The sequence below is a fragment of the Lepidochelys kempii genome, chromosome 5 (assembly GCF_965140265.1).
Source record: "Lepidochelys kempii isolate rLepKem1 chromosome 5, rLepKem1.hap2, whole genome shotgun sequence".
NCBI classification, from domain to species: Eukaryota; Metazoa; Chordata; order Testudines; family Cheloniidae; genus Lepidochelys; species Lepidochelys kempii.
This window is the reverse complement of record NC_133260.1, coordinates 44038523-44182701: the sequence shown is the minus strand read 5'-3', so window position 1 is coordinate 44182701 and position 144179 is coordinate 44038523. Positions and strand designations below refer to the sequence as shown.

Genomic DNA, 144179 nt, shown 5'->3' with positions numbered 1-144179 from the left:
AGCCCTGCAAGTCCAAATTAATTGACTTGAGCTCTGAGACTTATCGCCAAGGGTTTTGCTTAGCAGTACAGACATACTCCAGTCTCTTTGTGTCCCATTTCCCCATCTGTAAAATATTAAACAAGATTGTTGTGAGGATAAATTAATTCATATTTAAGTTGGTCAGATACATATGACTCCCATCACCATTGTATCTGGAGTTGGATGGGAGCCTGTGGAAAACTCTGACCAGGTCCGCACAACTATAGACAAATTCATAGAATCATAGAATATCAGGGTTGGAAGGGACTCAGGAGGTCATCTAGTCCAACCTCCTGCTCAAAGCAGGACCAATCCCCAATTAAATCATCCCAGCCAGGGCTTTGTCAAGCCTGACCTTAAAAAATTCTAAGGAAGGAGATTCTACCACCTCCCTAGGTAACGCATTCCAGTGTTTCACCACCCTCCTAGTGAAAAAGTTTTTCCTAATATCCAACCTAAACCTCCCCCACTGCAACTTGAGACCATTACTCCTTGTCCTGTCCTCTTCCACCACTGAGAATAGTCTAGAACCATCCTCTCTGGAACCACCTCTTAGGTAGTTGAAAGCAGCTATCAAATCCCCCCCTCATTCTTCTCTTCCACAGACTAAACAATCCCAGTTCTCTCAGCCTCTCCTCATAAGTCATGTGTTCCAGACCCCTAATCATTTTTGTTGCCCTTCGCTGGACTCTCTCCAAATTATCCACATCCTTCTTGTAGTGTGGGGCCCAAAACTGGACACAGTATACAGATGAGGCCTCACCAATGCCGAATAGAGGGGGACGATCACGTCCCTCGATCTGCTCGCTATGCCCCTACTTATACATCCCAAAATGCCATTGGCCTTCTTGGCAACAAGGGCACACTGCTGACTCATATCCAGCTTCTCGTCCACTGTCACCCGTAGGTCCTTTTCCGCAGAACTGCTGCCTAGCCATTCGGTCCCTAGGCTGTAGCGGTGCATTGGGTTCTTCTGTCCTAAGTGCAGGATCCTGCACTTATCCTTATTGAACCTCATCAGATTTCTTTTGGCCCAATCCTCCAATTTGTCTAGGTCCCGCTGTACCCTATCCCTGCCCTCCAGTGTATCTACCACTCCTCCTAGTTTAGTATCATCCGCAAATTTGCTGAGAGTGCAATCCACACCATCCTCCAGATCATTTATGAAGATATTGAACAAAACCGGCCCCAGGACCGACCCCTGGAGCACTCCACTTGACACCGGCTGCCAACTAGACATGGAGCCATTGATCACTACCCGTTGAGCCCGACAATCTAGCCAACTTTCTACCCACCTTATAGTGCATTCATCCAGCCCATACTTCTTTAACTTGCTGACAAGAATACTGTGGGAGACCGTGTCAAAAGATTTGCTAAAGTCAAGAAACAATACATCCACTGCTTTCCCTTCATCCACAAAACGAGTAATCTCATCATAGAAGGCGATTAGATTAGTCAGGCATGACCTTCCCTTGGTGAATCCATGCTGACTGTTCCTGATCACTTTCCTCTCATGTAAGTGCTTCAGGATTGATTCTTTGAGGACCTGCTCTATGATTTTTCTGGGGACTGAGGTGAGGCTGGCTGGCCTGTAGTTCCCAGGATCCTCCTCCTTCCCTTTTTTAAAGATTGGCACTACATTAGCCTTTTTCCAGTCATCCGGGACTTCCCCCGTTTGCCACGAGTTTTCAAAGATAATGGCCAATGGCTCTGCAATCACAACCGCCAATTCCTTTAGCACTCTCGGATGCAACTCATCCGGCCCCATGGACTTGTGCACGTCCAGCTTTTCTAAATAGTCCCTAACCACCTCTTTCTCCACAGAGGGCTGGCCATCTACTCCCCATGCTGTGATGCCCAGCACAGCAGTCTGGGAGCTGACCTTGTTAGTGAAGACAGAGGCAAAAAAAGCATTGAGTACATTAGCTTTTTCCACATCCTCTGTCACTAGGTTGTCTCCCTCATTCAGTAAGGGGCCCACACTTTCCTTGGCTTTCTTCTTGTTGCCAATATTCCTGAAGAAACCCTTCTTGTTACTCTTGACATCTCTTGCTAGCTGCAGCTCCAGGTGCGATTTGACCCTCCTGATTTCATTCCTACATGCCTGAGCAATATTTTTATACTCTTCCCTGGTCATATGTCCAACATTCCACTTCTTGTAAGCTTCTTTTTTATGTTCCACTAGGATTTCACCGTTAAGCCAAGCTGGTCGTCTGCCATATTTACTATTCTTTCGACACATCAGGATGGTTTGTCCCTGTAACCTCAACAGGGATTCCTTGAAATACAGCCAGCTCTCCTGGACTCCTTTCCCCTTCATGTTAGTCCCCCAGGGGATCCTACCCATCCGTTCCCTGAGGGAGTCGAACATATGACCAGGGAAGAGTATAAAAATATTGCTCAGGCAAATTAGTAGGGTTGTCAATTAATCGCAGTTAACACACACGATTAACTCAAAAAATTAATCTCAATTTAAAAAAGTAATCTCGATTACTCGCACTGTTAAACAGTAGAATACCAATTGAAATTTGTTAAATATTTTTGATGTTTTTCTATATTTTCAAATATATTGATTTCAATTACAATGGAATACAAAGTGTACTGTGCTCACTTTATATTATTTATTACAAATATTGCACTGTCAAAATGATAAACAAAAGAAATAGTATTTTTCAGTTCACTTCATATAAGTATTGTAGTGCAATCTCTTTATCATGAAAGTGCAACTTACAAATGTAGATTTTTTTGTTACATAACTGCACTCAAAAACAAAACACTGTAAAACTGTAGAGCCTACATGTCCATTCAGTCCTACTTCTTGTTCAGCCAAGCACTCAGACAAACAAGTTTGTTTACATTTATGGGAGGTAATGCTTCATACTTATTATTTACAGTGTTACCTGAAAGTGAGAACAGTCGTTCGCATGGCACTTTTGTAATTGACATTGCAAGGTATTTACATGCAAAGTATGCTAAACATTTGTATGCCCCTACAGCCACAATTCCAGAGGCTATGTTTCCGTGCTGATGATGCTTGTTTAAAAAAAACCAAACAAACCACGTGTTAATTAAATTTGTGACTGAGCTCCTTGGGGGAGAATTGCATGTCTCCTGCTCTGTTTTACCTGCATTCTGCCATATATTTCATGTTACTGCAATCTCGGATGATAATCCAGCACACATTGTTGTTTTAAGAACACTTCCACTGCAGATTTGACAAAACACGAAGGAGGTACCAATGTGAGATTTCTAAAGATAGCTACAGCACTCAACCCAAGGTTTAAGAATCTGAAGTGCCTTCTAAAATCTGAGGGGGACAAGGTGTGGAGAATGCTTTCAGAAGAGTTAAAAGAGCAACACTCCAATGTGGAAACTACAGAACCTGAACCACCAAAAAAGACAGTAAACCTTCTGCTGGTGGCATCTGATTCAGATGATGAAAATGAATTTACTTCAGTCTGCACTGCTTTGGATAGTTACCAAGCAGAACCCATCATCAGCATGGATACATGTCCTCTGGAATGATGGTTGAAGCCTGAAGGAACATAGGAATCTTTAGTGCATCTGGCACGTAAATATCTTGTGACACCAGCTACAGCAGTGCCATGTGAACGCCTGTTCTTACTTTCAGGTGATATTTTAAACAAGAAGTGGGCAGCATTAGCTCCTGCAAATGTAAACAAACTTGTTTGCCTGAGTAATTGGCTGACCAAGAAGTAGGACTGAGTGGCCTTGTAGGCTCTACAGTTTTAGGTTTTGTTTTTGAGTGCAGGTTTTTTTGGTACATAATTCTACATTTGTAAGTTCAACTTTCATGATAAAGAGATTGCACTACAGTACTTGTATTAGGTGAATTGAAAAATACTATTTTTTAATAGTGCAAATATTTGTAATTAAAAATAATAATAAAAAGTGAGCACTAAATGTATTCTGTGTTGTAATTGGAATTAATATATTTGAAAATGTAGGAAATATCCACAAAATATTTAAATTGTATTCTATTATTGTTTAACAGTGCGATTAATTGCAATTAATATTTTTAATCGCTTGACAGCCCTACTAATTAGAAACATGTTGATATTTCCTCAACAAATGGGAGAGGGAGAGGACAGGGTTAGTGTCTCTGGAAACATTTTGACATTTATCAGTCCAGAGCCCTTTTAACACTCATTTTGTTATTAATTTATGCAATATCTATATCTATCTACCTACCTACCACATATATGTAAACTTTTGTCAAGTGGTTAAAAAGCAGCAATAAGAACTAATAAGGGCTCAATATGTCTAAAGTCCTTCCTGAAAACTAACAAAACTGGCTCAAAGCCCACCCAGAATTCTGGGAAGCATAAATCAATCCTCCTCTGTTTGCCCTTAGCAGGCAGGCTGCCCATTGTCACACACCCATCTCATTCTAAGTATGAGTCAGTTACGGGGATTCCAAGTGCAACTGGAATTGTGGGTATGCAACATATGTAAATGAAGCTCACGACAGCTGTTCTTTTACATTTCCACCAACAGCGTGAGCAGAGAGCTCCTCCTACTCTGGACCTTCTGACTATAGGCCTAATTCCAAAATATAACAAGCTCAGTCAATTGTGTTAATGTATCCTTTTAGACAAGCAATGACAAGTGGGAAAATTATAAGAGGCTCCCCCGCCCTCAAGCTCTGCACTCATATAGTTATTTCATTCTCTAGGAATGTTTGTTGGACCCATCACCTTGGTATCTAATGACATTTAAATGAAATGTATAGTCCTAATGCCTGCTGTCCTTCAGGCAACAGCCAATTCCATAATAATACAAAAATAAACATAAAAACGTCCATACTGGGTCAGACAAAAGGTCCATCTCGTCCAGTATCCTGTCTTCTAAGAGTGGCCAGTGCCAGGTGCTTCAGAGGGAATGAACAGAAAAGGTAATCACCATGTGATCCATCCCCTGTTGCCCATTCCCAGCTTCTGGCAAACAGAAGCTAGAGACACTTCAGAGCATGGTTTTGCATCCCTGCCCATCCTGGTTAATAGCCATTGATGGACCTATCCTCCATAAACTTATCTAGTTCTTTTTTGAACCCTGTTATAGTCTTGGCCTTCACTACATCCTCTGGCAAAGAGTTCCACAGGTTGACTGTGCACTGTGTGAGGAAATACTTCCTTTTGTTTGTTTTTAAACCTGCTGCCTATTCATTTCATTTGGTGGCCCCTATTTCTTGTGTTATGAGAAGGAGTAAATAACACCTTCTTATTTACTTTCTCCACACCAGTCATTATTTTATAGACCTCTATCATGTCCCCCCTTAGTTTTCTCTTTTCCAAGCTGAAAAGTCTAGTCTTATTAATTTCTCCTCATATGGAAGTTGTTCCATACCCCTAATCATTTTTAATGCCCTTTTCTGTACCTTTTCGACTTCGAATATCTTTCTTGAGATGGGGAGACCAAATCTGCATGCAGTATTCAAATGTGGGCATACCATGCATTTATATAGAGATAAATATTTTCGGTCTTATTATCTATCCCTTTCTTAATGATTCCCAACAGTCTGTTCACTTTTTTGACTGCTGCTGCTGCACAACCACAATGACTCCAAGCTCTCTTTCTTGAGTGCTGATGGCTAATTTAGACCCCATCATTTTATATGTATAGTTCAGATTGTTTTCCAATGTACATTACTTTGCATTAATCAACATTAAATTTCATCTGCCATTTTGTTGCCCAGTCACTCAGTTTTGTGAGATCCCTTTAACTCTTTGCAGTCTGCCTGGGACTTAACTATCTTGAGTAGTTTTGTATCATCTGCAAATTTTGCCACCTCACTGTTTATCCCTTTTTCCAGATCATTTATGAACATGTTGAACAGTAGTGGTCTCAGTACAGATCCCTGGAGGACCCTCCCATTTACTTCTTTTAATTCTGAAAACTGACCACTTATTCCTACCCTTTGTTTCCGATCTTTTAACCAGTTACTGATCCATGAGAGGATCTTCCCTCTTCTCCCATGAAAGCCTTTGGTGAGGGACTTTGTCAAGGGCTTTCTAAAAAATTCGGTATACTATCTCCACTGGATTATCCTGGTCCATATGTTTGCTGACCTCCTCAAATAATTCTAGTAGATTGGTGAGGCATGATTTCCTTTTACAAAAACCACGTTGACGCTTCCCCAACAAATTGTGTTCGTTGCTGTGTCTGATAATTTTGTTCTTTACTATAGTTTCAACCAATTTGCCTGATACTGATGTTAGGCTTACTGGCCTGTAATTGACAGGATTGCCTCTGGCACATTTTTTAAAAATTGGCAGCACGTTATCCTCACAGCATCTGGTACAGAAGCTGATTTAAATGATAGGTTATATACCACAATTAGTAGTTTTGCAATTTCACATTTGAGTTCCTTCAGAACTCTTGGGTGAATACCATCTGGTTCTGGTGACGTATTTGCTGTTTAATTTATCAATTTGTTCCAAAACCTTTTCTTTTGACACCTCAATCTGGTACAACCCTTCAGATTTGTCACCTAAAAAGAATGGCTCAGCTTTGGGAATCTCCTTCACATCCTCAGATGTGAAGCCCGACGCAAAGTATTCGTTTTGTTTCCCCTCAATGGCCTTATCTTCCCTGAGTGCTCCTTTAGCATCTCCATTGTCTAGTGGCCCTACTGGTTGCTTAGCAGGCTTTCTACTTCTGATGTACTTAATTGTTTTGCTGTTACTTGTTGTCTTTGGTTAGTTGTTCTTCAAATTCTTTTTTGGCCTTCCTAATTATATTTTTACACTTCACTTGCCAGTAGGGTGACCAGACTGTCACAATTTTTAATTCTTTGTCCCGCGTCCCGACCGATGCACGGTCGGGACACCATTTGTCCCAATATTGCGGCTTTGGCCGCTCCGGTGGTTGTTTTTTGTTGTTGTTGGTTTTTTTTTTGCTTCCCCCATGTGTCCCGATATTTTGTCCATTTCATCTGGTCACCCTACTTGCCAGAGTTTGTTCCTTTCTATTCTCCTCACTAGGATTTAACTTCCGCTTTTTAAAGGATGCCTTTTTGCAACTAACTGCTTCTTTTACTTTGTTTATCCAGAGTGACACTTTTTTTGGTCCTCTTACTATGTTTTTTAATTTGGGGTATAAATTTAAATTGAGCCTCTATTACGGTGTCTTTAAAAAGTTTCCATGCAGTGTGCAGGGATTTCACTTTTGGCCCTGTACCTTTTAATTTCTGTTTAACTTCCTCATTTTTGTAAGTTCCCTTTTTTGAAATTAAATGCTACCCTAGTGGCCTGTTTTGATGTTTTTCCCCCCCATAGGGATGTTAAATTTTTTTATGTTATGGTCAGTATAACCAAGCGGTCAGCTATATTCACCTCTTGGACCAGATCCTGTGCTCCGCTTAGGACTAAATCAAGAATTGTCTCTCCTCTTGTGAGTTCCAGGACTAACTGCTCCAAGAAGCAGTCATTTAAGGTGTCAAGAAAACTTTATCTCTGCACCCCGTCCTGAGGTGACATGTACTCAGTCAATATGGGGATAGTTGAAATCCCCCATTATTACTTAGTTTTCTATTTTTATAACCTCCCTAATATCCCTTCACAGTCACTATCACCATCCTGGTCAGGTGGTCAGTAGTATATCCCTACTGCTATATTCTTATTATTCAAGCATGAATATCCATTGAGAGTCTATTGTACAGTTCGGTTCATTTAAGATTTTTACTTCATTTGCCTCTACACTTTCTTTCAGAAATGTTATAAGGACATTCCCAAATACCCACTGGTACATTGCACTATTTATTGCAATGGACTGCAGTGCAATGGATTGTTAAATGAGTCTTTTCTTGCAGGCAACACCATTCAAGGTAATCGTAAAATAAAAGTCAAACCTGGAGTTCTGTAAGAAATTGCCTCTACTCACCTTTTATTTATGCCATTTCAATAAATATTCATTTTTTTTTCAGCCACCCTCACCAGGCCATTACTGATCAGTTTATTTGCTTTCTACCAGCTAATATGTACTAATTTCCCCAGATTATTTACTGAGTTTTTAAGACTCACATCCCATTTGCTGCACCATTTGTTTCAATACCTGTTGGCAGCATTTTGTACAAGAGCTGTGCAGGAGATCACCCAGACACAAAGCCAGGGTACTGATGGCTTTGGTCAATTTTTCCTTACTTTCATCTTGGTGCTCAGTGAATGCTTTAAGTATTGCTGCACTTGCTGCATAGGGCTAAGATCAGGTGACCTGGAATGGGGAGAGCAAACTGATAGTTGAGTAACGAGTGGGGGTCGGGGGAGGGGGAGAGGTTGTTTGTTACTAACTCCAAATAAACATTTTCTCAGCCTGTACGCAGAGACAGCCCTGTACTTGAACTTTTCCTTAACAAACCTTCCCTACCATCCATCTTCCCAGACCCACAGGTGTTGTGGGGAAAGTTTATTATGCTGCAAACTTCAATAAATACTGCCTTAGCTTTCCCCAGATGCTCGCTATTGAACTGAGAGTTCACAGATTGATCAAGGTAACTTAAAGAGGTTAGAAACATTAAGGGTAATGTAGAGAGACTAGAAACACAGAGAGAGAGAGAGAAACCCATCAAGCTGCTTTTACTTCTACTAATGCTGCAGAGGCTTTATCACATTATGTACCTCTCTTCTCAATAAATGCAGTGGCTTTGAATTATCATCTACATGTAAATGGAGGGAGTAGGGGCTAAGGGTGCCCATTCCTGAAAAAGAATTATGGAGCATATTGCTAGGCATCACAGAATATAAAGTGTTAAAATATATTGAAGGTAGAAGTTATTGGCCTACAAGGGATGATTTTAATGTATATTATAGTGTCTTTGAAAATAGGTTTGAATAGGTGCACAAAAAGTACAGCAGTTGCCTTAATTATTTCCCTCTCAGAAGTCCTGCTTCACAATCCCTGGAAAATAAGTGAAAAAAGTTTTCCCAAATGCTTCCAATCACACACCAGAAGAAACTCTTGTCCAGGCATCCTCAGCAGTGGCAATTGAGTTGAAAGGACATCCAAGCAGCACTGTTACTAGCAATAATTCCAGCAGCACTGATTCTCCATCCACAGGTAAAGCAGATCATATGATCAGGGCTTTGAAATGTGGTCAGTAACCCAGTGTCACACTCCTAGAATCCTAAACTATTTCAGGTGTCAAGATAACTCTGAGCACAATCCTTCGATGGACTGTTCACATCCTGTATGTTTCTCGGTGCCCTGGCTTCGAGTGAAATGGCTGAGCCAAAGGCAATTTTCATATAATAGGAAATGGCCTTAAGAAAGCCCTCATTACTAATGATATCTACAACCTATTGGCAAAACAAGTTCATTTGGATTGTATCTGTGAGATTAAAGGCTGTCCTCTAAATGTCATGCTAAAGATAATGCACTAAGTGGAGCAAAAAGTGATAAACCTAGCCAACATAGCTTGTCAAAATGTTGTGAAGTAAAGATATTTCATTGAAAAAATGGCCTACTCTAAAGATGAAAATGGTCATGAAAACATTGTAATTTTCTCAAAATTCACCAGTTTTGGACAACGTTAGTTGTTGATTGGGATTTGGTGATATTCATTGCCATTTTCAATAGATTATCTTAGTCACATGGTGGGAATTCCCTGACCCTGAGGGCTCCCCACAAAAGTACTATGGATGCAAGGATAAGCTACTTCCAGCCTCCCCCACCATACGCAGTGGAATTTGTCCAGGGCACCTGCCCAGCAACATCTGATCTCACCAGCAGGAGCAGCTGGCAGGAGTCTTCACAGCCTTCTGACATCATGATTCACTAAACTCTGCACCTTGGACCCTGGATGTTCTTTTTTCAGTTGCTCTGCAGCCATTAGCTGTTGGTTCTGCCCATCTTTTACTTCAGCTGCCCACCTTAGTATCCCTGCCAAAATGTGCTCCATGCCCTACTTATTTTCTTCCTGACTGCTCTCCTTTCTACCTTCCTCTCCCTTCCGTTATCCCATTTCTATTCCAATGAATGCTCCTTGAAACATTATTAGAATATAAATATGCCCAGTGTATAGATACACAAAGAGCACAACCTATCATAGAGCTAACATGATGTGGCCACTTGAAACCCTAACCGCTTTATATATATATATATGAATGACTGACACACACACCTTTCCTCTGCCCTCCCCCACCCCCCAACTCTTGTCTTTTTAGCCAGAACTGTATGTCCTTTTAGGTTTGCACAGTATCTAATAGACTGTTGGCACGACCATAAGAATAGTAGTAATGAACAGTAATGATGATGACAGTGGTTTTGGATCTAACATGTCACAAGAAAATCAAATCAGGCTGCCATGAACAAAACAAACTGTCATGATTTTGGAACTCTGTTAGTTTTGTATCCAAATCGTTAGTTGATTACAACAACTACAATGACTGAATTATCACAGTCTGTATGCTTTTCAGTGCCTCAGCAGTGGTCCTTTCAAATGGACCAAATTAATTTTTGCCAGAAGTAGTATAATTACATAAATGACCTGGCAGGCTTGGTTGGCACACATGTCCACTGACTGTTTGAGAACATGCATATCACCCACTGCTACTAATACAAGCCCTGACAACACATGTTCATAAGAGAACAAGGATATTTTTGTATCCCCTTTACGAAATACTGTGATGTGCTTTCTTTAAAATCCAATGTCCCCTGTACAGCATTAAGGATGCCAGCTATTCAGTTTGTGCTTATGATCAGTAATAAAAATAAAAATTAGAAAAAAAAGCTCTTGAGATTTGGTTCTGGCCTATCTAACCTCTCTGTTCTTGTAGGAATCATTAGCTTTTACACTGTAACAATGAGGTAGGAAATATGGCCTTCCTGCCAATAAATAGGAAGACTAAGAGGTGAAGGTGCAGGGGACCAACAGGAAAATTATCTTTGAAAGTCAAGTTGCTATCAAGTAGATTTAGGTCCAAAATGTAGGTTTTTATAAAATCAAGAGATTAGATTAGACTGCTAGATATAGTACGAAGAAGGGCTGGTAACCATGTTAACAGAGGGAGGCACCTTGAAAGATTTCAATCACTGGGGGGAATATCATCAGTGTACTCAGTGTGGTTTTGAAGGTTATTTTTTCAGTGCAATCTTAACCTAAATACACTCTCCCTGCTGTTGTAATCTGTATTTGTTGGCCACAGATCCTTCAGTGAAAGAAGATGGAACACTGTTCTCGCCTGCATTTCACATTTATTAAAAGATTTCATCTTCTCCTGTGTAATGTTTGCATCACAACACAAATCATCAGCTTGCTTTGACCCTGACACCATTTTATAGGCTTAATAATAATAAATCTATGTCCTGAAATAGTTTCTGCAGATTACAGCAATCAATCAAAATTCAGGGAGCCTTAAACTATTAATGTCATCGGCAATGATCCAGCACCCTGGGAATCCATCTAAATCAGCCATTATTACTGAAAACGCTGCTTAAGATAAAGATAGTATTTGGGAGCATAAATTGCAGTTCTGTATTTATCAGCCATTAAGGGATGATTTTCACAGTTACTTTTTGTATCTGTTTAGAACAAGATGTTGCTGAAACAATACCTTGTCTTGCTACATGCTGCTATTAATATTGTAATAGAAAAATACTTTGACTATATGTCGATGCTTGGAATACTTGTACTAAAATGAGATTAAGTATTTTGTATCTAGAATAGTCTGTAAATCTGTTGAAGGAAAGGGGTAAGGGCCATGAATCCAAGACCCCAAACTCCAGCTCTGGTATACAAGAACATTTTGAGTTCAAGGCCATGCTCCAAGGAGATGCTGTGCTACTGATGTTTACAGTTTAGAACAGGTTAGGAGTTGTGGATTTGGATAATCATCATACAGGGCCCAGTGCAAATAAAACTTTCACAACTTTTTGCTGAGTGACAAGTTTATAGGGGACCTTATCCAACATTTCTCTAATCCATATAGGTCTCTATCTATTTTAGAGGTTTATACTGCCACCCATCACCAGTGTATCTGAGTGCCCTCCACGTTAAAAAAAAAAAGTCAATAAAAATAGCACAGAACCCCATAGATTTAAAGTCTCTGGTCCTTCTCCCCCAAGCAAAGCTTAACCCTGAAAAGGGAGAATTTGTTGATTTGACCTTTTTAGGTTTTATTAATTTACTTTGGTTTTCGGTTGATTTGTTTCAGGGGTTTCTGGTCAATTGGGTCTTTTTGCACAGAAGAGGTATAAGTGTTATAAGCGTCATTTGTATGGTGGAAAGTCCTTTTTCAAAGAGAGAGGTTTTGGAGTGTTTCCTAAAGATGGTCAGACTGCATTCACCTTATCTCCTTTGGAAGATTGTTGCATGGCTCCTTGACAGAGAATGCTTTGAACCTAGCTCTCACATGCATTGTCTCAGAGGAGCACATCTGTCATGGTGGTTCATAGTTCAAAGTTCTATCTTTAATGTAACAAGGGCTTGATCCAGTAATTGCTTTGAAGATTAGAACCAAAGACTTAAATGGCTTTGGAAGCTGACTGGGAGCTGGTGGAAGTACTTGAGCAAGGGCCTGAGGTACTGGAGACAGCCTAAACCATGGAGAAGATAGGCAGCTGCGTTCTATACTAGCTGGAGTCTCTACGTCACTGTCAGGTACAGTGAATTACAGTAATCCAGCCTGGAGGTGACCAGTGCATGCTAGCAAGCTGGAGGTGACATAAGGCCATTTTAGATACTGATGCCACCATGATCCTGATGTCCAGCAGGAAATGTAAACCATTTAATTGATCTATGCACTTCTAATGCATTCACCATTGCATGGAAGTTAGCAATGAAGTTCAACATGAAAAATTGCATCGCTTATCCACAGATGCAATTACAGTCTGCTATTTCTGGTCATGTGTTTTCATAGACAGAGCAAACATGTACTTACTGTTTGGATAAGGTGTCAGATAAAAGGAATCAAAGAAAAGAATACATGCAAAGCTTGCATGAGAGAGTACCGTGTGTGACACTCCCCACATAGCAGCAGCTGTCTTGAACTAACTCATTGGCAGACAGGCTCTTTTACAAATGAGCGTGGACTACATAGGAAAAGAACCGTATGATTCCATAGTAACATTCTTGTCTTACCTGGTGTTACTATATTTCTGAAGTTACTACCATTCCATGAAGAGTCTGGCTGGTGTTCTGTGAGCATTTTTTCAGTAAGGCTTGTATACAAATTGTCTCTTGCATTGTGCTGTGAAGATGACCAGGTTCAGGGTAGGTCTACACTGCAAAAAGGTGCTTTATTACTTGGGTTAATTAAAATAGCAGTGAAGAGACAGCAACTTAGCCTTTACCAAAGGTATGCTGCTCAAGTTCAAACCCAGGCTCCCATATAGGTTTTAACTAGAGCTGCTAATGTGAAGAATTTCCACAGCTGAGAACCCCCACAGGGTTTAGGGCTTTCTCACTGATTCCAGAAGTTTCTTCCTGGGTTCTGTCCACATTGATCCATATGTTCACCACCTGAAGATCAGTTTATTGAAACTCACTTATCATGTGGCTGACTGTCGAGACCATACAGAAACTGCAGCTGATACAGCATGCAGTAGCTCACCTCTTGGACAAGGAAGACCCAAGACAACTCACCATTCTTTGATTAAAGGAAAAAGCAATACCATTTACAGGCGAGAAATGAGCAGGTGCCCCTTTTCTCATTAGTAATGTGAATTAATACCAGGATAACATATGTAAAATCATAATAAAAAACACGCATCTAAATTATTATGTCTTCTCCTCCCCCTCCTGTCTGGCCATTTTCTAAACTGGCACACCTGACCCTTCTTGCCTTTTATATTTGACAGCTAGACTGATATCTTTCAAAAAGAGACACAGAGTTGTGACCTCGGCAATGTCAAATCCTTTTATATACCATAAGATGCACTGTCCTACTACTGCTCTAGCTGAACAATGTGACTGTTAATGGGGTCTACAGCTGTGATCGGTAGTGCAATAAGCTGTAAATGTACTCTTTTATTTTAGTTTTTACTACGTAAGTAAAACCAGTTACTGTAAAAGCTTAGAGCTGTTTGAGAAAATGGGTGACAAAACCATCTGTGAATGATGTGGGCCTTATTGTGGCTGCAATCTTGCTGTCAAAATGACACTTAAAGAATTGCTCGGTTAACTGGGGGGGCAGGGGAGCAGACCCAGGCCTTAGGAGTTTGGAATGGATAACTAGCTCATGTACCGTATGGAGCAGAATGGCAAGGACTAGCAGCAACATTTCTATTAAGCTGTCTTTGTGGAAAGTCTTCCAGACTTGCTGAAGCTGAATTGAATTGAAGAGAGAGTGCACACACAAGCAAAGGACTCTCTTTCCATCCACATCTGGCCTGGTTTCATTCTCAAATAATAATTATGATAACAGTATTTTCGTTTGGGGAGGTAACATGGTCCAGTGGGTAGGGCCCTGGACCAGGAGACCTGGATTCTGTTCCGGCCTCTGCTGCTGATGTGCTATGTGACCTTGAGCAAGTCACCCAGCCTCTCTGCTTTTTTATCCCCCTCCCATCGGTAGTCTGTCTTGTCTATTTAGACTGTAAGCGCTTCAGGGGAAAGACTATCTCACACAGTGCACTTGTGTGGTGTCTAGTGTAAGGAGACCCTGATCTCAGTTGGGGGCTTTTGGCATTATTGAAATACAAAGAATAATAATATTAAAAGCACTCTAGTGCCTATGAAGGTGCTTGAGATGTTACAGATAGTTAACCTGCAACATAAAACAGAACACCTCCCACTATCATAGGAAAATGGGCCAGGAGGGAAGTTTGATTCTACACAGGCACCAAAAAAATCAACTGAAATAGAAAATACCTTTGAAAAAAATCAGTGTTCAATCCTCTCTTACAAGATGGGCTGAGGTAGAATTCTAGTGGGAGCGAGATCCTTACCTGCAGGTCACCACCGCATAGTTTTGGTGCCCTGCTGATCTATGTGCAATCACGAAACCCCTAAAATATGGGCAGTGTCAGAGATCTGCCAGATAAAAACCTAATCCCCAAATATGGGTAAAACCAACTTCTTTCCAGGTTCCTTTTTACAGAACAAGCAAAGGTCAATGAATCCCTGAGTTCTCCCGACAAGGTTAGGGGAAATTAAATCCCCGAGAGTTTCTGGGAAGAGGAATACCTGTACTTGGAATAGCTGTGTGTGCCCAGAATCCCTGCTCTGACAGTAGGTCCCACAGGAGCATTATCTTATCTGCCTGAAGAGATAAGTGGTCATTTGCTTTGAGTGGTATTGCTATACAGTCTAAACAGGCAGAGTATATTTCAGTGTTGGCACATATTGATGTGTGGCCTGTGTGGTGTGTGGACAATTTGTAGTTCTGTACATTTAAGTCTTTCCCTTGACTTCTGAGTGCCCTGTTGGTACCTTGAGGGTTTTTTCCATTTGATCTGTGAACTCTCATCTTTCACATAAGCTGTAGTCTGATACACAGACATGGACACAGTAGATGAAAGAGGCTCTTCCTGAGTGAAGCCCAAAAGAAGCAGCTGCATACAGGGTGTCTACGTAGGAAGGGCACCACAACTGGATGGTGTGGTGCTGGCACATAACTTCAGACATGATGGAAATGTCTTGTGGTTCCTGTGAGATTGTACCACTTTGAATAGACTGAGGCTGCATTCAACTGAAATGATCAGTAGTGTTTTTGTTATATGAATGACAAATGTATCACAGTACATATGTTAGGCTCCAATCCTGCAAACACTTAAACATGGTCCATAAGGAGTTCCATGGGACTCCTCAGAGGTAGTTAGGCATGTGCACAAATGGCTGCACGATTGGGGACAACTTTATAAAATATGGGTCATCAGTGTCGGGATCAAACCTGGAACCTCTGGAGCTTAATGCATGAGCAAGTGTAGTCATTGCCACTGGGACCTTATGGGATCATGTATCGAAGTGGAGGTGGTCCTTGAAGTTGAGCACAAAAGGAGCTGTTGCCTCCATCGTTGTGTGTGGGAGAGGAGGTATCTTACGAGGCATTAAGATGTTTGAGAACCATTGGATTTGGTGCTGTGAAGATATATAGGTGAATATGGTCCCTGGTCCCAGTAATTTAATATCTAAGAAGGCAAAAAGAGGAATAGGTGAGGTGAAATGGGTACTGCACAGAAGCAAGTTTCATTTTCTTATTTTTTTTTTCAAGTTAAATTTATTGCAGATGTAACAGGGAGCAACCTCAAGTTACTGTACTGAAGTGTCTCAAAATTTTTGAGTCAGATAATTTAGAATGTGAAGTTTTTCCTTCTTCTAGATGAAATGTGAAGTGGAAGTGCCATCTTTTCTGCAGATGATGCATTCTGAGCTTAGTGAAGATGCAGAGTACTGTGAATTGCATACTGAAGGCTTACTGAAAACTACCCGCAGTTGTGAGACACTAACTGTATGGCATGCCTGTGCTTGGACTGACACTTGAGTTAGCTACTAGCAGAGATATAACTGAAGAAATATACCACATTCAGAATTTCCTCTCATAGGGACTGATCCTGCCAGATGCTGAGCACCTCCTGAAAGGTGATGAACGCTCGATTCCCACTGAAGCCAATGGGGTCTGAAAGCTGCTCCGCATTCCTGAGAAGTTGTTTGTCACCTTGTAAGACCAAGTCCTCAAGCTGTTTGGCATAACTTACCAAAGAACTGCACTGGGAACCGTCCATATGACTCCCACTGACTGCAGTGGAAACCTTGAAACTGAAGTCTACAATACCACTTGCAAAATAGAGTGGCTTTTCATTTTTTTTATCTACCTGAATGGTTATAAAGCTATAGTTTTTTAAAAAGTGTTTCACTTTGTTATTTTTGCGAGTATGAGGCAGAGGGTTAGGATAGACACCCCCAGAACTAGAGAGGAGAGTGTAAGTGGGTAGCATTCATAGCTGGCTCCTAATACAGTAAATACAGCCTTTGTATGATTAAATCCAGAGATTTGCCAGTATGGTTTTCTTAAACAACACAAAACAATCCCCTGCTTGCTCCTGGCTGTGTGTAGAGGTTTTGCCTGCAGCACCCTTCTGTCCCTGACCCTCGTTCCCTGTGCCTCAGAGGCCCTCTCTTAACAGATAAAGGGTGTGTGTTTCAGTCATGTTAGCTCAAGTGAATTAGCTTAGAGTGACTGAAAAGCCCCCAATCAAGATGCAGGCAGGCTAACATGTTCAAAGGGGTGTTAGCTGGCTGGCTGTGTTTTCACCTAGTGGGGAGTCTAGGCTTTAACACCACCAGCTAAAACCCCTTGAAATGCGTCTTTTGCTCGCTACACATTAATATATGAAGAAACCACTCAGACATAGTTGGGGTCCAAATAACCATGTTCACAAGTTTCAGAGTAACAGCCATGTTAGTCTGTATTCACAAAAAGAAAAGGAGTACTTGTGGCACCTTAGAGACTAACCAATTTATTTGAGCATAAGCTTTCATGAGCTACAGCTCACTTCATCGGATGCATATTGTGGAAAATACAGAAGATGTTTTTATACACACAGACCATGAAAAAATGGGTGTTTATCACTACAAAAGGTTTTCTTTCCCCCCACCCCCATCACTCTCCTTACAATGTGTATGATAATCAAGGTGGGCCATTTCCAGCACAAATCCAGGTTTTCTCCCCCCCCCCAAATCCATTGATTCATTATAAAAAGTAACCTATTTCCCCTTGTTTATTCCTCCCCCCCCCCACTGTTCCTTAGATGTTCTTGTTAAACCCTGGATTTATGCTGGAAATGGCCCACCTTGATTATCATACACATTGTAAGGAGAGTGATCACTTTAGGTAAGCTATTACCAGCAGGAGAGTGGGGTGCAGGGAGAAAAAACCTTTTGTAGTGATAAACACCCATTTTTTCATGGTCTGTGTGTATAAAAACATCTTCTGTATTTTCCACAGTTATGCATCTGATGAAGTGAGCTATAGCTCACAAAAGCTTATGCTCAAATAAATTGGTTAGTCTCTAAGGTGCCACAAGTCCTCCTTTTCTTCATGTTCACAAGCTATATATAAATATAGAAGGCCTAGCTCCATATAGACATGGCTGCTCTAGCAGAGTTCTGATGCCTTCTGCAGTAGAAGACTAGGAAGCCCACTAGCGGTCTCAGCTCCCAGGTATTCTATCACAAGATGCAAGGTGCTAAGTACTGGTCCAGATCTACTTCAGATTTTCAGAGGACAGATTTCACATATAGCAACTTTCTAATTCAGATCCAGGCTTCCCTGAAGTACAAGTGTACTGTATTTAGATATTGATTGTGATGCCGGTCCATCTCTATTCCCAAGGCCAAAGCAGGATGAGGTTTTTTGCTTCCTCAGTCTCTCAGGTAGGGGAGAGGGTTCCGTGTTCTTTCCCCCCCTCCACTCCCCCATCTTGTGGTTCAGTTTCCATCTGCAGCAAACTGCAGTGCACATCAGTGACAATGGGGCTTTTACATTCATTCAAATAATGTCTTATGGAAACAGGAGAGATCCCAGTTCCACCCAGTGATGTCCCCTTTCCAGCTAGAGATGTTACCATTTGTTGACACTCACTGCTTCCTACTTTTGAGCCTGTCTGTCCCTATCTATTATACCCCTGTACCATGCGTTGCTACCCCTGGCAATGAGGAATCTTATCAAATGCTGTATGAAAATCTAACTACTGAGCATTCTCTACATTCCACATTTTTCCCATAGCACTCATTTTTAAAAAAAGCCAATTTATTTCAAGCCAGTCCATCTCATAATTCCATGTTTCTAATCAAATTATGCTTCTGCTGGCTTTCTTTCAGTAATCCTTACAAAATTGTTTCTTAGCTAAGCTGATTTGTAACAAATTCTCCTCCATGGGATCAGTTCTGGGGCCAGAACTCTTAGTCCCTCCCTTCCAATTCTGAACTTTTGAGGGTCTCAATCGTTCCTCTTAATGGGGCAGGGGATTGCTTTGACTCATATTAGACAGGCATAAGTTGTGCCATATTGCTAAGTGATTCCATATGTGAAACCTGCTTCACATGGTTTTGTTGTCAGCTTTACAACAGTACTTGGTTTTCATTTGATTCCAGAGCCCACCAGTAAGGTAACTACCGAGGGAAAGACAGGCATCCCCTGTCTGGGACTGAATGTGTTGCTGCCACATATTCTCAGTTCACATTAGCCCAGGGAATGAGAGACCGGGACTAGGATTCAAACCCAGGTCTCCACATGGTACTACAGTACACTATCATTAGGCCATGGGGATTGCCTTTACTCTGTCTTTTAATGGTTCCTTCAGCAAGGCAAAGGAAGGGATCATCATCCCTGGTTGCTGTGGGGTTTGGTAGTATCATGGGTTTGCTGAGCTTTGCAGTGAGGGCTGATGCTACGCTGTTCTTCTACAAGTGCTGTAGTGCTTGGCATATCCCTCCTGACACTGGGGACCCCTCTAGCTGTAGCTGATATTTTAGAAGCACCAGAGCGTGTGGGAGCTTCTCCCATTAACTTTCTCATTTGTAACTTCCCATTACATATGGACTGAGCATTTCCCTCCTCAAATCAGCCGGTGGCAGTGAGCTGAGGAGATAAGACTTTGCTGAGACAGCAAAAAAGAAGGCATGTGACTAATTGCAATGACAAGTTTGCATTGGGTAACTTATCAAGTAGTCAGATGAATTCCCTGCCAACAGCACTAGTTAGCTGTTGCAGCAAGACGCCGTACTTGAACCCACAGAAAAATTCCGGGGACAGAAAAACCCTTTAATATCTCCAAGTTCTACACAACAAACAAAAATAGGCCAAACCCACCACTCCTGTAAGCAGAGATAACTGTATTCGTCAACTGAATTGCGTCCAATTATGCCAGTAGTGAATTTGTTCCAAGATTTGTGCCGATGTTAGTTGTAGGTATAAGGTCCCTTTTTACCAATCTGGGAGTGACTATTCTAATGATTATGTTAAGCACCTGAGCATGCCCAGTAAATGGTATTTTCTAGAAATACATGAAGAGGGTTCTGATCTCAGTTCTCACATGGTTAACAAAATGGCTGCACCTTCTGATTAACCATCGCCCTTGAGTCATTACCCACCACTACATCTGCTATTCTCTCTCTCTCTCTCTCTCTCTCTCACACACACACACACACACCCACACTCCCCCCCCCCAAATGGTTGGAGGCTGTCAAATGAAATTCAGAGTGGAACCTGGAGTTCATCAAATGAAATTAAGTTGAAACACTCCCTTTTGTGATAGATCCTCAATTAATAGCCTGAATTAGTTGCCACAGATCTCCCCATTCAGGCCTTGGCCACGCAAACATTTAATTGGCAGCCACCCTACTTTGAAATGGGACTAGATCAAAGCAAACTAATAAACTGTTAATGCATGCCAACAGGATGCACATGGACAGTTGGCTCCATAGCAGGCTAGTGCAGGGTAGCATCACACCTCAGCTTGTAGACAAGCCCTTAGAAACAACCCAGAACAGTTTTGCTTGGGTCCAGATCCGATCTTTCTCTCAAAGGCTGGAGGATATCCAGTTCATGCCCAACTCGAGTCTGAAATAAATGATTAGGCAATGCCTAGGGGCTCCAGCAGAGCTTGGACCCCACTATGCTAGGTGCTATATGCCTAGTAAGACACAGGCCATGCCCCAAAGAGCTTAAAATCTAAACAGACAAGATAGAAGAAGGATGGGAGAAAATAAGCACCTATAGTTTGCAGATGAGGAAATGAGGTACAGGGAGATTAAGTGATTTGTCCCCTAAACTCAGACAGGAAATTTGTGACAGAACTGAGCTCTGTCTGCATCGAGTGTTCTAGCCACTAGATTAAACTTCCTTCATTGCCAGTCATTGTGCAAGAGGAACACCACCTTCTTTTCTGTCCCCTCCAGATAGTAATTTGGGCTCTCTTTCTGAAATGAATGGGAAAATCCTCCTGGAGTTTTAAGGACTGCAGGCTCAGGACCATAATAATTTTAATAGAGAATGTTATTTCCTTTCAGTTTGAGCCTTGCATACATGGGTAGGCAATTATTCATCTATTACAGGCTTCCACAGACTGGATGACAGCTACTGAACTCTTGGCTTCAGATTGTTTAGATAAAGCAATACCTTAATTCTTCTCCCCCATTCTGTTAATGGGAAGAACAGCAGCTGGGAGGAACATTTGCTGTGGGTAGTGTGTAGGCTGCATTAGGGATCAGGCATTTAAGCACACCATTTCAACATTTATGCAGAACCCATTTAGATTTCAGCTGTGAACATGTTTAATCTTGTTTAAAACCGAGCCTCTTAGAATGTAGCGCAAAAGCTGAGAAATACTAGAAATTAAGCTTGCATTTACCTTTGAAGCAAAAGGTCACTGCAACTCAGTAAAAACACAGCCTTATCTGTTTGTGCTGACAAATAGTGCATTCCTAGCACTTGTAGCTATGGTTGAGCTGGTACTTTTATTGTCTGCCTTTGCAGTCAAAAACTTGTATCTTTCTGAAAAAATGATGTATGAGATTGAAATTCCTCATGAGCCAGAGATGGAATTTTGCCAAATAAAAAAATGTGTGTAATTTTATTTATTTACTTATTTGTTTAGCGATGGGTTTGAACCAAAATCCTAAAGAAAACAGAACCCCAAACTTTAGAGGATTCAAAGTCTAAACAAGGACATGGATCTGAATTTTGCAGCTGACCCTAGACACACAATGGACTGAACCAAAATACCCTGGACTCAGGAGGAGTTCAGAATCCAGGTGTGAATTTAGCAGCTTAGACCCCTCTCTAGTTTGCCAGAAGCTGGAAGTAGACAGCAGGGGATGGATCACTTGATGATTGCCTGTTCTGTTCATTCCCTCTGAAGCACCTGGCATTGGCCACTGATGGAAGACAGGATATTGGAGTTGATGGACCAATGGTCCAACCCAGTATGGCCATTCTTATGCTCTTAGTTGTCACTGGTTTTATTTTAAAATTTTTAAATTAGTTCTCAACGAGCACAAGTGCCTTAGCTATATTTGAAGATGTTTGAAACACCTGAAAAATCTTAGGAATTTCTGAACCAATGTGGGTAGTACCTATATGTACACAATCCAGGGCTTCCCACAGGTTTTATGTTTGATAAGACAACACAGTCGTGTGAAGCTCCAGAACCAGTGGGCCTGCTGTTCAGATCCTTGGAGGCTGTGAAGCAGTGAGTGAGCAATTTCTAGATATTTCCATGTACAAAATAGGTGTGCAGCTGCATGAATTTCAATTATGTATTGAATTATAAAATACACGCTATCAACATGTAAGAATCTACAATTTGTTCCTTTTTGCTAGAGGAAATGGAGACCTCCCTCTGCCCCGCCCATCAACAAACCACTTCCTCCACCCACCTAGCCCCGCAAGCAGACTCTTGAAAAAGAGATAACCTTCAGCTGTAAGAAATGTTAGCCAACCTTGACTTGTTTGGGGAAAATGTAATTTGGTCACATGGTATTATAAAAACATACATTACACTAATACAGAATTGTGCGTGTGAGCAAGAAGCACAAGTAACATTTGAATGAGACCAATAACTTAGGTTTCCTTACTTTCATTCATATAAAACTTCAAACATATAATATCAATACATTAACCAGAGCTAGCTGAAATATAGAAACACTTGAAAGCTTGTGTGTCTCACCAACAGAAGTTGGTCCAATAAAAAATATTACCTCACCCACCTTGGATCTATAATACTAATAAATGTCAGTAGAATTAATATTATTGTTACTTGGCAAATACTCTGTTGGCTGAATAGTGTTTGAACAGCTGTTGTTCAAATACACCAAAAAGAGTATTAATTGAATAAAGTATTAATCTAAAAATTCATCCATCAAGCACTTTATCCAACGAATACTCTTCAAAACAATTCTACCGTCGAAGTAGGTTTCTCCATTTAGAGCTCCCATTCAAACAAATGGGAGTCAGATTGAGCCTTTAACATATTGCATATTTCTTTAAGCTTAGAAGGAAAATCGGTGGTTTCTATTACTTACGAATTTAAAATTACAAATGCCAAGCAAAAAACCAGAAACCAACTGTAAATATATTTACCCAGCAAGTAGACAGGTAGATAAATCACTTTAATTTAACAATAATAAAAACCTTTCGAAACCTGGCTGACATCCAGCCCTGACTATAGGGACTGAAAATTTTTATTAGATTGTAGTACAGGGATTTAGGTGGATGCAGTAATCCCAGAGAAATTCCTGTCTCTCTCTCAGCCCCCCACCCCACTTATAATGCATATTAATCCATTTCCAGAGCATGTGTTCATACCAAAGCATATATGATGGGACCACAGGAGTCTGGCATTTGGAGTACTGTTCTCCAGCTAACATCATTAAGGACCTTTGTTTTCAGATCTGGCATCTTTAAATCAGTTTACCACAATCAGGGTTCCACACCACAAAATCCACGATTCCTGGAGCCACTGAGAAAGGCAGAATGGTCCAGAGCCTGGGACTTGTGAAATCTAGTTTCAAATGCCTGCTCTCGTACAAACTTTCCATGTGACCTTGGGCAAGTCACTTAAGCTCTCTGTGCCTCAGTTCCCCATTTGTACAATGAGATAATAGCACTGCCCTATCTCACAGGGTTGTTTGGAGGATAAATCATAGAATCCATAGAATATCAGGGTTGGAAGGGACCTCAGGAGGTCATCTAGTCCAACCCCCTGCTCAAAGCAGGACCAACCCCAACTAAATCATCCATTAAGGGTTGTGAGATGCTCAGGTAGTAGAGAGAAGGGCCATATAAGAGTACCATGCATTCAGTGGCCTGTTTGTTACCACTGAATACACCTGCTTTTTATTTCTGATCCAAGAGCTCTAGATATTCAGCTGCTACTTTTTGGTAAATATAAGCCAAAACCAGACCCTTGAATTTTGGTTGGGTCAAGATTCAAAGCTCCAAGTATGAGTAGTCCCTTCTAGTTTGGGTTCTGAGTTAGATTCCAGTCCGGAAGGGCTTATTTTCCTGTTCTGGGTTGGATGCAGCCATCTTATGTCAAAATCTCATGAGAGAAACTCACAAGTTTATGATACCTTAGACTTCAAACCTGAACTCAAAACTGAGCCCTAATTAAATTAAATTAAATTCGGAGATGCCAGGGCCAGAAGAGACCATTGAAATAATCTAGTCTGATCTCCTGTATAGGACATGCCACAGACGTTCCCCAAAATAATTCCTTTGAACCAGAGCAGATCTTTTAGAAAGACATCCAATTTTGATTTAAACATTTCCAATGACGGAGAATCCCACACAGCCCTTGAGAAATTGTTCCCGTGATTAATTACACTCACTGTTAAAAAAATTACACCTTATTTCCAGTCTGTTTGTCCAGCTTCAACTTCTAGCCATTGGATCATATTATATATCTTTGCCTACTAGACTGAAGCACCCCTTATCAAATATTTGTTCACCATGTAGGTGCTTATAGACTGAACAAGTCACCCCTTAACCTTCTTTGTGTTGAACTAGATAGACTCCAGGAGCTCAATCTATCACTATAAGGCATGTTTTCTAATCCTTTAATCATTCTTGTGGCTCTTCCCTGAGACCTCTCTAATTTAACAAAAACATCCTTGTTGAACTGTGGACATCAGAACTGGACGCAGTATTCCTGCTGCAGTCACACCAGTGCCAAATACATAGCTAAAATAACCTCACTATTCCTACTCAAGATTTCCAAGGATCACATTAGCCCTTTTGGCTACATTGTTGCATTGCAAACTCATATTCAGCTGATTATCCACCATGGCACCCAAATCTTTTTGACAGTCAATGTTTCCAAAGGCCTTGAACCTCAACATTAACCTAAAACGAATCCCGATGCAGATACGACATCTTTAGCCATAACGTTATGTCAAAAGCCAAGGAGTCAAGTTGGTTGGAGAAGAGAATCACAGCACTTTTATTAACAGCGTAAGCATACATCTCAGACTGAGCCTGCTTAGGTTTTGCAATCACTAGGCCCACCCGAGGCACATTCAGTGGGTAACAGAGGTACTAACATTGTCATCCCCAGATTACTAATAGGTAAGGCTAAAATTTTGTCATGGGTATTTTTAGTAAAAGTCACAGACAGGTCATGGGCAATAAACAATAAATCACGGGTGCCTGAACCGCGTGGCCTGAGGCTGACAGCCTGAACTCGGCTGCCTGAGGCTGATGTTGCATAGGTCACTTAAAATCATGGGATCCACGACCTCTGTCAAGGTTCCTTCCCCACTCTGAACTCTAGGGTACAGATGTGGGGACCTGCATGAAAAACCCCCTAAGCTTATTTTTACCAGCTCAGGTTAAAACTTCCCCAAGGTACAAACTATTTTACCTTTTGCCCCTGGACTTTATTGCTGACACCACCAAGCGTCTAACAAATATATAACGGGGAAAGAGCCCGCTTGGAAACATCTTTCCCCCTCAAATCCTCCCAAACCCTACACCCCCTTTCCTGGGGAAGGTTTGATAAAAATCCTCACCAGTTTGTATAGGTGAACACAGACCCAAACCCTTGGATCTTAAGAACAATGAAAAAAGTAATCAGGTTCTTAAAAGAAGAATTTTAATTGAAGAAAAAGTAAAAGAATCACCTCTGTAACATCAGGATGGTAAATATCTTATAGGGTAATCAGATTCAAAACAGAAAATCCCTCTAGGCAAAACCTTAAGTTACAAAAAGACACAAAAACAGGAATATACATTCCATTCAGCACAACTTATTTATCAGCCATTTAAACAAAACAGAATCTAACGCATATCTAACTAGACTGCTGGTTAGCCCTTTACAGGAGTTCTAACCTGCATTCATGCTCTGGTCCTGGCAAAGAAAAACACACAGACTGAGAGAACCCTTTGTTTTTCCCCCCTCCAGCTTTGAAAGTATCTTGTCTCCTCATTGGTCATTTTGGTCAGATGCCAGCGAGGTTATCTTTAGCTTCTTAACCCTTTACAGGTGAAAGGGTTTTTTCCTCTGTCCAGGAGGGATTTAAAGGTGGTTAGCCTTCCCTTTATATTTATGACAACCTCCGTAGGATATGTAACTTTACATCAGTTCTGTTTATCTCGTCTCTATTGTCCGGTGTCCTTGATCAGAGCTGAAGTGTATTACTACAAAAAGGTAGGAAGTCAGCAACCACAAGTCACTGATTATGCCAAATATTATGCCAAATATATGACTACAGAAATGTCTAATGTACAGAGTCACGTATAACTATAAACTGATTAAAGATGGTAGTTTGTAAAAAAATCCTTAACAGAGTGTGTGTAATGACTGAGATAACTAAAAAAAAAATCCACTCAGTCTTTGTGAGGCGATGTGAGCAGAAAAGTAGCAGCCTCTCTTGTGGAGTGTCCATTCTTTGCACCCCATTCAAGCAGCTGTCACAGTACGTTGAGGTGTAGAAATGGGAGACTTGAACAAAAATGGAAAGTGGAATGCATTCCAACAATTCATATCGCCTTCAGTGGAGGAGAACCTTCTCAAGCCTCTAGAACCTAGAAAGATGGGAGCTGGTGGAGAGTTGGTAGGGTTGAAAAATCTGTAAGGTACTTACAATCTTTCCTCTGCTGGAGAGCCCACAAATGGCCAGTTCAATCCCAAAAGTAGATGGCCAAGGGATATGCTGATTCAGCAATTTCTAGTAACCAGAGATTAGGGCTGGAATTTTCAAAGGAGCCTGAGGAAGCTAGGTGCTCAACTCCCAATGAAATGCAATGGGAGTTGGTGCCTAGCCCCCTTAGCATTCTTTGAAAACCCAGCCTGAATCTGCCCATCACTAGTGCATAGGGGAAACAGAAGGCACAGTGTGGCCTGCAGAACGTTACTGATGATGAGGCATGAGTCAAAGAGAATAGTTTGACTTTTAGATCCCAAACTGAATTTGTGTGGCTGGCAATAAACTGAGAAGGATCTGAAGTGGAAGTCGTAGGCATACCATACACATGGAATCCAGACATGCTGTTTCAGACTGGAACTGTACTTTAAAGTCCCTCCAACTAAAATGGCCACGAGTGCATAGATGCACTGTGCTGCTGAACAGGCCTGTGATTGCCTATTTTGCACATGTAGCTTAATCACTCCTTTGTTTAAGTGCCCTGCATTTCTTAGGATTAGAAGGCTCTGGGGTCATCAGTTTTCTTCATTAATGTTCAGCCACTTTAAGAGACAAAGTAATTTAAAAAGAAGTGGTGGAAGAAATTTAAAACTTTTTATGGGGCATATTCATCTGGGGAACTTAACGCCAGGTCTAACTTTGTGTGCCCAGACCCATGCTCCTGACTCAGGCAACACTCCCCCTTACTTCAAATGCAGTGTTTCCAGCTCAGAAAGTGCTGGATTATTCCTAAAGTTGCAATCCTGAAATGAGCTCAGCATGAGCATCAATGCCAATGTGGTTCTTCAGAATTACAGGAGGACATACATTTGTTCTTTACTCTGGGGTATACAGTGTGAATGTGATCATGCTGGAGAAGAGTAAACTCTCAAGGCAACCTGAAAAGGGCAAGGGGCATCTGAAATACACTTGTACTATCTCTTGACTCTATTAGCTTTGACAAGATGTGTCTTCTTTCTTCCTGTATATAACATCTGATATTGATGCCTGGCTTATAAAGGGAAATTGTTTTTGAATTCATGAAGTTGTGGGAGGTCCGAAGGAGTGAAAAATAAATTATAGGAAAATTGGTTATTTGCAAACTTCACCTGGAAAATTGTCCTCTATAGATATAGATTTTAGATCATAAGTATTTTAATATTGTTTGATTTTGTACAATGCTCTTATGGATTTTCCCCACAGGACAAGACAAGAAGTAATGGTCTTAAATTGCAGAGAAGGTTAGTTAAGCACTGAACAAATTATCTAGGGAAGTTGTGGAAGCTCTGTCACTGGAAGTTTTAATAATAGGTTGGACAAAAAACTTGTCAGTGATGGTATGGATAATACTTAGTCCTGCCTCAGTTCAGTAGACTAGACTAGATGACCTACTGTGGTCCCTTCCAGTCCTACATTTCTATGAAAATAGAAAGTACCAGGCAAGCAGTGGAAAGTAAACTAGATTGTTAAAGTATTTTCAGTTTTAATAACTTAAGGTGTTATTAATAACATAGCTCTGGACATTTAAAACACCAACACAATATAGCATTCCACTTATTAAGCCAATCTGGATTCTTTTTCTGTTTACCCTGCCTTCCTCTAACACTTCCCCCTCCATGACCTGCCCCCGCAAAGAGTTTTTTGCGTTTATCCACCTGTTGTTGTCTTATAATATATAAACTTCTAGCACAACAGACTGGTAGCTCTAGGCACTACTGTAATACAAATAATAAAACTTGACTTTTAACATCCATTTAAAAAAAAAAGCCATTCCTCTTAATTTTTTTTAAAAAACATCGTAAATTCTTTTATCAAAATTCAAGTATGAGAAGCCCACTCGCTCTTTTAGGCTTTAGGGATTGTTTTTATTTCAAAATTTACATGTTGCCTAGCACAAAACAATGGCAAACAACACATTCCAAGGATCTGCCACCAATAATTAAAGGAATCCTGGGACTCAAAAGTTATTAGATTTCAAGGAGCTTCAGAAAGTTCAAATTTTTCCTGTGTACACTATCACTTATCAGTATAAGCAACAGCTGCTTGCAAAATAGCTTTGGCCTGTTTGTCTCAAGCCTTGCTAAGGAACTTCATATATTTTTTCAGTTACCACCCCAACCCCGCAATTCACTCTACCTGCACAGCACCCTGTTGAAGTCAATGGGGCTCTACATGGGCACAACAGTTAATTTCAGGACTGGGGACTTAGCTTTCATTTTACTAGTGGTTTCTTGCAAAGTGACACCCTTGCCTAATGCAATTTAAAGAGTTTTCTCTACTACAAAGTAAAGACCTGCAGCAGGACTGGGATCCCGGGGGTACTGCAGGACCCACTGCCAGAATAGCAGGAGCGGGATTAAAAAAAACAGTTCCGCAAAGGGCTCTACAAAGTGCAGTGTAATTGTAGGATGTGGGTAGTGCTCCAGGATCTGCTGTCTTCTTGCATTATCTGGGTAATGGGTGCATGGGACATGTCAGGATGCCTAAGGTAGAGAACAGTCAGGCTGATTGGGGGTTTGACTGCAGAGATTTTCAACATAGTTTTATCTTCATTATCCCCCCAACCCTGTATGCCTGGCAATGGACCCTCTTGACAACAAAGAAAAGCTGGAAAAGCAAGCAGCTTACGTTCCCTTTGGCTAAGGAGGGAAACTTCGATGTGGTGAGTAGCAAACTGACGTCACTAGAGAAATTCGGCAGCCTGTCTTCTCATTCAGTCATCTTTCTTCAGCTAACCGGGATCACATGATTTAGCAAGAGGCTGTATTATTACTTACAGATAGGCTTGGAAGGGTTAGCTTTTTAATCAGTAAATGTTGGTAAAAGTTGATTTCATTGCGCACACATACACAAACAGACAAAAAATATTTCCATTGATGATAATTGAAATTTACAGATACGCAAAGCAAGAAAAATGTTGCTTGAGAACTTAGAGTTTGATTTAAGGCTATTTCCTTTGGCTATTTTGACATGTGATGTTGACAATTTGTGTTTTAGCAGTTATAAAGCTGTGACTTTTTAAATCTCAGGGTCTACTGTTATAAATAATTGTTGAACTCCCCACATTATCTCCTCCCACCATAATATCCCACAACTATGAAAATGTATATAAAAATGCTTAAAAAGAAACAGATGTTATCTGTCAGTTATAAAAATACAATTGAATGCTGCCAAGCCTACTTACAGAGCACCACAGATGTGCATGTACATTACACAACAGACAATGATAGAATCCCTGCCCCTAAAAATGTACAGTTCAAAGCCCTGATCAGACATGCCCACGATAATTCCATGGCTTGTTTTGGAATCAAGAATAGAAACAGAGCAGCAAATTCTCCCCTTACAATATTTATCTCCATTAACTTTAATGGAGTCACAGTGATATAACAATGAGGAAAATATGGTCCTGAAAGTTTCAAACATTACCTCCTTCAGCAGTGAAAAATGAACTACAAGAAACACTGATATGAAACGGGCTGACCTTCATGTCACAAACTAATCATGTCTTACGCTATATTCTTCATTATAACGATATCACACAACATTTGACAGGGTTAAGAGAAGTTAGTTTCCTATCCATCGCCTCATGTCCCTGAAGTTATCCAAATTTACTGTCTTATCGAAACAAGAGAGGGGGAGAAATCTGTAGAAGTCAAATGAACAGGATTGGATTAAATTCAGACCTTATGTAAGCAGGTGTAACTCCATTTGGCATTAAGAAGAAACCATTACTAAACAGTATAATAACTCTCTTTCTTTGCATTTCCAGAATATCTTTCCTCTGAGGATCTATAAGTTCTTTACAACCATTAAGCCTCACACCATGCTAGTGAAATATGTGACTGTTCCTCTATGCATTCTCTAGCTGGGTAATAGGTAGGCCTTATCCATCTCTGATAAGTGATATGTCCAGGATCACACAGCAACTCAGTATTAGTCAGGCACAGACTCTTAGAAGGCCTGATTTCTCATCCCCTACTTTGAATGCTAAACAACACTCCCTTCAGGCATGTCACTGAAACATATGACACTTAGATGATTGAGCTGCACTATTTCCGTGTGCCCACATCTGCAAAAGATATTGGGGGACTTTGTAATGCAAACCTATCTTGATAGATGTGATGAACACAAAGTTTACTGCTGTCAGGATCATGATAAGGGCTGTCAGGACTAAGGATCAGAGCAGGGTCAAACCTGAGGCTAAGAGTAGCAGAGGATTTCATAGTTAAGCTCCAGGCTAGGGTTGATACCAAGGATCCAAGTCTGAGTCAGGCTTCAGGGGTCAGAACAGGAGATGAGGTTCAAATTAAGGCAAGGTCAAAGCCAGGCATTCAAGAGCAGAAATGAATGTGGCAGCTACAGAAGATCCCTACTGCTGACTAGACACTTCCTGGATCACCCCTTGGATTTATAAAGGGCAGGGAGTCAATCAGAAGCCATGAGGCTGCTGCCTGACAAACCTCTTGAGGAGGGACATTCTGTGATTTGTGTTTGCCATGGTCAAGACCATAGACTTGGAACACTGGCTCCCGGGACCACTCTCCTGGTCCACAGCCCTCCTCGCCTACAAGGTACCAGAGGGACCTGCATTTGATTTTTGAGTCCAGCATCTTGTGGTCTTCATAATTGTCATGCCTTTGGACCCACATTGGAGGGGGCAGTGAAGGGTTTCTCAATGTAGGATTTTAGCAATGATATGTGGAACAGTAGGTGGATTTTGAGGGATCTGGGTCATTGAAGTCTCAAGGTCAGTGTGTTGATTATCTGACAGATGGAATACGGCCCGAGGTATCCGTAATCCAGTTTACAACACAGCCAGTCGATGCAGAGGTATTTGACTGAGAGCCCCACTTTGCCCAATGGTGGTGAATCCCAGGCTTTCCCAGTGCCGGCAGTCTGTAATCTTGTAATCTTCCTTGGCCGTGTCCAGGTGTGCCTTGAGTTCTTATTGGATCTCATGGATCTGGTGCACCCGGTCGGTGGCTGCAGGATTGGTGGAGTTCATAGGTACAGCCAGGTGGAGACGGAGGTGGAAGTCACAGTTTGCATAGAACAGACTCTGCCTGGTGGAGACATGATTGGCATTGTAATAAGCAAACTCTGCATGGGGTAGGAGGCTCGACCAGGTGTCCTGATGGAAATTCATGAAGCAATGTGAATATTTTCTATATTTTCTAACACTCAGTTCACTCATTTGGATTGACAGTTTGTGGATAAGTATGGACCCTGAACAATCATTGGGTTTCACACCAAGACTGCAACACAAACTGCAGACCCCAATCAGTTGTACTCGCTTCTGGAGTCCATGGAAACAAATTACATGAGTCACCAGGGGCTGATCCATTTCTTTCGAGGAGGGTAGGTGCACACTGTGGACAAAGTGGACCATTTTTGTCAATTGATTGACCACAGTGAAGACTACAGTGTACCTGTTAGACACAAGGAGCTTGACTATGAAGTGCTGGGTAATGGCTGACCAGGGGTCCAAATGGGCTCTCAGAAGGCGTTAGGGTGCTAAGGGTTTTTTATTCCAGCATCTTGGTGCAGGCGCATGTCCCACAGGAATCAACATACAATTGGATTGTTGTGCTCATTCAGGGCCACCAGCAGGAGCAGATGGTCACACAGAGGGTCTTGAGGTGACCCAGATGTCCTACGAATGGTGAGTCACAACAGCGCCATAGTACCTTTAATTGAAGGAGTCCTGGCAGAACATACAAGCAACCCTTGACATGAAGAAAGCCATCCTGAATCTGGTGTTGCCTCTGGCTTGCTGCCTCAAGTTCCTTGGGAAGCGGTTCCTTCCCTGCAGCTGAGCAGATCAGTGACACGGGGTCTTGGGTAATCGTAGCATCCAGGAAGTTCCAGGGCATAAGAATGCCTGGGGACTCAGCACGTATTGGCTGGTGAGGTATTCCCCTTTTCAGGACAAGGCACTGGTAGTCTTCTTCCGGGCCCCTGCGGGGTATGTGATGGTGAAATTGAAGCCTGTGAAGAACAGGGCCGAGCACAGTTGCCTCTGGCTCAGTGGAGACATTACATTTTTAGGATCTAGGTAAACCCGTATTGGGTATCAAGCACCCTGTAAATAGTGGTACCAGTGGTGCCACTCTTTGAAGGCTACTTTGATAGCTAGAAGGTGAGGAGTTGAAGGGGTGTTATCTTCAGGCCATCGGGTTGCCAATTTTGGTTGGACATATTCCTAGAGGTTTCATCACATGACATAATCTTTAATTAAAAATGAATCTTCAATTCATGGAGACTCCAGGACAATCCTGAAGGGTTGGCAACCCTATCAGGCCAACCCACTCTACCAGGCCTGAGTTTCGTTTTTCCTGAACTGAGTCATGCTGGAGCTCATGATGGGCAGTTGGTGAGAGTGTGGCCAGATCCTCCACAATAGAAACACAGTCTGTGGCAACAACATTGCTCTTTTTCACCAGGCGGCTGGTAGTATTCAGATGCATTGGTTCAAGGTCCAGGTCAGAGATGAGAACCAAAGGGCACCAATTGGGGGTGCCCTGGACCCACTCCTCTCCTCACATCACTCATGGAGCTTATTGTCAATGTATAGGACAAGGTCAACCAAGGCATCTAGGTTGGTTGGAGCCTCCACATGAGTTAGCTCATCCTTAATCTCCTTGTGTAGTACCCACCAGAACTTGTTGAGTAGGGCTGCTCCGTTCCAACCAGTGTCAGAGACTAGTTGCTGAAAGTGGGCAGCTTAGGAGGAGGATGGTTCCTGCCTGGCTAGAGTTTGCTCAGGGATGTCTCTGCTGAATGGGCATGGGGTGGTGGTGGGGAATCATCAAATATGGCTCAAAAATGCCTAGAGGAAGCCATCCCAGTCAGACAGAGCCAGGTGAGGCTAATACAGAGTACTACTTTTGCTTGGTCAGTGGGGTAGGACCAGGGGGTGAAGCAGAAACAGTAGGGGGCATTGGTTAATAACTACCCCTGAATTTTTGGCGGTACCTGTTAAAATCTTCTTGGAGGTGGTCTGGGGGCCTTGATCCAGATAGGCAGCTGCAGTGTGTGCCCATATGTAGCGTTCTCATCCTGCAGCTGGGCTACCTGCTCTCACAGCATCAGGTTATCTGCCACATGCTGTGCCAGTCAGGCCTGCAGTCCCATATTTTCATCACGGATTGCCAGTGAAGAGCCTAGTTCTTTGTTGTGAGTTGCAATAGTTGGGCTCGAAGAGTGGGAAACTCTTCCTGGGAGCAGGCAGTTCATTCACTTATCTCCAGTACCCTCTGGGGCATGCTGGGCAGGGAGTGGCCCACTGCCTGCCTGGTCCCCCAAGGTAGGCCTTCACCGTAGGCTAGGCAAACTGTCAGGATCCTGACAAGGGCTGTCAGAGTCAAAGAGCAGAGTCAAACAGAGGCTGAGAGGAGCAGAGTTCATGGTCGAGTTCCAGGGGGGTCTAAAGATGTTCATTATCGTCACAATACACTGGGATATCTCATGTGAAAAGTTTCTGTGTCCAGCAAAAGATGCTGCAGAGTTCCCACGTCCACAGCTTAAGTGATAAGAGATGAAAATCACTGAAAATACAGCAGCTGTCTGCTCACCAACTCCCAAGTGCACAGTGTTGTGTGTGAAAGACGGTTTGAGTCATGTGAGAGTGAGGAGACCTTTGGTGTTAGCAATCTTATCTGCGTGCGTTCTCTCTCTAGGTATGATAAGTGGCTCTTGAAGTAGGGGAGTGGCAGAGTTGCCTTGTGGTTGGGGGTTGGGGTTTTGACGGGTTTGCCTTGGGGGGAGATGGGGATGCCAGTTTTTTTACATTTCAAAGGATAAAACAATAAGCATTTTGCCAGTTCTAAACATATTACCTGTTTTTTTCCATGATCCTGCAGCTTCAGACTAAAATTAATGACTCGGAAAAGATACATATTCTAATTAAACCTATCATTTTAATTAGCTGAATTTATGTCCAGTGTTATTGTCACTAGCCAGTTACTATGTGTTCAAATGACTAAACGTGGGAGGTTTTAGTGTGCTGCTGTGCGTTAGCCATCAGGTCTTCCTTCTGTAACTATTTGCATGTGCTTAAATTAGTGGCCTAAATTTCATCTAATAATAGGACAAATGTCATCTTGCCAAAATATAAGGAATGAGTGGTAAGAAGTGGAAGGTTCTCATAATATTGTTCTGGCAATAGCCATGGCTGGGCACGTGCATGGTTAATATTCCTAATTTTTCGAGGAAACTTCAGTACCTTTCTGATCAGCGGGTTGATGACATCAGTACCCAGTCGGAGAGTAAAGTGCTAGTCTCCATAAAGATCATCCAAAGTTTGAATAGTGGCTGATCAATCAGTACAGCTGTTTACCTACAGTCAGAAGTGCCCCTGCACAGCTTCTATTTTTGGCACTCCACGTTTCTGAGGGCATAGGTCCTTTGAAAGATCAAGACTCAGGACTGTTCTGTACAAGAATTTTATCCCCATCGGGCCTCAATTAATGAACTTTTTTTGTTGTGTCAATATCATTAATACAGGCCTTGTGTCTCTGGTGTGATTAAAGGCTGATTGGGGCCATGTTTAAGCCCACTCTCCTTGACCATAGGGAATGGACGAACATTTATTGTCCTACTTTTAGCCAGAGAATCTGACAGCACCTTCCTGTATTTACTGATTTCCTTTTCTAGTAGCTTAGATTCTAAATAAGCCTCATATTTGGATGGGCTGGTGGCTACAGCAGAGTACTGAGAGTCAGGCCAGTGGGTTCTAGTCCTGGCTGTGGCACTTACATCCCCTCTGGCCTTCGGCAAGGCGTCCAGCCTCAGAGACTTTAATTCCCTCTGTTCGGTAAAGCACTTGGAGGGCTTTAAATGTACAGTTTTGGAGTAGTACATCATCCTGAGGATGTACTAGCATGCTGTTCTATACTATCATAATGGTTTCTTCTAGCCTGAACATCTATGAATCCTTTAAAGGGAACCCCTGAAATACCAAAAGCATTCCTCATCCTTACAAAGTAGAGGATCCAGGGCAGAAGAGCCAAAGTAAAGCCGTGTCTCCAGCTGAGGCACTTATCAGGCAGCTGCAGTTGTATGGCAGGGCCCATAAGTAGGGGCTGTCATAGAGTTTCCTCAGGGTTGGTCAGTTTAGAATCAGGCAGCTTGGGTTGTGGGCCCCAAAACAGGTTTAATTTACCCACTGTGATTCGAAGAACCAAACAATCAGGGAGCTGGAAGGAAGGGTGCAGACTAGCCACAAAGAGAATGAAGCTGCTGCTCGACTCGGAGGAGAGGACTCTTCTAATTGGCAAGGAGGATGCTGGGGCGGGGGGGCTCATTCCACCAAACTGGGTCTTGACAAGTGTTTAAAACCACTCAAAAAGTAGAGTAATAGCATAAAACACAAGCTGCCACTGCTGCTATCTTTTATTGCTTCCTAGCCATTGATTTCACAGCCCCAATTGGCAGCAGCATGACGATGAGTCATACTTACCTTCAGTCCAGTGGCTGGCTGGCTGACTGCAAGTCACAGGTCAGACTGACTAGTGATTACTGTACTTTAAATGTGTTTCAGGAAAAGGAAGGGTGGTTGAGGTCTAACTTTGCTGTTGTGCACATGCAGTAAACCCTCCCCCCATGCTTTCTCATGTAGTCTCTACCTGTTCTTTGGTCCTTTGGCTCCAGTTGTTTTGTGTGGAGTGTTGCCGTTTATCTGCACCTTGCTCAGTTGGCATAAATTGCACTATGCCTACCAGTGGCATTGCTGCTTAATGCCCAGTTGATTAATGTTGGCACTTGAGTTACTGGGTCTCTGATTTATGGACTTAGAGCAACGTACTGTAGTCCCCTGGTTTTATGAACATCGATCTTATGAAGACTAGTTATATGAGCCATTTTCCTGCCACCAAAGTCATCTTTCTTCCACTGCACGTGACTTCAATCCTTCAACCACTGTTCAGGCAGTTGTACAGGTTTGAAAAGAGAGATGTGATAGCAAAGAAAAGATGCAGTTCTCGCAAAGAAAAATCAGGCAGATTGTAGACCTTTGTTACCATTCATTTTGTACATCTCCACTGAACAATTAATTAATGGATGCACCTATCTACTATAATTCTGAGCTGTTCAATTTTATGAACTTTTTGATTTTATAAAGTCCTCAATTTCCAATTAGTTCCTATATAGGGGTTCTACTGTATAGGAAAGAAAATTCACTTTATTGCATCAGTGTTTGACCCATGGGCATATGCAGGTTAGCTTTAGGGAAGGAAAAATGGACAGGAAGAAGCGTTAAGGAGGAGGGACTAGTCCCACAGTATCATCCTTCAGGATGCTTTATTAAGCACGTGCAACTTCCCGAAATCACACTGTGTGTATCTTTTAATCTGAAGGCGGCAACAAATGAAGGGTTTACCATTTCTCTCTTTTCTGGGTTCATAAACTCAGGCAAAGGGACTAGCATGGAGGACTTGTTCAAGAACCTTATTTTGCACACATTAGACGTATTTTGTGGGGGAGGTACGGTTGGCATTCCATTCAAAATGGAACAGCAACATTTTTGCAAATTTCCATTGTCCGCCAAGGACCGCATCTACATAGTCCAGAAATACGCTTAACCAAAATCATTCCAATAGCGGACAATAAAATATTCCGTGGCTCAACGTAACACCATATAAGTTTACATCTTGAAGTTGGATCTTGTGGAAATTCATTGTTTAGAAGAGACGGTTGTGTTAACGTGTTCTGGTAGAAGAGACAAGTGTGCTATGTTTTCAGGTTTAGCAGAAGGGAACTGCAGTGTGTGTAATCCAGTTTAAAAACCCAACCAGACTTGATATTGAGAGGAATAAAAACTTAATAGTAGCCCATAGTAAATATTTTAAATAAGATGTTTGCGATGATTTGGGGAATCTATCTAGATACAGCTTCTGAATTCTGGTTGATTTGATGATATTGCTGCATCACTGACTACTTCAAAGAACCCCCCCCAGCAGGAGAATAAAGGGAAAGAGATGACAAAGCAGACGTTTAAAAAGAATAAGGAGGCTTGGGGCAAGGGAGAAGAATAGAGGAGAACCCTTTTCTCCTTTTTGATGGTAAGATCAGCTGAGGAAGTAGGACAGTGAGACAGAAACTCCCGGATTCAGTGGAGAAACAATGTGCAGGATGTGGGATCCTGAATACTCTATAGGACTCTGACCAAATCCCAAACAACCTTCAAAAGTGGAGAGGGAATTGGGGCAGGGAATGACATACAGGTGTTTTATTGTTTTGTCTAGATCTGTATATCACTTGGGCTAACGTAGAGTGTATTAGAAACCCTTTACATAGCCTGTGTGTTATGTGTTTCAACTATCCCGTGTCTCTGGTGAGAGAAACTGTAAACCAGAGTGCCCACAAGGTTGGAGCTCTGCTTAAGCTATTGGAGTGTTTTGGGGGATCACCACAGGTCACCCAGATGCCATGTGTAACTGGATTGCGAGGTATGACTTCTGCAGAGGAATAACAGTCAGTGTCTATGCCCAGGCAGTATTCCAGAGAGGCCACAGAGATGGTTTGGGTAGGCTCCAGGACTCAGGGAAGGTTATGAGATCATGGGACCCAAACCATGGGACCCTGGTGAGTGTCCAGCAATGGGAGCTCTACTAGGGCTGTGAAAACATTAAGAACTATTATTATTTGCATGCTGTGATTTCTGGAGGCCCCAGTATGCACTTATAATTTGCACTATTTGTGCAAATTCTAAAATGGAACATTTGCTATGTATAGAACTGGTGCCTGCCCTGCCCAGATAAGGTTATAAGCCTTCAGACGTCTGGATTTGTTCTTTTATTAGGGGATATGGAAAGGGAAATCTTGATTGTTTTTCCCAAGTCCACCCTCTTTAAAAAGTGGGGACAATTAGACATTTCCCACTAGCAAAGTCTGGAAGAAAATAACATTGAGAATGACTTTTTTTCTTCTTTTTTTCTCATTGTTTTTTGTAGATTGTGTTCATGCTGCTAGGTTAAATTTGGATACAGGGATGAAATACTGGCCCCACGGAAGTCAATGGAAAAACCCTCATTGACGTCCGTGGAGCCAGGATTACACCTAGAGTCTGAAGTTATAGGGAACAGGCTTATAACATTACATTGATTTTGCAGTGTCACTGATCTAAGAAAACTACCATTCTTGGTGTCATTATATGCACGAGACTACTTCAGAGCTCTTCAGTGGCTACTGTCACTTCACTAAGTTAAACGAATAATTAAGAATGAGTATAAATCATAAGCTAACTAGCTCCCTTCACCAATATGCACCTTCAATTCTCCTCTACAAAGTGGGGAACAAGCACACTGTAGGAGTCAGTGATGTAACCTGTTGAAGTAACTTCTCAAAAAGTCCTTAGTGAGGCCTCAACAAGTAAAATGCAGTTTCAAAACAATCTTTATTCTGTTTGAAGACCTAGTACAATTTTTAAAGCAACTTAAAAACAAGACACAGCTCCATCAAATCTATAGCTTGAACAAAATTTCAAGGAGGCACATTTTTATTATTGCCTTGTAAAGGCAATTTACAACCCATCCTACCTTCCATCTCCTCCAAGACCATTTTTTTAAACAAAGTAATTTTAATGTTTTAAAGACATTTAACAGAACAGAGTTTTATTTTTTTAAAACAAGAATACAAAAAATAGCAGCATCTTGGGCAGCTAATGCAGTCTCATAGGGACAAGTGCAATGTAACTATCAGCTCACAGACCAGTCCAGTTTAGCCTTCTATGATAGTAATATTTCATTTTCTTTTTTGTACAGAATGTTGCATTTTGGAACCTTGTCCCATGGGAGGCATTGTGCGTTGAGCTGCCCATTTCTAAAGTGACCCTGAAGAAAAAATAATATCAGGACTCACTTTCCCAACTGAATACCATGCATAGCAAAAGCACTGTGTTATAACCGGCAGAAGTTTTCCCAATTAGAAGCATCAGAAGGATTTCCCAAGCATTATAGTTCATTGCCAATTACAAGACAAAGCCACTCCTTTTCTACAGAACAGCTGGCATTAAACAGAAGATTTGGCTTTACAGATTTTTTGATAGATAAGTGAACCATCCAGATGAGTTGTTTTTAAAAACAGAACTACACAATCTTCTCACTTTATTTGGAAACAACTTTCACCAAAAAAGGGGTGTGTGTTTGTTTTTAAACAAAGAAATGAGTGACAGCATGTGTTTTGATTGAGCAAAAGGACTGTGTTTGGTGTAAGATGCACCTAGATTATGATCCATTCACACACACCCCCCCCCTCCGGTCCCCAAATCCAAGCTTCAGTTTAAAGAAACAATAATTTGCTTTCTCTCACTTTTCTTGTGGTCACATGTACATCTACCTTTCAGCAGCCTTGTAAAAAGTACTGCGGCAGCTCAGAGATTTAAGTATTCAAAAACTTTAATCATATTAGATGGAAAAATTACCGCTGAAATGACATTAGAAGGACCATGTTTCTTCAGTTATATCAACATACCTTTGTTTCATATGAAGTTTGAGTTTCCAGGTATAGTAAAGCTGGTTTAGTTCAACCAAAGTGAGTGGATCATACAATATATAAAGGGCATAAAACTCAGCAATCAAAAAAGGTGTTTGGCAAAGCTGCAGGACTGTACAACTCACTTTGCAGAGAGCCCACACATGGCCTAGGCACCACATCAAACCAACTAAAGCCCTATTTTGAGGGTTTAAATGACCCTTAAGTAGTGCATGGACCTTGTCCAGGCTAAATTTCAACTTAAGATGCCTTAATGAAAAAATCTTCTCAGCTTTGTGCTTGTTTGTCCTTGTTTGTGCAAGAGAAGTCAGGGGCCTGATTCTCACATATACTAGTTTTTCTCCACTGTAAGCACAGATCCTCAGGTGGTGTAAATCGGCCTAGCACCACTTAAAGCAATGGAGCAACCCAATGTATCCCAGCTGAGAACTGGGCCCACTGACTTCTGTGGACGTGAGAGGAAAGTCAGGTCCCAAATGTCTGTCTACTACATCCTTTGCTGAAAAGTTTTAAGTGACACATCAATCCAGGCTATATACATTTTGCCTAAAGAAAATAAATGTAATACTTTTCCTCCAACATCTTTAATATTTTTAATTTTTGTTTTATCCTTAGAAGGATATGTTGACATACCACGAAGGTTGCTTAATTGCTGAAAACTGGATGGATTTGAATTTCAAGCTCTGTTGAATGACATTACAAGCAGAATAAATGGTAAAGTCAAGGAAAGGCATTAGAAAAAACAAATTCAGATGGTCTCTGAGAAGTCTGCCTGGGAAGGAGAGATGAACTGTAGGCTTGTATAACTGGAAAAAAGTTCAGTTTGATTTTGAAATTGTAATTGTCCTGAGACATTAATGATGGTTGAGCTTTGCTCCCTGATATGTGAAAGATTAGGTTCTGGTAAGATAAAATACATTCCACAGAAAAGCAAAGTCAACAGGCTAAAAAACCAAAACCAAAATAAAAACAAAAATCTCACAGCATCAGAAATGAAGAGGTAATGTAGAAATAAACCACAGGTGACAAACTAATTGCCTAACAGTATTTCTAAAAGGTACAGATTTCTAAATAAGTACTTAATACTTCCTTTTAAGAGATGTACATTTTTGAAAGGTGGCAATAATCAGAGAATTCAATGGGATTTATTCCTTCCATTGTGCATGCGACTAACTCCCTTTAACAATAAAAGGTGTTCCACTTGTAGGTCAAAGGAAAAACAAATTCATATCTTCACCTGGACTAAAAATCTTCAAGAGTCCTCTCAGACATCACTACCCTATTAATCTGTAAAACGTGAAGCAGCAGCATGAATTTTTCCAATGTTGTGAGTGGATAACCATGTCAGAAACCCACAGTGAATAACCCTTTACAATTTTGGTAAGTGGGACACTGACATCCTTTGTTTCTTTAACTAACAGAAATCCTGTAACTCTCTGGTACCTAAAATTTATTCTTTTAGATGACATTACCTTTCAGCAAATAAGTTTGTGAAAAACATCAAAAGTTTGTTATGGAAATCCTAATGTTAAAAAACCAAGGGTTTCTCATCTGAATTAACCCTGTCTTGTACCCTATTGTTCAGAACAAACTTGGGAGTCTTTTTCTAGTAATACAAAAAACAAACACATTTTAGAGAAACTTCTTCCCTCATATGAAATGAAAGGTAGCTTGGCATGCTGACAAAAAGTCTACTATGGTAGGTCAAGATGCTGGATTTGCTTTTTACGATGGATTTACTATGTGGATGGAGCTTGAAATCCAAACGGACTGCTCTAGTATCCAGGGTTTCATTTGTTCTTCTGCAGTAATGCTCAGGAGGGGGTGTACATTTTTTCCCCTTCCAAATACAAAGACAATCGGGACAGATGTTCAAAATGCGCCAAGAAGCAAATACAGCATGGTACCATATTCTAAAGATATCCTTGAAACAATATTTTTAGACTCAGTGATACTTTGTAATGCTCATATATTTTTATTGAATAAAGCAGCTTTGAAGCTTATCAGGCACGGCCCAACAAAATATTTAGTCCGGGGGGGGGGGAGAAAGGAACTTTTTAACCTTCTATACAAGGAAACCTGTAAACTATTCATAGTTTTAATTCTGAAGCCAATTTTTACTGGCATCCTGTACATTTCTTAAAAACAAAACAAAACAAAACAAAACCCGAACAACAAAATGAATATTAACAAAAAATAATACTCAGGAAAAACATTTTTCAGGCAACAAAAAAACAGGAAAAAAAGCTTATCCTGTAGGTATACTTGAAAAAGAAATACAACCAAAAGAAAATTCAGTATTGCATAGCACTGTCTAAGGATTCAGCTTTCAGCAAACAGAAAAGAGAAACTAGAAGCAGTTTGGTATTGATAGTTTCCATTGATGATAGTTAGTCATCCACTATGTACATTTTTATATACCATATGCCATTGAAAGTCCCATTCTCTTCAGTCTTAAATATGTTCTTAACACGAGATTTTAAACGTCTAAACAAAACACTTCCTGGCACTTTGCTATTACATCATTTCCTCTGAACAACATACTGTAACCGAAGTCTTTTTAAAGTGTCCCTTATAAGTGAAAGTGCCATTCTGCTACATATCATTCATCAGGAAACGAAAATCCACAATGCTCTGTGCCTGGATCCACTGAGTACAGCAACACCAAATCTGAACCTCGCCATGACCGAGAAATTCCATAAACAGAATTACACAGACCTGTTGCCCCTGGGGTCTGCAGAATCCCACATTCTAGCTGGTAAAGCTTCAAAGAGATCGTAAACAAGCACCATGGTTAAAGGCCTCTGTGTTCCTGCAGGGAGATAGGTATAGCATTTCCCTCTCTTGTGTTTTTCTTTTCTCAATAAAAAAGCACTTTAGATTAGAAACATACATTCACAGCTTAATACTGTGATCTCTCCCACTGCAGTTGTCAAGAAAGCTCTAGTCCCATCTGAAGACAGACAACTTTGATACTGCAGCTGAAATTCACAAATCAGGCTGAAAGGAACCATCTCTCTCCAGAGGCCTCAGTGTTGTTAATTTTTTTGTTTTAAAACTGAGTATTAAGGTCTTCATCGCCTCTGCTGTGTATATACTGGATAGGCTAATGTGACATTGAGAGAGTCATTGTGCTGCACGAGTGATGTGTGTTGGTAATGTAGCACCAGTTCTTTAAGAGAGCTGTACAAGTTATATGGCTCTGCAAATCCATACCCAGTAGGGGTTTTGTTTATGACACAGTGCTTTACTTCTCCATCCACCCTAAAGGGAAAAAAATAGAAAGGTTTTTAATTTGTCAAGAAAGCAAAGTTTACGTGTTAAAGAACAGGCTAGGGAATAGCGAATTGACAGTAAATATATAAATGTTGGTAAATATACAAAATGACAGTATTCTACATTGGAATAATTCCATACATCTTACATCTAACTAGAATTCTCAGGGTGTCATGCTTTACACACTGTTTGGGTAGGCAGAAGGTACAAAGAACTTAGTGGATCAGCAGCCAGTAGTTCTATGCTGTCATTCTCCCCCTTCACTCTAAGGTCCGTCTGTGGGAACTTCCCAGGGTTGAACTTTGCAGGACGCAGAGGAGCAGTGATGAGAGTAGATGATCCTGACAGCCCAGTCCCAAGCCTGCTGAAGTCACTGAGATCAGGCCCTAACAGGATTTCTTGCTCATCACCCAGATAAACTTACTAGCAACAATTTTTTTTAACCTCATTGTCACCTCTATGCTTTTACAACCAAAGCAAAAAATCAGGATACATACACCACAGAGCAGGCATAGCAACCCTGTTTGCTGCTCTCCCGAACAAGGAATGTTCCATCCCGTTTTCCCCGCAGCAGATTTTCAGCTTGGCTTCTGTTGATATTTCCCACATTCCACGTTCGCTCATCATGATGGGGCAAATCCTCATCATCTTCAACCATAGAGTATTGGCTGTACAAATATGAAAAGGATAATCACAGAAATGTAGAGCTTGTCAGGACCTCGAGAAGTCATCAAGTCCAGCCCTCAAACACAGCCTTTGCAAGGGCTTGTCCAAGGTTTTTTGAACCTGGGATCTCTCTCTCACCCCAAGCAAGAATCATATGCCTATACCAGCAAGCCACATTCAGTAATGTCACAGAGAAGAAACTAGGTACAGGCAGCAAGACTTGAAAAAACCCACTAGTAGGAAGGTGAGTACAGGGGCCCAAGCCATATAATTCTTCTGACTTTAAGTTTTCATGTAAAAATAAAAATGTTATTTCTAGCATTACTGTGCAGATACCCTTATAAGTATGAAAGAAATATAAATGGAGGCAGTGTTATCTTCCTGAGTCTTCAGAGAGTGCTTCTGCTGCTGCTCCTAATTTTGGCAAGCAACAGACCCAGCAAACTGAACAGCACCTTAGGTCAGTTTCATTGCTGATGGTCAGAACTCTGTGGTCAGCAGTGAAATTGTCAGGAATCAGTTCAATTTCATGCTGCTGTTTGGGAAAGTTATGTGCAACAGCAGAGAGGGGCAAGTGAATTATTCATTTTGGGAAAGAGACCCAAAAAAATAAAAGGTCTGGAAAGGGCAGCATAATAGACTTCTCTCTCCTCTCTGCTGCAAACGGGGGGTTCTAAGAAAGGTACAGAATAGAGGCTCTTCCCTCCCCATGCCTTTCCGCAATTAGGATACAGAAAGCTTTTCTCTCTTCCATCAGCCACATAGGATGGAATTTCATAGTTATTCAGACTACTGTAGCTAGATAAAGCCTCCAACCAGGGTTAAAGGACAGCACCTCGACAGTAAACAAGCAGCTGGAGACTGTGAAGAAGTGGAATAACGCTCCCTCCGCACACCAAGGTATGGCTGCTAGCCTGCACTGATGGGACCCTCCAAATTTGTCCATCGGTATACTTTTGGCTAGTAGATTTAGACCTCTGGCTAGTAGGTGTCTGGTCAGTTTTTCAAGCACTGAGTAAATACGGCTTCTCATTCATCCCCAATTCCTTGATTCTAGTTAGCCTCAATCTGTGCTACAAACATCAGTGTCCACTGTTGGAATTCAGTTTCTTTGGAAGATTCTGGTTTCTCTCACTAATGAACACCATCTACCTTCCTTATCCTGTCACACCCCATTGCCCTTATTTGTATTTCTACCGCTTTAACTCCAGCTATCTCCTAGACAAGGATCCCAGTTGTCTGTTTATTCTCATTTTCAGTGTTTATTTTGGCTATATTATTACTTCAGAAAACAATCTGAATGGTGTCAGCATAAATTTGAGCAGAAATCAGATGGCTCATTAGCAAGGAAAGACAAAATAAATAAAAGCTATTTTTTCAATGTTTCATTTCATATTTGGATCCTATGTTCCCAAACTGTGGCCTTGTCTGCACTAGCCTTATTTTGGAGCAATCTCCAATTGGCTCTAGCGTTAAGAAGAAAATCACAGAGCCATAGGATTAGAAGGAACTGCACAGGTCATCTAGTCTAATCCCCCTGCCAAGATGCAGGACTAGTTGTGTCTAAATCATCTAAGACAGGTGGCTATCCAGCCTCTTCTTGAAAACCTCCAGTGACGTAGCTTCCACGACTTCCCTAGGCAGCTTGTACTATTGTACTACTGTTCTTACAGTTAGGAAGTATTTCCTGAGATTTAATCTAAATCTGCTATGCTGTAGTTTGAGCCCATTGCCTCTTGTCCTGCCCCCTGTGACAAGAGGGCAAATTTTTTCTCCATCCTTTTTTATGGTAGCCTTTCAAGTATTTGAAGACCTCTATCATATCCCCCCCTTAATCTTTTCCAAACTAAACATACCCAGTTCCTTCAGCCTTTGCCCATATGGCTTGCATTCCATCCCTTTGATCATCTTTGTCGCTTGCCTCTTGATCCTTTCCAGTTTCTCTACATCCCTTCTTTATAGCAGTGACCAAAATTGAACACAGTACTCCAACTGAGGCCTAACCAGCGCTAAGTAGAGTGGCACAATCACCTCTAGTGATTTGTAGCACCTTATTGTCTTTGTTGAATTTCATTTTGTTGTCTATAGTCCAGTTCTCCAATTTATCAAGATCCCTCTGAATTTTAGTTCTGTTCTCTAAAGTGTTTGCGGGCCCCGCTCCCTCACCTTAGTGTCATCTGCAAATCTGATCAGTATGACTCTCTAGTCCTACATCCAGGTCATTAATAAAGATGTTAAATAACACCCAGAACAGATTCCTGTGGAAACCCACTTGAGATCTCCTTTCAATCTGACATCACTCCATTCATAGTTACTTTTTGTGGTTGTTTAACTAATTATGTATCTGCACTTTGGTGCAGAATTCTTGTCATAACAATGATGGGAGGGCTAATGGAGACTGGCTGCCTACATTTTTACCACCTTATCTTCTACCTGTGCTCTGAAAGGTTAAACAACATGGTTGTAAAAATGCCTGTGCCCTGTCTATCCAATACTTCCACGACTGCCAATCCCAGTGGAGCTGCACCAGTTCTATAGCAATAGAAGACAACTAAGAAAAGCCAAACCACTATTTTAGACAAAGCTAGAGTGGAACCATAGAAAAACACATCACTGACCATGCTGCAGCTACCTCTGACCAAGAAAGGAAGTGTAGAAGGCAAGGACAGGAAGCAACACAGGGTGATAATGTTAAACAGGATATGAATTCCACTGACACCTCTTCTGAAATTCAGGTTTTACTTTTTTTACACTATTGATTCATGAAGTTACTCTTTGATTCATGAAGTTTCTGTTGGTTAGATTTGGTTTTAAAGGGAAACTAGAATCCATCACTATAGTCACCTCACCTAGCCTGGAATACTTGACAGTTACATGATCAACACTTTTCACCCATGATCTGTGTGTGGTGATGGTCCAGTGGCCAAAGCAAGTTAAAAACCTGTATCCAACTCATTTGCTTTAATGACAGAACAATATCTGCCTCTACTCAGACAAGTCATAAACTGGAATATAAAGGCAGAGCAGATCCACGCTCTGGATCATGTCCATCTCTGGTGATGGTTGATACTAACCACCACCAATACTTTGCGCTTGTAGAGAGCCTGTCATCAGAATTTCTCAGAGTGTTTTATAAATATTAATTCAGCTACATAATACCCCTCTGAGGAATGTATATCCTATGATCCCCATTTTACAGACAGGAGCAGCAAGGTTAGAGTTTTAAGTTCAAGTCTTTCAAGAGGTCAGTGATGGAGTCAAGAGCCGAACCCAGAATCCTAGATTCCAATTCCTCATTATAGTCACCTGACCATATACCTCTCTTAGGTATTCATAGAGGAGCAAAGGATAAGACTGGTGCCCTTGCTAATATTCTCAGTAAAACAGGTTGTCAGGTCCAAACCAGTATCAGCTATGCTCAGATGTGCTGTGCCTGAGAGTCTTCCTACAGTCACTGAACTAAACATGCTTAAACTCATTAGTGTGTAGCATTATTTGATTTCAGGAGTATTCAATTCCTTAAATACTTACTCTTCTGTATTTTCATTGCCCAGCCATTCATTCAACTTCTTTTGCCGAACACCTTTTTGAGTCAACCACCTGGAAAATAATTAAAAACAGGTTTATATATATTTTTAATCGGCAAAAGTTGGACATTATGGGAAAACTAAATTCTTTGTAATTCATATATGTACTTACATCAAGTACTGGTCTCTTGTCTTTCTCAATTGTATAAGGTCTGGTTTAATGCTGTTCATACGTTTGTCAATCTCTCTATATTCAGCCGCTTGCTTCTTTAAATCCTCTTCTAGTCTACGTCTGCTGTCCACAATTTCACTTATTCGAGACTTCAACTTCTCATAGTTGTGCATTATTCTGAAAAGAAGAATTAGGTTTGTTATACTTTGTTAGATCCTGGTACATAATCCAGGTTTCCTATTTTCACTTGTAAACATCTAAGAGAAGATTTATTTTTCAAGATTCAGTTGCAAAATTTGTAAGCTGTCACCCACTGCATTTCAGATTTATTTCGTTGACGTACCTTCTCATGTATGGACTTTGTATTTTTTTACTTTGTCTAAATCACACACATTTTAAACAGATAAGCACTGGTACCAACCTTTGTATTTCTTTTTCATTTCCTTCCCGTTTAAACTTTTCAATATACTCTTTGCTGTATCTTTCTTGTGTCTGGCACTGCTCTTCAAATATTTTTATTGTTTCATTAAATGCTTCAATAGCCGTTCTTTTCATTTGAATTTCCTGTAAATAAAGTAATCATCATTATAGACCCTATAAAACTGAAGGGATGATTTACTGGCCTATATCTCTGGAAAGGTTTAAGTTATTTTGTAGCAAAATGATTGTACTTTAATATCCCTGAAGCAACATGTGAGTCATCTGTAGACCTTTACAATATATGAAAAGCGAGCCGTGTACAACTTGCTACAATGATGCTGCTTTCCAAGAAAGGCAATGACCATAGGTAGAATTATCTACTACATTTGTTTTATATATTAGTTTTATTTTTACAATTGGAGCCTTTCGAAACTGTCCTCACTTTACCCTTTGTACCCCTACAGGTATAGTTGGGACTCTTGAAATACTAAGCTGATCTGAGTGATTACTTGGCGTTTCACCCACATCTCCAGTATCTTTCAAAATTCCTATCTTTTAGGTATGTTTTTTGCAGGTTCCAGAAGGCACAGTATTCATTCTGCAACTATAAAACAGTGCCACTTCCCTGGCATTCCCAGGCTCTGCTAATTACTGGTAAATATGAGAGAGGTGGGTTGCTATTCATTCCTGCACTGTGTCTAGTTGTCATACCCACGTGCCATACATTTTGTACATGATACCTTTCTCTCGAGAGAAATTCTAAGGCATTGTAGTTTGAATTTGTGCCTTCAAGGCATGGGGATCCAGACCCTACAAATGGTCAATATGCAGAGCTGCTGCCAAGCCAAGAGGAGGGTACCAACCCATGGTTATAGAATCATAGAATATCAGGGTTGGAATGGACCCCAGAAGGTCATCTAGTCCAACCCCCTGCTCAAAGCAGGACCAATTCCCAGTTAAATCATCCCAGCCAGGGCTTTGTCAAGCCTGACCTTAAAAACCTCTAAGGAAGGAGATTCAACCACCTCCCTAGGTAACGCATTCCAGTGTTTCACCACCCTCTTAGTGAAAAAGTTTTTCCTAATATCCAATCTAAACCTCCCCCACTGCAACTTGAGACCATTACTCCTCGTTCTGTCATCTGCTACCATTGAGAACAGTCTAGAGCCATCCTCTTTGGAACCCCCTTTCAGGTAGTTGAAAGCAGCTATCAAATCCCCCCTCATTCTTCTCTTCTGCAGGCTAAACAATCCCAGCTCCCTCAGCCTCTCCTCATAACTCATGTGTTCCAGTCCCCTAATCATTTTTGTTGCCCTTCGCTGGACTCTCTCCAATTTATCCACATCCTTCTTGAAGTGTGGGGCCCAAAACTGGACACAGTACTCCAGATGAGGCCTCACCAATGTCGAATAGAGGGGAATGATCACGTCCCTCGATCTGCTCGCTATGCCCCTACTTATACATCCCAAAATGCCATTGGCCTTCTTGGCAACAAGGGCACACTGCTGACTCATATCCAGCTTCTCGTCCACTGTCACCCCTAGGTCCTTTTCCGCAGAACTGCTGCCTAGCCATTCGGTCCCTAGTCTGTAGCTGTGCATTGGGTTCTTCCGTCCTAAGTGCAGGACCCTGCACTTATCCTTATTGAACCTCATCAGATTTCTTTTGGCCCAATCCTCCAATTTGTCTAGGTCCTTCTGTATCCTATCCCTCCCCTCCAGCGTATCTACCACTCCTCCCAGTTTAGTATCATCCGCAAATTTGCTGAGAGTGCAATCCACACCATCCTCCGGATCATTTATGAAGATATTGAACAAAACCGGCCCCAGGACTGATTTTGTTCAATATCAATAGTGCGCAGTGGGTAACAGTGCGCAGACATGAGTAAATGATTCCAACTTACTGAACTATCACATCAAGCAACTTTTGTCTTTTAAAAGAAGAAAAGAAAAAAGTACCTCAAAGTTAACATTAGCAATTTATGTCAATGTCCTTCTAAAACCAAATAAGAAGTCCTGCACTCTACAAGTCCTGCTTCAAAGATAACTCACCTGAGATGTTCTGGTGTAATCTTCATAGAGTCTGTCATATTCTCGACTCTTTTCTTGGAACTGAGTGTTATATTCATGTAATTTCTTTCCCACTGCTTCAATACTGTCCTCTTTCACAACTTGATCCTGGGAGGATAAGCAGAAGGAAATATATCCAGTAAAGGAACAGTTACACAGTACAAATTTCATAATAAAATTGGTTAAGAAAAAAGTGACCATTAGAAAGAAATACACTATAACTTGACATTTCTCTCACAATATGGAGAAGAGATGTACTGAATGCATATAATATGCACATTTGAAATGAAATTAAGCACAAAAGACAATTTTGCACTGCCAGCACATAGCATTATGCTGAAAATTATATATTTCATCATTAAAATTGTCATATTTAACCTGGTAAGTTTATTTCTTAATAAACTATGTAGAGTATTTAAAGTTTGTATTGTTTGATGTACAATTTGTAGAGTTGCTTTTTTTTTTTTTTTAAGTCTTAGATCCAGTTTATTCGTATCTCAAATATTAACTGAAGAGAGTTTCTCCATATTAAATGGCTCTACACGCTAATAACTTTTCTGTACATAAACAGAATAAAAAATATTACCTGCTGGTACTTGGATACTGGATAAAGTAATTTTACATCCAGTTTCGGATTATACTGGGCTAGAGATTCATTCCGGTAGTGGTTTATTAGCTCAACCACAGAGTTGAAAGTTAATGGGTCTGAAAAGCCGTACTTCCCATCTCGGTGAAATATTTTGATTAATTTGTTATTTCCTCCTTTCCTGTAAATATAGTTTGGAAAACAGTCAGCCATATTTCGGATGCTCTTGCCAAAAGAAAGTAGCATTTTTAAATGCAGCTCTGTAAGAATATATTCCAATATCAGAATCTAGCTGAGTATTTTACCTTAGTGTAAGCGTGTAGTCTCCATGCATTTTGGTAGAAGCATCTCGTACCAAAAAGGTACCATCAGCAGTGTCACGAAGCTTCTCATTTACTTCTTCCCTAAAATGAAAGCAAAAGTAAACAATGACTACCTCTTACTAATTTCCTCACTGTAATCTATCATTTCTCCCTCTATCTTTCTTAAAACAGAAATACATCTTTGCTTTTTTCATCAGCCTTCTCTATCTCCTTAAGAACATTACATTTATTTCATAGTTCTACTGGTGAACAAATGGAATATAAAAATGCTGTATCCAATACCCTCCCACTGCTGGAACAGATTTATATTTCTGCAAAGTTCTTCCTACTTGTTCATACAAGCCCGCACAATTGGAGCATCCAGTGACACTCTACTACTGTATCTATATATAGTAAGGTCAAAAATGTTGCTTATACACAGCATTTTTTAGTCTGGTTTATTAACACAACAGTATTGTGCCTCAGAGTTATGGTCTTGGATGCTAGAAGGAGGAAAAATGATGGTTATCAGTGTTGTCCTTTCATGCTAGTGTTTCATATAGAGGTCTTAAAATAATAGAACAACTTACAAAGAATTATATTTTTGGACATACGGCATCCTAACTGACTGTCAGTCACTTTTTAGTCATCTTTGCAACAAAACCATCTATGGTATGTTTGTGTTGGAAAATGTTCTGAAAATGGTTCTTAATACAACAATCATTCTTCTGTAGTTAAGTAGAAAACAAAAGAGAATATAGCAAATACATACATGCCTTTTGCTGACTTACCTTGAGATATCTCCCCAATACCATTCAGCATCTTGTAAAGACATGTTGTTATTCATACCGTTGTTAATTACAGTATTAGGTTTCGGTGGCTTAGGAGGCAGTGCTGCAGAGGAGGGGGAAAAAAGTTATTTGTAGCCCGGCTGCAAATTAAATAGTACATACCTCAAAATCCTAATTTGTGCTATGATTTACAACAATCATTATGTCAAAAGAAAGCTAAAATGATTGCAAAACACAGGTTTCTGTTATTGGCAATCTTTGAAAGATACCAAGTAAATCAAGATATTTTACTGGCAACAAACTTAATTACTCCATAAGGATGTACTACACCAAAAGATGTATGTTAGTTACTGAAGAATACATTTCAAGCAAAACACAACCAAAAAAGGCATTTTGTGGCAAAAATGTTTAAACTAAAGTTTTTCACCTTTGTCTGCCTCCTACAACAAATATCCATCCTGCGATCATTACGAACAACAAAACATGTCAAGTTTCATTTTTATTTTTCCTCCCATTTAATTATCCAAGAGGAATTTTGCAACTTTCTAGTACAAGCGCCGCTGTGGGTAATAAAAGCAGCAAAACCACAGCAATACTGTATGTTTTAGGAAGAGGAATTGAGTTTCTCTGATCCTCAGCATTTTGTACAATGATCTGCTAAAAACCCCTTTAAGGAACCCACCTGTCACCCAAATATCCGTAGTGTTAATCTTAGTATTTGACAGGATAAACTGTGTTCCAAATGGCAAGTCTGATTAAAAACCACATCCCCTTTTCTCAATGTCAAAGCTGCATACGTACACCACTGGGTGCCAAAAAAGATACTGCAGCATTTCTGTCTTACTAGCTAGGAGGACAACATTGGAATCAGGGTTAAAAAGGAAACAAGGTTTTAAGTTCTATAGTAAATTTTACATAGTTTATGTATATGATTGTATAATATGCTTGACTGCAAAAGACAATGTTTTTATAATAATAAAGAGAGCGTCAGGATAGTATAACAATTCCACTATCAAATGACTAACAGATACAAAGTGAGGAATTAATTTGTTAGATTTTAAAATGTTTTCCCCGAGACAATCCTGCATACTGATGTGTAATCACTGTACCAGGAAATACAAGTGTTTTTATAGGATCTCGTCAGTCATAATGTAGAGCAGAAATAGCAAAAATAAAAATAAAAATGATGCAACATTTTTAGTATACACTAAAACAGAACTAAGACTACATATGAGAGAATAAAATCAAAATTGAAACACCTGAATTCAATTCAATTCCAATTAAAGAAGAAAAAAGGTATTTACTACAGGCTATGATTCTAATTGCTACTTCTATGCATTAAAACCACAATTTAATTCCAAGTTATGAAAAAAATCATTTGCATCAATGACAAAGGAAGTAAATCCTAAACATCTAATGAGATTTTGCAGCAGCTATCATAAAGACCAAAATGAACTAGTCTTTCACAATAAGACTGCAGTATTATTACCTGGTGGATCCATTTCTATGTAAAACATCAAGTCTGTGCCACAATTTATATCTGTCCTGGGATATTCTATATCCAGTTCTTCCATATTCCAAACAGTGTTGTACATTTGTATGAGTTTCACTGAGTAAAGCTCAGTTATAAGAAAAAAGAATCAGGCTCTCTTTGTCATGGTGTCTTGGAATTCATTTTAAAACCTATAAGGGGCTGCACTGTAACCTATTACATCATCATCCTCAGCCAATCGTGTCAAAATAATGTCACCAGACCACTCCTGTTTCATCATTTTGTTCTACACTAATCTTAAAACAATTTCAGTTTCAGAAAGACTCTACATTTAAACAGAATTGCAATATATGAATGATGTTATACACAAACAGACTGACTATGTTCTCCTTATGCTGACTTCTCCATTTTATTTTTCTGACTCTTTGCAGCATGGTACATTCCACTGCTGGCAGGTTGACAAAGGCTGATATGCTGCAGCACGTAGCTTTTTTTTTTTTTTTTTTTTTAAATACATATAGTGGATCTGTGTTTACAGATAGGTAGGTAACTTCTCAGTTTCAGTAGCCCATTCAGTTACCTAAAGATGACCATTCAAGATCCTTTTAGGCCTTTTGTACCTACTTTACATATTTCAAAAAAAAAAAAGGGTGGGGGAGGGGGGAATATGCACTCCAAATATGTAATGAACAGAAATTGTATTTCTATACTGTGCCGAGTTTTAAACTTTTAAATGGTCACAATGCCCTGATACGTTTTGTATCATACCAAGTGCCTTATTTCCTTATCATTTTGTAGTGCAATACAACTGTTAAACATTTTCACTTTAATTTTGAAAGCTAGAAATAAAATATTGCAATCTTATGCTAAAGATGTTAATGAGGTTTTTTTTTAAACCAGGGCAGTGAACCAAAATAAGCAAAATCTCAAAAAATGACTCTTCTGAACATACAGAGCCTGTCTGTCAGAATAATGATATAGTTTGCCTTTTCCCATTGTTTCTCTGCCCTGCTCCTATCATTTACCATGCTAGTTATTTTCTGAAAGCAGGAGCCATTGTCATTTTCTTCTTTATATATCTGACTTTATATCAACAAAAGCCTCCTGCTATTGAAAAATATTTCTTCTCAACCGTACTGAATATGAAAAAAGATTTTTTGAATATTACTCTTTGAGCCTCCTCTAAAGAATACTATTAACGCAGCAGTAGGCTACTATGCATAGCACTTATGAATACTTTAATAGTCACTATCCTCTATCTAGGCAGAAAACTAGATACCAAAAATATAAGTAATTGAAGCAATTAGCAATACAGTCATCTTAAGAAATCTTTTTGACCACTGGATAGATAAAATCTGTACATACTACGCCAATACTTGTTACATACTTAAAAATGAACAAAATTATTTGCATCTCCTCAATATTGCATCCACATCCCAACCCAACTATCTCGTTGTAGTTTTATCCTTTTAGACAAGTACTAGCATGCAAGAAGATGGCTATAGTACCAACATCATCAATACTTGTACATGCTGGTTTGCCTGCACATGATCATGTTTAAGCTCCTTTTGAAGTAGCCTCCCTCTCTTCCCCATTTAGGTAGACAAGCACCAAAGATTTGTTCCATTTGCAAAGTGTAACAGGATACATAAGATGCTCCCAGACAAGTCCAAACATTGAACTTGAGGGGTTAGCCCACCTACTCCTCAAACAGTTGCAACAGTACATTACTTAAAGTAGGTTATGAGAGATTTCCTGCAAATAATATATTGCTACCTTTAGTCTAACAGGAGGTTAGTATGATTTTTATTTAAACTTCCATCAAAAACTGCTACCAGGAAAAAAAATGCTTCCCACCTTTTCTTACCATTGACCAAATTCTAGACAGCCACACTTGTAAAATCAGGTTACTGCTCAGCCCAAACTAGTCTAGCTTGCTGTGACACCATACGGCAAACCAGAACAGACAGGACACAGGTGATTTTCCACTGCCCCAGCTTAACCTGGATAGATATTGACTTTCACTCAGGCACGTTATGACTGGTGATCAATTATAATAAAGTATTGAAAATATATACACCCTATTTCTGTAAGGACTTGGGGGGGGGGAAACTGCATACACATTCAAAACCACTTACTTTGTAAATTATGCATCGCAAATGCTCACCCCAGTAATACTTGTATCCAACAACCTGAAAAGTTCAGATAGCAATCCTTTCAGATAGAAAAGTCTTTTAAAAAAATTCCTTTGTTAGGACACTTCTCTGAATGAATTAGGTGAACAGTTCTGAAAAGACTCTGTGCTTTCCAATTAACACTCCATAAAATCCACTTGTAAGACCTGTAACATGAAGTCAGAAAATCCAAGTCCCCTCTTCTATTCTAAACAAATTAAACTTCTGTATTGTGCATTGGGTATCCACACATTTCTGGTTCATAATTAAAAAGTGAACAGGATTGTAGTACTCAAAAAAAAAACCTCAGTAGCTTGCACAGCTCTCTCAGATAAAGATCTCAGTTTCATGATTAACTTGGGCAGGTTCAAATATTTGCTGAGCCAGGGATTTCAGATGGGGGAGGGGGGAGAGCCAGAGTCAAAGTAAAAGTTGTCATCAGCTAACAAATGGCCAATGCAGGAGTAACTTTCTCATTTCGCCAAGTAAATGAGAAGACCATTGTAAGTGGATTTAAAATAGTCTCCATAACAGGCTGCTCAATGCAGTATTAAAGTAACTGAGTGTCAAGAAAAGCACTATGAGCAGCCAAATACAGGAAGTGGCTGAGTTAGTTCAGAAAAAAATAGAATCAAAGGCTTCCTTGTAAAGTTCTGTACCTCTCAGAACAGCCCAGTGCAAAAGTAGCTTGTTTGCATGCCCCGCACCACCTCCCACATACTTACAGGACCACAACTACAGGTGTTGATTGAAGACCCTTAGAATGAAGTTCTAAACTGTTAGTCAGAACAACAGAGAGACAAGGTGGATGAGGTAATATCTTTTATTGGACCAAATTCTGTTGGTGAGAGAGAGAAGCTTTCAAGCTTACACAGACCCGAAGAAGACGCCTGAAAGCTGTGTAAGCTTGAAAGCTTGTCTCTCTCACCAACAGAAGTTGATCCAATAAAAGACATTACCTCAGCCACCTTGCCTCTCTAATATCCTGGGACCAAGAGGACTACAACAACACTGCATAGTCAGATTAATATCAATTTAACCACTAGACAGACACATGTCTATGTCCATGGTGGTTTCCAATACTGGATACATGTTCTCTTCATTACTTGGTGAGCCAAAGGTAGCTTCATGGGCATGTGGTACAGGAAGGTCACTCGGACAAATCAATCTTCCTCGTTTTAGTGTCAGAGTATGCATGCTTGATGAGGGAAGGAAGAGGGAATTAAAGGGTCAGTTTCCCCCTTCACTTACATGGCTTCACTCCTTTACCTTCAAGAGTGAAGACAGTTAAGTAACCACTTCAATTGTTACATGGAAGGAAATCAGGAGTAAGTGAAAGGAGAAACAGGCCTCCTAAAGGGATGGGGCTTAAGACTTCCTGTTTCCTTTACCAAGCCATAACTAGTATTTCTCCTAATTAGCTGTATTCCTTGGGATCCTCTGTGTTTGTCAAAAATGCTACTGCAAGGCCAACTCCTGTCCCCCAAAATAAAACTACACACATACGCACAAACTACACAGAAAAAAACCCCTATACATGACTTTTAGTTAATTTTCCAAATAAGTGGTTTCACCTACAACAATTTCTTGCTGTTGTTGTTTTTTTCCCTTTGCATACTAAAGGATTGCCATTTTTACTTGCCCTTTGAAGCAGTCTTGTCTGGAAAAGAACATGGCATATTTCACACTTGGATGGTAATCTGTCTTTCCGTACTAAATTATCAAACCGTGAGAGAACAGAAAAACCTAGCTTTTGGTAGTAACTGATATGCACTCTACTACAGGATTTAAAAAAAAATATCTAGCCAGTATGATTTACTAAACAGTGCTGTAGAAGGCTCATAGTTTTGGAGTCATCAGAGAAGTCCTGATCTTAGAGCTGGCACAGACTGTTCACCTGCTGGAGATGCCACTTTCCCTTTTCAAGGGGAGTGGGGTAGGGGGGGAGTACAGCATGCATCACACAACCTCCATCAACCATCCACAGTACACTATGGTATTGCCACAGGAGATCTGAGGGGGAGGAACAACAGCCAAACCAGCACTGTAATTAGCACACAAACAAGACACAACTGTTGAAATTTCACTGTGGAAAAGCAGTACCAAGTCCAATGTTTGTTTAGTCCAATGTTTGTCTAATGACCCATGCAAAAATGAATTCCCACTCATCCCCACACATGCGATTCAGGTGTGTGTGTCCACATGAATATATGAACACACATGCATTTGCGCACTATAGCTGCATCTGAGACTTTACTTATCTTTACAAGATACATCACCTCAACTGGTATGCACTTTTTGTCATCAAACCGATAGCTTTTACAACTGCTGAAAGATCAGATTTCATACTAATTCTTATTACATGATTGCTGCTACTTAAAGTGCTTTACATGCAAGACATACAATGTAAGAAGCAGGACTGAGAGCTGGGCATGGGGCTGAGTGGTGTACAGTTAATTGGTACATACTTGTTATAATACAATACATGTGGTTTTACCAATAATTACAAGGCGTTGAGAAACCTAAGCTCTACATAGTGTCAAAATTTAAACAGGACAACCTCGTGTTGCCCAGGCTGGAGATTAGTTAACAATGTATTTTGATTTCGTTAGATTAGGTGTAAACCGCATGATTTTTATTAGCTTAGAAGGGGAGCCCTCTGCTGGATGAAAAAGAGAATGTACAACAGCTATAATTGTGAAAAGTCAAAACAGTCTTAGCATAGGCCACAATATTCACAGGACTATTAACATTTAAAAAATAATGTTGAATTATGATAAACATTTAGACTAAATCTCTGACATTGCATGTAAAGTACTGACAACTGATAATAGTCTTACTTTTGTAGTGTGTTGTGATACAAAACAAAAATACAGTTATGAACTAGAGGGCAGATTCTGCACCAGTGAAATCAGTGGGAGCTTTGGTACTGATTTCAATGGGAACAGGAGTGAGCCATTATTTTCCTGCTCTGTTTATTACTCCACTAAACTCACCCGAAACAACTAGCATCAGTTACAGCTTCTGTATATGTCATAACATTTACGCTGGAAATCTCTCTAATGCATTTACAGCTATAAAAACAGAGAATTTGTCTTTCAGCTTTGCCATTGACATTTATGACCACCCCACCAACCAACATTTCAGCAAGTGACAGTTTGTGTATAAACCAGAAGTGTAAGATAGTCTCATTACCTCATATGTTCTTTTACCTTTGACCCTATAAAAACAATAAAATCTGACATCTCACACCAAAGTTTGTAACATTTGTCACAGGAGACGTCCTTCACAAATGTTATTTGCAAACGTGGAATAAATTAGGATAATAGCCTAGATAGAAAAGCCAAGGTCACTGATGGGGGACAGGGTGGGTGAGGTAATATTTTTTATTGGACCAACTTCTGAGGCAAAATTTCCAGCTTACCCAGAGCTCTTCTGCTATGTAGCTTGAAAGCTTGTCTCTCTCTCCAACAGAAGTTGGTCCATAATTGATATTACCTCACCCACCCTGTCTTTCTAATATCCTGGGACCAACACAGCCACAACTACACTGCTAACATCATTCATGACCTGAAAAATCAGCTGGCTTCTTAGACCTGTAGGAACTTATAGCCCCAACTCCCAAATACTCTTCTTAAAACATGTAAAAGGACATGTTCCTTGATATTTTTTAAACTGTACTATAGTTAAGATACTTTTGTTTCATATGGCACATATAAGGAACACACACCTTTTTCCGGATGCTATACCCGTCAATTCAATGTCAAAATTCCCAGTGACTTAAACAGTAGAAGCAGTCTCTCCCCTCTCTCTCCTCCAGCTTGATATTTTGGTTTAGCTGATCAAGTTTGGATGTTAAAAAAAAAAATTGAAAAAATCTGGTAATTCTAGTCAAAAGACTGAACAGCTACACAGAACGAGAGAGGGACAAGGTAATACAGAAAATGGAACTGGTTAATAATAATTTCTGCGACTAGACTTTTTTTTCTAATCTCTTTGCCCCCTGTAACCTTACTTTTTCTCCATAGGATTACACAGATATTGACAAAATGTATTTCACTGTGGCATATTTTTGTATGATATTAAACTGTGTCCTCAGTTCATGAACAAAACGTTGTAGGTGTTGGGTTGGACATATTGGCAGGGTAAGGTCAATACATGCTTGTGTTAAAAACATTTCAAAAATGGGCTTAGGATGCTCATCATAATAACTACAGATGCAAAGCTGCACATGGCTCAATTTAACATACAAGTCCTACTTTTCTCACTTTCCATGGCTGCATGGAGAGAAAGAAAATTTGCATTTAAAAGAAAACAAGCAATGAACACATCTGCCTCCTGTATATGACACCACGAAAATTCACACAACTCATTTTAGACAGACTTATTTCTTTCCAGGTTAAAGGGTAACAGGAAAGAAAGACAAACAGGCAAAACCAAATCACTTTATGAAGAAGTCAATCTTTTTTTAAAAAGTAAGATCTTTTAAAAAAAGTCCTTCCATTTCTCATCTTTGAAATTCTTTTCACTAGGGCATTGTCACAAACTGCTCAACACCAGGAAAAAGATCGCTGAAAGTTGCCTTTCACTTTTTTAGGAATCTTCCTTCATTTTAACATCTTGCAATATCCCTGGTTGAAGCTCAAGCCAGAGATGTTAAAAGGCCTGATTCATAACTGTACTGCACATGAATATTCTGCAACATACCAGATATCAGAAATGAACTTTGACAGTGGGTTTTGCATCTTTTACATACGCTTAAGGTGTTCAATTTTTAGACTTCAGTTATGATGCAATGCACCATAACTATCTAGAAATGACAGCTTTTCCATCCAGAAAGAAAAATGTCCAGCAAATTAAAGATATACAAGAGAAGGAGATACTTTCTTAGAGACAGTCAGAAGCACATGGATGCATTTTTGAAAGTGTCATCTCAAAATATAACACATATAAACCCCAGTTTATTGTACTTTTGTCTGGTAGAACATTTACATTGTTTAGGGTTGACTGGGCATTGGGAGCCAGCCTTGTCAAAATAAAGAAGTCAAAAGTAAACCCCTGCCTCGGTAAATTGCAAATTCCCCTTCCCCACTTATAACCATTACAATTCAGTTAGTGTCAAGATGTTTGTAAAACAATTCAAGTCAGAATTCTCTAGTTTAGCTGCCTAAATGATATGAAGGGCCAAATTTTCATAAGAGCTCAGCTCTAATGTAGGAACCTAAATGCTGTTTCCCCTGAGAACAATATGGAGCTGCTGGGGGCTGAGCATTTTTGAAAATCCGTCCCTAAATCTTCGACGTGAGCTGTGGGGACTCTGCACTTCTAAACAGATGTCTCAATTTTTCAGGAGCTCAAGCAGAGATCTGGATCCTAAACCTGCAAAGATTTACTCATATGCTTCTGAAAAATATTCAGGCATGCAAAAGTTAAGCACAAGCAAAAGTCTTTTCAGGAGGCTGCCAAGTTTGAAAATTTTGGCCTAAACCTTTTGGCTACATATTAATGGATGGGCAGATATTATATTTAACTGAAGAATAATGTACAGTATGGCAATTACTACACAGATTGTCCTTTTGCCAAGTATGGACTTTGAAATATACAGATAAGAATGGAAGTTGTTATAACACATCCTATCAAAATGCAGAGTTAAAAGCTAGTAGGCAAGGCAGGATTAATGAAGAGGCCACTTCGGCATGTTCCTAGGGCCCATATTCATGGAGAGACCAAAAATCATAGGCCACAATCCTTCACCGGCTTCTCTTTGCCTTAACGAGGGGACATAGACCACCTTCAGAGCACCCTTTGCCCTGGCACTGGAACCCTAATCCTGGCCCAGTGTTGCGGGGAGGCACAGAGAGGAAGTTGGAAAGCAAGCCCACTGCGCATTCACTCTGCAGCTTGGGGCTAGGCCTGGCTCCCTGCACCTGTCTGGTTTGGCCTAGCTGCCCCTCCAGCATAAAGGTACTGCAACTCTGCATATCAGGTTGCAAGATTACTCACTCAAATCAATGTACGGTGGGTTTGGAAGATACCTTGTTCCAACACTCTGAGAAGTCCGTACCAGCTCTTCCAGTTCTTACCCAATCCTGCAAAACCTTACTGCTGTGGTCTCTTACTGTACTTTAGAAGCAGAGAGGGAGGAACACTAAAACAACGTTCTGTTTCTTTATTAAAGTACCCTTTGCTAATATTACTGTAAGTCAAGGCTTTCAGCTTCTCTATATTGACATGCGCTTGCTTTGCTGAACTGAGAAATCACGTTGCACAGCAGCACAAGTTCTTTTGCACAAGTCTGGCAACACTGCCTCACCCATACTAAGAAAAAGAGGAACGCTTGATTTCAAATAAAATCTGTTGCATTAAAGTAGTGCTAACCTTTGCTCTTGGTTGTATGAACTAAATGCTAACACAGACAGTGAAAACGTGTCAACTAGCTATCCTGAAGCAGTTTTGATTCTGCCTACACTAATAAGAATGTAGATTTTGGCTGAAAAATGCACAAAGCTAAACAGAGAACTAAATTTGAGGTCTTTAATCAGTCCCCACTGGGCACAGTTCTTTTGAGGAAATATGCTTAGAAAGGCTTGAGTGAGAGCTAAGAAAGGACTTCATAATTTGTCCGCTTTTAATAGTAAGGAATGCAAAAGTACATATATACTGCTTCACAAGTATCTCACATTCTTGATTTTTCATACAGTGTTCAATAAGAAGCAATACAAATTCTAAGGCTATGGAAAAATCTGCACACATTATTCAATTATTTCAGAGTAAAGAACAGTTCCTTGAAAACAAAAATTAACTTCTGCTGCATATCTACTTACTTCCATAATTTTATTACTTTAAGACATTTGTTCAATGAGCTTACTTAATCTGAAGAAAAAAATAATGGACCTTTAATGGTCACCAAACTGATTTTTGAACTATATAAAAATCATCCATAACCAATTACTTTTTAAAATCCAAACTTTTTTTTACCTGGTACAGGCTGTCTCTCATTCCATTCACTTGTGATTAAAACTTCTAGGATTTTTATGAGGTGGTCAGCATTATCAGAGCTGTAAAATAGAATGGAAAAAATTTAAAGTTTTACATTAATGCCTTTAGAAAAGTAATGCAAAGATAACAGCATGAGCACAAGTCCTCTACATTAACTTATTAACTATTTTGAATAACAGAGCCACATATCATGGTTACAATACACTAGATAATTAAGATGTCTCACATACCTTCCTAACTGGAATTTGAAAAGCAGAGGGCTGAAAATTTCAGCTAAGGATCTTGCGTTCAAGAGATTTTTGCTGGAGGTTTGACAAAGTCTGAAGAAATGTTTGAGCAAATATTGGAGAGTGAGCCAATACTGGTGAGGTATATTTGGAGACCTGATGAGTTTCTTCAGCAACTGAGCATATTCGTCTGAGCTCTGCACTTCTGCAAGCAAATAGAAAGTCTCTTGATATCAGAGCAGAAACATTCAACAAATAAAATGAAACCATTACATGGTTCCCTGGTAAGTATCAATTTTACAGAAAAAATATTCTGTTCTTCAATAGAACCCAGCCTCTTCTTTCTTCTTTTGCAAAAGTGAAAAACTCAAGTGACAGAAGAAAACAACTGTATAAAAGTAAAATGGAAACAGAACATTCGTTTGGTAAAAACCACAATATGTGCAGTGCGTACTGGTAGAAGTCTGTCTTGTGTTTAGCGTCACACATGATTGGGTAATTCTGAGATGCAGTAGATAAGAATCACAGGTGCTTTTCTAACTTTGAAGGTTACCAGCCACAATGTCCTGCCCATGGACCATGCAACAGTACGAGGCCCACATACCGAAAGTTGTCAACTGTACTGTCCGAAATGACCACTGCCAAAGATGAACCTTATATTAACATATTTATTGCTTTGTATTCCATAACTGCCAATGGACCTCAGAACACTGTGTTCTCGAATACATTTACTTTGTCAGCACTGATAAAAGGTTAACAATTAGCTCTTTCTGCACACAGATAAGTCCTTGATTTTTTTTAACCGGTACATGCACAGTTATTCTTACTTACTAAATGCACCAAGCTGTGTAATATCTTACAATTTTCATTATATTTATATTGTTAGGTAATTTCAGCAGCTTTTATCAAAACCAGCTAATATCTAATAAGTGAGGAAAAGACTTATTTTTGTTTTATGAGCACCACCTGTTGCGGTGTACAAAAACCTTCCACATTTTATGTAGGCTGAGACAGTATCACAGCCCCTTCATGCTGGGTAGTGCCGATCCTAATAAATCTTTTTTTTCCCTCCTGTGAGTGGAAATACTTTCACATTCATACCTTGAGCTCCTGAAATCATTTCACTGTAAACAGATGCTGGAATGACAGAATTTGGCAGGTCCAGGAGATACCTCTTGAGAGCATCTGCTAAGAGCTGCACATCAATTGGCTCAAAATCCATTGAAGAGGCATCTGAAGAAAAAACCCAGACATATGCAATTTAAAAATTTCTGAGGACCTTAAAATTGTCATTTCATACCACACCAGAACAGACAACCTAAATCTGATTTATGAAGAACAATTTGTAAGAAATGTCTGAAGACATCTAAATGAGTCTTTGCTGAAATGTGTTATTTACAAGGTGCAGTGAATTCCCACAGTAGATACCAAAATTGTTCAGCAATACACTGTAAAGTTAAGGGGTCAGAAACTTCAATCATGAAGAGATTCTGACTAATAAATGATCAGATGTAAATTATGCACGGGAGTCAATATGCAGTGCAGGAAAATATTTATGTGGAAATGTTATAAGTAACACAAATTCTATTACTCAAGAAATGGCTTTATAGCATGCTTGAAAATTGTCTCATGTCCCCTCTAGTGGCTAATCTACATAGAGACTAACAGCATACTATAGCTGTCACGTGATAGAATTACTACTATAGCTAAAGTGGTGGTGGTTTGTATATTGGTGATGGAGGTCCTGGGTTCAAACGCTGTAGACAGCCCCTAGTGAAGGTTATTATACTTTCGCTGGGATTATTTCTGAAGTGACCACAGTGTTTAAAAACACCTTGCTTTTTTTATATCCCAACCTTGTAAATTATATAAGGAAGACCCTGGATTCTGCATACTTTTCAAATGTTACTATACAGTTACAAATGATGCTTGTGGTAATATTGTTATAGGGCTGCACCTGGATATTTTTAACAGGTTTATGTTTTACATGTAAATATTTTGTGTAACCACTACTATAGTAAGGAGCAATCCATAGTTAGGGCTGGGTGCAAATGCAGTATTTCTATTGGTAGCTGATTAGCAACTCAGGCCTTGAACCTGGAAACATTTATGTGAATAAACTGAAGCATGTGTAGATATATTTGCAGAATCGGATCCTTGGTTTCTTAAATAGCAGTTAGAATTTGCACATTTGTAATGGCCCATGGCCTGCTAGTGTAATTACAACTTAGGATAAAGTTCAATAGAATATTCTATCACTTATAGGACTGTCTGTTAACATTGGTGTAGTGAATAAAAGAAGTCAAAATAAAAAATATAAAATTTTAGAAGTGTGTATTACAAGCCAGACAGGTTTCCTGTCAGACATGAAGCTCTCACAAAAGTTCCAGAATGCTCCCAAAACCAGAAAGTTTCAAAGGGCCCAATAATTTGGGGTGGGAAATAGGGGAAGGAAGGGAAATAATTCTTTAAAAACCCAGTCTATCAGTGCAAGAACTCAAACTCCATTAGTCACTGTGGCTTTTATTCTCTATGCTGGATCAAGTCCGGGTTCCGTTGGTTCAGTGTCTGTAAGAAACATCCCAAATGACTGGAACGAGAGCTATAGTGAGAGCTGGACCTATTTGATATATAGCAAGCTATTTGTTGCTGCTGTTGTTGTGACCTTTCTATTTTTGATCACCTTTACTGGCTTGCTCAATAGGATTGAGCGCGCTGCTCAATAGGAACGAAGGACAGTCAGTTCCTCAAAGGCTAAAGCCTTATTTTCCTGTTTTCCAACCTAATTAAATTTTGAACAAGAATACAGGTAAACCCCAGTTTTACAATGGTCTCAGGATACAGGTGGATTGTGCATAAAACTACATTTCAGATGTGAGATTCTATATTGATTTTGAATAAATTAAGAGAGATTCAGGTATTTGTGGTTTGGAAAGTCAGTGCTGAAAACAAAAATATTAAGAATAAAGCTTCCGTTGCTAACCCACAATTCCATACCTTTCTCTACCATCATTCAAGATCATGATGCCGGCTAGATTTAAAACATAGTGAACTCAAAAATAATTTCCTCCTCAATGTTAATCTTTAATTACTTTTAATTACTAAAATTGAAAGAATAGAGAAATTACTTCTCTTTTTAGAGTTTCCATATTTTGTGCCTTTGACAACACGGTGTGTAATCAGTTTCAATTCCTAGCCTCATGCAGTGGTATGATGCCCTGGTACCCTCACGCAATTCTCTGAAAGGGGAAGTCCATACACATACTCTCCTTCACAGCTTGCAGAAGCTTGGGTAATGCTACCACCACAACAGAAGAGCTCTGCTTTTCCACAGTTTGACTGACTGTTGCTCTGGAACTATTTCTCATTTAGATGGTTAGGTTTTATTAAATTTTTAAGAATCTGCTAAAGGAGACTGGAGGCAGGGGTGCTGGGACAATTAATATAGTGGGGTGCTGAGAGCCATTGAACCAAACTGTAAACCATGTATATAATGGAAACCACTTCAAGCCAGGAGGTGCTGCTAGACCCCTAGTTCCAGCACCTATGACTTGAGGCAAGAGGACAAGTAGCCGGGGGGTATCTCCCCACCCCACTAGGCCTACTGCAGGGGCCAGATGAGTGTCCGAAACCCTAGGACTCTGGCACAGGGGAGGAAAAGAGAGAGATAGGAATTGGGGAAGCATGTTGTACACGGGGGGGGGGGGAGGAATTCTACTGCCCTGATACCTAGATCCCTGCACAAAGTAGCATCATCAGCTAGGTTCTCTTCCTTCACTCTCAGAACCAAAAGAACCAGAACCAGATGGAATATGCAGCAGAGCCAGGAGTCTCCCCTCCAACCCCCTACACTGGGCCAAAGGAAGCAGAGGGCTGAATGTATTAATGTATGCACAAAATTATGTGCAGCTGTACATGCATAAATAAAATGTATCCCACAGCATTATTGGGACAGCGCATCTTTATCTTGCTTCTGAATGAGACTCCTTTCCACTTCCAGAGCCCTCCTCAAACAATTAAGTTACTAATAAACATTAAACTAATTATTCTTGGACAAAATACCAGTATAATGGGGACTTGGAGAAAAATATCTATTCCATGAAAGTGGAAAGGTTAATATTATGGCAAATGCAATGGAATAAAACTATATCAACTAAACATCAAATTATATAGTTTGAATAGGGGGCATAGAAAAAAATGTTAAAATCTTAATACAAAACCTATTTGGTACTTTAAGAAGAACAGTTGTACCTACCACACTCAAGAATTTGTCTTAATTCTGCAATACTGCTTGACCCTTGTGTTCTGTACAAAGTTGAACATTCCAGACCTTAAAAACACAATAGATTGAATACATGAACTTAATATTCTTTGTGGCTTTATATAGGAAACAACATATTTCTATTGTCCTCAAATAACCATTTACAGTATAAGTTAGTATAATTCTTACACACCATGACAAAATACTGTATGCTATTGCTTTTATAGGGCAACAACATACCCCACAGGAAAATATACCATGCCTTACATGCATGCCTGCAAACTGCTGGGCCAGCAGAAGCTGCCAGCCAAGAAACAGCAGAAATCCAGTCAACCCTCATTCCCCGCTCCCACACTCAACCAAATTGCCAAGCACTGGCTTTAGGAGGCCAACACCAGCAGAAGGAGAAGTGTGTACTTGCCAAGGTAAAGATTTGCCTGCAGTGGAGCGAAGTGAAGTTCAGTAGGAAACACCCCAGCCCTTCCCTGCCACTCTATGCACCTTTCCAGCTAAGGAACAGCTGGCCTTAGACCCTCTAGGAACTACTGCTCCCTTGTCCATGTCCTATTGCCCCATCTCTCCAAAGTGCCTTCATAAGGCAAGAAGAGATGGGATACAGGGAGGAGACAGAGAAAATGAAGTGGAGGTGTCCCACCAAAAGAGAGAAGAAGCTCAGGGCCTGCCACCCCAGAAATACAACTTGAGCAGAGACAGCAAACATGGTCTGCCTCAAGAGGAAACGAACAGTTGAAAAGCTACTTGAGAATAAATAATTCCTTAGATTGTGACAGTGTATGGTACCCAAAGCCGAAGGAGCTATTTTTCCTTTTGGGGGGATACTTTACTGTTCATATCCTAAAGCCAATCACTATCTGGTTTTCTGCATATTTATTTTATTGACTTCAGACATAGAGAGCACACACAGTATGTAAGCTGTCAGTGCTGGTGGTGTTGCTGCACACATGTTAAACAGTTGCCCTGTATTAGCCCCATTTCAGTGGTGGAGTTAGTGATCCCTGTGTATACTCTGTAAAGTGCAGACATCCTTCCAAATAAAAGGCACCATAATAAATGTAAGATTTTTTGCTCCATATTTTACATTAAAGAGCATGCCCAGGGATACAGGCCACATATGATTTAATAACATCCAGTGTGGTCTCCTAGAAACAGTAGCTGACTATGCTGGTTGCCATTAAACTCTGGCTCTCAGTACTGGCATCAGCAGCCCCTGATCCATCCATTAAACTTGTGTATCTTCCCAGTCCTCGAAGTGTTGACACTGATAGTAACCAGACCACAAATCCTGTCTTGCCCTCCAACTCCCAACTACATGACCATTAGGAGAGCAGGGAACAGTGGGCATCTCCTGGCCACATAAGGTTGATGAAGGTGACATCAGCAGAGAAGCTGGGGAAAGAGACAAGGGGGTCAGGAGGCAAGAGATGGACAGAGAATGGGTTATTTAAACAGGAGAGGGAAGAGAAACAAAAGACTGAGAAGGCCAGTAGGGGTAAGGGGAATGGTATGGGGAGGAGGGGACCAGGACAGAGGGGGACAGCTGGGAGTGTGGGAAGGGAGAAAAGCCAAAGGGCATACAACAAATATGGGCTGATTGAACAGACAGTAGCAATAAAGGACAGCCTCTTTGGAGGGCAAAAAATACCTCCCAAAACTTAGCATTCTGAGATATTTCCCCTTGCTATCTCATGGCAATGCGTTTCTGTGATTACAAATATCAACTGGGTGCAAGAGTATTACATTATTCAAAACCGCAAATTAAAATCTCTCTTTTTGCTCTGTAGCAGGTTACCAGGTGTCAGGTGGTATAAGCTATGTTATTACCTCTATAACCCAAATAACCTCTGTTGAGCACATACCAACAAGATAAGGCTCTGACTAAATTTGCTTGAATACCAATTGAGCAATGGGATACATTACAAACCCTCGGTAGGGAAATGTACAAACTCTGGGCCTGATCCTGCAGTCCCCATTCACAAACATAACTAAAACACTGGCAGACTGTTCATTATCCTACCTTTCTTTTCAATAGCCTCCACTATCTTGACAAGAATTGGTGGAGCGACGTCAGGAGGCAAAAATTGCTCTGTAAGATCTGGAAGTGTAAAAGCTGTTAAAAAAGCAGTTAAGCTACAGTTAGATGCAATTTCAGTTTATGAATGTCATGAGATATAATGCAACTGGTTAATTTTTAAACACTGAACAAATTCATTTTATCAGCTGTGAAAGTCCATGTAGACATTTTGCTGGTCTGTTCTGCATGCAAAGTAGAATACTACGCAATTACTTATTGGTTATTTTAGAAAAAACAACTCTCACATGTTAAATATCACTACTATATTTAAACTAAAGACAAACATCCAGTACATAATTAGCAAAATCCTAGTAACTATTCCCCTCATTTGTTTATCTTATTTTTTTTTCTTTTTTAATCAAGCAAAGCTGTCCACTTCATGACATTTTGTTCCTCCAAGTATTCTATCCCTTCACCTTTTGTATTTACACAAATCCATTCTCCAGGACTGAATAGTGATGATAAACAATAACAATAACGAAAATGCATTTTTATGGCACCTTCATTCAGAGAATACCCAAAATGCTTTATAAATCATTAATACATTTTCACTACTCCTGTGAGGAAGGTAAGTAAGATAAAGTAAAAAGTGTAGAATCCACACAGAAGCCATATAAAATTCTTAGGGGTGGATAAAAAAAGAACAGTTTTTTGGACCTGAAATATTTTCCCCTATGGTGAACCAGATGAGGGAGCTATATACATATCTCCTTGGAACTGCTAATCTACTGAATGAAACACACTTCTATTGGTATGAACTCTCTGCAGGAACAACCAACATGTCATATTAATGAGAAAGCTTAACAACAGTTGCAGTTTGTTTTAATTTTTATAGGGTCACAATATTGACAATATATGCCCGATGGTGCAAAGAGAGCCTCCTGTTTTGTACAATGATCAATAAAGAAAGAATAAAAATAAGATATTCTAAAATGAATCTTTTGCAAACTGAAACAAAGCTGCATACTGATTTTATCCAAAGCCAGTTCTTTACTGAAAGAACAAACTAACACAAGAACGTTCTCGCTCTGATAAATGCATTATTTTTGCCAAAAAGAGTAATTTCAAAATTTAAAAGCAGTCGTGTTTGATTTTTGGAAAGCTAGGATGTTTACAGAAAGATATTCTTACTAAACAGCCACCAGCAACATCTGGCATGATTGACAGATTATGATGGATAAAGATGAATTCATCACTGGATTGGAAATTGATGGTTGCCTAGGGACCAGTGATCATGACCTGATTACATTCAGTATGGGCAAACAGAGGACAGTCCCAAGCAGTAATATACATACCCTATGCTTTAAAAGGGCTAATTTCACAATGCTGAAAAATATTATGAACAAAATTTAATGGGAAGAAAAATTTAGAAGGAAAAATACGAATGAAAATTGAGAATTCTTTCAGAAGAGTTTATTAGATGGCTAAAAAGCCATGATTCCACAATCTACAAAAAGGACTATTTGGAATAAAAGCCCATCCTGGTTCAGTGGTGAAGTGAAGACAGAAATTAGAAATAAATGAGTACTATATAACAAATGGAAAAAAGGGAAAACAGATACCAATTGATAGAATTTAGATGTTATGAAGTGTAGAAAACTGATAAGAGAAGCACACATTAAATGGATTAAGAACTGGCTGACAGAGCTCAAAAAATAGAAGGGGTGGTGGACCAATTTGTATAGTGGGGGTGCTGAGAGTCACTGAACCAAACTAAACCCTGTATACAATGGAAGCCACTTCAAGCCACAGGGTGCTGCAGCACCCCCCGCACCCCTAGTTCTAGCACCTATGAAAAGTCGTTGTCAATGGGAAATCATTATCAAACGGGGGTGTTTCTAGTGGAGTTCCACAGGGAACAGCACCAGGCCTGATACTATTCAACACTTTCATCAGTGAGCTCGAAGTAAATATAAAATCACTGTTGATAAAAATTTGCACCTGAGACAATAGACTGGCAGAGGGGTAAATAATAACAAGGGTAAAGTAGCCAAACAAAGTGATCTGGTTCACTTGATAAGCTGGGCCCATTCAAGCAAAATGCATTTTAATGTAGCCAAATGCAAAGTTTTATCCCTAGCAACAAAGAATGCAGATCATATTTAGAGAATGGGAGACTGGATCCTTGAAAGCAGTGACTCAGAAAAATATTTAGGGCTCATAGTGGACAAGCAACTGAACATGAGCTCCCCTCGTGATGCTGTGGCATAAAGGGTCAACACATTCTTTGGTTATATAAACAGGGGAGTAGTGAGTAGAAGGGAGGTGTATACAGCATTGGTTAGACCAATACTGGAATACTGCATACAGTTCTAGTCTCCACCGTTTAAAAAGGATGTTGAAAAATTGGAAAGAGTGAAAAAAAGAGCCCCCAAAATTATTTGAAGGCTGGGGAAAATGACTTACAGTGAGACTTGAAGAGCTTCCTCTGTTTAGTTTATCAAAAAAGAAGTCTCAGAGGTGGCTTGATTGCAGTGTGTAAATACCTCCACGGGGAGAAAATACCACGTACTAAAAAGGCATATGAAGAACCAAATTAGAAACTAGATACAACTTTTATCAGTGAGGGTAGTTAATCACTGGAACAAACTACCAAAGGAAGTGGTGGATTCTCCATTTCTTGACATCTTCAAATCAAGGCTGTACGTCTTTTGAGAAGATATGATTTAGCCAGACAACTAACTGGGCTCAGTGCAGGGGTAAGTGGGTGAAATATCATGGTCTGTATATAGCAGAGATCAGAGTATATGATCTAATGGTCACTTCTGGCCTTAGAATGTATGTATCTGCTATAATAAATGTACATTTATTCAAAGAATATGACAGTGTCAAATCAAAGGCTCTGCCAAGAAAATCCTCAAATTACAAGATACCAATTGCAAGATATAATCTAACACTACTACTACTACTACTACTAAGTCTCATTCTGATGTTTGGAAAGTCAAAGGCATAAAATCCCTCCCAATATCAAGGTGAGAATATGTTTTAAAAATAGAGAGATTAATTTTTTTCCATGATGAAAATAACTTTTTGCTCCGTTAGGCAGTTATTGCATTAATTTCTACTCTCCCACTTCCCTTCTGCCAAGTCATGAAATGCCATGAGCTCTGAGCAGAGATGCTCACCTCTTTCTTCTAACTGAAGACAAGATGCAGAGCTATGACACAAAATTGAAAGGAAGGGGAGAGGACAAAGAGGATGGTAAGGTTAAATGACATCCAGGATGAAAGGCTTGGGGAGAGAGCTGGACAGGGAGGGCCCAGTTACAGATCTTAATCCACTATATACTCTTTGGTTCATACAACAGAAGGAACTAGAGAGCTACACACTGTGTCAAATTAAGCGAGCGGTGCCTAGGGACTATGATAATAGGCACATTACAAATGCCTACTTAGAAAAATTAAGTTGTCTTTAGGAAAAGGAATACCTTTCAACTAATTTCTAACTTGATATTTATTTCTGAAAGTTAAAGGTGTAGTCCAGGCAGACCAAAAATGAAAACCTGTGCATCTGGTGTCCCCTGAAGGCTTTATGTCATGGGAGGAAGCCACTGGGAAGGATACAGAAGATTCTCAGAAAACATGTTTTCTTTTCAAAAGGGCAAAGATGGAGGGACACTAACAGCCTTCAACTTACTCCAAAATGGAAAGCTTCTCCATACCCTATCTCACTTCCTTTGCTTTTGATTTACATTGTAAGCAGGTGACTTATGGCAACATATGTAAGCATCCATGAAGTGAGAGCAAAATGCAAACAGAGTCCTCGGTCATGTCATTCTTCTGGAAACAGAAGCAGACGTTAGGTCTAGTACTCATTTTCAGAAATACCCTGAAATACTAAAGACTCTCTATAATGATATAAAACCCTGTCTAAGACATAAAACCATTCTCTTCCAAAACAAAACAAACAATCAATCACCCCTCTCCCCAGTCTTTTGACCTTGAAATCTGTAAAGTTGGTCACCTAAATCCATCTTTGGGCACTTAAAGTAGCCTCATTTTTCCCCACAGATCCTAGCTATCGGTGGTGTTCTCAATCAATGGGAGGTGCTGGTGCTTAGCACCTCTGAAAATCAGGCCATGGATTTTCCAGTGCACATGTAAAAGTGCTGATGACGGCCTTTCAACACACATGCAGTATCTGAAGCACATGCCTAATTTACAAGCTATTTAACCTTTGCACAAATCCTCTTTTAGTATATTAGTATTGGATTATAAAGATTTCAATGAAAAGGAAACACTCTCTGGAGTATATATTTACATATATAATATATACATTTAGAGCAAACTTTAATCTTTTTTAAAATTAACGCCCCTCTCCCCGTACTTTTTCCTCAAAAGAAAATGTGTGTTTTAAAGGGGAAATACCATAATATAATAAAATAGAGAGAGCTTGGAGGATTTTGGTTTTATTTTTTCCCACTGCTACAGATAACTATTACATCACGGAAATTGATAATTTTGCAAGTACTTAGAATACTTTTGAAACCACTAATACTGTTTCATACTGTGTAAGTGATAAAATATTTTTGAATTCATGACTATTTGGGCTACAAATCCCCATTTCAGTAATGATACACAATAGAAATAAGGAGTTTATAACAAAAGGCTATAAATATAAAGGAAGTTTTTTAAAACGTAAAGTTGTCTTTTAATATACTGATAAAAGGACAATGCAACTGAACAACAGATACACAAGTCATCAAAATTGACAAAATATAAAAGTTTAAGAGATACCATTTAAAAAAAATACAATTTATTTTTTAAACAATTCTACAGTTTTCTATTCTTTGCTCCTACTTATGCTATTCAATGTATTTCCTTCATAAAATTCCCATAGCATTATATTGTCACTGGTAATTTAGTCTTTTCACTTTGGCATAAGACAGAAAATTATAGTCATTTCAAGATGAAAGACCTTAGAAAACATATGTCTGCCAGAATAGAGACTTTACACCACTCTCAGAACTAAATGCCAGTTCATAACATTTACACAGAAGAAAGCCAGATTTATTCACAGTGCCCTTCACATTTAAAATACTGAAAGGAAATGGCAGCATTTGAATTGGAAAAAATATGACCAACTCTGGAAAAAGTCTCTGTTTCAACTTCTGAAGCCGTAAAACAAAGTTATCATTAAAGAATGTCCTGAACACGGATTAGATGTTCTAGAGCAAAACACAGCACACATAAGGAGATTTACTGTGGCAGGGAAAAACCCTTTTAAGCATGCCATTTTCAGTGAAAGCACAAAGAATCATGCAACCTTCATTTAGTACCTGATTTTAAAATTATATTTTGTTTTGAAGCATGCTGTAGCACAGCACAGAGGTTTGGAGAACCAAATCCACTCTTAAGAATCTGAGCAACTTTGTAGATTCCTTTGCTACAATCCAATATCAGTTTTTCACTTAAAGTAATCATTTTGCTTTTCACAAAACAAATTCCGTAACTTGTTTTAAAAATCCCACTGTATCCAAAATATCAAGACTCTCACAAGTTGTTACTACTACTACTGCCTTCTTTGCCAGCCATTAAGTCTCAGGAGTAGTATGTATCTCAGATAGTAGTAAGCCTTCTGATGACACATCATAAATGCTGAATTTTCCACTAGATCTATTTTTACCTTGCCACAGTGATAACCAATCAGATGAAATAGAAGTCAGGATTCCCTCCAATCTGAGAGCTCCTCTCTCTCTCACTAATACAGGCAGGCCTGAACAGCTCTAAGGCAACAGCAATGGGTGGGAGACGATAGCATACCTTACGTTTAAGCGCTGCCAACATAGCTACAAAGTGCAAGATGAAACCAGCACACAGCTGCACCTTTTGGAGGAGTTCTCAGTAAAAAGAGATATTTTAGAGTTAGTACCTGGCAAAGCCAAATGGAAATTTAAAGGTGGAATATTGGATTCACAAGTCTCTGAGCCAAATCTTTCATTATTGCTGGAAGAAGCATGAAAGTGGATAGAAAAAAATAAGGCCTGCCCTTTAATATGTAGTAAGATACACTATGGAAAAAAGGTTCATTTAGAAGTCTTTTACAGAAGAGACCATAAACAAACAACTGAATTTGGGTCTGAACCAAAATGATTCCACGCAATTTTTGAGATTTTTAGACATGGATATGTGCAATTGTGAACACTTAAACTGCACATGTAAATATCAGAGCGGTGCATGCAAGTCTGGTATATGAAAGTGTATAGGTCCTATTATCTGCATAGCAGGTTATGTGTGCAAAGATACAGTTGAGTGGACAAAATGGGTATCATTCTCCTTATGTCCATCACACACACAAGCTTTGAAAATCTCACACTTCACGTTTGAGTAAGAAAAAGTTTGCCTCGTTAGCAGGAGATCCTGATGAACACTAAACTTAAATATATAACAGTAAAGTAATGCTTTCAACATGAGTAGCTAGGAAAATGATTGGGAAACAGTGGATATCATCAGGAGCCACTCAATGCATTATTTTCAAACAATATCCTCAAATTAAATTGATGCCCTCAGAATAATTTATGATATTAGAAGAACCTCCAGATAATTTAGCACCCATACTAAGTATTGAAAATTGATGGGAAATAAATTCTCTTTCTTAGCTGCTTCACATGTATTTAAATCCAGAAAATAAGCAGATATGTACAATACCTGGTAGGGGGGAAAAATGAAAAAAAAAAAGTTTCGTTTTACCATCCATATTCCCAAAGGAGCCTCTAAATTTAAATTTAGAATTCGTAATGACTAAGTGCAAATGCTTGTGCAGTAAAAGTTAAATGAAGGTACAAATTAGAGATGAGGCACACCTGACTGTCAAAGGCAGCAAAATAGACTACTTGACAGTTTACAAAACAAACACCACCACCCAACCACAGACTAAAAAAACAAATAAACTAACCCACCACCACATTACTTTGATTGCGTGGACTTGTTTATCTCCATATGTGTACACAAATCCGGACTCCAAAATACAGAGAAGGTGGGATTCAGAAAGGTAGAAGCACTATACTCCCTCTACTGATACAAAGATCTATTGACACATCTTCAAGATATGTCATCCCTATCTGTAGTCCATATGTTGGTATATATGCACACCGTGTGCCGGAGTCTATAAATTTTTACTAAGCAGTGCCCAGTGGTGTGCACATGCACAACAGATCTCATTGTGCTCTGAATCAACCTTATAAAGCGCAGTGCGGACAGACACCTCTCCAGTTCCTAATCTTACCGTGAATATGGTCATACTCCACAGTAGAGGGGACAGAAGTTGGGTAGTGCAATACATATAGGGACCATACATTTAGAAGACCCTCCAGTTACAGATAAGTACATTCAAAGAAAAAAATGAAGCATGGTCCCTTATGTGCATTCAACATGTGGGAGCTGAGTAAGCAGTAGTCAAACACGAGGCAGGTGCAAGGAGGCAGATAGTACAGCTATCCATATTACTGCTGTGTCCATAGCTGTACCTGTGGTAGAAGTCTGGATCAACGAGTAATGTCTCGTAAACGTGTGTGTGGAGTTCCAGGTCACCGCCCTATATATATAATCTAGTGAAGGCATGCCTCAGAGGCTGCTTGAGCTCTGGTGGAATGGGCTCTCTTGGTAACAAAAAATGAGGCAGCTTGAAATCCACTTTGAGAGTCTTTGCACAGATAGAGCTTGACCATTTGATTGCTACATTATGATAACAAGTTTGCGTGTTTTTCTAATTGCTTTTGTTCTCTGTTGATAAAAGGCCAGTGCCCAACAGATGTCTAGAAAATCAGAGGCAAGCAATTTTGGAAAAAACACCAGTGAGTGAACGGTTTAATTCGTGTGAAATGATGGATCTGCCATGAGTGCTCCCAACTTGCTCACGATCCTAGCTGATGTGATGGCAACTAGCAAGGCAACTTTTATGGAGAGATGGGCTAATGGTTCAAAAGGAGGTTTGGTGAGAACTGAAAGTACCAGGCTGATGTCCCACTGAGGTGCTGGCTTCGCCATTGGTGGAAAACTTCTAAGAAGTCCCATCAGGAATCTAGTCACTGTGGGGTTAGTAAGGATCGTATGGTCACCAATTGGGGGAAACTGTTGCAAGATGGACCTGCAGGGAACTGACGAGAGGCACGATGTCTTGGGGTTAAGTAAGTATTCTAGAACAATAGGGATCCTAGTGGATTCTGGAGATAGCTGGCATTCTTGTGACCAAGAGGAGAAGCACTTCCATGTGCCCAAACAGCATCTCCTGGTTGAATCCCTCCTGCTTTGGTTGAGAATGGATTGAACAGCCACTGAACATGAGGGCTCTACATCTGATTCTTATCCAGTCCTTGAGTTGTAGCTGTCTTTGGTTGGCATGCCTCATTGTACCATTGTGTTGTGCCAGAAGATCCAGAAATAGTCAGATTTTGATGGTCAGATGGGTTCATATCCTCAGGAGTTCTGAGATTCAGAACTATGTCAGTCCGTTGGGCATGAGGATGACCCAAGCCCTGTCATGGCAGATTTTCTGCAAGACTTGTAGCATTAGTGAGATTGGAGGGAAGGCATACCTGAGGTGGTCCGTCCAGGGTAGAAGCAAGGTATTGTCCTTTGAGCCATGGCCCAGAGCTTCCCTGGAGCAGTATTGGGATAGTTTCTTGTTTCCTTTTGAGGCAAAGAGATCCCAAGATGGTGTTTCCCACTGGTTGAAGATTTGGTTCAGAACAGAATCATAAATCTCCCATTCGTGCTCGGTGGACAAATATCTGCTGAGACTGTCTGCTAGGGAATTCTGCACTCCTGGTGATTAAACTGCTAAGAGGGTTATGTGGTTTCTGATCCGCCAATTCCAGAAGTTGACTACTTCTACTCACAGGGAAAGGGTTCTCCTCATATGATGATGATAACAGTATTTCCATACCACTACTAAAAAGTTAGATTTTTTAGATCAGTAGGTCTAGATAACTTTCATCCAAGTGTTTTAAAAGAACTGGCTAAGGAGCTTCCTGGACCACTCATGTTGATTTTCAATAAGCCTTGGAGCACTGGGGAATTTTGAGAAGACATGAAGAAAGCTAATGTGGCAATTTTAAAAATGTTTAAATGGGATGACCTACGTAACTAGAGTCCTTTCAGCCTGACATTGATCCCAGGGAAGATAATGGAGCAGCCAATACAGGATTTGATTAATAAAGAACTAAAAGGAGGGTAATCAACATGGGTTTATGGAAACTAGATTCTGTCTAGATTCTGTCAAATGAACTTTCTTTTTTTGATGAGATTACATGTTTGGTTGATACAGGTAATAGTGTTGATGTATTATAGACTTCTCTATGGCATTTGACTTAGTTATCACATCACATTTTGATTAAAACTAGAATGATATAAAATTAACATGGCACACATTACATGGATTAAAAACTGTCTAACTGATACATCTCAAAATGCATCTGTAAATGGGTAATCATCAACGAGTGGGTCTGTTTCCAGTGGGGTCCTACAGGGATCGGTTCTTGGCCGTATACTATTTAACATTTTTATCAATGACATGAAAGAAAACATAAAATCATCAGTGATAACGTTTGTAGATGTTACAAAAATTGGGAGAATGGTAAATAATGAAAAAAGGTCATTGATTCAGAGTGATCTGGATCGCTCGGTAAACTGGGTGCAAGAAAACAAGATGCATTTTAATATGGATAAATGAAAATGTATACGACTAGGATCAAGGACTGTAGGCCATACTCACAGGTTGGGGGACTCTCTCCTGGGAAGCAGTGACTCTCAGAGATTCGGGGGTTGTGGTGGATAATCAGCTGAACACAAGTTCCTACTGTGACGCTATGGCCAAAACAGCTAATGCAATCCTAGGATTGTGTATAAGTAGGAAGGTTATTTTACCTCTGTATTTTGCACTGGTGAGACTACTGCTGGAACACTGTATCCAGTTCTGGTGCCCACAATTCAAGGATGCTGATAAACTGGAGATGGTTCAGAGAAGAGCAATGAGAATGACTAAAGGATTAGAAAACATGCCTTATAGTGATAGACTCAGGAGCTCGATCTATTTAGCTTAACAAAGAGAAGGTTAAGGGGTGACTTAATAACTGACTGTAAGTATCTATGTGGGGAACAAATATTTAATAATGGGCTCTTCAATCTAGCAGAGAAAGGTATAATATGATCCAATAGCTGGAAGTTGAAGCGAGACTAATACAGACTGGAAATAAGGGGTAAATGTTTAACTGAGAGAATAATTAATCATTGGAACAATTTACCAAGGGTTGTGGTAGATTCTCCATCACTGACAATTTTTAAATCAAGAATGGTTTTCTAAAAGTTATGTTCTAGTAATTATTTTAGGGAAGTTCTTTGCCCTTTGTTATATGTGAGGTCAGACTACATGATCATAAGGGTCCCTTCTGGCCTTGTAACCTATGACCACAACTTCGTTTTGGGATTAGTAATGATAAAGAGTTTAATGGTATTAGCCAAAGGGGCAAGCAAGCCAGGTTCTGTTAACCAAGGCTTTAACTGGATTATGTATATAAAGAAGGAAGTTGTGCGTAGAGAAAGAGAGAGATGTTAAGTAACAATGCACAGTCTGTCATTAATTAGTCAAGTACTGTAACAGAGTAGAAAGTCAAGCTGCTGGGAGGGAAGAAGCAGGCTCTTTCTTAAGGCCCTCATTATCCAAGGAGGCTGGGTTGGCTATATGAAGAATGAAAGTGCCACTCAGCATGGGAGAGAGATCTGTTCCGGGCTCTGGAGACTATTAGGACAGAGCTATCCAACACCTCATTAAGAAGATATTTTAAAAGCCAACATGGTTCCTGGAAAAAAGAGGGGGCTCAAACATCTCTAATCTTGACATGTGTGATTACAGGTGGCTTAATAGGCCTGTTTACTAAATTTGGCTTTTTATTTTTATCTGATGTTGTCAACCTGGCAGACGGTGCAGATTCAGGTCACCAGGAAAGCCTTGGGAGTAAGGGAGAAATGCAGAATGTCGCTGAGCTAGATACAGAAGCAATTTGGCCTACCTGGGCTAAAAGCCTTTTAGACGAATGACCCCTTTTTGTCTGAACAGAGAGAGATTTGCAAGTCAAGATTTATTGAGCTGTGAACGATTCCAAAGTCCCGAACAATTCTGACAGGAAAAGGAGTAGAAGAAAGAACCACTGCCATTCACCTGGTGTGAAGCAAAGTCCAACTGGGAAACTTGGGAGCACTGGATTTATGCCTAGAGACCCTTCAGAAATTTCTTCACAATATGCTGCATATCAAAGATTTTCTTCCAAGTTGTCCCGCTACTGCAACCATAACAGTAGGCTGTGATTATGATATGGAGGATGGGAATGACAACTCCATTTATATGTTCCTTTTGGAGACAGCTGAATGGCCCAGCAGTACCTTTCCTACAACATCTCTCTCAATGATGCCAATGACCTCTCATGGATACAGAGCACTCTGTTAAGTGCCCTTTTGTTTTTCAAGAAAAAAGTAAAACAAAGAACCTCTTTTGGTCCTACACCAATGCATAGAATAATGGTAAGAATGCTTTCAAGGAAAAAATAATGCTCTTTCCTAAGAGGGACTGTGAAGTCAAGGGGAGGGGCACCCCTAATAACTTGAACTTCAACCTACCCATAATATTGCTCAGAATGCTTACTGAACATCTGTAGAATCCCGTAAATGAGGTAGGTACTTATGACAAAAATGTTCAAGGGAAGCTGCAAAAATATTTTTGTATAGTTGTTGAGAGAAAACACACATACCTTTAAAATGCACACAATATTTCATAGAATAAACCAGGGGGGTTGACTAGATGACCTCCTGAGGTCCCTTCCAACCCTGAGATTCTATGAATAGGAATACAGCTGATTTTCAAGTGGGCAAATAAAAATACAATCCAGTTGGACCATCCATCTGATCAACAAATATATAAAGGACATAGTGAAAGCTGAATGTATCCTCTTTTTTACCCTGCCTACTCATTATAAAGGGAAATAAGTGTACTACAAGTCTAACAGTCGCTTCTAGAAATTAATGCTAAAAGTGAGCTGAGTCAAATACTTTGCCTGGATATTTTCAGGACATACCAGTATAGCTATACAAGCAAATGTCAAGCTTCGTGTGATGGGGTGGAGGGAATGGGGTGAGACGAGGAGAAAAAAGCAGAAAACAATTCCTGCCCCAGTCAGCATGTACAACACTGAACAAGACTTGGGGCAATTTTTTTTGGGGGGTGCGGGGGAGGAGGAAGCAGGAGGTGATTGCAGAAGTCAGGGGAGCGTGCATGTGGGAAAATTAGCTTGCTATAAATACTAATGTAGTAGTCACTCCTAGATGATAGACAGGCTTCAGAACTAGACAGAACAATGCTCTGATCTGATATGGCAAGTCATATGTTACTATATATTGACCTTCTGTCCCCCTCCCCCACAAAAGAGCATGCTAGAGCTCCAGCATTAATAATGGAAAAATCCCTCCACAACAAACTTTAGAAAAAAAGCATCTGACTGGAAAAGCTTGGTGTGAATGTCCAAACAAAATAAATCTTAGTGACACCGTGCCATTGGCTTAAAGCCAACAGGTGATATTCTGGGATACTATTTTTCTTCATTAAGAAGTAATACTTAACTGCTGCAAGTTAGGTCCTGCCCCTATTAATTTAATGTTTCATAAAGCCTTGTTTCTATCTTCTGTTGAAAAGGAAGTGATATTGTCTATGGTGGGGAGGAATCGTGTACATAATGTTCTATCAGATTAGGCCTCAGTAACTTTATGAATTATGAGCCGTCATCCACTTTTTTCATCTGCTATAGAATATACTTCTTAGAAATAGGAGCTATAAATAATCCAACAGATGTTTTTTGTTGGCTTCTATTGGAGCACAGATAATTTTAAAAAAGCAGCAGCCTGAAGTTAAGAGCCTGTTGTAAAGATTGTATTCTGCTTCCCCCTATGAGTCAGTTTTTGCAGTACCCCTTAAAGGTCTAAGTGCATTTACGTAAACAGTGTTGTAGCCATGTAGATCTCTTTCGCCAACAGAAGTCGGTCAAGTAAAAAGTACTACCTCATCCACCTTGTCTCTCTAATTGCATTTAGTTATTGAAATCATTGCATTAGATTACTAATCAGCACTTTCTACAGAAATATATGCACATGAAAAGAAACAAGAAGTCGCACTCTGGAGAAAAAAACAAACATCTGGAAGGCGAACAAGAAAGATACCAGATCTATACAAAATATATTCCATCACAAAGCTACATGCCTTGTTTGTATGAATTTTATTCTATGTTGTAAAAAGCATAAATATGAGTGGAGGAGGTAGAAAGAAAAGAAGCAGTTGTCAAGTATGAGCCAACACATATTTCTATCTAGATTTGTATACCATGCCCCTCACCCTACCTGAGTGACTCTACAGGAGCATAGTATATACCAAGGCTTCCCCAAGTCAATCATTTATTTAAATGACTCATCGGGAAAACTGCTCTCTAAGCTGAAGCAGCCTACATGATCACCAGGGTGAAAATTTAGGACATATTTAGTGGAGGAATATTTGCTGACCACTCCGCGCCTTTGGTTTTGTTGTTTTATTTTTTACACAGAAGCTGCACTCTTCATTTCCTGTTTTCATGTGCATGTTCTGAGGCACACTCTCCCCTTCTCTTTCTTGTTCAGGATGGCAGCTCCAGAATTACAGCAGAGCTGTGCTCCTAAGTATGAATCCTATCCAACTTCCTTCACAGCATGCACTGTGGTTAAGAACTTTACTGCAGCAGAGTGGCTATGACTTAATGTTCCAGCTTGTGGCAATAGTTTTATAGCTAAAAGCGGGGGTGGGAGAGAAGGTGCTCCACTGAATATTAGAGTGTACCCTGGATAGGCTGTGACTACTACCAGTGTGTTGTACAGAGGGCAACGTCTTGTAACCTACTTACCAGATCCTTGTATAACTTTATAATGCAGCAATCCCTAGTCAAAGCACCATTGTGGAAGGCAAAGCCCTGGCTGGGATGATTTAGTTGGTGTTGGTCCCGCTTTGAGCGGGGGGGCTGGACTAGATGACCTCCTGAGGTCTCTTCCAACCCTAATCTTCTCCGAGTGTATGATTCTAAGGCACAGTCCAAACACAGTCCCTGTCCCAATGACCTTACAGTTAAACATGTGACTTGTCAGAATGTTAATCCTTCCATTTAAAACCATGCAATTATTTCTAACACTACTTCTGCATTCCATAGTCCCATTTAAAAACTACACTGTCCAACTTCAATAAGAACACACTTTATTTTCAACATACCAGGTGCAGGGAGATAATACTGTTTTAGCCATTTACATAGAATTTCACTTATTGTGAACATATTGAAGGGAGTATTAGGAGCAGCAGGGCTCCCTCTGGCGGACATGTGGTACACTACAAGGGATATAATAAATACAAATTACTCTCACATACAAAAATACCCTACCATAAAAGAACATTAAGGTTGCCAAGCCAAGCACTCAGAAGTGAGGAAATGCAAGAATTAAGGGCGCCTATGAAATCTTAATTTCCCCCCCTCTTGTGCATATGTATTATGGTAAGTCTTTAATTACATGGACTATTTTTTCCCCCACAGGATCCCTGCCTCCTTCTGTGTACAGAAAGGACAGCACTCTTGGGATTAGTTGGGGATAAGAAGCAGAAGAGGCTGTTTTCTTGAGTTCCATTCAGGTTCTGGAAGGGGAGTATCCTCTAGTGGGCACAGACCCTTCTGCCCCTGTTCCCCTTCAAGCCTGACTTTTCTCCACCCAGTAATTCACCCTAGAGGTGCTGGGAAACTTTGTCGTACAACTTGTGTTCTGGATCCATATTCTTAGCCTTATGATGGCAAGTGGGGAAGCACTGGATCACTTGTTTGCAGAGACTGCAAATGCCTTTCTAAGAGACGGCAGGCTGCCTACTGTTCAGAAGGAAGCAATAGTAGAGCCTTTGTTCAAGAAGTCATTTCTTGGAGTTGACAAACTTGGTAATTACTGACCAGCATCACATCTTCCCTGTTTGGGTAAGATTGTGGAGAAGGTGATGGGTCAACTTTCACATAACTAGAGGCCTTCAGTCTCCTTGACCCTTCCCAGTCTGGGCATAGACCTGGCTATGGCATAGAAACCACATTGGTTGACAATCTCCTCCTGGCAATGGATGAAGACCAGGTGTCCAGGCTGGTAGTATAAGATCTATCAGCAACCTTCAATACCACTGATCACAAGACATTGCTGACTCATCGCCGGACCCTCACAGGAGTGAATGGGGCTGGTCTGCAGGCTGTTCTCAGCAAGATAACCACCTTATCTTTACCCTCTGAAAATGACAATGCCCCAGCAAGGAGGACAACCACCATCTCCTAGTGTTTCCAGCGGGGCTGACGTCAGGCTGCCCTTAGGGACAATGGTGGTCCCTAAGTCACCACGTGAGAGCCCAGCAGGGGACAAGAGAATAGAGAGTACGAGTCTGTGCAAGTAGCAGGAAAGGGAACACGTTAGGAAACCGAACAAGAAACTGTGAGAAAGGTGGGAAAAAAAGGAGGCAGATGGGGAGGGGGTGACAGGGAAATGTAGCATGGTATAAAGGGAGAATGTGACAGGTAGGAAAGTGTGAGGGGAAAAGGAGGGTGGGAAGGCATCACGTAGGGAAGTAAATGTAAAGGCAGGTGACTGTGGAGAAGAAAGAAGGGACAATGTGAGTTGGGTAGCTGCCTGTCCTATCTTACTAGGGAGACCAACAGAATGGTAAGTCCCCATAACATGGGATAGGAGAAGCTAAGCCAAGTTCCCTGTAATCAGTGAACAAGGGGTTTTAAATTCGTGTGTGTGTGTGCATTTTGTCCCTGACATAGTCACACAGACAAGTTTGAGGTACCATCATTCTCAAAATGTGAAGAAAAACCCAAAAGCAGACAAAAACCAACTGATTTTTAAGCTATTTTTGGGGGGGGGGAGAGGGTCTGACTCATGATTTTTCAATGTTTGGAGTTGGTATTGCTGATCATCTAAGCCTATTTAACTTCTTAGGCTAGGCTAACCCTACAATTTAGGGGTGTGAGTCCCAGCTCACGTAGACATGCTTGTGCTAGCTCTCATTTGAGTCTGCGCACTAAACACAGTACTGCAGCCACAGTAGTACAGGCTGCGGCATGAGGGGCTAGCAGACCACAGTACAACCCCCCGCCCCCCCCCCCCCCCCCCCCGGACACTTTAGGATACATATTTGGGCAGCTGGCCTGGGCCATCCCTTGCTACTGCCTGTGGCTAGACTACCTATTTTTAGCATGCTAGCTCAGAGGAGAGCTACCATGAGTGTTTACACAAGCTGGGAATCACAGGCCTAGTTCATAGCATAGCCATAGTTTTTGATTAACAATGTAATGCTCCAGTTCAGCAAAGCACCTATCATATGCAAAGTGTTTAATCACATGCTTAACTTAAACACATCCGAATTCCTAGTCACTAAAGTGGGACTTCAGCATGAACTTAAGTGCTTTGATGAATCAGAGTGTCTCTTAGGCCATGATGTGCTGCTGAAGGGCAAACAGGCTCACAAGGGCTGGAGAGAGAGGGTCCAAACCTCAGAGAACCTTAACAAAATGAAACTAGAGAAAACAAATAATTTTATATAGTAGAGAAAAAGCATCCACAGCTTCTTTCCTACAGTTTCCTTGATTATCATACACATTGTAAGGAGAGTGGTCACTTTAGATAAGCTATTACCAGCAGGAGAGTGGGTTTGTGTGTGTGTGTTAGGGGGGCGGGGGATGAGAAAACCTGGATTTGGGCAGGAAATGGCCCAACTTGAGTAACATTCACATTGTAAGGAGAGTGATCACTTTAGATAAACTATTGCCAGCAGGAGAGTGGGGTGGGGGGAGGTATTTTTTCATGCTTTGTGTGTATAAAAGATCTTCTACACTTTCCACAGTATGCATCCGATGAAGTGAGCTGTAGCTCACAAAAGCTTATGCTCAAATAAATTGGTTAGTCTCTAAGGTGCCACAAGTACTCCTTTTCTTTTTGCGAATACAGACTAACACGGCTGTTACTCTGAAACCTGTCATTTGCTACTATGTACTATTTTTCATAGTAGAAATACTGATCACATAAAAATTCCTCCACAATTATTTTTGCTGGGGAAATTTTTTTAAAATGGAATACTACTTTAACAACACAAACCCCAATTTGTATCACACTCACCCCAGGATTTGCACAACAGTTGTACTAAGGCATATGCTATTTTGGCTTGTTTCTGTATTGTATCAAATTGAATATGTACTAACTAATATTGCTGGTGAGCTAATCATTAGTCACAAGTAGGGAAAAAACCTTCAACTACTTTAGAAACTACAGCAAAGTAGAAATCCAGTAGACTTTCAAAAACCATACTTGTCTTAAGGTAAGCTTGTCACCGAGCAGGTTTCAGAACAGATGTACTGTGTAACATTGCTATCTGGACAAAGTAGCATGCAGTGATTTGATATAAAAATAAAACAACTGCAAAAGAACCTTGATCCTGTGACAATATCTTCAACTTTAAAGATTAAACACTCCTGCACTGCTTCAATATTTTGTCACAAATTACTTTGCTTTGTCTTTTATACAGCAGTAGGTCCTCATCAGAATCACTGAGTTTAAGGCCAGGAAGAACCACCAGCTTGTGCTAGTGCTCGGCTCTAGAGACATCTTTTAAATGATTCTGTTTATTCAATAATTTGAGTGAAAATATGCAACTCTGAGGTAATAAGATGTTTTGTTCAGAAAGAATGAAATTCTGTTTTATCAAGTGACTGCACGAATGTGGAAGTGAAGGAAAAAATCAAGTCATTCTCACAGTATCCAGCCAGGTGATTTAGAGAAGTAAAACAATATCTTTGCTTTTTCAATAGAAAAATACTGTGTGCGATTGTGTTTGAGAAGTTAAATTGTTTAGATTTGGAAGATTTACATAAAAACCCTGGCAGAAGCTGATGACAGACAAAAGCCAAAACAACGACTTCATCTTGGGAATTATGGAAAGCATTTATACGTAGCCTTCCAGAGAAATGAGAAAGTTAAAAATAATGAGTGCACAGCAGCAGTCACCCATCAACAAAATCCCAGCATTAGGATGGGTTTTTTATTCTGCAAGTCAACATGTTTCAACTTAGGTCTCTTTCTTTTCCCTACCCTGGAAGAAAAGGGGAATTGCAGCTCTTATTCTAGGAATTTGAAAGAACAGAGCAATGCTAGAAGTATGATGGCAAATCAGTTAAATGTGAAAAAAAAATTTTATTAATTCATGCTGTGGTGAATTCACCATGAACTAAATATGGGCTAATTATACTTTAGAGCCATTAAACTACAGCCTGACCTCACATGAATATATTACTGGTAAGGAACAATAAAGGTCAGTATCAGGAGATTTCCAAAAATCAGATTGCCTCTTAAATTCACAAACTGGTCCCTGTAGACCAGCAATGGCAAATCTAATGATGATCATCACAATATTTTATTTAAGATACTGAAGATGATGATTCTTACTCAGAATATAAGAAGATCCTTGAACCCTGCCACCCAGCCACCTAGATTTCCTTTATGCACCAGTATCAGGGTATGTCTACACTGCAATTAAGAACCTGTGGCTGACGCGTACCAGCTGACTCAGGCTTACGGGCTTGGGCTAAGGGGCTTTTCATTGACATTCAGGCTCAGGCTCTAAGACCCTGCAAGTTGTTAGGGCCTCAGAGTTCAGAGCTAGAATGTCTACACTATAATTAAACAGCCCCTTATCCTGAACCAGAGTCAGCTGGCACAGGCCAGCTGTGGGTTTTTAACTGCAGTGTAGACATGTGTGTGTTTTCTCATTTTAATGTGCTTCATGTTCCCCACATATCATACAGGGTGCTGTCCAAATGTCATTCTGAAGAATATGAAGAACTGGCACATATTGCACAAGCGTTCAAAGTAATCTACTCTAGCACCTACGTAATCCATTGTAAATTTGTTCAAACTTTACTGTCTGAATGACTGCTAGGAGCTTGACTTATTTTATTCAGGCTTATTTGCTAAGTTAGCAATTGAACTCAAAGCAGTAAGTCTCTGAATTGTACTGTCCATTTAATCTAAACAGGACAACAACTTGTCTTTCTCTATATGTTGCAGAGCAGTGCTCAGTTTAGACACAAACAACACAAAGTATATTTTTGGTAAGAGGGAAAAGATGGAGAACTGGAAAGAACAGCTAGGTTGGAGCTACTGAAAAGCTGGAAGTTACACTAGTATCTGCTATAGTATGAATGTTTGTGCCCATGGGTGAAATCCTGACCCTAATGAATTTTCCCATTGATTTTAATGGGACCAGGATTTCACCCTGAATGTTTTGGTGCTGTTAAATTGAAGAGACAATGGGAATAACATGAAGATGCTTTCTCTTTAAGGAAATCCAAATTTTAAACAATTGAGCTTCTGGGACAAGGCTTGACCTCCACTCCATGCAACCCTGATGGTCTCAATGGGCTTGCCTGGGATGTAAATTAAGATAGAATTTAGCCCTTGATAAGTAATGTAATATTTTAAAGGTCAGATTACAGCTCAAACATAACATGTTAAACAAAAGCAGCATGTTCAATTGGGGGGACAGACTATTTAATTCTCCTTTCAACCACTTATGAACGTGAAGGACCCTGGCGGTGCTGAACTGGAGTGCTTGAGGATGGCTGTGCTTAAAACAAAAACAAACAAACAGCCACCACATGTATTTGATTAGGAACTGAAGAGGTGTTCCCTGCTAAGTTGATTTCAAGTGTCTGAATCAGCCTTGTTGCTACAGAGAGGAGGTAGGGGGCACTGCTTCTTACTGCTACTCCTGCATTGCCAGGATAGGTGTTACTGAGATAGGGGAGCACTCTGAGCATCTGCTGTCCTTTCCCTGCTGCAGCTGATCAGCAGCTCCCCTGCAACCCAACTGCCATATTGCAGGGGAGGGCAGAGGGAGCAGCTGTGGTGGCTCTGGTGCTTCCCTATCAGACTGTGAGAACCTTAGAGGAGCAGGATAGGAGCTTGAGTCAACTGGCTCCATCTGAGCCTACGGGAGCACTAAATGTACCACTCAGTATGCCAAAAAATACACATCTGCCATATATTTGTTTGAAGTGTTGCAAGCATAAGGCAGATTCCTTCCCCATCTCCACAGATCTGGAAAATCTGACAGCTGCCTCCACCCGTATGTTATCCACTATCTTGACCAGCCCACCGGCCTCTTCAAACATAATTAACAAAATCTCTATAACTAATAAATAGAGGAAGGGCAAAATATTCTAGCTGCTTCTTCGAATATATGATTAATGACTAGTAAAATAACCACAGTTGCACAAGCTATGATAAAAATGTACATGAAAAGGTCTTCCAGCTATGACTCATCAAGACACAGCCATAAAACGGGTGGAGGTTTGCTGAGTTGAGAGGCTTCTGGCTGGAGAGAGCTTGCCTTCTTCCATGCTGGCTAGTGAGGACTTGGCTCTGGCTGCCCTTATGTTAAGAGGCCAGACACTTTCTACTTGTTTTTTGCTACCCTGTGAAAAACGGATCTTTGTTTTTGCTATTGTGCCCAAGAGGAAATCCCTTGGCTTTCTTCTTGCCAAAGGACAGAACCAAAGTTGACTTTCTTTGACCCTACTAAAAGGAGATCTCCCCCGTTTTATTTTCCCTACATACAAGGAGGAATAAAGGGAGTTGCTTATTTGGACCCTGTTGAGGAAGGAACAGAACTTCCTTCCTGCTTACCCAAATTAATTCATTGCAAAACTGTTCCCTGCCCAAAGAAGAGGAAGAACCAGTCTTTTAAGTAGACTTCATTTCTCTTTAATGGGCTAATGATCCCTTATTCCTGAGTATATTGCAGATGTCCCCATGCAGCTCCAGAACATTCTGTAATCTTTCTATCCATATCCATTTAGTTTTACCTTATTGAACTTGAATGTGAAGCTGGAACTAACTTGTACCCTTTTATTTTTAGAAGTTTCTATGAAGTTGTATGAAGTTGAGCTACTTTAAAAACTGTTGATACTGCAGATGCTTATATAAACTACCTTATCCACATATTACCACCACCAAAATTGTGGTTCTTTCAGGATTCAGTCACTTTTTAGAATATATTACAAAAATGGTTTTTTGTTGTTGTAGTATTTCATACTAAACTATCGACTGTCTCAATGGAGGCCACTAAGAGGAACTCACTTAAGACTACAGCCTTGTTTTAAACAGAAACACTGGATTTCTTACACCAAGAAATTAGATTTTCTCAGAGGAGTCATTCAGTTCTGTTGCTTCTTTTCCTTGCACTTTAGTCAGCTTTGCACTTTCATCTACACCAATGCTTAAATCAGAGGACACTTGGGAGACCAGGCCTAAGGCAGGTATGCAGGACTGTTCGTTAAGGTTGCAGGTTTATACTACATCACACCCTAGGGTTTGTACTTGGTCTAATGCACAGAAGTGGGTAAACGATGGCTGTATCGATGACATCCAGTTAAGAGAAAATAGTGAAAGGGAATATAATGCTTCTTATCTATGCTGCCTGAAGTTGCTGTGCAAAGTTTTCCAAGAATAGAACAGAATGAGAAAATGTTGGTAAAAGGTGGAGATGTAAAAATTCAACCTGTTTGGCTTCTGTCTCCATGTCAGCTTTAAAGGGGACCAATCCGGTTCTAAACTGGTGTGACTGAATAGGGTATCAATTTACCTGTATAAATTTAAGACATATTGGGAGCTGTCATCACCTTTTACAACCAGTAAAACAGAATCAGAACAAAAACTTAAGGGCCCCTTCCAAAGTCAAATTTAAGGCAATGACAGCCTTTCCACTGACTGCAGTGAATCTGGATCAGGCCCAAAGTGAGTTTCCTACTCTTATTTGAGGGGGGGAAACGCAGGCTTCTTTACAGCCTCAAATGAGAAGTCAAATCACACTAACAGTTAGTAGAATAGAGAGTTCTAGGTTTTCCAGTATATTAACTTGATCTTGAAATAAGAAAGTTTCATCATTTACTGCTGAACTGCTATCATCTTGAACACAGTAAAACAGACTGGAACCACATTTAATTATACTTTTTCCTGTTCACTTTATAGCTTCCCCACGCTTTAAACACACTACATACACTCCCTCCTTCCTTGGCATTTGGTCCATTTATTTTTCTTTTGGCATTCTGTAATCTTGCCAGCAGACAAGCTTTGCTTTTAATAAGTAGATCTGCCAATTTAAACAGCAGTCTCCTACGGCAATCAAATAATGAAACACACATGTATGTACTTGCACGTAATCTGTCAGATGCCTTTACAGCCTAACACAACAATTCCTGTAATTTGGGTTTTTCATAAGAACGTATATTCATACACCCTTGGTTTTCAAAAGTGGAAATATTGTGGTTCTTCGTGAGTCCTGTGCCCGTGCCGCACCTCCCCACAGACATTTTCATTTGCACGCACTCTTTCTTTACATGCCAAAGATCCAGCAAGACATGAGACGTCAAAGGAATGACAACTAGGAGGATTGTGCAAACAATCTCAGAAAGAGAACACGCAGACAGTACTTCCCTGCACCTTGTGCCTGCAGGGATCAGGTGTCACCAGCCCCACTCACTCAACAGCAGGAGTGTGGGAGCCATCCCCAGGCAGGAACTGTTCAGCAGCAGGGTGACCTCCCCCACAAGCCAGAGACTTGTCCTCCCCCTTTGCAATCCTGGCAGGGAGCTGGGGGAGGGGAGCGTCTCTGCCCCAGGCCGACTGAAGCCTCCCCACACCTGAGTGGGTGTCACTAGTCCTGTGGCTCTGAGGGAGCCCTCTGCAGCTCCGCTGTCACAGTCCTGCTCCCACACTCCAGCTACACTGGGGCTGCAGAACAGGGCTTGGTGCACAGCCACATTGCTGGCACACCGTGCAGGGACAGTTGTACTCCTAGCAGGGCAGAGCAGAGACCCATAGCACTCCCATGTGGCGAGTGAGAGAGGGTCTGCGACAGCAGGGCTGCAAAGAGCTCACTTCACTGACACCACAGCCACTGGGCAGTGGGGTGGCCTCCCCCATGGCCAGGGGTCTTCGCTCTGCCCTGCGAGAGCCACAGCTTCTCCCCCGCCACCCCGCACCTTGTGTCCACAGGGATCGCCCTCAAGCAGTGCAGGGAGCCCTCTGCAGCTCCACCGTGAGGGACCTGCTCCTGTGACAGCAGGGCTGCTGTGGGGACACCCAGTCTCTGCAGGCACGTCAGCTGTTACTAACTAATATTTTTTCCCCACTGATTTCATTGTCAGCTGAAATCGAGGTTTACCAACAGCTGTCGACTAATATCGAATTCTGCCGAGCCCAATCGCAACGTATACACACAGCAGGGCTAAATTACAATTGCACCGGCAACTTAAGTTCTGGCATTTCTTAACTTCTGAGCGCTTGACTTTGCAACCTTAATGTTCTTTTAAACATAGTCATCTGTGTGGAAATATTCTATGTACAGTACGCACCTACACTAAAATTGTAAAACTGCATGTTTACTCCTGTACAGTAATATTGCTACAGAGTACTAAATTTAAACCGTGGCCATTTCATTTTCTCACTTATAAGAAACCATAGTTACTGCCATACTAGTTACTCAATTGTCACCTAAGAAACAAAGTGTGCTTGCCAGATTATCTAGTTTTATGGATCTCTCTTATTTACATTAGTTAGTGAAGATATCAGAATACAAAGACAGCAAGATGGCTAAACAGAATCTACTTATAAAGTGCTATGTTTTAAGCACCAGCTGTAATTAAGTTAAGTTTGTGGACCATAATTGGCGGCAATTGTACCATGACTCCAGCAAATCTTTATTTGTACAGGAGATACGCATGGTGAAAAAGCTAAACCAACTTCATTAAATGTGTACCACCAAGAGGAGACAGAGGTGACTAAGGGTATGTGTACACTGCAAATAAAAATCTATGCCAGCTGACTTGGGCTCACAGGGCGTGGGCTCAGGGCTGTTTCATTGCAGTGTAGACATTCAGGCTCAGCCTGGAGTCCAGGCTCCAGGACCCTGCAAGGTGGGAGGGACCAGACCTCAGGCTGAGGTCCGAGTCCAAACATCTACACCACAATTAAACAGCCTCTTCGCCCGAGCCCAAATCAGCTGGCACAGGCCAGGCATGGGTGCCTAATTGCAGTGTACACATACCCTGAGAGACAGAGAGAGAGAGAGAGAGAGAGAGAGACTACCCTCAACCAGAAGTTATGGGCTTGATACAGGAATTATTGGGTGAAATTCTGTGCCCTCCGCTATGCAGTCCAGACTAGATGATCATAACGGTCCCTTTTGTTTTTAAAGTCTCAGAAAGGACTAAGAATAATTGTTTTCCTTTAAATTATTGTATATAGTGTATTATACACTAATTTGGTATACTGTAAATATGGTGGCTCTACACCACAGAGCTGGCATAATTATGTCTCTGGTGGTCCAAATCCCATAGTACTTCTAAGGCAAAATGTCCATTGATCAAATTAAGGGACTGCAGGATGTGTCCCATTGCTGCTAATTCTTGACTATAAATCAGGTCCTAGTCCCAGTGAAATGAAAGGGGGTTTTGCCGCTGGCCTAGGCGGGAGTAGGATCAGGGCCTGCTCTATTTTATATTACTATTCCTTTAAACAAGCAAAGAACCCAGACCCTGGTTCTCATGGGAGACTTCAACCACCCTGATATCTGCTGGGAGAGCAATACAGCGGTGCACAGACAATCCAGGAAGTTTTTGGAAAGTGCAGGGGACAATTTCCTGGTGCAAGTGGAGGAATCAACTAGGGGCAGAGCTCTTCTTGACCTGCTGCTCACAAACAGGGAAGAATTAGTAGGGGAAGCAGAAGTGGATGGGAACCTGGGAGGCAGTGACCATGAGATGGTCGAGTTCAGGATCCTGACAAAGGGAAGAAAGGAGAGCAACAGAATACAGACCCTGGACTTCAGAAAAGCAGACTTTGACTCCCTCAGGGAACTGATGGGCAGGATCCCCTGGGAGAATAACATGAGGGGGAAAGGAGTCCAGGAGAGTTGGCTGTATTTTAAAGAATCCTTATTGAAGTTACAGGGACAAACCATCCTGATCTGTAGAAAGAATAGTAAATATGGCAGGCGACCAGGTTGGCTTAACAGTGAAATTCTTGCTGATCTTAAACACAAAAAAGAAGCTTACAAGAAGTAGATGATTGGACAAATGACCAGGGAAGAGTATAAAAATATTGCTCGGGGATGCAGGAGTGAAATCAGGAAGGCCAAACCACACCTGGAGTTGCAACTAGCAAGAGATGTTAAGAGTAACAAGAAGGGTTTCTTCAGGTATGTTAGCAACAAGAAGAAAAAGTCAAGGAAAGCGTGGGCCCCTTACTGAATGAGGGAGGCAACCTAGTGACTTAGAGGATGTGCAAAAAGCTAATGTACTCAATGCTTTTTTTGCCTCTGTCTTCACGAACAAGGTTAGCTCCCAGACTACCGCACTGGGCAGCACAGCATGGGGAGGAAGTGACCAGCCCTCTGTGGAGAAAAAAGTGGTTCGGGACTATTTAGAAAAGCTGGATGAGCACAAGTCCATGGGGCTGGATGCGCTGCACCCGAGAGTGCTAAAGGAGTTGGCGGATGTGATTGCGGAGCCATTGGCCTTTATCTTTGAAAACTCATGGCGATCAGGGGAAGTCCCAGACGAATGGAAAAATGCTAATGTAGTGCCCATCTTTAAAAAAGGGAAGAAGGAGGATCCTGGGAACTACAGGCCAGTCAGCCTCACCTCAGTCCCTGGAAAAATCATGGAGCAGGTCCTCAAGGAATCAATTCTGAAGCACTTCGAGGAAAGTGATCAGGAACTGTCAGCATGGATTCACCAAGGGCAAGTCATGCCTGACTAATCTAATTGCCTTCTATGAGGGGATAACTGGCTCTGCGGATGAGGGGAAAGCAGTGGACGTCTTATTCCTTGACTTTAGCAAAGCTTTTGACACGGTCTCCCACAGTATTCTTGCCAACAAGTTAAAGAAGTATGGGGTGGATGAATGGACTATAAGGTGGATAGAAAGTTGGCTAGATTGTCGGGCTCAACGGGTAGTGATCAATGCCTCCATGTCTAGCTGGCAGCCGGTATCAAGTGGAGTGCCCCAAAGGTCAGTCCTCGAGCCGGTTTTGTTCAATATTTTCATAAATTATCTGGAGGATGGTGTGGATTGCACTCTCAGCAAGTTTGCAGATGACACTAAACTGGGAGGAGAGGTAGATAGGATACAGAGGGACCTAGACAAATTAGAGGACTGGGCCATAAGAAATCTGATGAGGTTCAACAAGGACAAGTGCAGAGTCCTGCACTTAGGACAGAAGAATCTCATGCACTGCTACAGACTAGGGACCGAATGGCTCGGCAGCAGTTCTGCAGAAAAGGACCTAGGGGTGCCAGTGGACGATAAGCTGGATACGAGTCAACAGTGTGCCCTTGTTGCCAAGAAGGCCAATGGCATTGTGGGATGTATAAGTAGGGGCATTGCCAGCAGATCGAGGGACATGATCGTTCCCCTCTATTCGACATTGGTGAGGCCTCATCTGGAGTACTGTGTCCAGTTTTGGGCCCCACACTACAAGAAGGATGTGGAAAAATTGGAAAGAGTCCAGCGGAGGGCAACAAAAATGATTAGGGGACTGGAACACATGACTTATGAGGAGAGGCTGAGGGAACTGGGATTGTTTAGTCTGCAGAAGAGAGGAATGAGGGGGGATTTGATAGCTGCTTTCAACTACCTGAAAGGGGGTTCCAAAGAGGATCTAGACTGTTCTCAGTGGTAGCAGATGAGAGAACGAGGAGTAATGGTCTCAAATTGCAGTGGGGGAGGTTTAGGTTGGATATTACGACAAACTTTTTCACTAGGAGGGTGGTGAAACACTGGAATGTGTTACCTAGGAAGGTGGTGGAATCTCCTTCCTTAGATATTTTTAAGGTCAGGCTTGATAAAGCCCTGGCTGGGATGATTTAGTTAGGGATTGGTCCTGATTTGAGCAGGGGGTTGGTCTAGATGACCTCCTGAGGTCCCTTCCAACCCGGATATTCTATGATTCTAACCCCACCCACCCCCAACTCATGTGCAACATTTACAAGCACTCTAGTACTAAAAAGAACTTTTCATTGCATCTGATAGGATTTTGAATAAAATATTTTATGTCTTAATTTAGACGAGAACTGCTCACATCTTTTTAACAAGCACATGCATGTTCCAGCTGAACGTTTTGACATACATTGTTTACCACTGTGTTTGACTGACTGGATATTTAGAACAGTAAGATAAGAATCTTCTTTGCTTTCCATTATTTGGTTGGTGTGCCCTTACCGCATCATAATAAAACCCTAGATATTTGCCTTGGAGGAAACATCTGGAGAAAAACCATACCAGCCTATAACTGTCTTCCCTTTTTCACTAAGCTATAAAAGCTAGTCAAAGTTTCTTATCTTTAATCATCATCGAGATACCAATTTGTTTTTCGCTGTGAGATTTAACATAAGTTTGAAAAACATCTGGTATCTGCAGATCTGATTGTTAAACTAGCATAGTCCAGGACAATAATTAATATTCTATACAACAGATGGGTGCAAAATGTTCCTTTAGCTCTGCAGAGCAACAGAATTCTCTAGTCAGCCAATAACCAGCTCAAAAGAAGCCGAGCATCTTAAAATGTTCTGTGGTAAATGCTATTAACCCAGTGATTTACTATACCAAAAAGAAAGTATCCTGCTAAGAATAAGATTAGGAATATTTAGCAGTTTAAATTTCAGACTGCAAATTACACAGATTAAACAAGGACGGGGTTAGTAGATGTCAGCCCTAAATTTGAACCCAAGAGGAAGTTAGAAACACATAAAAGCAGTAGGGAATGCAGGCTAATCCCTCAACTAATAGTAATAAATTACAAATACAGCAGAGCAAAAAGAATTCAACAAAACTCCCAGTGCCCTCAAGGACCCCTTACTAAATGAACAGAGGTCCTTTATTTCCAGATATTTGATACAAAGCAAGCTTTTGCTACTTACCATTGTGTAACTAAATATGTATTCCTAAACGCTTTCTCTTGCTAACAGGCCAAAAAGTGAAGACCACAAAGAGAATTTAAGTTTCAGAACAGGCTTATACTGGAAAAAACCCTCGCTAAGCCTTGCTTTTCATAAGAAAATTGCTTATGTAGGCTAATGAGTAACTATGTTGTTCTGGCTTTAGAACAATTGACTAGATTTGGATTGGCAGGAACATAGTTTAAATTGAATTCAAACCATTGTACAGAATCCACTCCAAACTACTCAAAATAACTTGCCTCAAAAATGTCAAGAGATGACATTTTCTGAAGTTTCTCTCCAGGGAAAAAGTACATTGCAAACAAGTAAAATAAACATGAAATGAAAAAGGAATGGCCAGATCTTGCCTGTACTGCTGTGAGAGGCACAACGGGGCTGGAAAGTAACCACATCTGGCTAGCTAAGAATTCCCCCAGTGCGGTGGAGCTCTCAAATGCTACAAAGTCAACATAGCTGACCCTTGCATCACCCCCTATATCTGGCTCACATATGGGGCTGGTTGGGGTAGGGAGAGGACATGGCTGCAGCACAGTAGACTCTGCCCCTCCCCAGCCAGTTTACAGTCCCTGGGAGACCTCCAACCCACATCAGCTGGCACTGAAGCCTGTAGGGCAGCACCAACCAGCTCAGAGAATCAGGAAGCCATAATGCTCTCCCCAATAGCCCTTCCCAAGCTGGAGGCAATCTGGGCCTAACTCTTTAAATAATGTAGACATTTTTACTCCTCCATCCAACACCATCAGGTAGCAACAGAAACCAAAACCTAGCAATGGAGCATTGGGATGCCCTATTGATAGTGCTGTAGGCAATATGAAGGTGGAAAAGTCTGCAAGAATCTTTCACCTTAGCTTCTTATTTCACAGTTTTTAAGGTTTTGGGGGTATTGTCATGTGATTCAACCTTAATTGTCACTATATGTAGTTTCTCTTTGTTAATTTACTAGTATTTTTATACAGGTTTGGTGGACCTCCAGGGGACAGTTCCCTGGTGTGAGGGAGAGAGCTCTGTGTTCACTGGCCTAACCAAAAACCCAGTGACAGAAGATATCAGAAAGGCTGTGACATGCTGCAGTAAAGTCTGGGTGTCTATAACATTTTATCCCTGTTTAAAAGTTACTGGACGTAAGTGCACCAAGAGCATCCCTCCCTATTTACCAATGATATAACCTGTTAGCTGAGGGGAACCTCTGAAGGAGTTCATATCACTAGAACTAGTAAAAAAAAAAAAAAAAATCCATTTCCCCCTGAAAATTGAGTTTTTACCAAAAATAAAAAAACCTAAGTATTTCCACTGAAAGTGGTGCAAGGGTGTCTCATAGCATGGGTGGTATAGTTTGGGGGCATTTTGCTTCCATTCTCCTCTATGGGACATGCTCTTCAGCTGAACTATAAATCCTGTGATTTACTACTACCTTCTCCCTTCGTGGTGAGGTGTATCCTCATAGGAGTAGCTGGTTGTGCTGCATCATGGCAGATGTAGTCTGGCCAGAAAAGCTGGCCAATAGAGGAGAAAGGGCACATAAGGCATCAAAATTACCAGTCCTATGAGGCACTGCATGCCGTTTAAAACTAAAATGTTTTGGTTGTCAGCCACAGAGTTTTATGACAAAGTATCAGAATTTTCCTCAGACAGCAAAAACTTTCCATGCTTTTTTTTTTTTTTTTTTAGGTCAAAAGCCCAATTTGATGTCAAAACACATTTTTGACAGAAATTTTTCAATCATCCCAAGTCATCCATCAGCGACTGAACTAGGGAGCCCCAGAGCTAAAAGAATATGTTTTTACCACTTCTGTTGAAGAGCTCTGCTCTCACATTAAGGAGCTGCCACAAACTCAAATTCTCTGTGGATTGAATGGGCACAAAAAAAGGAGGCATAACACACAATGACATCAATTACACAAGTAGAATGCTTGACAAATTACTGAAATGTGAAACACATTCACACCATAGTTTACAGATTAGTTTTTAATGTACCAAATATGTTTCAGAGAGGTTCTCCCACTGTGTGAATCACATGCAGTCATATCATCCCCCACCATAGGTCAGCAATAGGTTTTGAACACCCTCACCCTCTAGTTCTCTAGTTTAGACCCTTGCTACTTGAGCTACAGTATTCATTACCAGCCCCTGGAACTAGACTTCGCACACACTTTCCAGGGGGTTACACAACTGTTTACTAGTCAGCAGTAGAATACCGGTGATCAAGAATCCTGGATTCCACCGTTGTTTCTGGGAGAGGACTGTGCTCAGAGACAGGATGCCCAAAATTAGTATAATGACAGCTAATATGGTGCAGCGAATAAGATTGAGGTTTGTCACATTAGACACCTGTCTGGGTTCTATTCCCGACTGCTGGAAGGGAGTTAGCATATGCGTTTTGCTAACATTTAAAAAACGGAGGTTGAGATTCAGCAGCTCTTGGCCAGCACTTTCCAGGGTTGGAATTCATGGCCTTAGTCAATAGTAAGGGAAGTAAAGTGCATGGAAATATAGCCAGTAGCCAGAAGAGATGAGATTTGAACTCTAAGACTCACCATTCCTAGCGCAGGAACTTTCTCCTAGGCTACAGAGGTAGAAGTTTGGTCTTTTCCCCTCCAGCTAAAGTGAGTCAGTGATGGTACCCACATCAGATACATTGGGTTTGGCTTAATGCTCCCATTTGTCATTATTAACCCTCTCCCCACCACCAAAAAAAAAAAAGATAATAAATATAGCGCTTGTCCATATGGTATAACTGATATTGGCATAATTGAAAACAGAAGGAGCAAAAATGGAGACAAATGACAGACCCCAGAGTATTTTAGATTTCTTGTAAAAGAGATAAAGAACAATCTAATAAAAGGCTGCCAAAGGGAGTGATTTTTAAACTCATTCTCCCTCAATCAGTTCATTTTTCAATCAAGCTTCTGTTTATTCAAATTTCACTCAAAGTTTACATTTCTATGTCTTGGTTTTTGCCATTTCAGATGTTTAAAAAAAACAAAATAAAGGTTTAAATCTCCAGTGAAGATTGCATTTCAGTTTAACTATTCAACGGTTTAACTACTTGTATCAAGCCTGTGCTCCTACTTATAAACACTTATTACCATCATAATTAATAACTTCTGATACCATCCCCTTGTAAATGATTTTGTAATAACGGTCGAACCATGAAACTGCAGACTAAGATATAGGTGCTATTACTCCAGACTGCACTATGGAATCCAAACATCAGTTGTGACAAAGGGAAGTTGAGTTGGTACAAGCATTTGTACCTCCCTGTAATTCATCACAAGACTTCAGGTGACAAGTTATAGCCATATCAACCTTTCCTTGACTGTGCCAATTAAAGGTGAAAAAAGTATTTTAACTTTGAAAACAAACAGCAATGATACAGGAAGGCAAATTTAATACATCCATACAAAGTTACAGTTAAAAAGGCATTTTGTAAGTTATGACAGAGTTTTAATAGTTCTTTTTAAAGTAAAATGTGCAAACAGAAATCAGTCTTAATAACCAAACAGTGGGATATTAATTTCAATTTACATTACTAAATAAAACCTAAGATTACATTTTTTCTTCCCTTCGGTGTCAAAATAACGTAACTAAGTTCTCAAGTTTAGGATGATTTCAATATAATGACCAAAATATTGTAAGTGCTCTGAATATATAAGGCCTCTCACTATTCTTAAGTATTTATCATGCAATTGTCCTTCTCATTCCTAGCTATTAAAATAATGTAATTCGCCAGATTTCAGCCTTCAGGCTGATTTCATGGTAGTTTATCATGGAAACCAGCTTGGGAGAAAGATATACATGTGAAAGATTTGATGGCCAGCTGTATTGCTAACATCTGTGTTCTTTCACACAAGAAAATGTGGATGTGTAATTGGCACCATACAACTATTTAAGAGGGTATGGTCATTTGCTGGTGGTACAGAATTATTTTTTCTTGGCAAGTACTCAACAGCTGTAAGACAACATGTGTTGCTGAATCTCAAAGTTTTAATTTTCTCATGTACAGCCTAAATGAAAAGCATTTACTAGTCTAGCGTCTGTTTCAGACAGCCATGAGTTATAGATGGTAGAACAGATTACGATGATCCTGATTAAGATGAGGAGGCCACTTGATATTTGCCAAAGTTTAAATCTGCTGTGCGTGTGCGCAACATATGGAGCTATTAAAAGTGGCGAGTGGGTAGTACAAAAGGCTGAAGGTCACTTAAAGATTAGTCAAAATGGTTGTTTTGTACTTTTAAAACACAACTATAATGAGCTAAATAATGGTACAGATTTGACTAAAATAGCATCATTAAAATAACTGCAGAGCCAAACTAACAGGTGAGTATTCCTTACAGCAAAAAACAGGTAGTTTCTTTGTCAGTCTGGGTTTTTGCAGTACTAGCATGTTTACTTCCCTCTACCAGTCAGTGGGGTCAGGCAACAATCATGCACCTCCCCATGTCTTAGTGTTTAACATACAATTTAAGCTAAATTTTACAAATATACCACTATATTTTGTGCAATGCAAATACAACTCGAAAACTAAACAGTTCAGTTAAAATCTCTGATCATTAACAATTACCAGCTGCATTAGCACGCACAAACATAAAAATTTATAGATTTCTGGATTTAAGGAAAGGAGTACTTGTGTCACCTTAGAGACTAACAAATTTATTTGAGCATAAGCTTTCGTTAGCTACAGCATCCGATGAAGTGAGCTGTAGCTCAAGAAAGCTTATGCTCAAATAAATTTGTTAGTCTCTAAGGTGACACAAGTACTCTTTTTCTTTTTGCGGATACAGACTAACACTGCTGCTACTCTGAAACCTGGATTTAAGGAATCATTTTTCTTGTTTTGAATAAAACAAGAACATTGTTAGGATTTTGTGTCCTTACAAGTCTACTAAGGACACAATTTCTATATTCTTTTAAAAATAATATCTAGGCTGTTTGTGAAAAGTGAAGCATGATTACTCTTTGAGCTAACTAAAAAGGGCACTTGAAGACAATGTCCTTTGACAACTATCTGTTCAGCATTTCACATTAACTGCAAGAATGGGTCACAGACAGACTAGAGCTTCCTTCGTGCTTGACATTTGTCTTTATGGTGTTTATTACATTACAGAACAATAATAATAATATAGAGGGCAATTATTCAACAGTATCCACAAAGAAAGTCATTAAGAAGAAAAATCTGCCCGACTTTAGTGACTTACACCCAATGCAACTGATTGCACACACAGTGTAAGCCAAGACAGAATTTGGCACAAGAAGTCATTTAAATCCTCATGTAGGCCAAATGTCTTGATCCTATGGAGAAAAGGCTAACAAAAATGCCTATAACTATGGAAAAAATGACATTTTCCACAGTATTTGTTTTAAAACATCTTGCATAGTAAGGCAACACATATTTGAGGAACAAACAAGATTCAAAAGAGCACTTCAGACTTGGAAGTGGGGAACACACACACACACACACCCATACCCTCTGAAAAGCCTTTTTTTAAGACCAGAAGCCAGCAATACAATATGAAAAGTGGCTTTTCAGAACTTGAATTTTGGTGCTTATTTTTTTTAATCTTTACCATAACAGCCAACTACTTGGCCTTGTTGCTATGTTGCAAGGACCTGACAACTACACTAGCCTTTCTAATTTGCAGATGATCATGACCAAAAAAAAAAATATATATATAAATAAATAAAAGCACCTAAGAGAAGCCTCCCACAATTTTCAGAGTAGAACTGTACTGCAAAATATATAGCTATTTTGTATACTCAGTTTGCACATTTTGTACATTTTGTTTTTAGCAACTCCATCTAAAATCAACAGCCCAGCAAGTGTATCTCACAACAGGTACCATCTGCAGATGGAGTTCTCCTCAATCATTTTATAAGATAATGGAAGGGATATTTTCACACTTGCTTCTTCCTCCAACAAAAAAAAAAAAAAAAGCAAGAAGATATAAAAGATTCAGTGCTATGAAGTTTCAAGGGTCCACATAATTTAATAGTTCAGAAACTAGGCACTTGGCAAGGCAACTTTCTTCTACTATTAAATGCAGCTTTAGAAAACATTAAACTACAACTAACCAAATCTAAATGTGGGTTAATAGTCAAAAGCCGTGGTCAATAAAGTGACACCTTTGTACTCAGGGCAAACCATTTCCCGTTGTTAGTACTGTAGAGTCACTATAGCTGGGAAAGTAAGCTGTGTTCCGTTCTACCTCAGCTAGCTGTAGACTCCAGAATCTTCATTCCCGTTCATGATGTAACAGGTAGTAAACTTGATTTTCAGATACACTGGCTGATCGGGCAGTTAGAAAATGTTGAGATTTGTAAACTAATGAAGTCACCGATGCACTACCACACTGTTTTACTGTCATGTTTCTGGTTACAGCAGCACTGTTAAGTCAAACATTTACTCCTGGGGGAATTCTGCACCAAAAAATTAAAAATTCTAGACACAATATTTTAAAGTTCTGCAAACTTTGTCAAAACAACACTATATAATCATGCCAGTTTCAATTATTTTGTAATTTATTTCAAAATAAATATCAGCAACTGTGTCTAACAATACAGATGAAAAAATTCCCTCAGCAGTAGAGTGTTAAGTAAACTGCTATGACAACCCAGTGTCTGCTTCTCTGCTCCCCCTCCCCCTCGTCCAGCAGATAAGCCAGACACCCAGAACCTAGCTGTGGGCCGCACCCCCAGCCCAAACACTCACACCCCTGCTCCCCACCAGAGCCCAGGATCCAGAAGGAGAAACAGCCTGATGCTGGGCCCTAGTCTTGTACGGTGTTTCCAGCACGTCGCCTCCTTCCCTCAGGGCGGGCTGGGTACTGCAGCTGCTGGGAACCCTCCAGCTCCTTCCCCATCCCCCAGGCAGCATCTTCTATTTGTGAGCTGGGCTCTGCCAGGTCCAGAGCCCCGTAGTGGTGGCCAACAGCTCTGCAGCCCATTTTTGTGGGAGGAAAAGGAAATTCTGTACATAACATTGATTTCTGCACAAATTCTGCACTGTAATGCAGTGAACATTTCAGAAATGAAGTTCACAACTCTAAGGTTGTTAATATTAAGGCACCAGCAGCAATCCTGAGAACTTCCTGGAAGCCTTCATCTAACTGGCAAATACATTTACTGAATAAGATAAAGACTCTTCCCTTCTCCTGGCAATTTCCTTCTTTTTCCACCCGCATGGTAGGGTTGCTAGGTGTCCAGTTTTCAACCAAACACCCAGTCAAAAAGGGTCCCTCCCCAGCCTGGTGAAAATGAGCAAGTGAGCGAGGGTGGGGGAGAGCAAGCGACAGAGGGAGTGGGGATGGAGGGAGTGGGGCAGGGCCTCAGAGAAGGGGCGGAGCAAGGGTGTTCAGTTTTGTTCAGTCAGAAAGCTGGCAACCCATAATAGGTTGGGAGGGAACATGATCTATTTCCTCCACACCTTGGAGAGAAGGATGGACTCTCCTCCTCAGAGTGTGTTTGTGTAGGGAAAAAGGAAGGAAAGAAATAATGAGCCCTTGGCATCTCTTCTCCCCACACCACTAGGGTTCATCTGCTCACTCTTCCCTCCGCTGCCAGCGGAAAGTGCTGATGTAGTGTTCCCATCAGCTTTGCAGTGCAGCAAAGCAAGTGAAGCACCAAATCAACATTATTTCTTAGTAGAGGAATCTTAGAACTATGCAGTCTCACAGCTCATACAGCATCAAGTATAGCTGAACTTGCATGTCATCAAATAGCCATCACTTCCTAGAGAAGTGATGCTCCAAGCATACTTCTCAAATGCCCCTTATTTTGAAGGACATCACTCATTTTATTTCCCACGTTACCTATATTTCACACAAAGCATCTCCCTTATTGCTACTGTTGAACATTATTTATATTGGAAAGAAATAATTGCATTGAGGTTAATTACAATAAAGGAATGAATCCTACAGCATTTTAATTTTCAGGCATAAATAAAGTTTTTAGTCCCCCTCCGTTTCGGCCTTTGCCACACACTGCATCCCACAATTGGTCATCGACAGGTTGAGCAGTATGGGGAAAGGGAGTCCCAACACTTTGGCGCATGCGCCATTGTGGCGGGGTATGCACCCCAGACAGGCCCTGAAGGGGTTAACGTGGGCCTTAGAGGCCAATTATAGTATCTGGCTGCACCTGGAAGGAATACCAAGCTTAACTGAACATGAAGCCCAGGTAGACAGGAGCAGGCTGGTTAGCATAAAGCCAGGAAGTCAAGAGCCAAAGAAGGCTGTAAAGGGGGAGTGTGCCATCACTCTCCGGGACCAGAGATGGGGGAGGAGAAAACCTAGAGGGAGAATAAACCCTGGGATCCTAGCCCTGGAAGAAGGAATTGTGGGGAAAGAATGCCTGAGAGGGCTGAGTAGGAGGAGCCCAGGTAAACAGCAGCAAGGAGCACAACTGAGCAGATCTTGGCTGCTCATTATTGGGTTCCAGCCCAGGGACTCTGTGTAGAGAACAGGCCTGGGTTCCCCTACAGCTAGTCTGGAGGCACTTTGTTACCCTGGGAGGACTATATAATGGCCTGGCCGGATGACTGAGTCACAAAGAGGGAGCACCCCGAGTCGAGGAGAGAGAGAGAGAAGGGTCACAGCGTGAGTAACCAATGGAAGAGGGCACCACACCACACAGGAGCTGGTCCCCAGAGGAAGGCACAAGGAAGTGCCCCCTATAATGAATGTACCCCATCACAGCCATCATGTTTGACTTGCTGATTTGTATCTATACAGCAGAATAGAGAAAGGAGGGTTTAAAAATCTAGGCTGAATTTCTGTGATGACGCTGAATAGCCTCTACTCGTGATTATTAAATGCTTTGCATACCCTTTGAGCGAGTTCATTGTTAACAGATGTGACAGTTTTAAATTGTACAGGAAGTAACCAAGCTCTTTAGAACAGTAAAAGTGAAACAAATGGCTAACGTGAAATTCTGGTCTGACTGCCCACCTTATTCTGCAAACTCAGTTTTAAAAACTGAGGACAACTTAGCATATAAAATTCAATCTGAAAACATTTCTGTAAATTAATGAAACTTCAGACCCCAGAGTCTAAGATCCACTTTCAGCAAACTGATTCAGATATGCATAAATTATATTCTATGAAGACATTTGGTCAGATGAGCACTGAGTCAAAAACCAGGGAACCTAACAGGGCTACAAGTAACCTGTTAATTTTGGATTAAGATAAGGATTTGTAGGGCAGAGGAAGGGAATTGCTCACCTAAGCTGTAAAACATGAACTTATTATGTCCATTAAAGTCACACGGATGGATTCTCCAGCCTGCTAAGGCTATTTTGCATTGTGTAAACTTCAAGAGGCTACGGAAAGCTAAGACAAAATCCCTGCTGTGTTGGGGAACGCTCCCCTGGTGGAAGTGGCTCTGCTATCTATAATGCCAGCATCCCCATGCCTCCCTTTTTCCTCCGTACACCAGGTGCATGTCAGGACAGGAACTCTGTACCAGTGGCACAAGGTAAGGCTGGCTATTTGCAGCATAGCCCTGACCAGCACTGAATCAGTGCCCTGTAGCTCCTCCTCCCACCCTTCCCACAATCATGATCCCACCCAGATGCAGTAGAAAAATCAACCCCATGCAAACCAGACTTGTTCTGAATTCAGAGAAATTAGAAGGAGGAGGGAAGATACTCAGAATGAAAAGTCCTAAAATTTCATGTAACTAACCAGAATTCTGGCCCTCTGCAGTCTCCTATAAATAACTTAAATGGGACAGTCAGTTCAAATGGTGCCCTAAAATTATAGTTTACAGTTAGTAAAAACTGCTTTTATATAATTTAAGATTGACAAATATTCTAATAGCTTATAAATTTTGAATAATAAAGAGTTTATGCAGTTTATAAACAAAGGCTTTGATACTGCAAATGTTAGGAGTAATTTTAATTTTACTCGTGCCATTAAATTTAATAGGACTACTAACATGTGCAGTTATTCATCTGGGCCAAAAACTGTAGCTATGATCTAGTGCATGGAAACCTGAAAGTGAAGTTAACTAGAGACTGACTAGCATGAGAAAAATACGAAAACAACAAAAACGTAAAACATAAATAGTCAAACATTAGATTATTAAAAATTCTCTCAACTTTAGACAATGACAGACAAATTCATTTTAAGGACCTGGTATGGTATATATGGTATAAAGAACTGTCTTTCTGATAAGCTCACTAAAACTATTATCATTGTGTCTATATTACACACACACAGAGTTGGCTCAAATTACAGAACAAATAAAAAGCACACAAACTACAGACAGACAGTTACAGTAAAGAAAGATGTCATTATTTCCAATTCCTCCATCAGTCTGTCACTTTGATTTACAGCAGTTTCAAATTGTTAAGCAATGAAAATATAAACTTGACCAAATACAGTCAAGCAAGTTTCTCAGCAAGCATTAATGTACTCAAAATGCATTCTAGGGGTGTGCAGAGCAATACGTTATTATCCTGGGAAGAATCTTGTTGGCTTGCTGCCATGTTAGTTTGGCTTGTAGACAATACTAACTATTCCATTCCCTGCAGCAATTTTTAAACCAGAACCAGCCATCTGAAAATCAAATGCACTTTTAACTACTCTTATTTTCGTCTGGTACTGTATCTCCCATTTCACCTACAGGTCTCATCCCAGTGACACTTTGCACTTTTTTTTTTTTGGGTCCAAATTACTTTTTTCTTGTGTTTATATTTAACATTAGTTTCTATCCCCTCCTTTCAGTTTGATTTCCCCCTTCCCCTCAACCCATCCTCTTTTGTCTCCAGTATTTGGTGCACATACTCTGTACCTTAATTTAAGAAGTTTGTATGGTGAGTTATTTAACAACAACAAACAGATCCCTTTTCAATCTTTACTTTTTTCTAATTTGTCTCAAGTAAACATACAAGCTTTTAACTCTTTACAATGCCACTTGGACTTCAGAGTTTTGTGTTTCCCTCACAACTGTGCAGAGAACGCCATTCAATGATCTTTACGTGCTAACTGTATAGTCAACTGTTACAAGATACACAGAAACCCCTGAATTCAAACAAGTCTTGGGGAAGTAAAGGATTTTTACCAGGAAGTTACAGGTCTAGGACTGCAAAAATGATTTTTAAAAGTTTCTGCAAAAACTCACTCTGGCTGTTGGCCAATCTCCTTTCAAATTATTAAATTCTCTGTTAAATTTGGCACGTTTTGCAGTTTAGGTCACTAGACCTCCAAGGTAATCAAAGAATGCTAATCTCACATTTAATTAATACTCTGTATTAAACCAAGAGCTAGGGGAGATTCTGCCACTGGAGCTCTGGGCACTGTCCCACTCAAAAAGGGAGATACCTATTTTCGTCTGGGATTTTTACCAGCACATTGCACTCATTCATACACAAGCCAACAATGGGCTCTAAGGCAATATCAGAATTTCACTCAACAGCCGGAGCCAGAGCTTGCAGAGGTGTCCATAATGAGCACATTCCATAAGGGGCTCAAAAGCATCAACATTAGCCGTGTGACTTCTCTGAAAAGTTTGACAGTCACTATAAAGCTCTGAGGGTAACTTTCTAAATTGCCCTCAGGTAAACATGGAGAGACATGTGGAGCTCAGGCAAGTTACTATGCATCACCTAAATTTCTGACTCAGCAATCACTACCTGTTAATGGTGACTGCCTCAGCACATAAGGCAATAAATATATTCCACTCCTAGCCTGCTGTATTTTCAAACGAGCACTGCCTAGTAGAGTTGCTCACTTCTTGTTTTTACTGCCCACCCAAGTAAGTTATTCTGCAGGAAACAAGTTTAGAGCAGAAATAACCAATCTTTACCAGACTTGTAGTCGCATCAAAATCAGTCTGTTCCAGTTGCCAAAAAGACAATGAAAGGTTGGGACTTTGAAAAGTACCTAGTTGAGTCAGGAATGTAAAGCCCATTTGCAAAAGTTAGGCAGGCTCTTCCATGCTTAAATCCCATTGAAAGCCAATGGGATTTAGGAGGCTGGGGCAGATTAAATATTTAGATGCCTAAAGATACAGATAGGGTGCCTAATGGGATTTCCAAAAGTGTTTAGACACCCAACTCCCAACCGATGAAATGAGCTGTAGCTCACAAAAGCTTATGCTCAAATAAATTGGTTAGTCTCTCAGGTGCCACAAGTATTCCTTTTCTTTTTGCAAATACAGACTAAAACGGCTGTTACTCTGAAACCAACTCCCACTGCAATCAATGGGAGTTAGGGCCCAAATCCTTAAAGATACATTGGCATTTATCTGCCTCTTTAGGTGCCCACATTCATCATTTAGGCACCACTGACATTTTCATAGGCACCAGCATCTAAGTACCCATGGCACCTAAGTCAACCTCTGTAAAGCCACCTGAGCGCTGATGCTGTTCCACAGCTAAGCTAGGGCTCCAAGCACCTCTTCAAGTCTAAGTCCCGGAGACACCAAAATAGGATTCTTAAAGTACAGTAGGCAGCGGAACACTTATCTCACCAGTGGGGCCCAATCCTGTAGGCATGCTCAGAGCCTAATACCTGTTACCTGCCAACCCCTGCATCAGGAGGGTCGGGGGTAGGCTACCAATAGGCGCAGGAGCAGCAAAGCACATGCAGAAAAGGCAACGAGGGCACACGGCAAGTATAAAACAGGTTTCAAGTACAAGCAGGAGATACAGTTCTGGATGCTAGGGCATGGGCTACCTAAGAGGCTGACCCAGCTTAGGTGCCTAACTCCAGGAGAAGATTCACAGCTGATGATCTCGAGTGGAGAGGTGGCTATCTCTGGCCCATCAGCCACATGCCCCAGGTCAGCCAATTAGATGCCTAAGCCCTTCTTCCCACCACTTCACTTCTGAATAGCTTAGCAAAGTTCCTGCCCAGTTGATCAGCTTCTGAAAATCCCTTTCTAAGTGCCTAAACTCTCTTCATGTATTGTATGGGAAGCTGGGAGCCTAGTCTGGGGCAGACCACCTAGGGATTAGGCATAACAATGACAAGCAGAGCAAAACATAAGTACTTTTAAAGACTTGGGCCTGGGTGATTTGAAAATCCCACTAGCTGACTAAATACTTTGAGTAATTTAGGCACTTAGGGCCAGAGTTTAAAAATGGGATATAGATGCTTTTAAAAATGTTACCCAGGGTCTAAGTCCCTATGATCAAAACACTAAGAGTTATAAGTAATTCATAAATATTCAAGGTTGGGTCACTGTGAAGAATAAGTCATGTGAGTTCTTTATTAAGCCTCCACCACATTTTAAAGGTGTGTTTTAGAAATTTCCATTTAGTTATGTATGATTTTCTGTATTCCCTTTCCGGTCATTGTAGATTATCAAAGCAGCTATGTTTAAACAGAATCTCCCATAACCAGCTGCCATCCCACTCCATCTGATTAACTAATGTCATGATTTTGAGTAACACAACCACCTCCACATCCTTGGTAGCACGATGTGACGTCACTGTATATGATGATTGTGCCACCATAGAAATCAGGGTGATTTAGACAAAAATGCTACTATACGTAGTTAATTATTGGTAAAAACAAACAAAACAGAAAAAAAGGAAACTGTTACAGAACAATTACTTAAGTGATTTTTTTTTTTAAGCATTTCTGCACTTGAAATAAGGACTAATGCAAAAAGTGTCCTTTAATTTAAATATCAAAATACTGTCTGCTGGGCTTGCCTGGTTTCTTTTGGTAGACTATGTCTACATTGACCTTACAGTGGCGCAGCTGTACCGCTGCAGCTGCACCACTGTAAGGTCTCCCATGTAGCCGCTTGATGCCAGCAAGAGAGAGCTCTCCCGCTTGCATAATTAAGCCACCCCCAATGAGTGGTGGTTGCTATGTAGGCTGGAGACACTCTCCCGCCACCACAGTATTGTCGACACTGGCACTTTTGTGGGTGAAACTTTTGTCGGTCAGGTGTGTGGGTTTTTTTCCCCCACACCCCGGACCAACAAAAAGGTTTTGCCGACAAAAGTGTTAGTGTAAACATTGCCTAAAAGTTTGAATTTTAGTAGGTAGATTACACAAATCATCTTAAGACAGATATTTACTTACAATTTTCAATTAAACTCCCTCCAATGTCAGCTACGGACCATAGACCAAATCCTACCTTAATTCTGACCACCATGTTGCAGAAGTTAGGCAAGAATGTTCTTAAAATGTAGGAAGTTCTTTCTCCTTTATACAGAAAAAAAACTAGACACTTTCTGGACAGGGAACACGGTAAAAGAACTAGAGTTTCTTCTATGATAATTCTATTACTTATTTTATAAATACTTGATCTTACTGTAAGAGAAAATGTTTAACGTTAGAAATATTTTCACCTGGGGTTATATCTATCTTTTTAAGCCATTAAACAAAAGAATTTTACAGTGGGAATGCAATATTTGCAGAGAACTCCTGCTAGTGAATTTGATGCACCAAAAATGGAAAAACTGCCATCAGCTTTTTCTGCTCATTCTCCATATGAAATCTTTATAGGATTTCTATAAATTGCTGACTACAGTTTTGCCAGTTTTGTCCTATACACAAACATATTTAAATGAAAAACTGTGGAACAGAGAGAAATCTAGTAAGAGAAAAAATGTTACAAGAAAAACAATTATTGAACTAACAGCACTAACCTTGCTGCTCACTGTCTGCTTCAACTTTTGCAGAACTTGGTGCTACAGGAAGGGGTCGAGGAGGACGAGGCTTCGGAGTCGGGGGAGATATTTTTTTTCTTCCAATATATTCTACGTAAGTTCCTGGAAAATCCCCCCTCTCCCCTGTGGTTTCATTACTGCCGTTCAACCAACCAATTTCCTCAGGCTTCGCTTCTTCCCCTTCACTAAATCCAAGTGCTACTAAGGTACCTTTATTCACAGTTAATATATCTCCTAAGTGCAAGTCAATGTCTTCTTCTCGCTCTTTTTTGTAGTCATATAAAGCTCTGTACTGGTATCCTTCTGCACTCATCTTGGCAAATATTTTAACATTCAATAATGTAATTAAACAATAACAAAACTCAAGTTGTCCAGATTAATCTTTATGTACAAACAGATTAAAAATGTACTAAATGGGATAGTTAAAATGTCAATAGCAATTCCTAAAGAATACAATCCTCCAAAGATTCAAAAAGCACCAGGATCCGGTATTATGTTGCTGATGTGTTCCACTTCTTCAAGTCTAGATCAATATTCTTCCAATTAATTCCTTTTCTGGGTTTCCTGGCACTCCTGGGACCAAGAATTCAAGTTTAGCTGAATTTTACAGCCTGTTACACCTTCTTCTGATGTACTTGCCATAGAACTTTCATTATTGAGCTCCGTGCACATGCTGTACCTAGAAAAAGAAAAAAAAGATTCATGACATTGTTTCAGACTTCATTAAGTTTGCAAGACTTCAACTATGTTACATTTAAGTTATATGCAAGACATACTCCTGAAAGCATGGGAGAGGTCATACATTCCCATGGAAAGGCTGAAAAGAGGGTCAAAATCACACCAAAACTATGGCCCTTTACACATGCTAATTTTCCAAAGTCTTATCTGGTCAGAAGAGACCAATTTAAATCCTTCAGTCAAATAGGAGGTATGTCCCTCTGAACCACCATGTCTCAAGACACATGGCATACACTGCGGATACCGGGGCACCTGCAGAGGGCTAGCTGCTCCATACTTCTTCCCTCAGCACACTCAGCTGTCTAACCTCGCAGCAGGACTCCATCTAATGCCTTTCTGCTAGCACATGGCCCCAACCTTTCTTCACAGGAGATATGTCAGAACAGAATGGGAACCCACTAGAATTAGTGATGACATGGCCAGAATTCACATCAAGGGTATTCCCCTGAAGTTTTACCGGAGAATGAGGATGTGCACAATTGTTTTCCTGTAAGCCCAGGGACCTCCATACATGCTTGCATAGAGGAGCTTACTTGCTGTTTGGGGGGAGGGGGGGAAGGGGAGTGACGAATGATGCTACTTTTACTAAGCCTCCCTCCCCCTCCAACAGATTGTTTGGGCCCTTTTAGCACGGTTTCCTTTAATTTTCATGCTCTGTGCAACAGAAGTCAGAAGTCATCCTGCCCTCTCTCAATTTTTCTTTAATTATGCTATGTTATGTTTTTGGTTAGGTGAGGGTCTTCCCCCTCAATTTTTAATTTGTTTTTCTAGTGGTAAAGTATGTTACTCAGCAACTGAAAATGACACACCCAGACCACCTAAGAAGGAGCAGTTGAGCAGGGTTGAGAGAGTGGGTGCTTAAATTACTTAACACAAGAAACTATAGGTCTGAAAGTTCAATCAAGTCTAACTAGAAAGCAATGAGTAAAAACACTGTTGAAAATAACCTTTTAATATATAGTAACAAAGATATGCAGAACAACAGTATCCTTTTAAACTGTATTATTTCAACTGTTTTTCCTTTGCATCTATTTACGTCCAATCATAAGGATACCTGTGTTGGGATACCAAACTGCTGTGTTGGGATACCAAAGAGTGCGAACTATTCAGTGTCACACTGAAAAACTTTTAAAATGCATCAGAATAGAAGTCTTAAGAGTTATGTAATATGAGTAGGCAATAATTCTACTGTATATTGAAGTGCTGTGCAAGTGTAAGAAATGTTCATAAACTAGTTTAATGTAGTAGAAAAAATCCAGACTGAATAGTCCCATATCAAAAAGAACAATGTGAGAACAAAGGGCCTGATTCACTGGTATGTTCGAAAAATTTTGCACTGCTCAGGTAGCATGAAGCTGCCCTAAGCCCAGTTTAACTGGGCACTGCTGGATTCATCCTGAATAGTAGAATCCTCAAGAGACACAGCACTGCCATAGGGGCTGCTGCATCACCCTCCATCACAGCTACCAAGGGAGGGGGGGCATAAAATCCTTGCTCCTGGCTAATTTCTGGCTGCTATAATGGCACCTGGCACACCATTGCAGTTGGACCAGGAAGGAATTATTGAAGCCACGCTTGCACACAACTAGTGGCCCAAACAATGACATAGAAGTTGCAGATAGTATGCTGGAGTAGAGGTGGTGTCTACCAGGAATAACGGTTTCCGCAAGGTTAGACCACAACATCAGGCCTGCCTGTCAATTTTGGGTGAGGGGACAGCAGCCATTTTGTCTTGCTACCAAAGTTCCTCACATAAAGCCCAGTCAGTCTTTATACACTGATGGGCAAATGTGGTTAAAGACTTTAAAAAACAGCAATAAATGACAGTCTTAGATATTAGTTTAGCTGTATGGCAACGCTCTCTTTAGAAAAATCAACCGTGTCACCAGTTCTTTATTTTGTCCTGTTAAGATGTTATTCCAAATGGAGTTATATTGTCTCTATCTTCAGACATTTGAGTTAAAAATAAATAGCTAAGAGACTGCCTTAATTATTATTCAGCTAGGGGAGTTTAAAGGGGGGGGGGAAGACATACCATTGGCAAGAAACATTGCTATATTTAGGGAGGAAATATGAATGAATAGTCAGGTGGCAGACGGAGTGGAGTAGTGCACAATGGGGTAGAAGGAGGATTGTAAACATACCAAATGCTAATTTGTTCTATTTGCAGCCTAAGGGCTTGATCCTGAGGAGATAGGAGTACTTGTAACCTTATCAATCCTTAATTCTGGGCAGAATTCCACTACAAAATGCCTTGTGCTAACACCACTTACTTAAAATTAAACACTAGATTGCTAGAGGTTCCTACACATCATCCCCCACTCAGATTTTTAAGTATTTTCCTCCATATCCAAAAAATAATGTTCTGGCACCCACACCTGTGGTACCAAAGCATTTCCTCCCACAGCAGCATTCCTCTGTTGACTAACTAAAAAGGAAAATGTATCTGCCTTCCACCCCCATGAATAAATACTGCTTTCAGTCTTTGCCAGGCTGCAGGGAGACTTGCTTCAATTTGCTCACGTTCACATGTATCCACAAAATACTTCTATATCATCAGAGTAACAAAAATCCACCCCCTCTCCGCCCCCAATAGACTTCACACAAGATACAATTGTTCCTATCATACATGCATTCATCTGACCTTTCTTTCCAAAGATTCCCTAATCCACTGTGGGGGAAAAGAAAATTCCTAGAAAAATCTGCCTAGCATAGAAACTTTCCTTCTCTAATTATCACATGAGCTTTGTCAGCAGACCGGATCAACAAATTTAGAGATGCAGTGCAATGCACTGAAAGAACTGAAATAGAAGTTCAACAATGGATATTTGCTTGACTAACTTCTCCCCACTAGGTGTCTACAAGGTGCAATTCAAATTTCAGTTATCGCTACAATGAAAGTGTGATGCTACCATTCTCTAAATAAAAATAAGAAAGATAAGTAGCTTGTTTGGATGTTATTTTGCTAAAGAAAAGAAAATTAATATAATAAACCAATGAAATACCATAAAATATATTGTATATGATTTATCACACCGTTTATAATGCCTTATCCTTAGATGAAGCACTTTAAGCATCTGTGGTTTCCTGCACTGAACTAATTCAAATATTTTTACATAGACAAACTACACTGATCAATTGCAGATTCCTGCAAGAAATGCCATTCTGAAATTTAAGCAGACATTCCATAAAATATTATATATACACTGACTGCAAGGCCATGCTGGAGATAAATGACAGCATCTTGAATTTTTTTTTTTTTTGTATTTTTACCAATTTATATTGCAGCCAGGCCTAAGTGTCTTTCCATCCTATTAAGAGGAAGGATAAGTAATCCCCTCTGGAATCCTCCTCTGACAGGCAGTTAAGAGGTCACCCATAAACTGAAATCACTTCTGCAAGGAAATCAGATTTCCATCAGTCAGAGGGACAGAATTCTGTCCCCACAGGTGTAGGATTGGGGGACAAACTAACAATTGTCAACACAACATACTGCAAGTACAGCCAATCCATCGCTTGGAGGCAGGGATTTGGCAACCAAGTGTACTTTTTCCTCTCACTTATGGACCAGAATCCTTGAACCATTAGATTGTTTCTACAAACCCAGACAGGAAAGTTGCAATACACTTAACAAAAGCTATTCTTCCTTCAAATACCACCATTAAGATTCAGAAAGCAATGCAGTTTCTCAAAAGTAGTATAAAATATTCCCATACCAAGCTGCTAAATATTTCCAATGAAAAAAAAGTTTGTTGTAGAAATCTGTACATAAACTTGCCAAATTGGAAGACATTAGTTATATTACTAAGTAACTCTGAAAGGGTTTTTTTGTTTTGTTTTTTTAACTATATGGGGAAAGTTTTCAGAGATCACAAATCTCCCAACATAAATGCAAGTAAATATTAATTTATTTTTAAAAAGTTTCTAAACACAGTCCATTAAAAATAAAAGCAGGAATAAATGCATTATGTACATATACCTGGAAGCTCTAATGAGAATAAACCAACGGGGCAGTTTTTCATGTGAAGTTGTACGGATTGCTCATAGTGGCTATGAGCAAGAGATTGAATGCTGACATTTAAATCTAAAGCTGCAATGCTATGAAAGCTCTTCAACAATATAAAGATTTAACATCTTGCAACGCTCATACACCACACATATCATTGAAGTAGGAAGTGCCGTCCACTCTTTAATTTGCTAAGTCAGCCAATTCCTTTATTAAAAAAGAATCGCTACTACAGTTTGGGGACACCATGCCTGCTTTGGTTCCTGACGAGAAGTTAATAAACGCTGAAGTTTAAAAGTTGGGAGCGTCCTGCGACCCTCTCTCCCTTCCCCAAGCCCCGGTGCGGGTCGCGGCGCGGTCTAACAAGGGAGCTGGCTCCCGCAGCAACTGCACAAGACGCTGCACACAAAGGGGAAAGTGGCTCCTGCAAAGAGCCTGGCTAGCTGCACAGGGCAAACCCGGAGCGCTGTCTCTCGCCCTCTCGGCCACGGGCAGGACCAACTACGGGCTTTAAGCTAGGTTTTTAACAGCCCAACGCCCCCCACCGCGGGGACGCAGGCTGCCTGCAGCACGGGGCAGCGCTTCCTGCCCTGCCTGCCTGCCTGCCACCACCCCCGGCGCGCGGGGCTCTGATCCTGCCCCCGCTCCGAGAGGCCCCGGCCGTGCAGGAAGGAGCCCAGCGCCGAAGCCCCCGGCTCGCTCGGGCAGCTCTTCCCCGGGGCAGGCGGGGCCGGGCGCGTACAGCCCTTACCGTCCGCAGCGGCTCCGCGCCGTCCCTCGCTCCCTGCGGCCGGGAGCCCGCTCCAGCCCCTGCACCCGGCACCGCCGTCGCGTCCCGCTCGCCTCCCGCAGCTCCGCTCGCCGCCCCAGCGCCCCTCCGCTCGGTGCCCCCTCCCAGCCCGGCGTGCGCCCCGCCTCCCCACGCCCGACCAACCCGCTCCGGCTGCGAGGGCCGGGCGCCGCCCACCCGGCCGCGCTGTCATGCAGCGGGCAGCCTCAGCGCTGGCCGCGGCCCCGGGCGCCTGCTGGGTCCGGCCCGGGTCCTGCGGCCGCCGCGCTTCCCCCCGGGGGCTTCTCCCGGCCGGGCGGGCGCCGCCTGGAGCCGCTCTCCCGGCCTGCCCGGAGACCCCCCAGCAGCCCCGAGAGGGCGGAAATTGGGGCCCTCCGTTGCCCCACCGCCCCGCGGGTGAGCAGAAGGAAATCAAGGCCCGCAGCTGCCCCTCGGTTACCCCGCAGGGACCCCGAGGCCCGCTGGCTTTTCCTGGCCGTGGCAGGTGAGGGGGCAGCCGAGTTGTGCGTGGCGCTGTACGCACACCCCCGGCCCCCAAGGCAGGCCACTGGCCTTGTGAATCCAACTCAGCGCAGCAAAGGACATCAAGGCACAAAGGGGAAGGAAGGGAAACGGGGGAGGAGAGTTGGGCCAGTGAGAGATCACCCTCCTCTCGGCATCCTGATCCTCTTTGGGTGTTTTGTTTTGTTTTTTAATAATAATGTAATACATGAGGGTCGGGTTGAGAGTGTCCAGAAGGTACCCGTGTGGGTGTATTATAGGTACCCACTGCAACGCAGTGTCCTCTTCATTGGTGGCTGACCCAATGGCATGATGCAACAGGATGGTGTTGTGTCAAAACATCATCCTGTCACAATGTGATGATATTTCCCAAGTCCTCAAACTTGACCATGGGACAGTCCTATTTAAAAAACGAGGCTAGCCTGCAAAATCTGGTACAGATGGTAACGAACCCTTGTGCACTGCTCACCTCCATCCAGTGGTACATGCTCTAAGCTGTAGCGAACCCAGAGCTGCGAAGGACCTAAGTGTCACTACTGTGAACAGCCCTGGTTTGGCCGGGGGGGGGGGGGAGGATAAAGCAAGAAGCACAGTGAAATGGGAGGCAGTGGGAACCAAGATATTAGGCAGGTATAATTAATTATCATTTTACAGTGCCAAAGTATGCTAGGCTCCACACAGTACAGATTAAAAAGATATAGTCCCTGCTCCAAAAGAATTTACACTCTAAATTGTATATGTGACAACAGTGGGTGTAACAAAAGCACATGGGTTGCAGCAACAGGATCGTGCAGTTAAGGCATATACACATCATGCTAGAACAGGTATTTGATTGTCTGTAAATTAAATAATAAATATGTATACAAATGTTATGCTTTACTTGTGGGTGTCAGTGTGCAAGTGGGTCTTGAGGGATTTCAGTGAGAGAGTGGCTTGGTAGGTCAGTTCTGGAAGGACATGTAATGCATAGAGGCCAGCAGCATGGAAAATCATGCAGAGACAGCCATGCAAGAAGCAAACAGGAAATCCAGGCCGTGTCATTGGGGGTTGGGTATGAGTGGACAGAGTCACAAGATAAGGGACTAGGCTGGATGTGTAGGCACAGGTGGAATCTTGAAAGCAAGGACAAGAAATGTAATATTGATGTGGTGGAACAGGGAGAGCCAGTGGAGGGATTCAGAAGGGCGGGATATTGTAAGATTGACGAGCCAAGAAGATGATTTTAGCAGCTGTGCTTTGTATGGATTGGAGAAAGGTGATGTGAGTGTCAAGGAGGTCAGACAAAAAGCAGTTGCAGTAATCAAGACAGGACATAAGGGCATTGACAAGAGTTTTGCCTATCTGGAAAGCGGGAAAAGGTCAGATCTTTGAAATGTGGTAGAAGAAACAGCAAGACTTAGACTGATAAGGTGATGCAGATGCTCAAAAACATATATGGTGTGAAGCCTGATGATTAAGACAAAAGTACAATTTTTTGTGTGGAACTGCCCTGTTTTCAGTGGTTCATTCGTGGAAAAAAAAATCTGTTCATCGACTGATTGTAGCTACTTTTGGTAGGGAGCAAAACAGATTCATTTCAGTACAGTCTAATTAGTTTTCACTCTCTCTAAAAGGTTAGTGGATAGTGGGCATGGAGGAAACTAAATATTTTTTGAGTTCTGGCTTACTTTTGACCCTATATTTTTCTTTTTAATCAAGGGATTTTTAATCACAAAACTCTGGAAAACCCTGAACTCTATTATTAAACTTTACATTTCTCTTTGGTATGTTAAATTAGTTACTACTATTATATAAGCCCAATATTAAACAAATGAGTTTTAGGGTAGGGTCCTTTGCAGCAGGAACATTTTTTCACTGATCTGACTCCACAAGTTTTTAATTAGAACATAAAATCAAACTTTTTTTTTTTCAAAGATGTTCTCCTGAGGCAAGTTTTCCCATGATTTCCTTCTAGGGTTCTGTGGACTATTTAATATTTTTTCCTCCTCTCTGAATCCCCAGTCTCATTGCAACCTCTGCCTTTGCATCCAAGGAGAACTGAATGGACTCCCTTTGAACCATTAGCACCACTCCTTCATCAGTTCTTTCGGTTGACTTATCTCAGCACAGGTGTTTTCTGCTTCTGTGTACATCAACAAGCACAACAGGGCTCCAATCGTGATAGGGACCTGCCTAAACATTACTGTAATTTATATATTAAATACAATAAATTGAGGGATGTTGAGGGAACTGCCAGGCCTATCCATCACACATCTGTTAAGGGTTAAAAAATGCAGGACTAAAGGCAAAGGTAGAGGAAAGAAAAAAAAGAAAGGTACCCCTCTTCTTTCCAGACTGCTACTTCTGGGATTTTCTGTAGCTGAGGGCAGAAACCACATGAATTTTGAAGGGGGTTAGAAGGCTGGCCTGGTTGGAAAGCCAGTTCCAGGCATTGGTCAGTCAGTTAAGGATTTAAAGACACGTCAAGAACCTCTGCAGTTTGGGGCCTTGAACTGTGAATGTACAGGTGGCGAAAATTCTATTTGTGGGTGCTTCTCCTCTGAACAGCTGCTTGGAAAGAAATACGTGACCAGTCCTGCAAGCCCTCTGCATGTAAAGAGGGCATGTATTTCAATGGGAGTTACATTTGTGGAGGACTTGCTTGATCAGGCCCAAAGTTTCTTCTGAAAAATTTCATTAACCAACTGAAAGGCAAAGCCACAATGTAACATAACAAGCAGGGAAAATTGTCAAACCAAGCAATTGGGGAAAAGAATTAAAGACAGAAGTGGGGGAAGGGTGAAATAAAAAAGGACTCAATTCACAAAAACTGGATTAGCAAGGTGCAAGCCACATTCACAGGAGGTGTGTGCTGTAAAGGACATCTTTAATCTTGCATTCATCGGGGCTCCACAGAAGGCCAGCTGGCAAAGGCTGCCTAAGGGAGTGCAATAAATCAGCGGAACTTCCGTCTACCCTAAGCATATCATTCTCTGGAGCTGGTGCTGATCACTTTGAGGTTTGTGATTGCTGTCTGTTAGCAACTAGGTGAGTTGAGCCAGAATACCAGCATCTTTAAAAATAAAAAATAAATAAGTAAAAAAGCTGTGCCATCCCCCCTGCCCTCAAGGAAGCCGCAATTGATCAAATCAGCAAGTAGTGTGGAACTATACAAAGTGTCACAGCAAAGTAGAGTTGGAGTTTAAAGAGGCTCCCTGGAGTTTTGTCCTTTGACTCTAAGACATCCTCAGTCCCTGATGCATGTAAGAGCCCTATCTAGGGCAATGCAGCAGTGTAACTGGATCAGCACATTTCTCTCCCCAATATTCAGAGGCAGTTACTGTGCTGTACTTGAGTGAAATTAGCCCAAGGAGCATATTTCCTTGTAGGAAAGAGGTTCAGCCTGATCTCAAGTTGGAAATTAAAAAAAAACAAAAACTGAGGTGAGAGAAAGGAAACCAGGGTTGTATTTGTTTAAAAAATCTGAGATGATGGCAGTAGCATCCACCAAACAGAATCCATGGGGAAGCCAGATCTCCCACAGCATCAGGTCCCTCACTTCAATTTCACCTGACAAGCCCCTTTTGTGCATTCACTGTCAGATTACTTTTTGGAGGCAGGGAAGTTTCAAAATTCTTCTGCTGCTTTTAAAATCTTTTATATTTTAAGTCCAATTCATGTCTGGGTAATTCCATTGACTTCAGTGGATTTGCAGTGGGGATGAATTTGATCCATTGAGGCAGATTGTAAGGGGTGTCTGTGTGTAGGGAAGTTCTGTTAGAAAGTGCTTTGGGAGGAGTGAAGTGTCTGCATCACTTGTCATCAACTGAATGAGTCCTGTGGACACTTGAGATATCATACTATTCTGGAATAGACAGATTTTAACCAGCAGATTTAAATGCAGTTGAGAAGTGCTGGTTGAAGATGAGTCCGTGTATGAACTGTAAGATAGACTGTTTATTCCATGTTCTGTGTGTGTGTGTGTGTGGGTGGGTGTGTGTGTATCTATAGTAAGTCTGTGGCTACACCAGCACAGTTCACTTTGTCTTTGCTAAGTTACTTATGTAAAACCCCAAGGGATTAAGCAGAAGTATGTGGAGTCAGGATAAACACAGAAAACCAAGCCAAGTTCATTGCAAACATGAAAGAAGGGAGAAAAAAATCTCAATGAAGAGAAAGAATTAAAGGCTGTGAACTGTGATGTATTCCTGTCAGAGCTAGGACAAAGGGCATATAGTATTCCAAAGAATCAAACTTAATGGATAGCCTTTGGAAGGCAAAACAGTAACATGAAAAGCAAGCTGCTTCTTTGCTTAAAAGTGTTTTTAACATCAATACATTGCCACCCATGACCTACAGAGATGGAGGGGATGCTAAAAATCACACAGGAATGCATAAAAGAAAAAGCCCAAGCTTGCTATCATATTGAGATGCATGGAAGCAAACCCAGCCAAATATATACTAAATAGACTGTAAAGAAGCTGAATGGGCACATGAGTAACAGCCATGCTGCAAGTAAAAGAGGTGAAGAATGGACTAGTTTTATGACTCATACTGATATTAAAGAGAGCAAAGGCTAGCTGCTAGTTGTATATCTTTACAATTCCATGTAAGATAACAGTCATATGTACTTATAGTCCCTACATATTGCAAATGGAGAGCTTTTGCAGAACCTACTTGCTTTGTTTGATTCAAAGCAAGAATGTTTACAGAGGTAAGAATGAGACTTTTGTTCTGCAGTTGACAGAATATGGCTGTGATGATGATATCTCCGAAGCTCCCAAGATTTTTCCTCAATCCACCAAGATCACCCTGGCCTGACCAGGCACATAGAAAAAGCACATGAATATCACTCATCTGACGGAGCCAAAAATCCTGACCAGTCATACTGCTCCACCTTCCTCTTTGGTTAAACTTTTCCACAATACTTAGAATCATTCAGAATGACTCTTAGAGCAATTACCCAACCTCAATACACCCAAAAAAAACCTTACCCCATGAGCAGTTTTTTACAATCAGTAAAAGGAGAAAAGCCAAAGAATTTTTTACATTCACCAGGGACCTTGATGTGCTAATCTATTAACTAGAAGGTGCTCCGATATTATGGTGATGAGCAAACTTACAAAACACTAGAGTGGGTTGGGAAACTATTTTGTTCCTGCAAAAAATGTCAATTGAAATGAATTCTTTTGTTTTTGTCAACAAAATTCTTTAACGTTTTTTAGGTTTAATGTCAAAACCCAAACGTTGTGGGGTGGGGGTTCATTTCTCAGCCACCGAACACTGAATTTTTTATTTTTTTCCAGAAACCCCAGAAATTTTCAACAAAAACATTTTTCGCAAAAATTTCATTTTGTCAAAAAGCTATTTTCTGTTCAAAACAAAATGCCAGTGGAATGTTTTTGATCAGCACTACAACACACAGAGAGAAATATTTAATGGTTTTCTTAGCTGCAACATTGCAGAAAGTGGTAAAATAATGTATTACAAACAACATATCTGCAAATGTGACATCTGTGTTTATTTTTCAGCCAAGTAAAATGATATAAACATAGATTCTGCCTCTTATTAAATGCTTTTAATAGCTATTAAATGCTATTAAATCCACATGCTTCAGTTTAATACCATTGGACTTATTAAATATGAGTAATTCTTCTTCTGTTGGTGAAGTTCCATTACAACACTTCCCACCATCCTGTACAGATTATTTCATGTTCACGAAAGGTATAGGTCAGATAGCTCTGCAGACTAAAGTGTTCTGTGTAGACAACAAATACATCATGAGTAATAGTCTTACAAGCTTTTACAACTACTGTATCACTGATGCACCCAGTGTAAGTTAAAACTGTCTTACAGGGACCCCCTAGAAATTAGAGAATGTAATTAAATGTCTATAGCCATCAAATTTATGTCTTTTCTTTTGAGACTATTAATAAAGGTGACAGTTGTGAGATGGGTTTTAATATGGACATCTGAGCTTGGGGGGATTCTGATTCTATGATGATGGGCACTATGCAAGAAACAGATAGATTTACATAACAGGGTGGTGTGTCCTCTTTTAAGGAGTAGTGGGGGGGAAAGGCCAGCCAACCCTGGTTCCATGACATGGGCTCTTTAAGGAAATAGGTGTTCAAGGGAGCAGCAGACAAGATGGGGGATGGGGACCAAGTCTTAATCAGGTAGATAATCATGATAAACACAGCTGCCAAGTGACTCTCAGAAGGGGAGAGAGGGCAGACAGCCTGGAGAAGAGAATTGCAGGGGCATATCGAGTGAGGAGAGAAAGTCCCTGGGATGGGAACCAGAAGAGACTGGTAACCTGGGGAAGTCATCTTGAATCACAGTACAGCCCAAAGAAGAAGAGCTGTGGGGTCCCTGAACCAATGGGAAGAACCAACAGGGACCAAGGCAGGAGGAGATCTGTGGAAAAGACTCTCTAGAGAGGCCAGGGGCTGCAGTGAGACTGGCAGAGCTCCCTGACTCAGGAGGAACTGCATCAAATTGGGGAACTTGAAGCCCTGGAATAAGGGTTATATGGAAGCACCAAGAGGGAAGGGTGGGCCTGAAAGGGCCAAAGGAGACTGACTTTTGTAAAGACATAATAAATTAGATCCCCCCAAAAGGGGTTACTTGAAGTACTCAGGGCTATGAGTAAGTTACCCGGAGAACCAAGAGGGAAAAGAGGACAGGTGCAGAAAAAGACCTAGGGGTGACAGTGGACGAGAAGCTGGATATGAGTCAGCAGTGTGCCCTTGTTGCCAAGAAGGCCAATGGCATTGTGGGATGTATAAGTAGGGGCATAGCGAGCAGATCGAGGGACGTGATCGTTCCCCTCTATTTGACATTGGTGAGGCCTCATCTGGAGTACTGTGTCCAGTTTTGGGCCCCACACTACAAGAAGGATGTGGATAAATTGGAGAGAGTCCAGCAAAGGGCAACAAAAATGATTAGGGGTCTAGAACACATGACTTATGAGGAGAGGCTGAGGGAGCTGGGATTGTTTAGCCTGCAGAAGAGAAGAATGAGGGGGGATTTGATAGCTGCTTTCAACTACCTGAAAGGGGGTTCCAAAGAGGATGGCTCTAGACTGTTCTCAATGGTAGCAGATGACAGAACGAGGAGTAATGGTCTCAAGTTGCAGTGGGGAAGGTTTAGATTGGATATTAGGAAAAACTTTTTCACTAAGAGGGTGGTGAAACACTGGAATGCGTTACCTAGGGAGGTGGTAGAATCTCCGTCCTTAGAGGTTTTTAAGGTCAGGCTTGACACAGCCCTGGCTGGGATGATTTAACTGGGAATTGGTCCTGCTTCGAGCAGGGGGTTGGACTAGATGACCTTCAGGGGTCCCTTCCAACCCTGATATTCTATGATTCTATGATTCTATGCCTGCAGGACCACATTGGTCCATGAGAGGTTGTGCTCTGGGATGCCACCCTGCCAGTTAGATTTAAATGAACTGCAACTCATTTTGTGTAAACTCTCATATGGTAAAGGCTCTCCGGTTTAGTCCAAGGACTCCAGCCATCTGAGGCATCCAGTTCCCCGTAAAACAATTATTCGTAGCAGTCAGTGATCACTTTAAATAGTGATATATCTCGTAGATAGGCAGCACCTTCATGTCTTCAAAGCATGCAAAGCACAAGGCCCTGCCATGCAATATTTTCATGTTGATGGTGAAAGTTTAGGAGCAGGTTGATCTTCCAACTTAAACAGAATTATTTTTGGATGGGGGGAAAGATATTTCAATATAAATATGAATGATCCAAATTCTGCATGGCAGTAGTATGTACATAAAATGTTCATGCATAAAATTCCTCGAGAGATAGCAGTAGCTTGAAACTAACATGAAATTAGGGCCCTATCCTGTGAAATCAGTGGGAGTTTAAGGTTCATGAGAAATGCAGGATCTGATCACTTTCATTCGCTGCTTGGGCTGGGGAAATACCCTGTGCTGAAGCACCAGACAAGAATGATTCTTTGCTGCTACCCTGGACTAGAGTTGTTAGTTTTAAATCTTAGTCCTTTGGGATAAAGTTGTCAAATGATGAATTTGTGCCAACTTGACACCATGTTGAAATCAAGCTACATAGTGACAAAACTTCATAATGTCATGCTGGAATATAATCTCAACACAACGTAGCAGATATTGTTCCATCAGGCCCCAAATGGTAGCACTGACAAAATCAAGGTTGTTTCATAAATCTGAGATAGTAATGGACGCAAGGGAGTGGAAGAGTGTCTCTCACCTTCGCATATGATACTAAACTACAAAAGCAGTGCCTCTATTGTTCCTTCACATAACATTTTTCCGACAGGAATAGCAGAATGAAACTTACAATGGTTGTATTAGTTCCACCCCACTGTTGCAGCCAGAGCCATTGGACAAGTACCCTCATCAGGAGAATCCTCACGGGTAGGGGTTTGTTTTTTTTGGCACAAATGAAAGTAGCCAAGCATGTCCTCTGACATAAGCATTTTCATGTCTAAAGTTACTCACCTACTTTTGAGACACCAATAGAGGATACTTTTGAAAATTGGGGCCATAATATAAACGTATATACCACTGTTGTCACTGCAGTTGTCCTTTTTTGTAGTGTGTTTCTGCTGTTTGTAGCTGCTATAAAAATTCTATATTATGAAATAATATGCATTACAATAAAATGTTTTAAAGAAAAAAATTAATATCAGTGTAAAACAAACATAATAAAATGATATACAACCTTTTGGGGGGGGAAATTCATTTCAGTTGGCATTGGCAACTTTAAAAGAAATGTTTGCCAGATATAATAAATTGTTACAGAAAGATTTTTTGTACTACTAATGTTTTAATCACCAAAAAAGTGATCAAATAAATTTTAGTTAGTATTTTTAAATATAAACAGAATTGTTGTTTACAAGTTATTTTCTTACAAAAGCAGAAAAAGACAAGGTGTCAGCTGTCCAACCTAAAGGAATACTGCAGAAAAGTGTTGTTTTGAAAAAACAGTTATGGGTAGCCGTTTAAGAACAATATATCAAAACAAGTATGCCCAGGACTTTGCTAAATTGGAAATAAAATCCATCAGTTACTAATAGAATGAGAGCAATGCTATCCACATGCTTCAGTTGTCATCTCCCTATTATCAGTGAGCCTCAGAATAACAGAATAATTTAATGTTTTTACGTGCAACTGAAGTGGTGCAACTCCCTCCCAATTCTCTTTTTAACTGTTAAACCACAAAAAAAAACAACAACCCAACCCTAAAAAAAAAAAAAAACAGCTATACTAAAATGAAATTGAGAGTTCTGAGGAAAGCATGTAAATTCAAAGATAAGGCTGCTGATATGCAGCCCATTACTGTTGGAATTGTTCCTTGTTATTGCACATTTCATGTGAGATGATGATCCTGGGCTTTTGTACAACTCCGGCAATTCTAGCACTTTATTTTAAATGTTGTTTGGAATATAGGCTATCTCCCTGTAATGTTTCAGGTAGGGAAAGAATGCCTGGAATAGAGTTAGTTAATCTATTAAATTCAAGTAATGTTTGTTACAAATTTAGTTATTTTTTGGATAGCAAAGGAGGGAGGAGGGTTGGCTAATAGATACCTACAGCATCAGCCCCTCAAAGCCATGTGGAAAATACAAAAGCTGCATTAGCTTTTCAACAGCCCCCTACATCAGTGTGCAGAGAGCCTGAAACAAAAGCGCCAAAAGTTGTGAATTGTCCCTTCCAATTTCATTCCGCAATCTATGGCTCGGGGAAAGCCTTCACCATGATCATCCCAGCAAAGAACTCTATGGGAGTGGGGGTACTATTGTGGCTTAGTTCCATCTCATCATAGTTCTTCTAGGGAAGCAACCCCTTTAAGAGAAGTGGTCCCAAGAAGGCCTGATACTGAGGCGTCACTCACTAAGGAAAAGGAATTCTGGGAATTGTAGTTTCTCAGCAAGAGTCGTGTGTCTCCGGGATCACCTGACTGCCTGTGAGGGAGCCATATAAGAAGTAGCCTGTGTCCAATACAGAGAGATACGGTTGGGAAGGGACCGTATTGGGGCTGTTCCACACTGGCACTGTGGAAAGCCTGGGATGAGAGACCTGGATGGCAGGGGAGGGGGTTGTGATTCTTTAGAAAGAGCAGCAGCTGATGGAGCCTGGTCTTCTTCTTTTGCATAGCAAAAAAACATCAATGTTAGATGTTCAGGTCTAGACTGGTGGGGATGCAATTGATTGCCTCAGGTGATGTACATTGGATGGAAGAGATACCACCAGGATATGATTGTGTGAGACATTGGTTGATGAGGTGTTCCAAGGTTTGAAGTCACAAATAGGATTTGCAAAAAGAAAAGGAGTATTTGTGGCATGTTAGAGACTAACAAATTTATTTGAGCATAAGCTTTCGGGAGCTACAGCTCACTTCGTTGGATGCATCCAACGAAGTGAGCTGTAGCTCACGAAAGCTTATGCTCAAATAAATTGGTTAGTCTCTAAGGTGCCACAAGTACTCCTTTTCTTTTTGCAAATACAGACTAATACGGCTGCTACTTTGAAACAAATAGGATTGTGTCACAGTCCCTATTTATGAGGGAGGTAGCTGCATCTGCCTTGTGATGTGGACCATATTTTCTACGGGAGTGAAAAGCCAGTGGGTTCTTTGGTTGGGTCTTTGATCAGGTATTTGTTTGGGATGGTGCCATCCTTCCATCTTGCTCACCATTAATCTTCAGGGGAAAACCCTGAGTGTTCAAGCTCTTGAACTCCAAGCTAAAGGTTTTCTGGATTTGTTTCAGAATCTCGATGTTATTTAGGTCTTCACATATTGGAAGACCCTTATTCTCTCTAATATGATGGGATTCACAAAGGATTTTCACATTGTAATGAATGTGAGATGGGTGGATTTGTGCTAATACAAGAGCCACGGTTGTACATTAATTTTACTGTGAGTTGTGCCGAGGGCTCTAGACTCCTTAATCCAGCTGTGTTTATAACTAGTTCTCTGGCTGCCATTGGTTCCCCAAACGAGAGAACACTTAGGAATGGCATTTCAGACATGGACTGTTGAGCTCTGGCTTGAAAAACATGCTTTTTAGGGAACAGACTATTTTAAAAAAGGGCCTATACTTTGTGAAGATTCTGCACTATAGACTAAAATTCCTACACAATTGTCATCTGGAGAGGACCATCTATGTGGCACCTTTTAATAAAGTATGATGTCTCACCTTAACCCTTAAAAGAAGTAGACTTGTACTGCAGTTCATTGAAAAGTGACTGTTTTCAACGATTTATTGTGGGAACAGGATCAGAAGGGCACCATTTATTCTCAGGTTGGATGGATGCCCACTCCATATAGCTAGGCAGGGCTCAGGTGAGATTTTAGTGAAGCATTGGCTTGCTGCTGGTTGCATGGGGGTAAATTTTACCTTGTGTCTTTAGGGTGTCATGTAAGCTTTGAAAACAAACAGCTGGTTTTTATTTTGGGATGTAGAAATAAATACTTTATTTTGCACCCAAATCTCCTTCATGAGACTTTAATATGTACTGAAGATCTCTTCCCCTCCCAACGAAGACATCAGAATTACAAGGCTTAGGCAAAGCCTAGTGTGTAGATCACGGGAGTAGAACTCAGGAGACCTTGGTTCTAGTCCTGGGACTGCTACTGGTGGGCCTTGGGCAAATCATATCCTCTCACTGTGCCTGTTTTCCCAGCTGTAAAATAGGGATAATATTTACCTCCCTTCATAAAGCCCTTTGAGATCTACTGATAGAAAGTGCTATATAACAGCTAAATGCTAGGTGGATTTCTCTCTTCCTCACCACCCCAATCATGAGCACCTGTTTTGAAGGGGAAAGGAGGGGGCAGGGTAGAATTCTTAGCCAGATAGGGCCTTCATTTCCCCAGATGGAAACCTTTTTAAGTTACATCACTTTTTTCATATTGCCCTTTTAAAATCTATTTCCTGTCTGATTCTTTCAGCCACCCAAAGAAGAAGCCACCCCCATGTTAAGACCTTATGAGGGATGCATGTGTATGGCATTTGGCAGGCCAGGGTAATTTCAAGGAAGGGGCAGGCTCACTTCTGTTATCTAGTTGCTTCTGAGAGAGAAGCATCCCCTCAGGTGCTGTGCAGAATGGGTTGTCTTCAAAAATGTAGCTGCAGATGTGGCCCACTGCTCTGACCTTTCACAGGCTTATGCCCAGAGGATCTGTGTTGTGCATGGCCCCATATGCCACAGTCTTGTTTCCTCTCAACATAGGCATGGTAGCACAGGGCCTCTATGGAGATCTGTTTGCTGCGAAGTATAGACATTATGTGGGCCTGATACTTCTCTTGTGTATGCTTATGTGTAACTCCATTGATTTCCACAGATGCTCTTGGTTACCCTATCTTAAATAAGAGAAAAATCAGGTTCCTTTTGTGTACCTTCACACTGCTCACTCTCTGGCCTACTGGAAATATGGCTTTGCTGTTGTATCTGGGACCTTATGCTCCCATGTAAGTGTCAATGGGATTTGCAACAATGAACTTGATGTATCCTCACTGATGCAGACAGTTGCAGTTTGTGACTGTAGAGGGGCGCAGGAGCCCTCGGAGGGCTGGACTGCTGCCAGAGGTGCAGATAGCAGCGTGTGTAGTCTAGCTAGCTCACTAAAAATAGCTTTGGTTTGGGCCAGCGGTTTTCAACCTTTTTTTCATTTGCGGACCACTAAACATCTGTCGAAAGGAGGTGCAGACCCCTTTGGAAATCTCAGACATAGTTTGCAGACCCCCAGGGGTCAGTGGACCACAGGTTGAAAACCCCTGGGTTTGGGCTTTACAAGCGAGTACGTACCCAGGGGGCTAGATGGGCTCGTACAGCCACTGTGTCCTCACTTCTATTTTTAATGAGCTAGCTAGAGTACCTCTACCAGATCTGCTATTCTCATGCCCAGCTGCACTGTAGAGGTACTCGAAGAGAGGGTAGCCAAGATCGTGGTCCTACTGAGTGGGGACCTCCAAAGCTAAAAGTGAGTCTCAACAGCTTGAGTTAAAGAGTCAGGCTTTAGGAAGGGACTGTAACAGATGCAACCTCTGCATGTGACACAGAGGGAGACAAGTAACCCATTAGTCAGTGTGGGTTACATGTGCACCCTGGCTGTCCTTCAGAAGTTTTACTGTGAAAAAGCAGCTTCAAGGTTACTGGCCTCACTGAACCTACTCCAGTGGAGGCTGCAGGCCACCAAGTAGACCGAAATATTACACAAACATGGTTGTACATATGTTCACTCTTTGCATGCTGTCCCCATCCTCCACCTGCTGACAATCAGACCTATGATAACATCAGTGCAGGGTTACTTTGTTGAAGTTCTGCCCCCTACCATACATGCCCATGGGGGATGGACCTTGGCTGTTGAATTCACAATAGTTGCAACTCCAACAGCCCTGCCTTCACCCCAGACTCTGTTTCACCCATTGTTCTGTGTGCTTGGAACCATTGTAGAGCAGATTCCATGCATATGCTCCCTGCATTCTTGCCCATCTCACCTCCCCACGTACTGGAAGTCCACAGGTTCTGCTGCCCATCAGGGTTTTATACCTACAAAGAGTCTTATGCAATGTTGTGATGGCGCTATTACTCCATCAGTTGATGTTATTTTCATGTAGAAGGAAAAAATATGGGGGTGGGGAGGGAGGAGGCTGTACAGTTTGTTTCTTTTTAAGGTCTTGCTGCAGAGTTGCCTAGTAATATTTCACTGAAATCCTTAGACTAGTTTTGTTCATAACATTAGATATGATATTCTGCTAAACTTTCCGTATGGCATCAGGACCCACACTATCTGAGTCCTTAGCGGATGTAAATTGACATATGTCTATTTATACCAGCTGAAGATCTGGGTTCAGTGCAGGTACAAAGGACTGCCCTGGCCAATCTCTTTTGTAGAACTGGGCCTTAACTTTGTCCTGTCCTGTATAAGTATTAATCATTCATGTAATAGATAAGATTTCATTGAATTCTGCCATCAGGGTACCGAGCAGGATTGTTAAACACTTGCAAAATTATATAATTATACTCCCTCATGTCAGCTGTCAAGCCTCCAAATATAGGAAAAATGACAATATACTTTTAACTGATGAGCCACGTACAATGCAGAAACATTATTAAATATCTCTATCTCTCTTTTTATCACAATATTTGGTGAAATTCCTTATTTGACCACTCTTTGTATTAAGAATTGCACACTCTAAATCTCCATACTAAGTGCTAATATTATGCTTGCTGGAATCCACTTTTTGTTTCAATGCATAATTTGTTGGTATGGAATGGAATTTTAATCTTTTATGAGAACATCTTGGCTGTGTGTATGTTTATCTCTGAAGAAAGGAGCTGTAATTCTGCACTGGGCAATGGATGAATGTTATCTAATGCAATGTGAGAAGGTGAAAATAATTAAGCAAGGAGCCAGTTACAAACTTCTGTCCTGGATCAAGGATTTTGACCATTAGCTTTCAGAGAAAATAGTTTCCCCGTAAGGGACAGAGGTATCACGTCAGATGCTTGGCTGTTCATTTCATAATCTGTCACTATTATAAGATTCAAAATGGCATTGATATGAAGAAAGGAAAAATGGGAATTTAGCTCTTCCCTTTTTAACTACTTAGTGAATTTAGTTTCTAAAAGGACTAGGGAAAAGCTTTCCTAATCAACAAACAGTCCGACTGTCTCACCAGTATTAAGACCTTGTATAAGAATTTTAAAGGACACAGCTTCCAAGGTAGGGTTTAAAATGGGAAAAACATGCTTTCCCATTCTAGGGGACAAACTTTCTAAACAGAAACCTCAATTTGCACCTGCTTTTGACTTTATCCTCCCATTTAAAGGTCAGCAGGATGATTAAAGGTGCAAATGTGGTAGGTGATGGTATGGGTACTCTAATTCACACTTATAGTTCCTTTTGCAAGAGCTAATATGCCAGTTCCAAGGAGATAGATTTATTTATTTATCCATCTTCCCTTTTTGGCATGTGCCATTCGTACATGTAACACTGAAAGTGTAATGTTTCAGATGACTTGGGTCTTCATTAGTCAGCAGTGCATCCCAGAGCACATCCTATCACATGCCTTGATCAGTTTTACAAACAAACAAGAACAAGCCATCTTGATATGGGATCTACAGACAAACTTGTCAGCAAAATCTCGTCCTGAGGCTGTAAACTAAGACTCTGTGTTGAACCTGCTGAGTCTGCACTTACATGTTATCCACAAAGCCTTGAGATAATATCACCGATAAACTGCTGATCATCACAGATGTTTAATGGTTAGCGAGGGCCCTCTCCCAACTCCCCAGTTCTTTTTTCTTGGCAGGTGGATGGGCCCTTTGGCTGTGCCCATGCAGATTGTTTTAATGTCTGAGTTACGTATTCATTAATGCATTACATCTTAATTTGTCAGGTGCAGCACTGACATAAGACGTTAATTCTTCATCATAAAAACAAGATCAACACTACCATAAAAATATAAAACAAACTTCCCACAAAGTGTGAAATGTAGCTTCTTAGTCAGACATCCCAAGCCTCTGTTCCGATGTTAGCTCTTCTGATATGTGAGAGGTTTAGTCAGCTTCCCCTTTGATTCTGGAGTTTCGCAATCCAGATGATCTCCTACTCATATGTCACTTTTTTGGCCAAGCAAGGGGGTGAGGTGACTAAAGCTATTATCTAACTAAGCAGGTAGCCAATATCAGTAACTGTTATGAAATATTCCATATTCATTTAAATCTTAAATAAAAAAGGACTTGAAACCTGCAATTCTGTAGTTGTTATTAGTCTATGTAACATGTATTTCGATTGCTCATCCTCCTTCCCTGAGCCCTCCCAGTTGTCCGTTACTAGACCCTCAGCACCCTCCTCTCGTCTTAGGGTTATGTCTCTGTAACCCACACACCTCCTGGGTGTGGTGTTCTGTCCCATCTAGTGGCACTGAGACCACTTAGAGAGAGAAAATGAGTCTGTTCTACAGCCTTAGCTAAGAGCCAGTTGGCTTTTAGCTCATGTGGTAGAGGATCATGCACTAAGCTCCAGAGCTCCCCAGTTCGATCCTGCCTGCTGGCACCCGGGTTACATCTGTCGGTGTTACATCTCCACTGCAATCAGAGATGTGACAGCAGCATGGGTAGTCATACCTGCGCTAGCTTTGATCTAGCTAGCTCGAATAAAAGCAGTGAAGCCTTGGCAGCACACGGTAGGCGCTGAAGTACATACACATGGTTCCAAGCGAACTTGTACAGCCCGTGCTGCTGGTATTGTTATTTGAGTTAGATACATCAAAGCTAGTTTGGGTATGTCTAGACATGCTGCAGTCACACCTCTGATTGCAGTGGAGACATACCCTTGGACTGTAAACTCTTTAGAACAGGGATCGGCAACCTTTGGCACATGGACCATCAGGTTAATCCTCTGGCAGACGGTGAGATATTTTGTTTACATTGACTGTCTGCAGCCACGCCCCTCCCCCCCCCCCTGCAGCTCCCAGTGGCTGCTGTTCGCCGTTCCTGGCCAATGGGAGCTGCGGGAAGCAGCATGGGCCTCAGGGACATGCTGGCCACCACTTCCCACAGCTCCCATTGGCTGGGAACAGCAAACCGCAGCCACTGGGAGCTGCGGGGGGCCGTGCCAGCGGATGGTCAATGTAAACAAAATGTTTCTCGGCCCGCCAGCAGATTACCTTCATGGGCTGCATGCCGAAGGTTGCCAACCCCTACTTTAGAACATGGATTGCATGTTACTATGGGTTTTTCCAGAACCCAGGACAACCGGGCTTCAGTCCAGATCGGGGCCTCTCAGTGCTATTGTGATACAAATAATCAATTACTGCTATCTTGTTTAATTGTTGGACTTACTCCAATAGTTGAGACAGGCTTCTTCTTTGTCTGCAGTTCTGCATTTCTGCTACAGTGACAAAACCAAGCCTAGTTTATTAATCCCCGGCTTTCTTTTGTGATCCTAACATTGGATCTCTCTGCCTATAGTAACTATGAAAAGTCATTTCTTGGCTCTGGTCTTCATAGTCTTATCCTTTCTCTTGGAAGGTGAGAGGTGTCTGAGAGTCTTCCTGGATTGCTTGGCCCTCTCATAGAAGGCTTCTTCTCAGATCCAGGTGTGGTCCTCTTCCTATTTGTAGCTAGCCCCCTTTCATCTTAGTCCATGAGCTCTTGTCATTCTTACATGACTGCTATGAAACAACCCTGATACCTGGAGATAAGAACCATTATAGAGAAAGAAAATTGGGGGCTTAAGGATCAGCAAGGGAAAGGGTGGTTTCCGTGCCCTTGTAACCCTTCAAAGGTGGCCCATGTTTCCCCTCTTCCAGTAACGTAACATCCTTCTTTCTATATTTGCTAGCATTGCCATAACTGTTCACAGCCAGGAGATCCAAGTGTGACGGTGTGATAGGTTGGATCACAGAACCCCCCTAGGAGCTGCCACCTGATGTGCCCAAACTACTTCTGCCCCTGCTTTCCTGCCCTGTCAGCTTAGGACTTCAGTGTCCTGCCTGGTTTGAGCCAGACCCGCTATCCTGCTGCAAACCCAGACCCAGGTCTGAAACACGTCCCCTGACAGCTGTAGGCTTAACTGAAAGCAGCTTACAGAAGTGTTCCTGTCCTTGACACTCAGATGCCCAACTCCCAGTGGGGTCCAAACCCTAAATAAATCTGTTTTACCTTGTATAAAGCTTATACAGGGTAAACTCATAGGTTTTCACCCTCTGTAACACTGATAGAGAGATATGCACAGCTGTTTCCCCCCCCAACCCAGGTATTAATACATATTCTGGGTTAATTAATAAGTTAAAAGTGATTTTATTAAATACGGAAAGTAGGATTTAAGTGGTTCTAAGTAGTACCAGACAGAACAAAGTGAATTACCAAGCAAAACAAAATAAAACAAGCAAGTCTAAGTCTAGTACAGTAATAAAAACTGAATACAGGTAAAATCTCACCCTTAGAGATGTTTCAATAAGTTTCTTTCAGAGACCGGACACCTTTCTAATCTGGGCAAAATCCTTTCCCTTGGTACAGCCCTTGTTCCAGCTCAGGTGGTAGCTAGGGGATTTCTCATGATGGCTCTCCCTTTGTTCACCCACTTATATATCTTTTGCATAAGGCGGGAATCCTTTGTCCCTCTGGGTTCCCACCCCTCCTTCTCAGTGGAAAAGCACCAGGTTAAAGATGGATTTCAGTTCAGGTGACATAATCACATGCCACTGTAAGACTTCATTACCCACTTGCCAGCAGACGTATACAGGAAGATCTTACAAGTGAAACAGAGCCATCTACAGACAATTGTCCTGGTTAATGGGAGCCATCAAGGTTCCAAACCACCGTTAATGGCCCACACTTTGCATAATTACAATAGGCCCTCAGAGTTATATTTTATATGTCTAGTTTCAGATACAAGAGTGATACATTTATACAAATAGGATGACCACACTCAGTAGATTATAAGCTTTGTAATGATACCTTACAAGGACCTTTTTCATGAAGCATATTCCAGTTACATTATATTCACACTCATTAGCATATTTTTATAAAATCATATAGAATGCGTCACAGATGGGTTGGACCCCCCTTTCTGGGATGACACCTGATGTGCTGGGGTTTAACTAAGCCTCCCCTGCTCAGTCAGCCTGGGTTCCCTCTTACTGCTTTGCTGGATTAGGCTCTCCGGCCTCTTGCAGCACACACACACAGGTAGGGCCACACCCCGCTGCAGACACAGACTGAAGTCAGCTCTGTGCGAAAGGGCTCCCCCAGCACTCACGTGCCCACTCCCTTTAAGGGGTACAAACCCAAAGGTTTTATGAAGTTCTCCCCCTCCCTCAATGTGGAGGGAGATATGCACAACTTCTTGCCCCCCAGTTAGAAATTACATAAACTGGGTTCGCAAAAAGAAAAGGAGTACTTGTGGCACCTTAGAGACTAACCAATTTATTTGAGCATGAGCTTTCGTGAGCTACAGCTCACTTCATCAGATGCATACTGTGGAAACTGCAGAAGACATTATATAAACAAGCAATAAGTTTATTAACTACAAAAGGTGAATTTTAAGTGAATATAAGAGATAACAGACAGAACAAAGCAGATTACTGACCAAATAAAGCAAAATATGCAAGCTAAGTTCAATATACTTGAGAAACAGGTAACAAAATATAAATTCTCACCCTAAATGTTATTTTAGGCAGGTTGCAAAGTTTCTGTGGTTCAGAGTTCCACTTATATTCCTTTTCAGACTGAACCCCCGTCTCAGTCTGGACACCCCCCACCCCCTTGCCTTCCCTTCAGGTGACTTTAGCAGTCTTTCTTCTTGGGCAGACTGGCCATGGAAAGGAGGAACCATATTTGCCTTCCTCCCCACCCTTAAATAGGATTTAGATAAGGTGGGAATCTTTCGTTTCCAAAATTTGAGCCCCTCCTTCCCTTCCAGTGGAAAGTTATAAGAAGTCCCAGGTAATGTTTAGTATCAGGTGACAAGACCACGTGACCTAGCAGTGTCACAGTTATGTCCCGGGATGTCTCCGAGGAGGGAGAGAGATTAGTATCTTCATGGTTTTGTTGTTCCTTCCTGATGGCTCATCAAATCTGATGGCCTTTCGTCTGGTGGGTATCTTCTCAATACACACCCAGTTGTAATTGTTACATAGTCCATATCTTTAGATACAGAAATGGTATGTGCATACAAATTGGAAAATCACATTCAGTAAATTATAACCTTTCCAAGGATACCTTACAAAACCCATCTTGCATAAAGTACATCTCAGTTATGTCATATCCATATTAGAAGCATATTTCCATAAAGAGTATGGAGTGCAATGTCACACCAAGAACCTGGTTTCTTTTGGTGCTTAGTTAGTGCTGCTCCTTAACTGGCCGGCAAGGATTTTACAGCGCTTCCCTTCCTTTCTGAAAGCTGAGAGCACCACCCCTGTAGCCTTCTCAGCCATTACCAAAGGCTTCAATCTTGGTTTCCCGCTTGGTAACAAGAAACATTACCAGCACCTCTAGGCCGCCAGGCTGGCTAATCATAAAGGTCTCATTGTACTTAACTTCTGTTTTTTTCCCTCTCTTCTCCTGTGGGAAGGTTTATGGCCTTTACTAGAACATCCTTCTTTGGCTTTGACAAATGCAATCTTGCCCAATGCATATTCATTCTCAATGCTGCTGCAAAGATCATTTTCCTAGCCTGTCATTTTGTCCACATTGCCCCTCTCTTTGCATCCCTCTTCTGGTGCCCCCTTCTCTTTAACTTCAAACACAAGCTTCTTGTCTTCATTTTCAGCCCCCTGCCTCCCCTTAATGGTCAAGCCTCACTCTACCTATCAGCTTTCATTCGCTATCAAAATGTGGACTGTTGCCTTCAAGAAACCATGATGCCGGTCTCTATTGCCCACTTGTTAAATTTGCAAACAGACACCTTCACGCTTTCTTCCTTGCTGCCCACACACTTGGGAGGCGCTCAGTAAACATCCACAAAGCTGCCTCATTATCCTCCTTCAGATCCCTCCTTAAAACTGTCCTTTTCCTACAATAAGACAAATAATAACTGATTACAGAGTTAGATGCTCTATTGGTATTGAAATTCAATGGGGTTTGGGTGTCTAACTCCCATAGAATCCTTTGAAAATTCCAGCATACATGTATTTGCTGTAAAACCAGGAAACTGTTGGATAATTGACGGGTTGTTTAACTTCTTTTTGCAGTTTTCATAATAATTCTGTTTCAATGAGTTTAAAATAATAAAAATCCGAAATGAAAAGGGTTTATTAAGTTTTCTTGTTCATGCATACACATCTCCAATGCAGATTTGTTCCACACAAGCTATTCTCAAATGCTTTGACCAATTTCTATATAAGTGACTGACACTTTTGATCTTTCACCATTTCTCTTGGGATATTATTTCACATTCTGATAGTCTTTGCTATTAGAAAACTTTTCCTGATATTCAGCTTTAATTTTCCCTTGTCCGGCTTTAGTCAGAACTAGTCACATCCCTTTTTGATCATAGTAAAAATTTTCTCTCCTTCCTTGGGGTTAAAAGAAAATATTCCTGTGATTAGCTTAGCTGGTGCATAATATTGTGCCAAACGAATGTGTAAGGTAGCTGTCAATTCGGCATCTGTGATCTGAAGCAAACCTGAATTCAGACATTAAAAAATTGCTAGAAAACCAGAAGAAGTGGTTATATCAGCTGTGGCAGAATAACCAGCTATTTCTGAATATTCATTCAGCAACATGAAGTCTGCCTTCTGACTTCAGAGGTCACTGAAGAGGTTTTGTAAGACCTGATCTTTGTAATTTCTTTCACCTCATCATCTCTTCCAGAACAAGAAAGAAAAAATAAATTAGGGGGACGATCAGACACAAGTGGAAGGGAGAAAAGATCAAAGGGAAGAGAAGGCCTGTTAAGAAAAATATAATGGCAGGGAAACTTTTTCATGTGGTGAATTATAATTGTTTCCTCCTCTTCTCTCCCTTCCTCCCCCGCTCCTTAATTCCATCCTCATATGAGGTTGTTTCAGGGTATTGAAGGGCTCTTCCCTGAGGCATGGAGAAGGGCCTTACACTTTATTTTTTTCTTATTGTACTGTGGTGGCCATTCCATTGGAAATCTCCTAAGTGTTCAATTTCCCTTGTCACCTTGTTTCTCTTGGTACCTGAGAAGCAGCTGTGCACATGTACTGTATTCAATTTTCTTGGGCTTGAAGCGTCTATGTTAATATTGTCACTTACCTTGCTCGTTTTGCATTTCTTGAGTGTGTGCTATTGTTGGCTACGTATTCAAATGCCATCTGGGTTTGGAGTCTTCCAGTTTATGATGTCATCTCTGCAAACACTGGATTTCAGAAGTCTGTTTATACTCTCTGTAAACTGAAATGCTCAATCTAAAATATTTTCAGATGCTAAATTATAATCAAAACATCGTATGGTTGAATTATGCAGGATTTCTACAGTTATGAACAATTCCTATTTAGGCCAGGAATATTAACATTTGATTTAATATACATCTGAAGTTTATTTTCTTCCTGGACCCAGAGTATCCAACCACATTCAGGGACCAAAGAATAAGAATAGTGAAGATACACACGCTATTTTTTTCTGGAAAAAGAGAAACAAAATTACACTATTGGCCATTGCCATTTCCCTGATAGGCTTGAATTGGGGGAATTGTTAGTTACTTGTTAATTCAATTGCCATCTAAATTTTTGTAAATCCCTTGAGATGTCATGTGATGGAGGACTTTATAAATCCCAAAATAAGTAAGTGCCACTGTTCACAATTACACTATAGTGGGGATCAGTCACCTATCGATGTGTGTCAATGGAAGCAACAGGTGACATGGTGAAACGGTTCTGCCCTGTTAGGGACCGATCCAACTCCTACTAAAGTGAATGGAAAGACCTCCGTTGACTTAACTGGGAACTGGATTGGGCTCTAGCTTTCAATAAAATCAAAGGCATCTCTCAGTGCATCAGCCCATTTGGCACACTTTGAAAAAAACTATTGTAAATTTTGAAAATGAGTCCTCTCGCAAAGTAGGCCAATTGGTCAGCTGCAAACTTGGCACAGCTGTGAAGAATGTGTCCTGGGCAGTCCTCAAGAACACGATGTTCTTTTTCACTTTTGAGAGCTGTGATGACTGAACTAAGGGCTTAACCCAAGACAGAGACGGCTCAGCGCTGAAATAAAGGAGCTAAATAAAAAACAAAGAAATAAACAAATACTATTCAAAAGTGAAGCTCAGCTTGGAAGAAAAAAAAGTAAGAAAAACACCACAATCTAAAAAGTGAAACATTTTTAGAACCAATGTTCTGGTTTATTGTGTGTCTTGGAACAAAACCCAGCAAAATTCAGAGAATTCTCTGGCAGAAGCTTATGGAACTTGACCTTTATATCAATGCAGTGCAGAATTGATGCAAAATTCCTGAAAAAAATACTGTGAAGTATTTAATTTTTATGCTGTAATCATGTCAAGGGTGTAAAACAGGGGTTCTCAAACTGGGGGTCAGGACCCCTCAGGGGGTTGCAAGGTTATTACATGGGGGGGTCGCGAGCTCTCAACCTCCACCCCAACCCCGCTTTGCCTCCAGCATTTATAATGGTGTTAAATATATTAAAAAGTGTTTTTAATTTATAAGGGGGGGTGTCACACTCAGAGGCTTGCTATGTGTAAGGGGTCACCAGTAAAAAAGTTTGAGAACCACTGGGTAAAACTCATCTGAAAAAGGGAGAACCTACTAACTCCTGCCTATTCAAAGTGCTACACGGAATTTTTGTTACATGACTCCCAGTGGGGCAACTCAGCTAGAAGTCTGTGCTGTGAATTTACCTCTACCCAAATGTATAAAGCCTGCTGTAATGGATGCGTCAACAAACCTGTAGGTCCAGTCTTAGCATCTGCATCAATAACACACATTTGCAAAAACGAGAATAACCTATTCAGATGGGTGTTGCGTGCAAACATAGAAAACAACACACGCACACAATGGGGCAGGTCCACAGCTGGGGTCAATTGTCATGGCTCCATTTATTTCAATAGCGCTATGCTCTTTAGCTGAGGACACCAACTGAGGATCTGACCCACTGTCTTTTTAGTGGCTCACAAGTTTCACTGAGTTTTGAAAACTTGGTACTTTTGATTTTGCACAGTAACTTATCTAGACAAGTCTAGAGGTATGTCTACACTAGAGCTGAAAGGTGTAAATTCCAGTTCCAGAAGACATAATGCATTAGCTCTGATCACATTAGCATACTAAAACTGGAAGTGCAGCCACTGTGACAAGAGTGGCAGGACAGGATAGCTGCCCCGCGTGCATACCTAGAGTCTCGAATGGGATCACGCTTAGGGTGGCTCGCCCCTTCTGCTGTTTCCACCACTGCGGCTGCTCTTTTATTTTTAGTGCAGTAGCTCAGTCAGAACTAGCGCGTGAATGTCTCCTCGAGATGATAATTACAACTTCCAGCTCTAATGTAGACATACCCTAGCTCTGCTCCCCCATTATTGCAAGTTTGTTGAGAAGAATATTGCCTGTGCTTTTTTCTTCTCTTCAGGATGTGTGTTTCAAACAGCCATAAAGGAAGAGAAACTGCATGATCAGTAGAGTAGTGTTAAAGGGATTCACTGCCCATTTACAGTATTTTGAAAAATATCTCAAAACTGAGCTTTCATTTCGATGGTTTCTTACAAAGGAAACTCCTCTCAGTTATAAAAATCAGGAGTAACACCATTAAAATCAATGGCACTACACCAATGTACAAGTAACGGGAGTGGAGAAGGAGGCTCTGTCTGTGCAACATATCTTAGCCAAAAATTCAGAGCCAATGCCCTTGAGTTCTCTTAACTCAATACTCTAGAACAGGGGTGGGCAAACTATGGCCTGCGGGCCAGATCCAGCCTGCCAGCTGTTTTAATCCGGCCCTCGAGCTCCTGCTGGGGAGTGCGGTCTGGGGCTTGGCCCGCTCTGGCACTCCAGCTGGGGAGCAGGATCGAGGGCTGCTCCACACGTCTCCCAGAAGCAGCGGCATGGCTCCCTTCTAGTTCCTATGTGTAGGGACAGCCAGGGGGCTCCGCTCTGCACTCTGCCCCCACCCCAAGTGCCACCCCGGCAGCTCCCACTGGCCAGGAACCCTAGCCAATGGGAGCTGCAGGGGCAATGCCTGTGGACAGGGCAGAGTGCAGAACCACCTGGCTGCGCCTCCACATAGGAGCTGGAGAAGGGACATGCCGCTGCTTCTGGAAGCCACTTGAGGTAAGCGCTGCCTGGAGCCTGTACCCCTGAGCCTCTCCACGTGCCCCAACCCTCTGCCCCAACCCTGATCCTCTTCCTGCCCTCCAAACCCCTCAATCCCAGCCTGGAGCACCCTCCTGCACCCCAAACTTCTCATTCCCAGCCCCACCCCAGAGCCTGCACCCCCAGCTAGAGCCATCACCCCGCACACCCCCAACCCCCTGCCCCAGCCCTGATTCCCCCTCCCACCCTCCGAACCCCTTGGTCCCAGCCCGGAGCACCTTCCTACACCCCAAACTCCTCATTTCCAGCCCCACCCCAAAGCCTGCACCCCCAGCCGGAGCCCTCACCCCAGCACCCCACCCTCCTGCCCCAGCCCGGAGCCCCCTCCCGCATCCTGAACTCCTCATTTCTGGTCCCACCCCGGAGCCCACACCCCCAGCCAGTGCCCTCACCCCCACCTGCACACCAACCCCAGTTTTGTGAGCATTCATGGCCTGCCATACAATTTCTATTCCCAGATGCAGCCCTCGGGCCAAAACGTTTGCTCACCTCTGCTTTAGAATGATATGGCAAGAGCCACTTTAGACTTGCATCTATTGGACATAATGGATGGACTGCAGTGAGAAAATAATGTATCACAAAATGTATGGTTATACACCAAATGCCTTGGGTTCTTTCCATCACCCACGAAGTGCAGCAATCTAAAGTAAATGCATTTCTTGAAGCACATTGTTACCTTTATAAAATGGCTTCCAGAACATGTTTTTAAAACAGATATAAAAAGGTCATTGTCTTAAAGAATTTTTAAAACATTTTAATTAACATTTTTATTAATGCTTAAAAATATTACAGAATTCAGGAGCCCAAAGCTTTAGCTGCTTTTCATAAACCAGCACTTACATCTTTCCATTGAAATCTATAAGCGAAAGTTCTCATTCTCAGCTGCTGGCTCCCTGCTGGCCTCCCTGACTCTGGTTCCAGGAGCTTGGGTCAGTAAAAATACTTGGAAAGATATTTCTATTTTCACTGATCCAAGGTCCTTTTTCAGTTGTGGAAAACAACCTATAGTAGCTGAAATTGATTCACAGAGGCTAGTGGCAGACTTCCACTTCTATTTCTGTGGAAATGGAGTGTAGATTGGGGGAGGGGTGGCTGATTTTAAATACCTACTTTATAAAAACTGTCACCTACCTGATCTTTCTTTCTCCTCAAACCTGATTGAAGAGGCTGCTGGTAGCTGCCGCCAGCCACATCGCTTGTAGACTTCAGCTGTTAGTAGAGGCCTGGGAACTACAAGTTCAGTTTGCAAACTAACAAGAAAATACACTCCTACAGCATGATTTGCCATTGTCCTGCCCCTTGTGTAGTTATTTACAATAGTACAAAGGGGTGTAAAATGCTACCAAAGTGTAATGGAAGTGTTCTACTCCTGCCACTTTTTGTACTATTGTAAATAACTGTGCAAGGAGTAGAACAATGGTGAAGTGGACCGTTAGTGGCTCATAAAGAGTCATGGACTTTATCAGTCAGGGCTGTCTACACTGGAAACTTACACCAG

At 41.0% G+C, this 144179-nt stretch overlaps 1 protein-coding gene across 4 annotated transcripts; it reads right to left on the bottom strand.

Moving 5' to 3' along the window:
• Positions 1 to 38977: 38977 nt before the first annotated feature.
• PIK3R1 (phosphoinositide-3-kinase regulatory subunit 1) lies at positions 38978 to 117496 on the bottom strand. Of its 4 annotated transcripts, none has more exons than XM_073344109.1 (16): positions 117362 to 117496; positions 111846 to 112545; positions 69091 to 69183; positions 67050 to 67124; positions 63896 to 64027; positions 62798 to 62999; positions 62547 to 62626; positions 51903 to 52005; positions 51115 to 51213; positions 50810 to 50990; positions 50206 to 50331; positions 48156 to 48298; positions 47735 to 47911; positions 47567 to 47635; positions 43867 to 44037; positions 38978 to 43357 (listed from the first exon to the last, which is right to left on the bottom strand). In XM_073344109.1, the coding sequence occupies exons 2-16, from the start codon at positions 112177 to 112179 to the stop codon at positions 43168 to 43170; spliced, it is 2175 nt and encodes a 724-aa protein (XP_073200210.1). In that variant the 5' UTR covers positions 112180 to 112545; positions 117362 to 117496; the 3' UTR covers positions 38978 to 43167. The 4 variants fall into 4 exon arrangements, with proteins under 4 accessions (XP_073200210.1, XP_073200211.1, XP_073200212.1 ...); XM_073344110.1 differs by having other exon boundaries at positions 69091 to 69168; XM_073344111.1 differs by lacking the exons at positions 62547 to 62626; positions 62798 to 62999; positions 63896 to 64027; positions 67050 to 67124; positions 69091 to 69183.
• Between the last annotated feature and the right edge of the window lie 26683 nt (positions 117497 to 144179).

Bases quoted from the DNA above. Each gene is read 5' to 3' on its own strand.
- PIK3R1 (XM_073344109.1), bottom strand. From the start codon at position 112,179: ATGAGTGCAGAAGGATACCAGTACAGAGCTTTATATGACTACAAAAAA. The intron at 47,636-47,734 runs GTAAGTACATAT...ATTATTTTCCAG, and splicing joins ACAAGAGACCAGTACTTGAT to GTGGTTGACTCAAAAAGGTG. The intron at 43,358-43,866 runs GTATGTATCCTG...TTTTCCCTTTAG, and splicing joins TGCTATGCCTGCTCTGTGGT to GGTGGATGGAGAAGTAAAGC.